The sequence below is a fragment of the Phoxinus phoxinus genome (genome assembly GCF_949152265.1).
Source record: "Phoxinus phoxinus genome assembly, chromosome: 1".
Taxonomy (NCBI): domain Eukaryota; kingdom Metazoa; phylum Chordata; class Actinopteri; order Cypriniformes; family Leuciscidae; genus Phoxinus; species Phoxinus phoxinus.
The window spans coordinates 52,787,639-52,931,817 of record NC_136876.1 but is presented as its reverse complement, the minus strand read 5'-3'; the positions used below and the strand labels follow the sequence as shown (position 1 = coordinate 52,931,817).

The following is a 144,179-nucleotide window of genomic DNA, read 5'->3' as shown; positions in this document are numbered from 1 at the left end:
TCTGCTGTTGCATCGTTTGCTTATACGCTCAAGCGTTGTGCATTGAAGAATAACAATAAAAGTATCATGCACTTTGTTGCCTTTCAATGCATTCAAGAACTAACTCATTCAACAGTGCATTAAAGATATTTGCAATGCAATCTGCTGTTGCATCGTTTGCTTATAAGCTCAAGCGTTGTGCATTAAAGAATAACAAAAAAAGTATCATGCACTTTGTTGCCTATGCATTTTAGAACTAACTCATTCAACAGTGCATTAAAGATATTTGCAATGCAATCTGCTGTTGCATAGTTTGCTTATGAGCTCAAGCGATGTGCATTGAAGAATAACAATAAAAGTAAAAATGCACTTCGTTGCATTCAAGAACTAACTCAGGCCAAAGTGCACTGAAGACATTTGCAGTGCAATCTGCTGTTGCATCGTTTGCTTATAAGCTCAAGCATTGTGCATTGAAGAATAACAATAAAAGTATCATGCACTTTTTTTGCCTTGCAATGCATTCAAGAACTAACTCATTCAACAGTGCATTAAAGATATTTGCAATGCAATCTGCTGTTGCATCATTTGCTTATAAACTCAAGCGTTGTGCATTGAAGAATAACAATAAAAGTATCATGCACTTTGTTGCCTTTCAATGCATTCAAGAACTAACTCATTCAACAGTGCATTAAAGAGATTTGCAATGCAATCTGCTGTTGCATCGTTTGCTTATAAGCTCAAGCGTTGTGCATTGAAGAATAACAAAAAAAGTATCATGCACTTTGTTGCCTATGCATTTTAGAACTAACTCATTCAACAGTGCATTAAAGATATTTACAATGCAATCTGCTGTTGCATCGTTTGCTTATACGCTCAAGCGTTGTGCATTGAAGAATAACAATAAAAGTATCATGCACTTTGTTGCCTTTCAATGCATTCAAGAACTAACACATTCAACAGTGCATTAAAGATATTTGCAATGCAATCTGCTGTTGCATCATTTGCTTATAAGCTCAAGCGTTGTGCATTGAAGAATAAAAATAAAAGTAACATGCACTTGTTTGCCTTTCAATGCATTCAAGAACTAACTCATTCAACAGTGCATTAAAGATATTTGCAATGCAATCTGCTGTTGCATCGTTTGCTTATACGCTCGAGCGTTATGCATTGAAGAATAACAATAAAAGTATCATGCACTTTGTTGCCTTGCAATGCATTCAAAAACTAACTCATTCAACAGTGTATTAAAGATATTTGCAATGCAATCTGCTGTTGCATCGTTTGCTTATACGCTCAAGCGTTGTGCATTGAAGAATAACAATAAAAGTATCATGCACTTTGTTGCCTTTCAATGCATTCAAGAACTAACTCATTCAACAGTGCATTAAAGATATTTGCAATGCAATCTGCTGTTGCATCGTTTGCTTATAAGCTCAAGCGTTGTGCATTGAAGAATAACAAAAAAAGTAGCATGCACTTTGTTGCCTATGCATTTTAGAACTAACTCATTCAACAGTGCATTAAAGATATTTGCAATGCAATCTGCTGTTGCATAGTTTGCTTATGAGCTCAAGCGATGTGCATTAAAGAATAACAATAAAAGTAAAATGCACTTCGTTGCATTCAAGAACTAACTCAGGCCAAAGTGCACTGAAGACATTTGCAGTGCAATCTGCTGTTGCATCGTTTGCTTATAAGCTCAAGCATTGTGCATTGAAGAATAACAATAAAAGTATCATGCACTTTTTTTGCCTTGCAATACATTCAAGAACTAACTCATTCAACAGTGCATTAAAGATATTTGCAATGCAATCTGCTGTTGCATCATTTGCTTATAAGCTCAAGCGTTGTGCATTGAAGAATAAAAATAAAAGTATCATGCACTTGTTTGCCCTTCAATGCATTCAAGAACTAACTCATTCAACAGTGCATTAAAGATATTTGCAATGCAATCTGCTGTTGCACCGTTTGCTTATACGCTCAAGCGTTGTGCATTGAAGAATAACAAAAAAAGTAGCATGCACTTTGTTGCCTATGCATTCAAGAACTAACTCATTCAACAGTGCATTAAAGATATTTGCAATGCAATCTGCTGTTGCATAGTTTGCTTATGAGCTCAAGCGATGTGCATTGAAGAATAACAATAAAAGTAAAATGCACTTCGTTGCATTCAAGAACTAACTCAGGCCAAAGTGCACTGAAGACATTTGCAGTGCAATCTGCTGTTGAATCGTTTGCTTATAAGCTCAAGCATTGTGCATTGTAGAATAACAATAAAAGTATCATGCACTTGTTTGCCTTTCAATGCATTCAAGAACTAACTCATTCAACAGTACATTAAAGATATTTGCAATGCAATCTGCTGTTGCATCGTTTGCTTATAAGCTCAAGCGTTGTGCATTGAAGAATAACAATAAAAGTATCATGCACTTTGTTGCCTTGCAGCATTCAAAAACTAACTCATTCAACAGTGTATAAAAGATATTTGCAATGCAATCTGCTGTTGCATCGTTTGCTTATAAGCTCAAGCGTTGTGCATTGAAGAATAACAATAAAAGTATCATGCACTTTGTTGCCTTTCAATGCATTCAAGAACTAACTCATTCAACAGTGCATTAAAGATATTTGCAATGCAATCTGCTGTTGCATCGTTTGCTTATACGCTCAAGCGTTGTGCATTAAAGAATAACAAAAAAAGTATCATGCACTTTGTTGCCTATGCATTTTAGAACTAACTCATTCAACAGTGCATTAAAGATATTTGCAATGCAATCTGCTGTTGCATAGTTTGCTTATGAGCTCAAGCGATGTGCATTGAAGAATAACAATAAAAGTAAAAATGCACTTCGTTGCATTCAAGAACTAACTCAGGCCAAAGTGCACTGAAGACATTTGCAGTGCAATCTGCTGTTGCATCGTTTGCTTATAAGCTCAAGCATTGTGCATTGAAGAATAACAATAAAAGTATCATGCACTTTTTTTGCCTTGCAATGCATTCAAGAACTAACTCATTCAACAGTGCATTAAAGATATTTGCAATGCAATCTGCGGTTGCATAGTTTGCTTATACGCTCAAGCGTTGTGCATTGAAGAATAACAATAAAAGTATCATTGCCTTTCAATGCATTCAAGAACTAACACATTCAACAGTGCATTAAAGATATTTGCAATGCAATCTGCTGTTGCATCGTTTGCTTATACGCTCAAGCGTTGTGCATTGAAGAATAACAATAAAAGTATCATGCACTTTGTTGCCTTTCAATGCATTCAAGAACTAACTCATTCAACAGTGCATTAAAGATATTTGCAATGCAATCTGCTGTTGCATCGTTTGCTTATAAGCTCAAGCGTTGTGCATTAAAGAATAACAAAAGTAAAAATGCACTTCGTTGCATTCAAGAACTAACTCAGGCCAAAGTGCACTGAAGACATTTGCAGTGCAATCTGCTGTTGCATCGTTTGCTTATAAGCTCAAGCATTGTGCATTGAAGAATAACAATAAAAGTATCATGCACTTTTTTTGCCTTGCAATGCATTCAAGAACTAACTCATTCAACAGTGCATTAAAGATATTTGCAATGCAATCTGCTGTTGCATCGTTTGCTTATACGCTCAAGCGTTGTGCATTGAAGAATAACAATAAAAGTATCATGCACTTGTTGCCTTGCAATGCATTCAAAAACTAACTCATTCAACAGTGCATTAAAGATATTTGCATTGCAATCTGCTGTTGCATCGTTTGCTTATAAGCTCAAGCGTTGTGCATTGAAGAATAACAAAAAAAGTATCATGCACTTTGTTGCCTATGCATTTTAGAACTAACTCATTCAACAGTGCATTAAAGATATTTGCAATGCAATCTGCTGTTGCATAGTTTGCTTATACGCTCAAGCGTTGTGCATTGAAGAATAACAATAAAAGTATCATGCACTCAAAAAGTCCAATAGATATGCATATCAGGCCATTGAACTTATTTCTGGTTAAAGGGTCCTAATTGGTTTTAAACTATATAAACTTAGAGACTCCTGATGTTAAATCAGCCATTCAGAATTCCATATTTGACCTACTGAACATATTTTTGGCCAAAGAGTCCTCATCTTGATTTTTCTATACATTGCCATTGACTCATTCTGATGCTCCATAAGCCATATATGGCCATATCTGACCTATTGAACTTATTTCCGGTTAAAGGGTCCTAAAAAAATAAAAATAAAACTAGCAGCATTTAGCGGTGTTCAAGCTTTTAAGGCAGTCAAGGCAGTCAAGGCAGTTAAGCATCAAAAGACATTAAGTTTTATGTAGCAAGCATTTAACCACTGACATCATAGATGGAATAGACCATGTTTTAGCATGATTTACCATGATATACCACATTTTAGTGTGATTTTTCATGATTTACCATGTTCCAGTATGATTTACCATAGTTTACCATGATTTATCTTAGTTTACCTTGATTTACCATGATATACCACATTCTAGAATGATTTACCAGGATTCTAGCATGATTTACCCTATTTACTATGATTTACCATGTTTCTAGCTTTAATAACTATGATTTACCACGTTGCTAGCAATTATGTGAAGCATCAGAACAAATGAAGTGATCAACTGACAAAATATGATTGTGCTATAATAGTAATTGTTATATAAGGGATCTAATATATAAGGGATATATTAGTGTCTAAATATATGAATGCAAAAGCACATGTGAAAAGACTATTAATAAGTCGAATGTCCAGCAGAGGGCAGTAGAAGACCACTTATTGGCTCACTTTCATGTTTCAAGTCTTGATGTTTACCAGTATTTTGCACTAAAGAAAACCAGTTTTTCCATGTTAACTCCATTATGCATGCTTACACACATTACACGTCCATCAAAATAACAAATATATAGCTTTAAGCATTTGTTTGTTAGCAAATGCTGAAAGCTGATATGAAGATTACAAATATAATCCTGCTGCTCTCTCTAGTGGACAACAGTGGTACAGCCTTAATCTTATAGTTGAAGTGAATGAATGAATGAATGAATGGAAATTTGGTTTTTCACTTATATTTCGGGAACGAGAAGGCGAAAAAATCTGAAACTCGGAGCTTAGATAGTGCTCAAGGTGCCCTGTGTAATGAGACCATCCTGGTGTTGGTGGGCGATTGGGGCCGGGAGTAATTCCCGTTCAAATGCAATCCTTTTTTGGCTTATATCTCGGGAATCCCCAGGCCAAATCGCACCAAAATTGAATCGGATCTAGATGAGGACGAGCCCTTTCCAACAAGCTATTGTACAAGAATCGGGGTGATCTGGTTCGGGAGTTACAGTCGATCAAAGGTCGGAGGTCTCGCGAATTTGACATTCGCGGGGGGGCGTTCCCGAGCTCCGCGAAATAGATTTCGATTAAGAGCCTGAAGAGGACCTTACCATCAAAATTTGAGTGCGCAACGACTTTCCGTTTTCGAGATATGAGTGAATTTGTACTGGGGGGGGGGCGTGGCCACCGTTATAGTTTCGCTTTCAGGCTTCCCATTTCTCAGTGTGACACAATAGTAATACAACAATAGATGAATTTTGATAAAATGTGATTGTAAATGTTAAAATACTGATTTTATAAAGTCTAAATATGAAATATATAACAATATTAGGGAGTAGTATGGCAAGTTAAATAAATGACAGCAGGGGGGCAGTAGAAGACCACTTATTGGTTTAATATGCTGTTGTTCATATCATTTTCATCTTTTTTAACTGTTATAGAGGCAAATTTCGTCCGATCTCCATGAAACTTTGCATGCTTCCTCACCATGTTAGGACACTTATGCTCGGCAATTTTTGTGAAGTTCTGAGTTTTCTTTTAGGATTTATAGGCTTTTGAGTGCTTTCTGACACACCCATTTTCTAAATGACCCACTTATAGCCAACCAAATGCAAAAATTCAACTTTTTTTCGATAATTATTGATCTAGAGAGTCCAGAGAATTGTCCTAGACTGGTTTGGTTCTGATTGGGCGAAAAACCAGGGACTAGTTCGCAAAAGTAGGTTTTTAACATATTCGTGAATATTTAATAAACGGTTTGATTGACAGCAGTGGTTCTTGAGGCAAATATGTTCAGCATGAGGAGATCTATCAAATGATATACATATTGTGACGATATTTGTGACACCACGTGATTACAGAGCCTTAAAACTCGTTAGCGCCAACTAGTGTCCGATTTCTTTCAAAACTCTTACAGACCTCTAGGGCCATGAGTTGAACATGCCCACTGAGTTTCATTCTGATTGGCCTCCGTTAACTTCGTGCTTGAACACCTAAAAATATATAGACTACCTTTGATAAAAAATCTGCCATACAGAGTCTTTGAACTCTGTATACAGAGGTCACTTTTTGACTTAATGGACATATTCCTGGCCAAAGAGTTACCTGAACATTAACTTGCTATTCATAAAGATTGACTTGTTGTGATGTTATATTAGCCATACAGAAGTCCATATTTGACCCAAGGAAAATATTTCTGGCCAAAAAATCCTCAATCTTGAACTTTCCATACATACTCATAGACAACTTCTGATGCTTCATTAGCCATATTTAAGCCCATTTAGAAGTCCACATCTTGACGGATTGAACTTATTTCTGGTCAAAGGGTCCTAATTGGTTTTAAACTGTATAAACTTAGAGACTCCTGATGTTAAATCAGCCATTCAGAATTCCATATTTGACCTACTGAACATATTTTTGGCCAAAGAGTCCTCATCTTGATTTTTCTATACATACTCATTGACTCATTCTGATGCTCCATAAGCCATATATGGCCATATCTGACCTATTGAACTTATTTCCGGTTAAAGGGTCCTAAAAAAAAAAAAAAAAAAAAAAAATAGACTACTTTTGATAAAAAATCTGCAATACCGAGTCTTTGAATTCTGTATACAGAGGTCACTTTTTGACTTAATGGTCATATTCCTGGCCAAAGAGTACCTGAACATTAACTTCCTATTCGTAAAGATTGACTTGTTGTGATGTTATATTAGCCATACAGAAGTCCATATTTGACCCAAGGAAAATATTTCTGGCCAAAAATTCCTCAATCTTGAACTTTCCATACATACTCATTGACAAGTTCTGATGCTTCATTAGCCATATTTAAGTCCATTTAGAATTCCATATCTTGACGGATTAAACTTATTTCTGGTCAAAGGGTCCTAATTGGTTTTAAACTATATAAACTTAGAGACTCCTGATGTTAAATCAGCCATTCAGAATTCCATATTTGACCTACTGAACATATTTTTGGCCAAAGAGTCCTCATCTTGATTTTTCTATACATACTCATTGACTCATTCTGATGCTTCATAAGCCATATATGGCCATATCTGACCTATTGAACTTATTTCCGGTTAAAGGGTCCTAAAAAAAAAAAAAAATAGAGACTACTTTTGATGAAAAATCTGCCATACAGAGTCTTTGAATTCTGTATACAGAGGTCACTTTTTGACTTAATGGTCATATTCCTGGCCAAAGAGTACCTGAACATTAACTTGCTATTCGTAAAGATTGACTTGTTGTGATGTTATATTAGCCATACAGAAGTCCATATTTGACCCAAGGAAAATATTTCTGGCCAAAAAATCCTCAATCTTGAACTTTCCATATATACTCATAAAACAACTTCTGATGCTTCATTAGCCATATTTAAGTCCATTTAGAAGTCCATATCTTGACGGATTGAACTTATTTCTGGTCAAAGGGTCCTAATTGGTTTTAAACTATATAAACTTAGAGACTCCTGATGTTAAATCAGCCATTCAGAATTCCATATTTGACCTACTGAACATATTTTTGGCCAAAGAGTCCTCAATCTTGAAGTTTCTATACATACTCATTGACTCATTCTGATGCTTCATAAACCATATATGGCAATATCTGACCTATTGAACTTATTTCCGGTTAAAGGGTCCTAAAAAAAAATAAAAAATAAAAAATATAGACTACTTTTGATGAAAAATCTGCCATACAGAGTCTTGAGGTCACTTTTTAAACTTTCCATACATACTCATAGACAACTTCTGATGCTTCATTAGCCATATTGAAGTCCATTTAAAAGTCCATATCTTGACGGATTGAACTTATTTCTGGTCAAAGGGTCCTAATTGGTTTTAAACTATATAAACTTAGAGACTCTTGATGTTAAATCAGCCATTCAGAATTCCATATTTGACCTACTGAACATATTTTTGGCCAAAGAGTCCTCATCTTGATTTTTCTATACATACTCATTGACTCATTCTGATGCTTCATAAGCCATATATGGCCATATCTGACCTATTGAACTTATTTCCGGTTAAAGTGTCCTAAAAAAAAAAAAAAAAAAAAAAAAAATAGAGACTACTTTTGATGAAAAATCTGCCATACAGAGTCTTTGAATTCTGTATACAGAGGTCACTTTTTGACTTAATGGTCATATTCCTGGCCAAAGAGTACCTGAACATTAACTTGCTATTCGTAAAGATTGACTTGTTGTTATGTTATATTAGCCATACAGAAGTCCATATTTGACCCAAGGAAAATATTTCTGGCCAAAAAATCCTCAATCTTGAACTTTCCATACATACTCATAGACAACTTCTGATGCTTCATTAGCCATATTGAAGTCCATTTAGAAGTCCATATCTTGACGGATTGAACTTGTTTCTGGTCAAAGGGTCCTTAATTGGTTTTAAACTATATAAACTTAGAGACTCCTTTTGATATTAAATCAGCCATTTAGAATTCCATATTTGACCTACTGAACATATCTCTGGCCAAAGAGTCCTCAATCTTGAAGTTTCTATACATACTGAAAGAATCCTACTGATGCTTCATAAGTCCAATAGATATGCATATCAGGCCATTTAACTTATTTCTGGTTAAAGGGTCCTAATTGGTTTTAAACTATATAAACGTAGAGACTCCTGATGTTAAATCAGCCATTCAGAATTCCATATTTGACCTACTGAACATATTTTTGGCCAAAGAGTCCTCATCTTGATTTTTCTATACATACTCATTGACTCATTCTGATGCTCCATAAGCCATATATGGCCATATCTGACCTATTGAACTTATTTCCGGTTAAAGGGTCCTTAAAAAAAAAATAAAAATAAAAAATAGACTACTTTTGATAAAAAATCTGCAATACCGAGTCTTTGAATTCTGTATACAGAGGTCACTTTTTGACTTAATGGTCATATTCCTGGCCAAAGAGTACCTGAACATTAACTTCCTATTTGTAAAGATTGACTTGTTGTGATGTTATATTAGCCATACAGAAGTCCATATTTGACCCAAGGAAAATATTTCTGGCCAAAAATTCCTCAATCTTGAACTTTCCATACATACTCATAGACAACTTCTGATGCTTCATTAGCCATATTTAAGTCCATTTAGAATTCCATATCTTGACGGATTAAACTTATTTCTGGTCAAAGGGTCCTAATTGGTTTTAAACTATATAAACTTAGAGACTCCTGATGTTAAATCAGCCATTCAGAATTCCATATTTGACCTACTGAACATATTTTTGGCCAAAGAGTCCTCATCTTGATTTTTCTATACATACTCATTGACTCATTCTGATGCTTCATAAGCCATATATGGCCATATCTGACCTATTGAACTTATTTCCGGTTAAAGGGACCTAAAAAAAAAAAAAAAAAAAAAAAATATAGACTACCTTTGATAAAAAATCTGCCATACAGAGTCTTTGAACTCTGTATACAGAGGTCACTTTTTGACTTAATGGACATATTCCTGGCCAAAGAGTTACCTGAACATTAACTTGCTATTCATAAAGATTGACTTGTTGTGATGTTATATTAGCCATACAGAAGTCCATATTTGACCCAAGGAAAATATTTCTGGCCAAAAAATCCTCAATCTTGAACTTTCCATACATACTCATAGACAACTTCTGATGCTTCATTAGCCATATTGAAGTCCATTTAGAAGTCCATATCTTGACGGATTGAACTTATTTCTGGTCAAAGGGTCCTAATTGGTTTTAAACTATATAAACTTAGAGACTCCTGATGTTAAATCAGCCATTCAGAATTCCATATTTGACCTACTGAACATATTTTTGGCCAAAGAGTCCTCATCTTGATTTTTCTATACATACTCATTGACTCATTCTGATGCTTCATAAACCATATATGGCCATATATGACCTATTGAACTTATTTCCGGTTAAAGTGTCCTAAAAAAAAAAAAAATATAGACTACTTTTGATGAAAAATCTGCCATACAGAGTCTTTGAACTCTGTATACAGAGGTCACTTTTTGACTTAATGGTCATATTCCTGGCCAAAGAGTACATGAACATTAACTTGCTATTCGTAAAGATTGACTTGTTGTGATGTTATATTAGCCATACAGAAGTCCATATTTGACCCAAGGAAAATATTTTTGGCCAAAAAATCCTCAATCTTGAACTTTCCATACATACTCATAGACAACTTCTGATGCTTCATTAGCCATATTGAAGTCCATTTAGAAGTCCATATCTTGACGGATTGAACTTGTTTCTGGTCAAAGGGTCCTTAATTGGTTTTAAACTATATAAACTTAGAGACTCCTTTTGATGTTAAATCAGCCATTTAGAATTCCATATTTGACCTACTGAACATATCTCTGGACAAAGAGTCCTCAATCTTGAAGTTTCTATACATACTGAAAGAATCCTACTGATGCTTCATAAGTCCAATAGATATGTCCTAAAAAACCATATTCGTAAAGATATGGCCATATATGGCTTATGGAGCATCAGAATGAGTCAATGAGTATGTATAGAAAAATCAAGATAAAGGGTCCTAAAAAAAAAAAAAAAAAAAAAAATAGACTACTTTTGATAAAAAATCTGCAATACCGAGTCTTTGAATTCTGTATACAGAGGTCACTTTTTGACTTAATGGTCATATTCCTGGCCAAAGAGTACCTGAACATTAACTTCCTATTCGTAAAGATTGACTTGTTGTGATGTTATATTAGCCATACAGAAGTCCATATTTGACCCAAGGAAAATATTTCTGGCCAAAAATTCCTCAATCTTGAACTTTCCATACATACTCATTGACAAGTTCTGATGCTTCATTAGCCATATTTAAGTCCATTTAGAATTCCATATCTTGACGGATTAAACTTATTTCTGGTCAAAGGGTCCTAATTGGTTTTAAACTATATAAACTTAGAGACTCCTGATGTTAAATCAGCCATTCAGAATTCCATATTTGACCTACTGAACATATTTTTGGCCAAAGAGTCCTCATCTTGATTTTTCTATACATACTCATTGACTCATTCTGATGCTTCATAAACCATATATGGCCATATCTGACCTATTGAACTTATTTCCGGTTAAAGGGTCCTAAAAAAAAAAAAAAAAAAAAAATATAGACTACCTTTGATAAAAAATCTGCCATACAGAGTCTATGAACTCTGTATACAGAGGTCACTTTTTGACTTAATGGACATATTCCTGGCCAAAGAGTTACCTGAACATTAACTTGCTATTCGTAAAGATTGACTTGTTGTGATGTTATATTAGCCATACAGAAGTCCATATTTGACCCAAGGAAAATATTTTTGGCCAAAAAATCCTCAATCTTGAACTTTCCATACATACTCATAGACAACTTCTGATGCTTCATTAGCCATATTTAAGTCCATTTAGAAGTCCATATCTTGACGGATTGAACTTATTTATGGTCAAAGGGTCCTAATTGGTTTTAAACTATATAAACTTAGAGACTCCTGATGTTAAATCAGCCATTCAGAATTCCATATTTGACCTACTGAACATATTTTTGGCCAAAGAGTCCTCATCTTGATTTTTCTATACATACTCATTGACTCATTCTGATGCTTCATAAGCCATATATGGCCATATCTGACCTATTGAACTTATTTCCGGTTAAAGGGTCCTAAAAAAAAAAAAAAAAAAAAAAAAAAAAATAGAGACTACTTTTGATGAAAAATCTGCCATACAGAGTCTTTGAATTCTGTATACAGAGGTCACTTTTTGACTTAATGGTCATATTCCTGGCCAAAGAGTACCTGAACATTAACTTGCTATTTGTAAAGATTGACTTGTTGTGATGTTATTTTAGCCATACAGAAGTCCATATTTGACCCAAGGAAAATATTTCTGGCCAAAAATTCCTCAATCTTGAACTTTCCATACATACTCATTGACAAGTTCTGATGCTTCATTAGCCATATTTAAGTCCATTTAGAAGTCCATATCTTGACGGATTAAACTTATTTCTGGTCAAAGGGTCCTAATTGGTTTTAAACTATATAAACTTAGAGACTCCTGATGTTAAATCAGCCATTCAGAATTCCATATTTGACCTACTGAACATATTTTTGGCCAGAGTCCTCATCTTGATTTTTCTATACATACTCATTGACTCATTCTGATGCTCCATAAGCCATATATGGCCATATCTGACCTATTGAACTTATTTCCGGTTAAAGGGTCCTAAAAAAAATAAAAAAAAAATAGACTACTTTTGATAAAAAATCTGCCATACAGAGTCTTTGAATTCTTTATACAGAGGTCACTTTTTGACTTAATGGTCATATTCCTGGCCAAAGAGTACATGAACATTAACTTGCTATTCGTAAAGATTGACTTGTTGTGATGTTATATTAGCCATACAGAAGTCCATATTTGACCCAAGGAAAATATTTTTGGCCAAAAAATCCTCAATCTTGAACTTTCCATACATACTCATAGACAACTTCTGATGCTTCATTAGCCATATTGAAGTCCATTTAGAAGTCCATATCTTGACGGATTGAACTTATTTCTGGTCAAAGGGTCCTAATTGGTTTTAAACTATATAAACTTAGAGACTACTGATGTTAAATCAGCCATTCAGAATTCCATATTTGACCTACTGAACATATTTTTGGCCAAAGAGTCCTCAATCTTGAAGTTTCTATACATACTCATTGACTCATTCTGATGCTTCATAAACCATATATGGCCATATCTGACCTATTGAACTTATTTCCGGTTAAAGGGTCCTAAAAAAAAATAAAAAATAAAAAATATAGACTACTTTTGATGAAAAATCTGCCATACAGAGTCTTTGAATTCTGTATACAGAGGTCACTTTTTGACTTAATGGTCATATTCCTGGCCAAAGAGTACCTGAACATTAACTTGCTATTCGTAAAGATTGACTTGTTGTGATGTCATATTAGCCATACAGAAGTCCATATTTGACCCAAGGAAAATATTTTTGGCAAAGAAATCCTCAATCTTGAACTTTCCATACTCATAGACAACTTCTGATGCTTCATTAGCCATATTTAAGTCCATTTAGAAGTCCATATCTTGACGGATTAAACTTATTTCTGGTCAAAGGGTCCTAATTGGTTTTAAACTATATAAACTTAGAGACTCCTGATGTTAAATCAGCCATTCAGAATTCCATATTTGACCTACTGAACATATTTTTGGCCAGAGTCCTCATCTTGATTTTTCTATACATACTCATTGACTCATTCTGATGCTCCATAAGCCATATATGGCCATATCTGACCTATTGAACTTATTTCCGGTTAAAGGGTCCTAAAAAAAAAAAAAAAAAAAAATATATAGACTACTTTTGATGAAAAATCTGCCATACAGAGTCTTTGAACTCTGTATACAGAGGTCACTTTTTGACTTAATGGTCATATTCCTGGCCAAAGAGTACATGAACATTAACTTGGTATTCGTAAAGATTGACTTGTTGTGATGTTATATTAGCCATACAGAAGTCCATATTTGACCCAAGGAAAATATTTTTGGCCAAAAAATCCTCAATCTTGAACTTTCCATACATACTCATAGACAACTTCTGATGCTTCATTAGCCATATTGAAGTCCATTTAGAAGTCCATATCTTGACGGATTGAACTTATTTCTGGTCAAAGGGTCCTAATTGGTTTTAAACTATATAAACTTAGAGACTACTGATGTTAAATCAGCCATTCAGAATTCCATATTTGACCTACTGAACATATTTTTGGCCAAAGAGTCCTCAATCTTGAAGTTTCTATACATACTCATTGACTCATTCTGATGCTTCATAAACCATATATGGCCATATCTGACCTATTGAACTTATTTCCGGTTAAAGGGTCCTAAAAAAAAATAAAAAATAAAAAATATAGACTACTTTTGATGAAAAATCTGCCATACAGAGTCTTTGAACTCTGTATACAGAGGTCACTTTTTGACTTAATGGTCATATTCCTGGCCAAAGAGTTACCTGAACATTAACTTGCTATTCGTAAAGATTGACTTGTTGTGATGTTATATTAGCCATACAGAAGTCCATATTTGACCCAAGGAAAATATTTTTGGCCAAAAAATCCTCAATCTTGAACTTTCCATACATACTCATAGACAACTTCTGATGCTTCATTAGCCATATTGAAGTCCATTTAGAAGTCCATATCTTGACGGATTGAACTTATTTCTGGTCAAAGGGTCCTAATTGGTTTTAAACTATATAAACTTAGAGACTCCTGATGTTAAATCAGCCATTCAGAATTCCATATTTGACCTACTGAACATATTTTTGGCCAAAGAGTCCTCATCTTGATTTTTCTATACATACTCATTGACTCATTCTGATGCTTCATAAGCCATATATGGCCATATCTGACCTATTGAACTTATTTCCGGTTAAAGGGTCCTAAAAAAAAAAAAAAAAAAAAAAAAAAAAAAAATAGAGACTACTTTTGATGAAAAATCTGCCATACAGAGTCTTTGAATTCTGTATACAGAGGTCACTTTTTGACTTAATGGTCATATTCCTGGCCAAAGAGTACCTGAACATTAACTTGCTATTTGTAAAGATTGACTTGTTGTGATGTTATTTTAGCCATACAGAAGTCCATATTTGACCCAAGGAAAATATTTCTGGCCAAAAATTCCTCAATCTTGAACTTTCCATACATACTCATTGACAAGTTCTGATGCTTCATTAGCCATATTTAAGTCCATTTAGAAGTCCATATCTTGACGGATTAAACTTATTTCTGGTCAAAGGGTCCTAATTGGTTTTAAACTATATAAACTTAGAGACTCCTGATGTTAAATCAGCCATTCAGAATTCCATATTTGACCTACTGAACATATTTTTGGCCAGAGTCCTCATCTTGATTTTTCTATACATACTCATTGACTCATTCTGATGCTCCATAAGCCATATATGGCCATATCTGACCTATTGAACTTATTTCCGGTTAAAGGGTCCTAAAAAAAAAAAAAAAAAAATAGACTACTTTTGATAAAAAATCTGCCATACAGAGTCTTTGAATTCTTTATACAGAGGTCACTTTTTGACTTAATGGTCATATTCCTGGCCAAAGAGTACATGAACATTAACTTGCTATTCGTAAAGATTGACTTGTTGTGATGTTATATTAGCCATACAGAAGTCCATATTTGACCCAAGGAAAATATTTTTGGCCAAAAAATCCTCAATCTTGAACTTTCCATACATACTCATAGACAACTTCTGATGCTTCATTAGCCATATTGAAGTCCATTTAGAAGTCCATATCTTGACGGATTGAACTTATTTCTGGTCAAAGGGTCCTAATTGGTTTTAAACTATATAAACTTAGAGACTACTGATGTTAAATCAGCCATTCAGAATTCCATATTTGACCTACTGAACATATTTTTGGCCAAAGAGTCCTCAATCTTGAAGTTTCTATACATACTCATTGATCATTCTGATGCTTCATAAACCATATATGGCCATATCTGACCTATTGAACTTATTTCCGGTTAAAGGGTCCTAAAAAAAAATAAAAAATACAAAATATAGACTACTTTTGATGAAAAATCTGCCATACAGAGTCTTTGAACTCTGTATACAGAGGTCACTTTTTGACTTAATGGTCATATTCCTGGCCAAAGAGTTACCTGAACATTAACTTGCTATTCATAAAGATTGACTTGTTGTGATGTTATATTAGCCATACAGAAGTCCATATTTGACCCAAGGAAAATATTTTTGGCCAAAAAATCCTCAATCTTGAACTTTCCATACATACTCATAGACAACTTCTGATGCTTCATTAGCCATATTGAAGTCCATTTAGAAGTCCATATCTTGACGGATTGAACTTATTTCTGGTCAAAGGGTCCTAATTGGTTTTAAACTATATAAACTTAGAGACTCCTGATGTTAAATCAGCCATTCAGAACTCCATATTTGACCTACTGAACATATTTTTGGCCAAAGAGTCCTCATCTTGATTTTTCTATACATACTCATTGACTCATTCTGATGCTTCATAAGCCATATATGGCCATATCTGACCTATTGAACTTATTTCCGGTTAAAGGGTCCTAAAAAAATAAAAAAATAAAAAATATAGGCTACCTTTGATAAAAAATCTGCCATACAGAGTCTTTGAACTCTGTATACAGAGGTCACTTTTTGACTTATGGACATATTCCTGGCCAAAGAGTTACCTGAACATTAACTTGCTATTCATAAAGATTGACTTGTTGTGATGTTATATTAGCCATACAGAAGTCCATATTTGACCCAAGGAAAATATTTCTGGCCAAAAAATCCTCAATCTTGAACTTTCCATACATACTCATAAAACAACTTCTGATGCTTCATTAGCCATATTTAAGTGCATTTAGAAGTCCATATCTTGACGGATTGAACTTATTTCTGGTCAAAGGGTCCTTAATTGGTTTTAAACTATATAAACTTAGAGACTCCTTTTGATGTTAAATCAGCCATTTAGAATTCCATATTTGACCTTCTGAACATATTTCTGGCCAAAGAGTCCTCAATCTTGAAGTTTCTATACATACTGAAAGAATCCTACTGATGCTTCATAAGTCCAATAGATATACATATCAGGCCATTGAACTTATTTCTGGTTAAAGGTTCCTAATTGGTTTTAAACTATATAAACGTAGAGACTCCTGATGTTAAATCAGCCATTCAGAATTCCATATTTGACCTACTGAACATATTTTTGGCCAAAGAGTCCTCATCTTGATTTTTCTATACATACTCATTGACTCATTCTGATGCTCCATAAGCCATATATGGCCATATCTGACCTATTGAACTTATTTCCGGTTAAAGGGTCCTAAAAAAAATATATATATATATATATATATAAACTACTTTTGATGAAAAATCTGCCATAGAGAGTCTTTGAATTCTGTATACAGAGGTCACTTTTTGACTTAATGGTCATATTCCTGGCCAAAGAGTACCTGAACATTAACTTGCTATTCGTAAAGATTGACTTGTTGTGATGTCATATTAGCCATACAGAAGTCCATATTTGACCCAAGGAAAATATTTTTGGCCAAGAAATCCTCAATCTTGAACTTTCCATACTCATAGACAACTTCTGATGCTTCATTAGCCATATTTAAGTCCATTTAGAAGTCCATATCTTGACGGATTGAACTTATTTCTGGTCAAAGGGTCCTAATTGGTTTTAAACTATATAAACTTAGAGACTCCTGATGTTAAATCAGCCATTCAGAATTCCATATTTGACCTACTGAACATATTTTTGGCCAAAGAGTCCTCATCTTGATTTTTCTATACATACTCATTGACTCATTCTGATGCTCCATAAGCCATATATGGCCATATCTGACCTATTGAACTTATTTCCGGTTAAAGGGTCCTAAAAAAATAAATAAATAAAAATATAGACTACTTTTGATGAAAAGTCTGCCATACAGAGTCTTTGAACTCTGTATACAGAGGTCACTTTTTGACTTAATGGACATATTCCTGGCCAAAGAGTTACCTGAACATTAACTTGCTATTCATAAAGATTGACTTGTTGTGATGTTATATTAGCCATACAGAAGTCCATATTTGACCCAAGGAAAATATTTCTGTTCCAAAAAATCCTCAATCTTGAACTTTCTATACATACTCATAGACAACTTCTGATGCTTCATTAGCCATATTAAAGTCCATTTAGAAGTCCATATCTTGACGGATTGAACTTATTTCTGGTCAAAGGGTCCTAATTGGTTTTAAACTATATAAACTTAGAGACTCCTTTTGATGTTAAATCAGCCATTTAGAATTCCATATTTGACCTACTGAACATATTTCTGGCCAAAGAGTCCTCAATCTTGAAGTTTCTATACACACTGAAAGACTCCTACTGATGCTTCATAAGTCCAATAGATATACACATCTGACCTATTGAACTTATTTCCGGTTAAAGGGTCCTAAAAAAAAATACAAAATACAAAATATAGACTACTTTTGATGAAAAATCTGCCATACAGAGTCTTTGAACTCTGTATACAGAGGTCACTTTTTGACTTAATGGACATATTCCTGGCCAAAGAGTTACCTGAACATTAACTTGCTATTCATAAAGATTGACTTGTTGTGATGTTATATTAGCCATACAGAAGTCCATATTTGACCCAAGGAAAATATTTCTGGCCAAAAAATCCTCAATCTTGAACTTTCCATACATACTCATAGACAACTTCTGATGCTTCATTGGCCATATTGAAGTCCATTTAGAAGTCCATATCTTGACGGATTGAACTTGTTTCTGGTCAAAGGGTCCTTAATTGGTTTTAAACTATATAAACTTAGAGACTCCTTTTGATGTTAAATCAGCCATTCAGAATTCCATATTTGACCTACTGAACATATTTTTGGCCAAAGAGTCCTCATCTTGATTTTTCTATACATACTCATTGACTCATTCTGATGCTCCATAAGCCATATATGGCCATATCTGACCTATTGAACTTATTTCCGGTTAAAGGGTCCTAAAAAAAAAAAAAAAAAAAAAAATAGACTACCTTTGATAAAAAATCTGCCATACAGAGTCTTTGAACTCTGTATACAGAGGTCACTTTTTGACTTAATGGACATATTCCTGGCCAAAGAGTTACCTGAACATTAACTTGCTATTCATAAAGATTGACTTGTTGTGATGTTATATTAGCCATACAGAAGTCCATATTTGACCCAAGGAAAATATTTCTGGCCAAAAAATCCTCAATCTTGAACTTTCCATACATACTCATAGACAACTTCTGATGCTTCATTAGCCATATTGAAGTCCATTTAGAAGTCCATATCTTGACGGATTGAACTTATTTCTGGTCAAAGGGTCCTAATTGGTTTTAAACTATATAAACTTAGAGACTACTGATGTTAAATCAGCCATTCAGAATTCCATATTTGACCTACTGAACATATTTTTGGCCAAAGAGTCCTCAATCTTGAAGTTTCTATACATACTCATTGACTCATTCTGATGCTTCATAAACCATATATGGCAATATCTGACCTATTGAACTTATTTCCGGTTAAAGGGTCCTAAAAAAAAATAAAAAATAAAAAATATAGACTACTTTTGATGAAAAATCTGCCATACAGAGTCTTGAGGTCACTTTTTAAACTTTCCATACATACTCATAGACAACTTCTGATGCTTCATTAGCCATATTGAAGTCCATTTAAAAGTCCATATCTTGACGGATTGAACTTATTTCTGGTCAAAGGGTCCTAATTGGTTTTAAACTATATAAACTTAGAGACTCCTGATGTTAAATCAGCCATTCAGAATTCCATATTTGACCTACTGAACATATTTTTGGCCAAAGAGTCCTCATCTTGATTTTTCTATACATACTCATTGACTCATTCTGATGCTCCATAAGCCATATATGGCCATATCTGACCTATTGAACTTATTTCCGGTTAAAGTGTCCTAAAAAAAAAAAAAAAAAAAAAAAAAATAGAGACTACTTTTGATGAAAAATCTGCCATACAGAGTCTTTGAATTCTGTATACAGAGGTCACTTTTTGACTTAATGGTCATATTCCTGGCCAAAGAGTACCTGAACATTAACTTGCTATTCGTAAAGATTGACTTGTTGTTATGTTATATTAGCCATACAGAAGTCCATATTTGACCCAAGGAAAATATTTCTGGCCAAAAAATCCTCAATCTTGAACTTTCCATACATACTCATAGACAACTTCTGATGCTTCATTAGCCATATTGAAGTCCATTTAGAAGTCCATATCTTGACGGATTGAACTTGTTTCTGGTCAAAGGGTCCTTAATTGGTTTTAAACTATATAAACTTAGAGACTCCTTTTGATATTAAATCAGCCATTTAGAATTCCATATTTGACCTACTGAACATATCTCTGGCCAAAGAGTCCTCAATCTTGAAGTTTCTATACATACTGAAAGAATCCTACTGATGCTTCATAAGTCCAATAGATATGCATATCAGGCCATTTAACTTATTTCTGGTTAAAGGGTCCTAATTGGTTTTAAACTATATAAACGTAGAGACTCCTGATGTTAAATCAGCCATTCAGAATTCCATATTTGACCTACTGAACATATTTTTGGCCAAAGAGTCCTCATCTTGATTTTTCTATACATACTCATTGACTCATTCTGATGCTCCATAAGCCATATATGGCCATATCTGACCTATTGAACTTATTTCCGGTTAAAGGGTCCTTAAAAAAAAAATAAAAATAAAAAATAGACTACTTTTGATAAAAAATCTGCAATACCGAGTCTTTGAATTCTGTATACAGAGGTCACTTTTTGACTTAATGGTCATATTCCTGGCCAAAGAGTACCTGAACATTAACTTCCTATTCGTAAAGATTGACTTGTTGTGATGTTATATTAGCCATACAGAAGTCCATATTTGACCCAAGGAAAATATTTCTGGCCAAAAATTCCTCAATCTTGAACTTTCCATACATACTCATAGACAACTTCTGATGCTTCATTAGCCATATTTAAGTCCATTTAGAATTCCATATCTTGACGGATTAAACTTATTTCTGGTCAAAGGGTCCTAATTGGTTTTAAACTATATAAACTTAGAGACTCCTGATGTTAAATCAGCCATTCAGAATTCCATATTTGACCTACTGAACATATTTTTGGCCAAAGAGTCCTCATCTTGATTTTTCTATACATACTCATTGACTCATTCTGATGCTTCATAAGCCATATATGGCCATATCTGACCTATTGAACTTATTTCCGGTTAAAGGGACCTAAAAAAAAAAAAAAAAAAAAAAAATATAGACTACCTTTGATAAAAAATCTGCCATACAGAGTCTTTGAACTCTGTATACAGAGGTCACTTTTTGACTTAATGGACATATTCCTGGCCAAAGAGTTACCTGAACATTAACTTGCTATTCATAAAGATTGACTTGTTGTGATGTTATATTAGCCATACAGAAGTCCATATTTGACCCAAGGAAAATATTTCTGGCCAAAAAATCCTCAATCTTGAACTTTCCATACATACTCATAGACAACTTCTGATGCTTCATTAGCCATATTGAAGTCCATTTAGAAGTCCATATCTTGACGGATTGAACTTATTTCTGGTCAAAGGGTCCTAATTGGTTTTAAACTATATAAACTTAGAGACTCCTGATGTTAAATCAGCCATTCAGAATTCCATATTTGACCTACTGAACATATTTTTGGCCAAAGAGTCCTCATCTTGATTTTTCTATACATACTCATTGACTCATTCTGATGCTCCATAAGCCATATATGGCCATATCTGACCTATTGAACTTATTTCCGGTTAAAGTGTCCTAAAAAAAAAAAAAAAAAAAAAAAATATAGACTACTTTTGATGAAAAATCTGCCATACAGAGTCTTTGAACTCTGTATATAGAGGTCACTTTTTGACTTAATGGTCATATTCCTGGCCAAAGAGTACATGAACATTAACTTGCTATTCGTAAAGATTGACTTGTTGTGATGTTATATTAGCCATACAGAAGTCCATATTTGACCCAAGGAAAATATTTTTGGCCAAAAAATCCTCAATCTTGAACTTTCCATACATACTCATAGACAACTTCTGATGCTTCATTAGCCATATTGAAGTCCATTTAGAAGTCCATATCTTGACGGATTGAACTTGTTTCTGGTCAAAGGGTCCTTAATTGGTTTTAAACTATATAAACTTAGAGACTCCTTTTGATGTTAAATCAGCCATTCAGAATTCCATATTTGACCTACTGAACATATCTCTGGCCAAAGAGTCCTCAATCTTGAAGTTTCTATACATACTGAAAGAATCCTACTGATGCTTCATAAGTCCAATAGATATGTCCTAAAAAACCATATTCGTAAAGATATGGCCATATATGGCTTATGGAGCATCAGAATGAGTCAATGAGTATGTATAGAAAAATCAAGATAAAGGGTCCTAAAAAAAAAAAAAAAAAAAAAATAGACTACTTTTGATAAAAAATCTGCAATACCGAGTCTTTGAATTCTGTATACAGAGGTCACTTTTTGACTTAATGGTCATATTCCTGGCCAAAGAGTACCTGAACATTAACTTCCTATTCGTAAAGATTGACTTGTTGTGATGTTATATTAGCCATACAGAAGTCCATATTTGACCCAAGGAAAATATTTCTGGCCAAAAATTCCTCAATCTTGAACTTTCCATACATACTCATTGACAAGTTCTGATGCTTCATTAGCCATATTTAAGTCCATTTAGAATTCCATATCTTGACGGATTAAACTTATTTCTGGTCAAAGGGTCCTAATTGGTTTTAAACTATATAAACTTAGAGACTCCTGATGTTAAATCAGCCATTCAGAATTCCATATTTGACCTACTGAACATATTTTTGGCCAAAGAGTCCTCATCTTGATTTTTCTATACATACTCATTGACTCTTTCTGATGCTTCATAAGCCATATATGGCCATATCTGACCTATTGAACTTATTTCCGGTTAAAGGGTCCTAAAAAAAAATAAAATAAAAATATATAGACTACCTTTGATAAAAAATCTGCCATACAGAGTCTTTGAACTCTGTATACAGAGGTCACTTTTTGACTTAATGGTCATATTCCTGGCCAAAGAGTACCTGAACATTAACTTACTATTCGTAAAGATTGACTTGTTGTGATGTTATATTAGCCATACAGAAGTCCATATTTGACCCAAGGAAAATATTTCTGGCCAAAAAATCCTCAATCTTGACCTTTCCATACATACTCATAGACAACTTCTGATGCTTCATTAGCCATATTTAAGTCCATTTAGAAGTCCATATCTTGACGGACTGAACTTATTTCTGGTCAAAGGGTCCTAATTGGTTTTAAACTATATAAACTTAGAGACTCCCGATGTTAAATCAGCCATTCAGAATTCCATATTTGACCTACTGAACATATTTTTGGCCAAAGAGTCCTCAATCTTGAAGTTTCTATACATACTCATTGACTCATTCTGATGCTTCATAAACCATATATGGCCATATCTGACCTATTGAACTTATTTCCGGTTAAAGGGTCCTAAAAAAAAAAAAAAAAAAAAAATATAGACTACTTTTGATGAAAAATCTGCCATACAGAGTCTTTGAACTCTGTATACAGAGGTCACTTTTTGACTTAATGGACATATTCCTGGCCAAAGAGTTACCTGAACATTAACTTGCTATTCATAAAGATTGACTTGTTGTGATGTTATATTAGCCATACAGAAGTCCATATTTGACCCAAGGAAAATATTTCTGGCCAAAAAATCCTCAATCTTGAACTTTCCATACATACTCATAGACAACTTCTGATGCTTCATTAGCCATATTGAAGTCCATTTAGAAGTCCATATCTTGACGGATTGAACTTATTTCTGGTCAAAGGGTCCTAATTGGTTTTAAACTATATAAACTTAGAGACTACTGATGTTAAATCAGCCATTCAGAATTCCATATTTGACCTACTGAACATATTTTTGGCCAAAGAGTCCTCAATCTTGAAGTTTCTATACATACTCATTGACTCATTCTGATGCTTCATAAACCATATATGGCCATATCTGACCTATTGAACTTATTTCCGGTTAAACGGTCCTAAAAAAAAATATTAAAAAAAAATATAGACTACTTTTGATGAAAAATCTGCCATACAGAGTCTTTGAACTCTGTATACAGAGGTCACTTTTTGACTTAATAGACATATTCCTGGCCAAAGAGTTACCTGAACATTAACTTGCTATTCATAAAGCTTGACTTGTTGTGATGTTATATTAGCCATACAGAAGTCCATATTTGACCCAAGGAAAATATTTCTGGCCAAAAAATCCTCAATCTTGAACTTTCCATACATACTCATAGACAACTTCTGATGCTTCATTAGCCATATTGAAGTCCATTTAGAAGTCCATATCTTGACGGATTGAACTTATTTCTGGTCAAAGGGTCCTAATTGGTTTTAAACTATATAAACTTAGAGACTACTGATGTTAAATCAGCCATTTAGAATTCCATATTTGACCTACTGAACATATTTTTGGCCAAAGAGTCCTCATCTTGATTTTTCTATACATACTCATTGACTCATTCTGATGCTTCATAAACTATATATGGCCATATCTGACCTATTGAACTTATTTCCGGTTAAAGGGACCTAAAAAAAAAAAAAAAAAAAAAAAATATAGACTACCTTTGATAAAAAATCTGCCATACAGAGTCTTTGAACTCTGTATACAGAGGTCACTTTTTGACTTAATGGACATATTCCTGGCCAAAGAGTTACCTGAACATTAACTTGCTATTCATAAAGATTGACTTGTTGTGATGTTATATTAGCCATACAGAAGTCCATATTTGACCCAAGGAAAATATTTCTGGCCAAAAAATCCTCAATCTTGAACTTTCCATACATACTCATAGACAACTTCTGATGCTTCATTAGCCATATTGAAGTCCATTTAGAAGTCCATATCTTGACGGATTGAACTTGTTTCTGGTCAAAGGGTCCTTAATTGGTTTTAAACTATATAAACTTAGAGACTCCTTTTGATGTTAAATCAGCCATTCAGAATTCCATATTTGACCTACTGAACATATCTCTGGCCAAAGAGTCCTCAATCTTGAAGTTTCTATACATACTGAAAGAATCCTACTGATGCTTCATAAGTCCAATAGATATGTCCTAAAAAACCATATTCGTAAAGATATGGCCATATATGGCTTATGGAGCATCAGAATGAGTCAATGAGTATGTATAGAAAAATCAAGATAAAGGGTCCTAAAAAAAAAAAAAAAAAAAAAATAGACTACTTTTGATAAAAAATCTGCAATACCGAGTCTTTGAATTCTGTATACAGAGGTCACTTTTTGACTTAATGGTCATATTCCTGGCCAAAGAGTACCTGAACATTAACTTCCTATTCGTAAAGATTGACTTGTTGTGATGTTATATTAGCCATACAGAAGTCCATATTTGACCCAAGGAAAATATTTCTGGCCAAAAATTCCTCAATCTTGAACTTTCCATACATACTCATTGACAAGTTCTGATGCTTCATTAGCCATATTTAAGTCCATTTAGAATTCCATATCTTGACGGATTAAACTTATTTCTGGTCAAAGGGTCCTAATTGGTTTTAAACTATATAAACTTAGAGACTCCTGATGTTAAATCAGCCATTCAGAATTCCATATTTGACCTACTGAACATATTTTTGGCCAAAGAGTCCTCATCTTGATTTTTCTATACATACTCATTGACTCTTTCTGATGCTTCATAAGCCATATATGGCCATATCTGACCTATTGAACTTATTTCCGGTTAAAGGGTCCTAAAAAAAAATAAAATAAAAATATATAGACTACCTTTGATAAAAAATCTGCCATACAGAGTCTTTGAACTCTGTATACAGAGGTCACTTTTTGACTTAATGGTCATATTCCTGGCCAAAGAGTACCTGAACATTAACTTACTATTCGTAAAGATTGACTTGTTGTGATGTTATATTAGCCATACAGAAGTCCATATTTGACCCAAGGAAAATATTTCTGGCCAAAAAATCCTCAATCTTGACCTTTCCATACATACTCATAGACAACTTCTGATGCTTCATTAGCCATATTTAAGTCCATTTAGAAGTCCATATCTTGACGGACTGAACTTATTTCTGGTCAAAGGGTCCTAATTGGTTTTAAACTATATAAACTTAGAGACTCCCGATGTTAAATCAGCCATTCAGAATTCCATATTTGACCTACTGAACATATTTTTGGCCAAAGAGTCCTCAATCTTGAAGTTTCTATACATACTCATTGACTCATTCTGATGCTTCATAAACCATATATGGCCATATCTGACCTATTGAACTTATTTCCGGTTAAAGGGTCCTAAAAAAAAAAAAAAAAAAAAAATATAGACTACTTTTGATGAAAAATCTGCCATACAGAGTCTTTGAACTCTGTATACAGAGGTCACTTTTTGACTTAATGGACATATTCCTGGCCAAAGAGTTACCTGAACATTAACTTGCTATTCATAAAGATTGACTTGTTGTGATGTTATATTAGCCATACAGAAGTCCATATTTGACCCAAGGAAAATATTTCTGGCCAAAAAATCCTCAATCTTGAACTTTCCATACATACTCATAGACAACTTCTGATGCTTCATTAGCCATATTGAAGTCCATTTAGAAGTCCATATCTTGACGGATTGAACTTATTTCTGGTCAAAGGGTCCTAATTGGTTTTAAACTATATAAACTTAGAGACTACTGATGTTAAATCAGCCATTCAGAATTCCATATTTGACCTACTGAACATATTTTTGGCCAAAGAGTCCTCAATCTTGAAGTTTCTATACATACTCATTGACTCATTCTGATGCTTCATAAACCATATATGGCCATATCTGACCTATTGAACTTATTTCCGGTTAAACGGTCCTAAAAAAAAATATTAAAAAAAAATATAGACTACTTTTGATGAAAAATCTGCCATACAGAGTCTTTGAACTCTGTATACAGAGGTCACTTTTTGACTTAATAGACATATTCCTGGCCAAAGAGTTACCTGAACATTAACTTGCTATTCATAAAGCTTGACTTGTTGTGATGTTATATTAGCCATACAGAAGTGCATATTTGACCCAAGGAAAATATTTCTGGCCAAAAAATCCTCAATCTTGAACTTTCCATACATACTCATAGACAACTTCTGATGCTTCATTAGCCATATTGAAGTCCATTTAGAAGTCCATATCTTGACGGATTGAACTTATTTCTGGTCAAAGGGTCCTAATTGGTTTTAAACTATATAAACTTAGAGACTACTGATGTTAAATCAGCCATTTAGAATTCCATATTTGACCTACTGAACATATTTTTGGCCAAAGAGTCCTCATCTTGATTTTTCTATACATACTCATTGACTCATTCTGATGCTTCATAAACTATATATGGCCATATCTGACCTATTGAACTTATTTCCGGTTAAAGGGACCTAAAAAAAAAAAAAAAAAAAAAAAAATATAGACTACCTTTGATAAAAAATCTGCCATACAGAGTCTTTGAACTCTGTATACAGAGGTCACTTTTTGACTTAATGGACATATTCCTGGCCAAAGAGTTACCTGAACATTAACTTGCTATTCATAAAGATTGACTTGTTGTGATGTTATATTAGCCATACAGAAGTCCATATTTGACCCAAGGAAAATATTTCTGGCCAAAAAATCCTCAATCTTGAACTTTCCATACATACTCATAGACAACTTCTGATGCTTCATTAGCCATATTGAAGTCCATTTAGAAGTCCATATCTTGACGGATTGAACTTATTTCTGGTCAAAGGGTCCTAATTGGTTTTAAACTATATAAACTTAGAGACTCCTGATGTTAAATCAGCCATTCAGAATTCCATATTTGACCTACTGAACATATTTTTGGCCAAAGAGTCCTCATCTTGATTTTTCTATACATACTCATTGACTCATTCTGATGCTCCATAAGCCATATATGGCCATATCTGACCTATTGAACTTATTTCCGGTTAAAGTGTCCTAAAAAAAAAAAAAAAAAAAAAAAAATATAGACTACTTTTGATGAAAAATCTGCCATACAGAGTCTTTGAACTCTGTATATAGAGGTCACTTTTTGACTTAATGGTCATATTCCTGGCCAAAGAGTACATGAACATTAACTTGCTATTCGTAAAGATTGACTTGTTGTGATGTTATATTAGCCATACAGAAGTCCATATTTGACCCAAGGAAAATATTTTTGGCCAAAAAATCCTCAATCTTGAACTTTCCATACATACTCATAGACAACTTCTGGTGCTTCATTAGCCATATTGAAGTCCATTTAGAAGTCCATATCTTGACGGATTGAACTTGTTTCTGGTCAAAGGGTCCTTAATTGGTTTTAAACTATATAAACTTAGAGACTCCTTTTGATGTTAAATCAGCCATTCAGAATTCCATATTTGACCTACTGAACATATCTCTGGCCAAAGAGTCCTCAATCTTGAAGTTTCTATACATACTGAAAGAATCCTACTGATGCTTCATAAGTCCAATAGATATGTCCTAAAAAACCATATTCGTAAAGATATGGCCATATATGGCTTATGGAGCATCAGAATGAGTCAATGAGTATGTATAGAAAAATCAAGATAAAGGGTCCTAAAAAAAAAAAAAAAAAAAAAATAGACTACTTTTGATAAAAAATCTGCAATACCGAGTCTTTGAATTCTGTATACAGAGGTCACTTTTTGACTTAATGGTCATATTCCTGGCCAAAGAGTACCTGAACATTAACTTCCTATTCGTAAAGATTGACTTGTTGTGATGTTATATTAGCCATACAGAAGTCCATATTTGACCCAAGGAAAATATTTCTGGCCAAAAATTCCTCAATCTTGAACTTTCCATACATACTCATTGACAAGTTCTGATGCTTCATTAGCCATATTTAAGTCCATTTAGAATTCCATATCTTGACGGATTAAACTTATTTCTGGTCAAAGGGTCCTAATTGGTTTTAAACTATATAAACTTAGAGACTCCTGATGTTAAATCAGCCATTCAGAATTCCATATTTGACCTACTGAACATATTTTTGGCCAAAGAGTCCTCATCTTGATTTTTCTATACATACTCATTGACTCTTTCTGATGCTTCATAAGCCATATATGGCCATATCTGACCTATTGAACTTATTTCCGGTTAAAGGGTCCTAAAAAAAAATAAAATAAAAATATATAGACTACCTTTGATAAAAAATCTGCCATACAGAGTCTTTGAACTCTGTATACAGAGGTCACTTTTTGACTTAATGGTCATATTCCTGGCCAAAGAGTACCTGAACATTAACTTACTATTCGTAAAGATTGACTTGTTGTGATGTTATATTAGCCATACAGAAGTCCATATTTGACCCAAGGAAAATATTTCTGGCCAAAAAATCCTCAATCTTGACCTTTCCATACATACTCATAGACAACTTCTGATGCTTCATTAGCCATATTTAAGTCCATTTAGAAGTCCATATCTTGACGGACTGAACTTATTTCTGGTCAAAGGGTCCTAATTGGTTTTAAACTATATAAACTTAGAGACTCCCGATGTTAAATCAGCCATTCAGAATTCCATATTTGACCTACTGAACATATTTTTGGCCAAAGAGTCCTCAATCTTGAAGTTTCTATACATACTCATTGACTCATTCTGATGCTTCATAAACCATATATGGCCATATCTGACCTATTGAACTTATTTCCGGTTAAAGGGTCCTAAAAAAAAAAAAAAAAAAAAAATATAGACTACTTTTGATGAAAAATCTGCCATACAGAGTCTTTGAACTCTGTATACAGAGGTCACTTTTTGACTTAATGGACATATTCCTGGCCAAAGAGTTACCTGAACATTAACTTGCTATTCATAAAGATTGACTTGTTGTGATGTTATATTAGCCATACAGAAGTCCATATTTGACCCAAGGAAAATATTTCTGGCCAAAAAATCCTCAATCTTGAACTTTCCATACATACTCATAGACAACTTCTGATGCTTCATTAGCCATATTGAAGTCCATTTAGAAGTCCATATCTTGACGGATTGAACTTATTTCTGGTCAAAGGGTCCTAATTGGTTTTAAACTATATAAACTTAGAGACTACTGATGTTAAATCAGCCATTCAGAATTCCATATTTGACCTACTGAACATATTTTTGGCCAAAGAGTCCTCAATCTTGAAGTTTCTATACATACTCATTGACTCATTCTGATGCTTCATAAACCATATATGGCCATATCTGACCTATTGAACTTATTTCCGGTTAAACGGTCCTAAAAAAAAATATTAAAAAAAAATATAGACTACTTTTGATGAAAAATCTGCCATACAGAGTCTTTGAACTCTGTATACAGAGGTCACTTTTTGACTTAATAGACATATTCCTGGCCAAAGAGTTACCTGAACATTAACTTGCTATTCATAAAGCTTGACTTGTTGTGATGTTATATTAGCCATACAGAAGTGCATATTTGACCCAAGGAAAATATTTCTGGCCAAAAAATCCTCAATCTTGAACTTTCCATACATACTCATAGACAACTTCTGATGCTTCATTAGCCATATTGAAGTCCATTTAGAAGTCCATATCTTGACGGATTGAACTTATTTCTGGTCAAAGGGTCCTAATTGGTTTTAAACTATATAAACTTAGAGACTACTGATGTTAAATCAGCCATTTAGAATTCCATATTTGACCTACTGAACATATTTTTGGCCAAAGAGTCCTCATCTTGATTTTTCTATACATACTCATTGACTCATTCTGATGCTTCATAAACTATATATGGCCATATCTGACCTATTGAACTTATTTCCGGTTAAAGGGTCCTAAAAAAAAAAAAAAAAAAAAAATATAGACTACCTTTGATAAAAAATCTGCCATACAGAGTCTATGAACTCTGTATACAGAGGTCACTTTTTGACTTAATGGACATATTCCTGGCCAAAGAGTTACCTGAACATTAACTTGCTATTCGTAAAGATTGACTTGTTGTGATGTTATATTAGCCATACAGAAGTCCATATTTGACCCAAGGAAAATATTTTTGGCCAAAAAATCCTCAATCTTGAACTTTCCATACATACTCATAGACAACTTCTGATGCTTCATTAGCCATATTGAAGTCCATTTAGAAGTCCATATCTTGACGGATTGAACTTATTTCTGGTCAAAGGGTCCTAATTGGTTTTAAACTATATAAACTTAGAGACTCCTGATGTTAAATCAGCCATTCAGAATTCCATATTTGACCTACTGAACATATTTTTGGCCAAAGAGTCCTCATCTTGATTTTTCTATACATACTCATTGACTCATTCTGATGCTTCATAAGCCATATATGGCCATATCTGACCTATTGAACTTATTTCCGGTTAAAGGGTCCTAAAAAAAAAAAAAAAAAAAAAAAAAAAAAATAGAGACTACTTTTGATGAAAAATCTGCCATACAGAGTCTTTGAATTCTGTATACAGAGGTCACTTTTTGACTTAATGGTCATATTCCTGGCCAAAGAGTACCTGAACATTAACTTGCTATTTGTAAAGATTGACTTGTTGTGATGTTATTTTAGCCATACAGAAGTCCATATTTGACCCAAGGAAAATATTTCTGGCCAAAAATTCCTCAATCTTGAACTTTCCATACATACTCATTGACAAGTTCTGATGCTTCATTAGCCATATTTAAGTCCATTTAGAAGTCCATATCTTGACGGATTAAACTTATTTCTGGTCAAAGGGTCCTAATTGGTTTTAAACTATATAAACTTAGAGACTCCTGATGTTAAATCAGCCATTCAGAATTCCATATTTGACCTACTGAACATATTTTTGGCCAGAGTCCTCATCTTGATTTTTCTATACATACTCATTGACTCATTCTGATGCTCCATAAGCCATATATGGCCATATCTGACCTATTGAACTTATTTCCGGTTAAAGGGTCCTAAAAAAAAAAAAAAAAAAATAGACTACTTTTGATAAAAAATCTGCCATACAGAGTCTTTGAATTCTTTATACAGAGGTCACTTTTTGACTTAATGGTCATATTCCTGGCCAAAGAGTACATGAACATTAACTTGCTATTCTTAAAGATTGACTTGTTGTGATGTTATATTAGCCATACAGAAGTCCATATTTGACCCAAGGAAAATATTTTTGGCCAAAAAATCCTCAATCTTGAACTTTCCATACATACTCATAGACAACTTCTGATGCTTCATTAGCCATATTGAAGTCCATTTAGAAGTCCATATCTTGACGGATTGAACTTATTTCTGGTCAAAGGGTCCTAATTGGTTTTAAACTATATAAACTTAGAGACTACTGATGTTAAATCAGCCATTCAGAATTCCATATTTGACCTACTGAACATATTTTTGGCCAAAGAGTCCTCAATCTTGAAGTTTCTATACATACTCATTGACTCATTCTGATGCTTCATAAACCATATATGGCCATATCTGACCTATTGAACTTATTTCCGGTTAAAGGGTCCTAAAAAAAAATAAAAAATACAAAATATAGACTACTTTTGATGAAAAATCTGCCATACAGAGTCTTTGAATTCTGTATACAGAGGTCACTTTTTGACTTAATGGTCATATTCCTGGCCAAAGACTACCTGAACATTAACTTGCTATTCGTAAAGATTGACTTGTTGTGATGTCATATTAGCCATACAGAAGTCCATATTTGACCCAAGGAAAATATTTTTGGCAAAGAAATCCTCAATCTTGAACTTTCCATACTCATAGACAACTTCTGATGCTTCATTAGCCATATTTAAGTCCATTTAGAAGTCCATATCTTGACGGATTAAACTTATTTCTGGTCAAAGGGTCCTAATTGGTTTTAAACTATATAAACTTAGAGACTCCTGATGTTAAATCAGCCATTCAGAATTCCATATTTGACCTACTGAACATATTTTTGGCCAAAGAGTCCTCATCTTGATTTTTCTATACATACTCATTGACTCATTCTGATGCTTCATAAACCATATATGGCCATATCTGACCTATTGAACTTATTTCCGGTTAAAGGGTCCTAAAAAAAAAAAAAAAAAAAAAAAATATAGACTACCTTTGATAAAAAATCTGCCATACAGAGTCTATGAACTCTGTATACAGAGGTCACTTTTTGACTTAATGGACATATTCCTGGCCAAAGAGTTACCTGAACATTAACTTGCTATTCATAAAGATTGACTTGTTGTGATGTTATATTAGCCATACAGAAGTCCATATTTGACCCAAGGAAAATATTTCTGGCCAAAAAATCCTCAATCTTGAACTTTCCATACATACTCATAGACAACTTCTGATGCTTCATTAGCCATATTGAAGTCCATTTAGAAGTCCATATCTTGACGGATTGAACTTATTTCTGGTCAAAGGGTCCTAATTGGTTTTAAACTATATAAACTTAGAGACTCCTGATGTTAAATCAGCCATTCAGAATTCCATATTTGACCTACTGAACATATTTTTGGCCAGAGTCCTCATCTTGATTTTTCTATACATACTCATTGACTCATTCTGATGCTCCATAAGCCATATATGGCCATATCTGACCTATTGAACTTATTTCCGGTTAAAGGGTCCTAAAAAAAAAAAAAAAAAAAAAATATAAAGACTACTTTTGATGAAAAATCTGCCATACAGAGTCTTTGAACTCTGTATACAGAGGTCACTTTTTGACTTAATGGTCATATTCCTGGCCAAAGAGTACATGAACATTAACTTGGTATTCGTAAAGATTGACTTGTTGTGATGTTATATTAGCCATACAGAAGTCCATATTTGACCCAAGGAAAATATTTTTGGCCAAAAAATCCTCAATCTTGAACTTTCCATACATACTCATTGACTCATTCTGATGCTTCATAAACCATATATGGCCATATCTGACCTATTGAACTTATTTCCGGTTAAAGGGTCCTAAAAAAAAATAAAAAATAAAAAATATAGACTACTTTTGATGAAAAATCTGCCATACAGAGTCTTTGAACTCTGTATACAGAGGTCACTTTTTGACTTAATGGTCATATTCCTGGCCAAAGAGTTACCTGAACATTAACTTGCTATTCGTAAAGATTGACTTGTTGTGATGTTATATTAGCCATACAGAAGTCCATATTTGACCCAAGGAAAATATTTTTGGCCAAAAAATCCTCAATCTTGAACTTTCCATACATACTCATAGACAACTTCTGATGCTTCATTAGCCATATTGAAGTCCATTTAGAAGTCCATATCTTGACGGATTGAACTTATTTCTGGTCAAAGGGTCCTAATTGGTTTTAAACTATATAAACTTAGAGACTCCTGATGTTAAATCAGCCATTCAGAATTCCATATTTGACCTACTGAACATATTTTTGGCCAAAGAGTCCTCATCTTGATTTTTCTATACATACTCATTGACTCATTCTGATGCTTCATAAGCCATATATGGCCATATCTGACCTATTGAACTTATTTCCGGTTAAAGGGTCCTAAAAAAAAAAAAAAAAAAAAAAAAAAAAATAGAGACTACTTTTGATGAAAAATCTGCCATACAGAGTCTTTGAATTCTGTATACAGAGGTCACTTTTTGACTTAATGGTCATATTCCTGGCCAAAGAGTACCTGAACATTAACTTGCTATTTGTAAAGATTGACTTGTTGTGATGTTATTTTAGCCATACAGAAGTCCATATTTGACCCAAGGAAAATATTTCTGGCCAAAAATTCCTCAATCTTGAACTTTCCATACATACTCATTGACAAGTTCTGATGCTTCATTAGCCATATTTAAGTCCATTTAGAAGTCCATATCTTGACGGATTAAACTTATTTCTGGTCAAAGGGTCCTAATTGGTTTTAAACTATATAAACTTAGAGACTCCTGATGTTAAATCAGCCATTCAGAATTCCATATTTGACCTACTGAACATATTTTTGGCCAGAGTCCTCATCTTGATTTTTCTATACATACTCATTGACTCATTCTGATGCTCCATAAGCCATATATGGCCATATCTGACCTATTGAACTTATTTCCGGTTAAAGGGTCCTAAAAAAAAAAAAAAAAAAATAGACTACTTTTGATAAAAAATCTGCCATACAGAGTCTTTGAATTCTGTATACAGAGGTCACTTTTTGACTTAATGGTCATATTCCTGGCCAAAGAGTACATGAACATTAACTTGCTATTCGTAAAGATTGACTTGTTGTGATGTTATATTAGCCATACAGAAGTCCATATTTGACCCAAGGAAAATATTTTTGGCCAAAAAATCCTCAATCTTGAACTTTCCATACATACTCATAGACAACTTCTGATGCTTCATTAGCCATATTGAAGTCCATTTAGAAGTCCATATCTTGACGGATTGAACTTATTTCTGGTCAAAGGGTCCTAATTGGTTTTAAACTATATAAACTTAGAGACTACTGATGTTAAATCAGCCATTCAGAATTCCATATTTGACCTACTGAACATATTTTTGGCCAAAGAGTCCTCAATCTTGAAGTTTCTATACATACTCATTGATCATTCTGATGCTTCATAAACCATATATGGCCATATCTGACCTATTGAACTTATTTCCGGTTAAAGGGTCCTAAAAAAAAATAAAAAATACAAAATATAGACTACTTTTGATGAAAAATCTGCCATACAGAGTCTTTGAACTCTGTATACAGAGGTCACTTTTTGACTTAATGGTCATATTCCTGGCCAAAGAGTTACCTGAACATTAACTTGCTATTCATAAAGATTGACTTGTTGTGATGTTATATTAGCCATACAGAAGTCCATATTTGACCCAAGGAAAATATTTTTGGCCAAAAAATCCTCAATCTTGAACTTTCCATACATACTCATAGACAACTTCTGATGCTTCATTAGCCATATTGAAGTCCATTTAGAAGTCCATATCTTGACGGATTGAACTTATTTCTGGTCAAAGGGTCCTAATTGGTTTTAAACTATATAAACTTAGAGACTACTGATGTTAAATCAGCCATTCAGAATTCCATATTTGACCTACTGAACATATTTTTGGCCAAAGAGTCCTCAATCTTGAAGTTTCTATACATACTCATTGACTCATTCTGATGCTTCATAAACCATATATGGCCATATCTGACCTATTGAACTTATTTCCGGTTAAAGGGTCCTAAAAAAAAATAAAAAATACAAAATATAGACTACTTTTGATGAAAAATCTGCCATACAGAGTCTTTGAATTCTGTATACAGAGGTCACTTTTTGACTTAATGGTCATATTCCTGGCCAAAGACTACCTGAACATTAACTTGCTATTCGTAAAGATTGACTTGTTGTGATGTCATATTAGCCATACAGAAGTCCATATTTGACCCAAGGAAAATATTTTTGGCAAAGAAATCCTCAATCTTGAACTTTCCATACTCATAGACAACTTCTGATGCTTCATTAGCCATATTTAAGTCCATTTAGAAGTCCATATCTTGACGGATTAAACTTATTTCTGGTCAAAGGGTCCTAATTGGTTTTAAACTATATAAACTTAGAGACTCCTGATGTTAAATCAGCCATTCAGAATTCCATATTTGACCTACTGAACATATTTTTGGCCAAAGAGTCCTCATCTTGATTTTTCTATACATACTCATTGACTCATTCTGATGCTTCATAAACCATATATGGCCATATCTGACCTATTGAACTTATTTCCGGTTAAAGGGTCCTAAAAAAAAAAAAAAAAAAAAAAAATATAGACTACCTTTGATAAAAAATCTGCCATACAGAGTCTATGAACTCTGTATACAGAGGTCACTTTTTGACTTAATGGACATATTCCTGGCCAAAGAGTTACCTGAACATTAACTTGCTATTCATAAAGATTGACTTGTTGTGATGTTATATTAGCCATACAGAAGTCCATATTTGACCCAAGGAAAATATTTCTGGCCAAAAAATCCTCAATCTTGAACTTTCCATACATACTCATAGACAACTTCTGATGCTTCATTAGCCATATTGAAGTCCATTTAGAAGTCCATATCTTGACGGATTGAACTTATTTCTGGTCAAAGGGTCCTAATTGGTTTTAAACTATATAAACTTAGAGACTCCTGATGTTAAATCAGCCATTCAGAATTCCATATTTGACCTACTGAACATATTTTTGGCCAGAGTCCTCATCTTGATTTTTCTATACATACTCATTGACTCATTCTGATGCTCCATAAGCCATATATGGCCATATCTGACCTATTGAACTTATTTCCGGTTAAAGGGTCCTAAAAAAAAAAAAAAAAAAAAAATATAAAGACTACTTTTGATGAAAAATCTGCCATACAGAGTCTTTGAACTCTGTATACAGAGGTCACTTTTTGACTTAATGGTCATATTCCTGGCCAAAGAGTACATGAACATTAACTTGGTATTCGTAAAGATTGACTTGTTGTGATGTTATATTAGCCATACAGAAGTCCATATTTGACCCAAGGAAAATATTTTTGGCCAAAAAATCCTCAATCTTGAACTTTCCATACATACTCATTGACTCATTCTGATGCTTCATAAACCATATATGGCCATATCTGACCTATTGAACTTATTTCCGGTTAAAGGGTCCTAAAAAAAAATAAAAAATAAAAAATATAGACTACTTTTGATGAAAAATCTGCCATACAGAGTCTTTGAACTCTGTATACAGAGGTCACTTTTTGACTTAATGGTCATATTCCTGGCCAAAGAGTTACCTGAACATTAACTTGCTATTCGTAAAGATTGACTTGTTGTGATGTTATATTAGCCATACAGAAGTCCATATTTGACCCAAGGAAAATATTTTTGGCCAAAAAATCCTCAATCTTGAACTTTCCATACATACTCATAGACAACTTCTGATGCTTCATTAGCCATATTGAAGTCCATTTAGAAGTCCATATCTTGACGGATTGAACTTATTTCTGGTCAAAGGGTCCTAATTGGTTTTAAACTATATAAACTTAGAGACTCCTGATGTTAAATCAGCCATTCAGAATTCCATATTTGACCTACTGAACATATTTTTGGCCAAAGAGTCCTCATCTTGATTTTTCTATACATACTCATTGACTCATTCTGATGCTTCATAAGCCATATATGGCCATATCTGACCTATTGAACTTATTTCCGGTTAAAGGGTCCTAAAAAAAAAAAAAAAAAAAAAAAAAAAAATAGAGACTACTTTTGATGAAAAATCTGCCATACAGAGTCTTTGAATTCTGTATACAGAGGTCACTTTTTGACTTAATGGTCATATTCCTGGCCAAAGAGTACCTGAACATTAACTTGCTATTTGTAAAGATTGACTTGTTGTGATGTTATTTTAGCCATACAGAAGTCCATATTTGACCCAAGGAAAATATTTCTGGCCAAAAATTCCTCAATCTTGAACTTTCCATACATACTCATTGACAAGTTCTGATGCTTCATTAGCCATATTTAAGTCCATTTAGAAGTCCATATCTTGACGGATTAAACTTATTTCTGGTCAAAGGGTCCTAATTGGTTTTAAACTATATAAACTTAGAGACTCCTGATGTTAAATCAGCCATTCAGAATTCCATATTTGACCTACTGAACATATTTTTGGCCAGAGTCCTCATCTTGATTTTTCTATACATACTCATTGACTCATTCTGATGCTCCATAAGCCATATATGGCCATATCTGACCTATTGAACTTATTTCCGGTTAAAGGGTCCTAAAAAAAAAAAAAAAAAAATAGACTACTTTTGATAAAAAATCTGCCATACAGAGTCTTTGAATTCTGTATACAGAGGTCACTTTTTGACTTAATGGTCATATTCCTGGCCAAAGAGTACATGAACATTAACTTGCTATTCGTAAAGATTGACTTGTTGTGATGTTATATTAGCCATACAGAAGTCCATATTTGACCCAAGGAAAATATTTTTGGCCAAAAAATCCTCAATCTTGAACTTTCCATACATACTCATAGACAACTTCTGATGCTTCATTAGCCATATTGAAGTCCATTTAGAAGTCCATATCTTGACGGATTGAACTTATTTCTGGTCAAAGGGTCCTAATTGGTTTTAAACTATATAAACTTAGAGACTACTGATGTTAAATCAGCCATTCAGAATTCCATATTTGACCTACTGAACATATTTTTGGCCAAAGAGTCCTCAATCTTGAAGTTTCTATACATACTCATTGATCATTCTGATGCTTCATAAACCATATATGGCCATATCTGACCTATTGAACTTATTTCCGGTTAAAGGGTCCTAAAAAAAAATAAAAAATACAAAATATAGACTACTTTTGATGAAAAATCTGCCATACAGAGTCTTTGAACTCTGTATACAGAGGTCACTTTTTGACTTAATGGTCATATTCCTGGCCAAAGAGTTACCTGAACATTAACTTGCTATTCATAAAGATTGACTTGTTGTGATGTTATATTAGCCATACAGAAGTCCATATTTGACCCAAGGAAAATATTTTTGGCCAAAAAATCCTCAATCTTGAACTTTCCATACATACTCATAGACAACTTCTGATGCTTCATTAGCCATATTGAAGTCCATTTAGAAGTCCATATCTTGACGGATTGAACTTATTTCTGGTCAAAGGGTCCTAATTGGTTTTAAACTATATAAACTTAGAGACTCCTGATGTTAAATCAGCCATTCAGAACTCCATATTTGACCTACTGAACATATTTTTGGCCAAAGAGTCCTCATCTTGATTTTTCTATACATACTCATTGACTCATTCTGATGCTTCATAAGCCATATATGGCCATATCTGACCTATTGAACTTATTTCCGGTTAAAGGGTCCTAAAAAAATAAAAAAATAAAAAATATAGGCTACCTTTGATAAAAAATCTGCCATACAGAGTCTTTGAACTCTGTATACAGAGGTCACTTTTTGACTTATGGACATATTCCTGGCCAAAGAGTTACCTGAACATTAACTTGCTATTCATAAAGATTGACTTGTTGTGATGTTATATTAGCCATACAGAAGTCCATATTTGACCCAAGGAAAATATTTCTGGCCAAAAAATCCTCAATCTTGAACTTTCCATACATACTCATAAAACAACTTCTGATGCTTCATTAGCCATATTTAAGTGCATTTAGAAGTCCATATCTTGACGGATTGAACTTATTTCTGGTCAAAGGGTCCTTAATTGGTTTTAAACTATATAAACTTAGAGACTCCTTTTGATGTTAAATCAGCCATTTAGAATTCCATATTTGACCTTCTGAACATATTTCTGGCCAAAGAGTCCTCAATCTTGAAGTTTCTATACATACTGAAAGAATCCTACTGATGCTTCATAAGTCCAATAGATATACATATCAGGCCATTGAACTTATTTCTGGTTAAAGGTTCCTAATTGGTTTTAAACTATATAAACGTAGAGACTCCTGATGTTAAATCAGCCATTCAGAATTCCATATTTGACCTACTGAACATATTTTTGGCCAAAGAGTCCTCATCTTGATTTTTCTATACATACTCATTGACTCATTCTGATGCTCCATAAGCCACACTGTTAGCCCTTACTGTAGAAAAAGCCCAAATTCTTACAATATCATACCATTTTCCATTAAAACAGTAATATACTGGAATATACCTACAGGAATATACTGTGAATTAACAGCACTCAAAGTCGACACTCAGAGGCTGTGTTCCCAATCACACCCTATACCCTCATTCACTATTCCCTACATTAGTTCACTAATATAGTCCACTTGAATGAAAAGAAGTGAGTGAATTGAGACACTGATGAACACCTGATAAGCAGAATCACTGAAGGACAGATAAACAAGAACAGAAAAAAGAGAAACACAAGAACTACAACTGTCTTCCAGCCACACTGAGTGTGAAACCAGTTTACCATTATTTATTTCATACATGTACAAAAGTCATTGTTGAGAATGAACAGGGATTTAGTTAATAATAAAGTTTTTTGTCACCATGATGGAGATCAGTATTTGCATTAGTTGGTCTCTTGTACCTTGACTTAAATAATTCTTCTATTTCTCTCTCTGGCTGTTGTAACAGTGAGTTTATAAAGCACATTTGTTACAGCAAGAAAAAGTCAAGAGGAAGTTGGTCAGGTGTTTTTGGTTTTGTGATGATGTCATAATCATCCATGAGTGAGTTTTTGCTATTTTTTGTATGTGAGATATGAATTTACGTGTTTAATACAATATATTTGAAAATCTATAACATGAAATCAAGCAATCTTTCCGTAATCAGGTCAACTGAAGAATATTGTTATCATATAGTGCATTAAAATTGTATTAACTCCTGCTTGACTCAGGCACAGACAGACATCTAAAATCATCATATGAATCTCAACAATGGTGACGATCAAAAGTTTCATGTTGCAATGCATGCTGGGTACCAGGATAGTATAAAACTCCCAGCATGCTCTGCTGCATGAATAATAATTTAAAAAAAAATATTCCCACCATTGTTGAGATGCATGTTATAATTTGTGATATCTCTGTGTTTCTATATTGCAGTGTAACTCTGTTATTTTTGGTTATGCATGTGTTGGAAATAAATTTGTCGTTGTTGTGGTTTCACATTGGTGGTAACACTTTTGATTGACAATTAAACTCTGAATGAGTGAGAATTAACTTCTTAGTGAATGGAAAGGCTATTCAATGATTTTGCCATGATAGTGAATATAATCGCAGTCATTCACAAACTGTGAACAAGTGTGTGCACAAGTGTGTGCACAAGTGTGACTTGCAAAAACACAGCTCAAGCAGAAAGAGAAAAATTAATGTTTTAGCATCAGCAACCCAACTAAAGTAGACACTGATCTCTATAATGGTAACTTCAAATCAAACATTTTCAATTAAACATCTCAATAACTACTTCTGTAGATGTATGACAGAAATAAAGTCATACTGGTTAATAATATGTGTAATAATGTGATATGGCTGGAAGTCAGTTGTAGTTCTTGTGTTTCTCTATTTTCTGTTCTTGTGTTCCTCTTTCCTTCAGTGATTCTGCTTGTTAACAGCAGGTGTTCATCACGAATGCTCAACAATCACTTACATATTCACTTAATTATCTCACTGCAACTCTTTTTTACTCTTTGTAGTGTGGATTTTCCTGTGGGGTTGAAAGGGTTAACAGTGGAAGATAAAAAGACACACCCACGAAAAGTATTTTAACAGTAATAAACTGTAAGTTATAAAACAGGTTGATACTGGCAACACTGTTGCCAGTAGTTTACTGTAAAATGTAGTTTTTTGGGTCACCGTTGTGCTGAAGAGTAGAGCCTGTGCTTCAGTCCAGCAGAAAATCTACAAACATTGATGATACGCTGCATGTTGCTTTATTTATCAGGTGGTGACTGTGTAGTTGCTGGTCCAGTGGAAATCTTTTTATGTACGTAAGTTTTTTAGTGGTTTCTAAGGAAAGTTCATAATACTCTTTGCTCACATTATTAATGCATTACACATATTAGTTAATACATTTAAATGACAGTTGGTCAATTTAAGGCAGTCGGTTTCTGCAAGTGAAACTAGTTTTAACTCGAGTTTTAATTTAGTGCATTTTACAGTAACAAACTGTTTATTACAGTAAAATACTGTAGATTACAGTAAAGAACTGTACAATTAACAGTAAATTACTGGCAACAGTGTTGCCAGTATTTTACTGTAAAAAAACCCCGGTAAGGTCTAACAGTGCATATATGGCCATATCTGACCTATTGAACTTATTTCCGGTTAAAGGGTCCTAAAAAAAAATATATATATATATATATATAAACTACTTTTGATGAAAAATCTGCCATAGAGAGTCTTTGAATTCTGTATACAGAGGTCACTTTTTGACTTAATGGTCATATTCCTGGCCAAAGAGTACCTGAACATTAACTTGCTATTCGTAAAGATTGACTTGTTGTGATGTCATATTAGCCATACAGAAGTCCATATTTGACCCAAGGAAAATATTTTTGGCCAAGAAATCCTCAATCTTGAACTTTCCATACATACTCATAGACAACTTCTGATGCTTCATTAGCCATATTTAAGTCCATTTAGAAGTCCATATCTTGACGGATTGAACTTATTTCTGGTCAAAGGGTCCTAATTGGTTTTAAACTATATAAACTTAGAGACTCCTGATGTTAAATAAGCCATTCAGAATTCCATATTTGACCTACTGAACATATTTTTGGCCAAAGAGTCCTCATCTTGATTTTTCTATACATACTCATTGACTCATTCTGATGCTCCATAAGCCATATATGGCCATATCTGACCTATTGAACTTATTTCCGGTTAAAGGGTCCTAAAAAAATAAAATAAATAAAAATATAGACTACTTTTGATGAAAAATCTGCCATACAGAGTCTTTGAACTCTGTATACAGAGGTCACTTTTTGACTTAATGGACATATTCCTGGCCAAAGAGTTACCTGAACATTAACTTGCTATTCATAAAGATTGACTTGTTGTGATGTTATATTAGCCATACAGAAGTCCATATTTGACCCAAGGAAAATATTTCTGTTCCAAAAAATCCTCAATCTTGAACTTTCTATACATACTCATAGACAACTTCTGATGCTTCATTAGCCATATTAAAGTCCATTTAGAAGTCCATATCTTGACGGATTGAACTTATTTCTGGTCAAAGGGTCCTAATTGGTTTTAAACTATATAAACTTAGAGACTCCTTTTGATGTTAAATCAGCCATTTAGAATTCCATATTTGACCTACTGAACATATTTCTGGCCAAAGAGTCCTCAATCTTGAAGTTTCTATACACACTGAAAGACTCCTACTGATGCTTCATAAGTCCAATAGATATACATATCAGCCCATTGAACTTATTTCTGGTCAAAGGGTCCTAATTGGTTTTAAACTATATAAACTTAGAGACTCCTGATGTTAAATCAGCCATTCAGAATTCCATATTTGACCTACTGAACATATTTTTGGCCAAAGAGTCCTCATCTTGATTTTTCTATACATACTCATTGACTCATTCTGATGCTCCATAAGCCAGATATGGCCATACCTGACCTATTGAACATATTTCCGGTTAAAGGGTCCTAAAAAAATAAAAAAATAAAAAATATAGACTACCTTTGATAAAAAATCTGCCATACAGAGTCTTTGAACTCTGTATACAGAGGTCACTTTTTGACTTAATGGACATATTCCTGGCCAAAGAGTTACCTGAACATTAACTTGCTATTCATAAAGATTGACTTGTTGTGATGTTATATTAGCCATACAGAAGTCCATATTTGACCCAAGGAAAATATTTCTGGCCAAAAAATCCTCAATCTTGAACTTTCCATACATACTCATAAAACAACTTCTGATGCTTCATTAGCCATATTTAAGTAAATTTAGAAGTCCATATCTTGACGGATTGAACTTATTTCTGGTCAAAGGGTCCTTAATTGGTTTTAAACTGTATAAACTTAGAGACTACTGATGTTAAATCAGCCATTCAGAATTCCATATTTGTCCTACTGAACATATTTTTGGCCAAAGAGTCCTCATCTTGATTTTTCTGTACATACTCATTGACTCATTCTGATGCTCCATAAGCCATATATGGCCATATCTGACCTATTGAACTTATTTCCGGTTAAAGGGTCCTAAAAAATAATAATAAAAAAATAGACTACTTTTGATAAAAAATCTGCCATACAGAGTCTTTAAATTCTTTATACAGAGGTCACTTTTTGACTTAATGGTCATATTCCTGGCCAAAGAGTACATGAACATTAACTTGCTATTCGTAAAGATTGACTTGTTGTGATGTTATATTAGCCATACAGAAGTCCATATTTGACCCAAGGAAATTATTTTTGGCCAAAAAATCCTCAATCTTGAACTTTCCATACATACTCATAGACAACTTCTGATGCTTCATTAGCCATATTGAAGTCCATTTAGAAGTCCATATCTTGACGGATTGAACTTATTTCTGGTCAAAGGGTCCTAATTGGTTTTAAACTATATAAACTTAGAGACTACTGATGTTAAATCAGCCATTCAGAATTCCATATTTGACCTACTGAACATATTTTTGGCCAAAGAGTCCTCAATCTTGAAGTTTCTATACATACTCATTGACTCATTCTGATGCTTCATAAACCATATATGGCCATATCTGACCTATTGAACTTATTTCCGGTTAAAGGGTCCTAAAAAAAAATAAAAAATACAAAATATAGACTACTTTTGATGAAAAATCTGCCATACAGAGTCTTTGAACTCTGTATACAGAGGTCACTTTTTGACTTAATGGACATATTCCTGGCCAAAGAGTTACCTGAACATTAACTTGCTATTCATAAAGATTGACTTGTTGTGATGTTATATTAGCCATACAGAAGTCCATATTTGACCCAAGGAAAATATTTCTGGCCAAAAAATCCTCAATCTTGAACTTTCCATACATACTCATAGACAACTTCTGATGCTTCATTGGCCATATTGAAGTCCATTTAGAAGTCCATATCTTGACGGATTGAACTTGTTTCTGGTCAAAGGGTCCTTAATTGGTTTTAAACTATATAAACTTAGAGACTCCTTTTGATGTTAAATCAGCCATTCAGAATTCCATATTTGACCTACTGAACATATTTTTGGCCAAAGAGTCCTCATCTTGATTTTTCTATACATACTCATTGACTCATTCTGATGCTCCATAAGCCATATATGGCCATATCTGACCTATTGAACCTATTTCCAGTTAAAGGGTCCTAAAAAAAAAATAAAATAAAAAAAATAGACTACTTTTGATAAAAAATCTGCAATACCGAGTCTTTGAATTCTGTATACAGAGGTCACTTTTTGACTTAATGGTCATATTCCTGGCCAAAGAGTACCTGAACATTAACTTCCTATTCGTAAAGATTGACTTGTTGTGATGTTATATTAGCCATACAGAAGTCCATATTTGACCCAAGGAAAATATTTCTGGCCAAAAAATCCTCAATCTTGAACTTTCCATACATACTCATAGACAACTTCTGATGCTTCATTAGCCATATTGAAGTCCATTTAGAAGTCCATATCTTGACGGATTGAACTTATTCCTGGTCAAAGGGTCCTATTTGGTTTTAAACTATATAAACTTAGAGACTACTGATGTTAAATCAGCCATTCAGAATTCCATATTTGACCTACTGAACATATTTTTGGCCAAAGAGTCCTCATCTTGATTTTTCTATACATACTCATTGACTCATTATGATGCTCCATAAGCCATATATGGCCATATCTGACCTATTGAACTTATTTCCGGTTAAAGGGTCCTAAAAAAAAATAAAAATAAAAAATATATAGACTACTTTTGATGAAAAATCTGCCATACAGAGTCTTTGAACTCTGTATACAGAGGTCACTTTTTGACTTAATGGACATATTCCTGGCCAAAGAGTTACCTGATCATTAACTTGCTATTCATAAAGATTGACTTGTTGTGATGTTATATTAGCCACACATAAGTCCATATTTGACCCAAGGAAAATGTTTTTGGCCAAAAAATCCTCAATCTTGAACTTTCCATACATACTCAAAGACAACTTCTGATGCTTCATTAGCCATATTTAAGTCCATTTAGAAGTCCATATCTTGACGGATTGAACTTATTTCTGGTCAAAGGGTCCTAATTGGTTTTAAACTATATAAACGTAGAGACTCCTGATGTTAAATCAGCCATTCAGAATTTCATATTTGACCTACTGAACATATTTTTGGCCAAAGAGTCCTCATCTTGATTTTTCTATACATACTCATTGACTCATTCTGATGCTCCATAAGCCATATATGGCCATATCTGACCTATTGAACTTATTTCCGGTTAAAGGGTCCTAAAAAAAATAAAAAAATAAATAAAAAAAAGTCTACTTTTGATAAAAAATCTGCAATACAGAGTCTTTGAATTCTGTATACAGAGGTCAATTTTTGACTTAATGGTCATATTCCTGGCCAAAGAGTACCTGAACATTAACTTCCTATTCGTAAAGATTGACTTGTTGTGATGTTATATTAGCCATACAGAAGTCCATATTTGACCCAAGGAAAATATTTCTGGCCAAAAAATCCTCAATCTTGAACTTTCCATACATACTCATAGACAACTTCTGATGCTTCATTAGCCATATTTAAGTCCATTTAGAATTCCATATCTTGACGGATTGAACTTATTTCTGGTCAAAGGGTCCTAATTGGTTTTAAACTATATAAACTTAGAGACTCCTGATGTTAAATCAGCCATTCAGAATTCCATATTTGACCTACTGAACATATTTTTGGCCAAAGAGTCCTCATCTTGATTTTTCTGTACATACTCATTGACTCATTCTGATGCTCCATAAGCCATATATGGCCATATCTGACCTATTGAACTTATTTCCGGTTAAAGGGTCCTTAAAAAAAAAAAAAAAAATAGACTACTTTTGATAAAAAATCTGCCATACAGAGTCTATGAATTCTGTATACAGAGGTCACTTTTTGACTTAATGGTCATATTCCTGGCCAAAGAGTTACCTGAACATTAACTTGCTATTCGTAAAGATTGACTTGTTGTGATGTTATATTAGCCATACAGAAGTCCATATTTGACCCAAGGAAAATATTTCTGGCCAAAAAATCCTCAATCTTGAACTTTCCATACATACTCATAGACAACTTCTGATGCTTCATTAGCCATATTGAAGTCCATTTAGAAGTCCATATCTTGACGGATTAAACTTATTTCTGGTCAAAGGGTCCTAATTGTTTTAAACTATATAAACTTAGAGACTCCTGATGTTAAATCAGCCATTCAGAATTCCATATTTGACCTACTGAACATATTTTTGGCCAAAGACTCCTCATCTTGATTTTTCTATACATACTCATTGACTCATTCTGATGCTTCATAAGCCATATATGGCCATATCTGACCTATTGAACTTATTTCCGGTTAAAGGGTCCTAAAAAAAAAAAATATATATATATATATATATAGACTACTTTTGATGAAAAATCTGCCATACAGAGTCTTTGAACTCTGTATACAGAGGTCACTTTTTGACTTAATGGACATATTCCTGGCCAAAGAGTTACCTGAACATTAACTTGCTATTCATAAAGATTGACTTGTTGTGATGTTATATTAGCCATACAGAAGTCCATATTTGACCCAAGGAAAATATTTTTGGCCAAGAAATCCTCAATCTTGAACTTTCCATACTCATAGACAACTTCTGATGCTTCATTAGCCATATTTAAGTCCATTTAGAAGTCCATATCTTGACGGATTGAACTTATTTCTGGTCAAAGGGTCCTAATTGGTTTTAAACTATATAAACTTAGAGACTCCTGATGTTAAATCAGCCATACAGAAGTCCATATTTGACCCAAGGAAAATATTTTTACATGCACTTTTATTGCCTTGCAATGCATTCAAGAACTAACTCATTCAACAGTGCATTAAAGATATTTGCAATGCAATCTGCTGTTGCATCGCTTGCTTTTACGCTCAAGCGTTGTGCATTGAAGAATAACAATAAAAGTATCATGCACTTTGTTGCCTATGCATTCAAGAACTAACTCATTCAACAGTGCATTAAAGATATTTGCAATGCAATCTGCTGTTGCATAGTTTGCTTATGAGCTCAAGCGATGTGCATTGAAGAATAACAATAAAAGTAAAATGCACTTCGTTGCATTCAAGAACTAACCCAGGCCAAAGTGCACTGAAGACATTTGCAGTGCAATCTGCTGTTGCATCGTTTGCTTATAAGCTCAAGCATTGTGCATTGAAGAATAACATTAAAAGTATCATGCACTTTTTTTGCCTTGCAATGCATTCAAGAACTAACTCATACAGTGCATAAAAGATATTTGCAATGCAATCTGCGGTTGTATCGTTTGCTTATACGCTCAAGCGTTGTGCATTGAAGAATAACAAAAAAAGTATCATGCACTTTGTTGCCTATGCGTTCAAGAACTAACTAATTCAACAGTGCATTAAAGATATTTGCAATGCAATCTGCTGTTGCATCATTTGCTTATAGCTCAAGCGTTATGCATTGAAAAATAACAATAAAAGTATCATGCACTTTGTTTCTTTGCAATGCATTCAAGAACTAACTCATTCAACAGTGCATTAAAGATATTTGCAATGCAATCTGCTGTTGCATCGTTTGCTTATACGCTCAAGCGTTGTGCATTGAAGAATAACAATAAAAGTATCATGCACTTTGTTGCCTTGCAATGCATTCAAAAACGAACTCATTCAACAGTGCATTAAAGATATTTGCAATGCAATCTGCTGTTGCATCGTTTGCTTATAAGCTCAAGCGTTGTGCATTGAAGAATAACAAAAAAAGTATCATGCACTTTGTTGCCTATGCATTCAAGAACTAACTCATTCAACAGTGCATTAAAGATATTTGCTATGCATTCAAGAACTAACTCATTCAACAGTGCATTAAAGATATTTGCAATGCAATCTGCTTATAAGCTCAAGCGTTGTGCATTGAAGAATAACAATAAAAGTTTCATGCACTTTTTTTGCCTTGCAATGCATTCAAGAACTAACTCATTCAACAGTGCATTAAAGATATTTGCAATGCAATCTGCGGTTGTATCGTTTGCTTATACGCTCAAGCGTTGTGCATTGAAGAATAACATTAAAAGTATCATGCACTCTGTTGCCTTGAAATGCATTCAAGAACTAACTCATTCAACAGTGCATTAAAGATATTTGCAATGCAATCTGCTGTTGCATCGTTTGCTTATAAGCTCAAGCGTTGTGCATTGAAGAATAACAATAAAAGTATCATGCACTTTGTTGCCTTTCAATGCATTCAAGAACTAACTCATTCAACAGTGCATTAAAGATATTTGCAATGCAATCTGCTGTTGCATCGTTTGCTTATAAGCTCAAGCGTTGTGCATTGAAGAATAACAATAAAAGTATCATGCACTTTGTTGCCTTGCAATGCATTCAAAAACTAACTCATTCAACAGTGCATTAAAGATATTTGCAATGCAATCTGCTGTTGAATCGTTTGCTTATAAGCTCAAGCGTTGTGCATTGAAGAATAACAATAAAAGTATCATGCACTTTGTTGCCTTTCAATGCATTCAAGAACTAACTCATTCAACAGTGCATTAAAGATATTTGCAATGCAATCTGCTGTTGCATCGTTTGCTTATAAGCTCAAGCGTTGTGCATTGAAGAATAACAAAAAAAGTATCATGCACTTTGTTGCCTTTCAATGCATTCAAGAACTAACTCATTCAACAGTGCATTAAAGATATTTGCAATGCAATCTGCTGTTGCATCATTTGCTTATAAGCTCAAGCGTTGTGCATTGAAGAATAACAATAAAAGTATCATGCACTTTGTTTCTTTGCAATGCATTCAAGAACTAACTCATTCAACAGTGCATTAAAGATATTTGCAATGCAATCTGCTGTTGCATCGTTTGCTTATAAGCTCAAGCGTTGTGCATTGAAGAATAACAATAAAAGTATCATGCACTTTGTTGCCTTGCAATGCATTCAAAAACTAACTCATTCAACAGTGCATTAAAGATATTTGCAATGCAATCTGCTGTTGAATCGTTTGCTTATAAGCTCAAGCGTTGTGCATTGAAGAATAACAATAAAAGTATCATGCACTTTGTTGCCTTTCAATGCATTCAAGAACTAACTCATTCAACAGTGCATTAAAGATATTTGCAATGCAATCTGCTGTTGCATCGTTTGCTTATAAGCTCAAGCGTTGTGCATTGAAGAATAACAAAAAAAGTATCATGCACTTTGTTGCCTATGCATTCAAGAACTAACTAATTCAACAGTGCATTAAAGATATTTGCAATGCAATCTGCTGTTGCATCATTTGCTTATAAGCTCAAGCGTTGTGCATTGAAGAATAACAATAAAAGTATCATGCACTTTGTTTCTTTGCAATGCATTCAAGAACTAACTCATTCAACAGTGCATAAAGATATTTGCAATGCAATCTGCTGTTGCATCGTTTGCTTATAAGCTCAAGCGTTGTGCATTGAAGAATAACAATAAAAGTATCATGGACTTTGTTGCCTTTCAATGCATTCAAGAACTAACTCATTCAACAGCGCATTAAAGATATTTGCAATGCAATCTGCTGTTGCATCGTTTGCTTATAAGCTCAAGCGTTGTGCATTGAAGAATAACAATAAAAGTTTCATGCACTTTTTTTGCCTTGCAATGCATTCAAGAACTAACTAATTCAACAGTGCATTAAAGATATTTGCAATGCAATCTGCGGTTGTATCGTTTGCTTATACGCTCAAGCGTTGTGCATTGAAGAATAACATTAAAAGTATCATGCACTCTGTTGCCTTGAAATGCATTCAAGAACTAACTCATTCAACAGTGAAGATATTTGCAATGCAATCTGCTGTTGCATCGCTTTACACATACGATTAAGCGCTGTGCATTGAAGAATAACAATAAAAGTATCATGCACTTTGTTTGCCTTGCAATGCATTCAAGAACTAACTCATTCAACAGTGCATAAAAGATATTTGCTTTGCAATCTGCGGTTGCATCGTTTGCTTATAAACTCAAGCGTTGTGCATTGAAGAATAACAATAAAAGTGTCATGCACTTTGTTGCCTTGCAATGCATTCAAGAACTAACTCATTCAACAGTGCATTAAAGATATTTGCAATGCAATCTGCTGTTGCATCGTTTGCTTATAAGCTCAAGCGTTGTGCATTGAAGAATAACAATAAAAGTTTCATGCACTTTTTTTGCCTTGCAATGCATTCAAGAACTATGTTATTCAACAGTCCATAAAAGATATTTGCAATGCAATCTGCGGTTGTATCGTGTGCTTATACGCTCAAGCGTTGTGCATTGAAGAATAACATTAAAATTATCATGCACTTTGTTGCCTTGCAATGCATTCAAGAACTAACTCATTCAACGGTGCATTAAAGATATTTGCAATGCAATCTGCTGTTGCATAGTTTGCTTATAAGCTCAAGCGATGTGCATTGAAGAATAACAATAAAAGTAACATGCACTTCGTTGCATTCAAGAACTAACTCAGGCCAAAGTGCACTGAAGACATTTGCAATGCAATCTGCTGTTGTATCGTTTGCTTATAAGCTCAAGCATTGTGCATTGAAGAATAACAATAAAAGTATCATGCACTTTTTTTGCCTTGCAATGCATTCAAGAACTAACTCATTCAACAGTGCATAAAAGATATTTGCAATGCAATCTGCTGTTCCATCGTTTGCTTATGTCAAGCGTTGTGCATTGAAGAATAACAATAAAAGTACCATGCACTTTGTTGCCTTGCAATACATTCAAGAACTAACTCATTCAACATTGCATTGAAGATATTTGCAATGCAATCTGCTGTTGCATCTCTTTGCACATACGTTAAAGCGTTGTGCATTGAACAATAACAATTAAAGCAACATTCCCTTTGTTGCATTACCATGCATTCAAGAACTAACTCAGGCCAAAGTGCAATGAAGATATTTGCAATGCAATCTGCTGTTGCATCGTTTGCTTATAAGCTCAAGCGTTGTGCATTGAAGAATATCAATAAAAGTATCATGCACTTTGTTGTTTTGCAATGCATTCAAGAACTAACTCATTCAAAAGTGCATTAAAGATATTTGCAATGCAATCTGCTGTTGCATCGTTTGCTTATAAGCTCAAGCGTTGTGCATTAAAGAATAACAATAAAAGTAACATGCACTTCGTTGCATTCAAGAACTAACTCAGGCCCAAAGTGCACTGAACACATGCAATGCAATCTGCTGTTGCGTCGTTTGCTTATAAGCTCAAGCGTTGTGCATTGAAGAATAACAATAAAAGTATCATGCACTTTTTTTGCCTTGCAATGCATTCAAGAACTAACTCATTCAACAGTGCATTAAAGATATTTGCAATGCAATCTGCTGTTGCATCGTTTGCTTATAAGCTCAAGCGTTGTGCATTGAAGAATAACAATAAAAGTATCATGCACTTTGTTGCCTTGCAATGCATTCAAGAACTAACTCATTCAACACTGCATTGAAGATATTTGCAATGCAATCTGCTGTTGCATCGCTTTGCACATACGATTAAGCGCTGTGCATTGAAGAATAACAATAAAAGTATCATACACTTTGTTGTCTTACAATGCATTCAAGAACTAACTCAGGCCAAAGTGCAATGCAGATATTTGCAATGCAATCTGCTGTTGCATCGTTTGCTTATACGCTCAAGCGTTGTGCATTGAAGAATAACAATAAAAGTATCATGCACTTTGTTGCCTATGCATTCAAGAACTAACTAATTCAACAGTGCATTAAAGATATTTGCAATGCAATCTGCTGTTGCATCGCTTTGCACATACGATTAAGCGCTGTGCATTGAAGAATAACAATAAAAGTATCATGCACTTCGTTGCATTCAAGAACTAACTCAGGCCAAAATGCACTGAAGACATTTACAATGCAATCTGCTGTTGCATCGTCTGCTTATAAGCTCAAGCGTTGTGCATTGAAGAATAACAATAAAAGTATCATGCACTTTGTTGCCTTGCAATGCATTCAAGAACTATGTTATTCAACAGTGCATTAAAGATATTTGCAATGCAATCTGCTGTTGCATCGTTTGCTTATAAGCTCAAGCGTTGTGCATTGAAGAATAACAATAAAAGTATCATGCACTTCGTTGCCTTACAATGCATTTTAGAATTAACTTATGCTGAAGTGTATATAAGTAACCTATTCAGTTGTTTTTTGAAGGGAAATTATTTTATCAGCTGTTGCAAAACCTTATTCCAATATGCAAAGAACCTATCATATGTGCTCATTGTACATGAAGAATAAAAATAGGAGTCAATGAGAATTCATAGAAAGTTCAAAATCGAGGCCAGTTCGAAAGGTCAAATACAGAATAATTTATGGCTGATGAAACATCAGGAGGAGACATTGAGATTTTCTATCAAATATATTTTCACATGGTTAAATATTGTGATTAGAAGATATTTCTGCCCAAAGAACCATCAATGGGTAAACTTATTATTCATTTTCATAAACTTGTTTTGATGAAAGAGTCTTTTTATACACTCTCCTAGACTCCTTCTGATGTTGCATAAGCCATACAGAAGTCCATATTTGACAAAGAGAACATTTTCTGGCCGAAGAGCCATCAATGGGTAACTCACCATTTGTTCTGAGTGACTACACTGTTAACCCTTACTGTAGAAAAAGCCCACATTCTTACAATATTATACCATTTTCCACTAAAACAGTAATATACTGGAATATACCTACAGGAATATACTGTGAATTAACGGCGCTCAAAGTCGACACTCAGAGGCTGTTTTCCCAATCACACCCTATACCCTCATTCACTATTCCCTACACTAGTTCACTAATATAGTCCACTTGACAGAGTGAATGAAAAGAAGTGAGTGAATTGAGACACTGATGAACACCTGATAAGCAGAATCACTGAAGGACAGAGAAACAAGAACAGAAAAAAGAGAAACGCAAGAACTACAACTGACTTCCAGCCACACTGAGTGTGAAGCCAGTTTAACATTATTTCTTCCATACATGTACAAAAGTTATTGTTGACAATGAACAGAGATTTAGTTAATAATACATTTTGTTGTCACCGTGATGGAGATCAGTATTTGCTTTAGTTGGTCTCTTGCACCTTGACTTAAAAACTTCTTCCATTCATCTCTATCTGGCTGTTGTAACATTGAGTTTATAAAGCACATTTGTTATGGCAATAAAAAGTCAAGACGAAGTTGATCAGGAATTTTTGTTTTTTTGACTAAAAAATTACCTTTCATAAGTTTTTGCTCATTTTTGTATGTAAGCCATGAATTTATGGGTTTAATACCATATATCTGATAATCTACAACATGAAATCAAGCAATATTTCTGTAATCAATTCAACTGAAGAATTTTGAAATCATATAGTGCATTACAATTATATTAACTGCTGCTTGACTCAGGCACACACAGACATCAACAATCAGCGTATGAATCTCAACAATGGTGACAATCAAAAGTTTCATGTCGCAATGCATGCTGGGTACCAGGATAGTATAAAAACTCCCAGCATGCTCTGCTGAATGAATAATAATTAAAGATATGTATTCCCACCATTGTTGAGATGCATGTTCTAATTTGTGATATTTCTGTGTTTCTGTATTGCAGTGTAGATCTGTTATTTTCGGTTATGCTTGTGTTAGAAATAAATTAGTCATTGTTGCTGTTGTTTCACAGTGGTGGTAACGTAACACTTTTGATTAACAATTAAACTCTGAATGAGTGAGAAGTAACTTCTTAATGAATGGACAGGCTATATAATGATTTCTTCATGATAGTGAATATAATCACAATCATTCACAAACTGTGTGTGTGCACAAGTGTGAATGCAAAAACACAGCTCAAGAGAAAAACATTATATTTTAGCATCAGCAACCCAACTAAACAAACACTGATCTCTATAATGGTAACTTCAAATCAAACATTTTCAATTAAACATCTCAATAACTACTTCTGTAGATGTATGACAGAAATAAAGTCATACTGGTTAATAATACGTGTAATAATGTGTAATGGCTGGAAGTCAGTTGTAGTTCTTGTGTTTCTCTATTTTCTGTTCTGTGTTTCTCTTTCCTTCAGTGATCCTGCTTGTTAACAGCAGGTGTTCATCACTAATGCTCAACAATCACTTACATATTCACTTAATTATCTTATCAATGTTACTTTTTACTCTTTGTAGTGTGGATTTTCCTGTGGGGTTGAAAGGGTTAACAGTGTAAGATAAAAAGACACACCCACGAAAAGTATTTAAACAGTAATAAACTGTAAGTTATAAAACAGGTTTATACTGGCAACACTGTTGCCAATAGTTTACTGTAAAATGTAGTTTTTTGGGTCACCATTGTGCTGAAGAGTAGAGCCTGTGCTTCAGTCCAGCAGAAGATCTAGAAACATCTGTGATGTGCTGCATTTTGCTATATTTAACAGGCCACACAACTACTGTGTAGTTGCTGGTACAGTGGAAATCTTTTTATGTACTTAAGTTTTTTTTTGTGGTTTCTAATGAAAGTTCTCAACTCTTTTCTCACATTATTAATGCATTACACATTTTAGTTAATACATTTAAATGACAGTTGGTCAATTTAAGGCAGTCGGTTTCTGCAAGTGAAATTAGTTTTAACTCGAGTTTTAATTTAGTAAATTTTACAGTAACAAACTGTATACTACAGTAAAATACTGTAGATTACAGTAAAGAACTGTACAATTAACAGTAAATTACTGGCAACAGTGTTGCCAGTATTTTACTGTAAAAAAACCCGGTAAGGTCTAACAGTGTACTTTTGATGTTTCATCAACCATATTATTATTCCTAATTTAGTCCATATTTGGCCAATTGAACATATTTCTGGCCAAAGAGTCCTGGGTAACTCATAGTCTCAATTCTGACTTTACATCAAGACATTTTTTGAGTCCTTCAGACATAACAATAGCCATACAATTGCACATATTTAAATACTGAACATATTTCTGGCTGCAGAGTATATGAGCTTGAACGTTCTATACATATTCATAATACTATATGGCTATTTCATCAAATAGAAAGTTCAAGATCGAGGAGTCTTTGGCCAGAAGTATGTTCAAAAGGTCAAAAATGGAATTCTGAATGGCATTGATTCATTTAATCATCAGAAGAGTCAATGAGAATGAACACCAAGATCGAGAACACTTCGGCCAGAAATATGTCAAATTAATAAGGACTACTACATGACATGATAAAACAGCAGGAGGAGACAATGAGAATGAACAGAAAAGTAATATATAACTAACTCATTCTTTGTGCAACAAGGACAGTTGTGCTGCATCGCATTTCATTGCATCCAACAACTAACTTGTGCAACAAAGAGATAACATGTGATGCATTGCGTTGTGCAATAAAGAATAATATATAGCCTAAGCTATGCACTTGTGCAATGCATACAAGAACTAACTAATTCCGTTGTGCAACGAAAAGATAACATTTGTGCATTACATAACGAATGAGTTAGTTATTGTATGCATTGCAATGCATCAAGTGCATTGCTTATATATTATTCTTTATTGCAGAACGGATTGCAATTCAATGCAACAGCATCATTGCACAAGATCGTGTGTGCAATGATGATAACATATAATAAGCTTGCATTGCATAAGCTTGAACTTGTTGCACTGCATTTAAGAACTAACTCATTCTTTGTGCAACGAGGAGATAATATTTGTTCTCTGGCATTGCATTGCACACATGATAACGTGCAATGAATAATAACATAAGCATTGCATTTGTTGCATTGCAGTGTATACAAGAACTCACTCATTCTGTTGTGCAATAAGAGAAACCTTTTCTGCTGTATTGCATTGTTATAAAATGTAAGTTTGTGCATTGAGAAGACACACATAACATCCGCTAACTTAAGAGCTGAAATGTAAAGCAACTGCACACGTTATATCTTATTCCGTTTGTGCGAGATAATGACACGTGTAATGATTGCAATACATACGTTTAAACTTAATCCGATGTGCATTGAAGAGGTAACATAACATTTACTGTTTCATAGTCGATCTAACTAAGCATAAATGACTTCTGTCACAGCAATAATTCGTTTGTTTTCCTGCACGCACGCAATATAAGGTCGCACTTATTAAGTGTTTTTTTTTTTAATTAAAAAGATATCAAATCAAAAAGCATTTTCGCAGCTGTCAGAGAAATTCTTTGCACAGCAGGAACGAAACAATGAAACGGTGTATCACAGGGAGAATTACTATAGTTTATTCAATGAAATTAGTGCTTATTTCAATGCATTTTATTGCATTCCTGCTGTGCATTTCAGAGATGAAAGCAATGATAACACGAAAAATATGCCATGATTTATGGACGATTGCTGCCATCTATTGGAAACCAACCAGAAATAAAATAATATGACATTTCAGCTGAAGCCGCTAGATGGCTGCAGAGATCCGGGAATAAATCCACTGGCTCATTGGCCATTTCCACACAGGTAAAGCTACATCTTTTCACGGGTTTCCTTTAGAAATTAGAATATGAGGGAAATCAATTAAATCCCATAAAAAATATGCAGATATGCAAATAAAATACATTTGAAAACTTTTAATAAGAACATGTGTCTAAGATTAAAAAAGCACGTGTTATGGGTAGGCTATGCAATGAGTGGATATTATTGAGATCGCTTGTGTATGAGCTAAAGTACTTATAATCTGTAATGCAAACACACATTTCTCATATGGTTGTTATGAGCTTCTAATCACAGCAATAATTCGTCTTTGCTTGTTAGTTCTTGAAATAAATCTTAACACAACAACAATCTTTCATAATAGAAATCCATGAAACTAGTATATCTTGTGTTTTCGCTTCTATAACAGTTATAATTCGTGAAAATGATAATGTGTTGATATGCAATGATTGCTGTCATCGAAACAAAAGCTTACAAATGAAATAATATGCAACTTCAACTAAAGCCACTAGATGGCATCGATGGCATTTGCCATTTCCATACAAGTATAAATCTTTACACAAGTTTCTCATTTACATTTTTACTTAGACATTAGAAAAATGTCACAACTAAATATCCTAATTTAAGGATTAATCCTAATTTCTCCTTTGCAAGAAATGTTAATTCTTCTAAAATGTTAATTTATACATCGTTCATTTCAAAAGCTCAACGTTGTGTAATAGCAGTAATATGCGGTTGATCACGCAAAAGACCCATTATTGTGTATTATTGTGTGTTATTTATTAGAGTACAGTACATATGCAAAAGTGTATTATTGTGTGTTATTTATTAGAGTTTACAGTACATATGCAAAAGTGTATTATTGTGTGTTATTTATTAGAGTTTACAGTACATATGCAAAAGTGTATTATTGTGTGTTATTTATTAGTTTACAGTACATATGCAAAAGTGTATTATTGTGTGTTATTTATTAGAGTTTACAGTACATATGCAAAAGTGTATTCTTGTGTGTTGTTTATTAGAGTAAAGTACATATGCAAAAGTGTATTATTGTGTGTTATTTATTAGAGTACAGTACATATGCAAAAGTGTGTTATTGTGTGTTGTTTATTAGAGTTTACAGTACATATGCAAAAGTGTATTATTGTGTGTTGTTTATTAAAGTACATATGCAAAAGTGTATTATTGTGTGTTGTTTATTAGAGTAAAGTACATATGCAAAAGTGTATTATTGTGTGTTGTTTATTAGAGTTTACAGTACATATGCAAAAGTGTATTATTGTGTGTTGTTTATTAGAGTACAGTACATATGCAAAAGTGTATTATTGTGTGTTATTTATTAGAGTACAGTACATATGCAAAAGTGTATTATTGTGTGTTGTTTATTAAAGTACATATGCAAAAGTGTATTATTGTGTGTTGTTTATTAGAGTAAAGTACATATGCAAAAGTGTATTATTGTGTGTTATTTATTAGAGTACAGTACATATGCAAAAGTGTATTATTGTGTGTTATTTATTAGAGTTTACAGTACATATGCAAAAGTGTATTATTGTGTGTTATTTATTAGAGTTTACAGTACATATGCAAAAGTGTATTATTGTGTGTTATTTATTAGAGTTTACAGTATATATGCAAAAGTGTATTATTGTGTGTTATTTATTAGAGTTTACAGTACATATGCAAAAGTGTATTTTTGTGTGTTATTTATTAGAGTTTACAGTACATATGCAAAAGTGTATTATTGTGTGTTATTTATTAGAGTACAGTACATATGCAAAAGTGTATTATTGTGTGTTATTTATTAGAGTACAGTACATATGCAAAATTGTATTATTGTGTGTTATTTATTAGAGTTTACAGTACATATGCAAAAGCAAGTAATCACATTCTGGCTGATCCAAATCATTCCAAATGATTGTAAACCGCCAAACATATCAAACATATCTATGTGTAGAGTTACATTGTAAAAAAGGGAAATAAATGTAAACATATTAGAATTAATATTCTGAAGTTGCTCTGCGATACACTGACAAAAACGTTTAGTCAGTTCAACTTAGCAAATGTATTGATGTGGTTACATCTACAATAACTGGTGTGGTCGAAATGAAATTAATGATGTAAGATTACTGATCATAACTGAATTCAACCTGAAAAACAAGGTTTTACTGAAGCAGAACTCTCATATATTTCTCCAGCTACATAACATTAAGGTTGATATCATTTTTTTTCTTATATGATGAGAATTTTCTTATATTCCCCATTGCTGTAAATAATGAATTACTCTTAATTAATGTAATTGAAGATATATGGACACAAATGAATTGAGTTTATTCAATAATAATTCAGTTCAGCTGGGATATCAGTGTTGTTCTTCAGCACAATGATAATAACCACAACATTCAATAACAGAAACAACTCTAAATATACAACTAAACATTAAACATTAAAAATGAAATGAGTGCTTTTTATTGCATTCGTGCTGTGCTGAGAACTTCTAACTCGAGAAGAAGTTTCATTCATGATGATAACATGAAAACTGTGCCATGATTTAGTGGAAGGTTGCTGCCATCTATTGGAAACCAAACTAAATTAAAGTAATATGAAATTTCAATAAAGCCATTAGTTGTCTGCATTAATGTGAGTTTGTGGTGTTTGAAACAGTTATGAATGGTTATGTTCACCAACAATACTTTCTTGCCACAGATCAGACATTCTGCATATGAATATCAACAATTGTGACAAGCTTTGTGGCGAAATGCATGCGGGAGTCACCATAGTATAAAAATCATGGCTCCCAGCATGCATTGCGGCACGAAGCATGTCACCATGGTTGAGATTCATGTGATTAATCTTGATGTCTGTGTGTGTCTAAACTTATTTATTTTATTACCCACAATGAATATAAAAAAGTCTGATCTGTAGCAAGAAAGCTTTGTTGATGAACATTATCTAATCATAACAAATAAGCACTATTGGTCAATGATGAGATTAGTGAATTATTATTCTACTTTATGATGCTGAAAACTAGATTAGCTGGTCATCTTTGTTTCTGGTTCCTGTTGCAACATATTATGTGTTTCTGTTACAAAGACCATAACTCAAATAAAAAGGACATGGTGTGTCCAATCATCTTCATAGATTTAAGTCTTCTTTTGATTCGTTGATTTCAGGCTGTGTCAGTTAAAGTTGTGTTTCATTTCCTGAGAGTGTATATGATGTTAAACCAACACACATTAACATTTTACATTTAAATTTAACAGCATTGTTTTGATGGTTGTCGGCAGTAAAACACACATTCGCACCTATAGAAAACAGTGTCATCTTTAGTGTAAGGAAACCAGAGATGAGGGTCAAGACGTTCTCGCTCAGCTGGGACTCGATTCATATCAGACATAAGAGACAGAGACTGTTCACAGCAAAACTCTCAGTGTTAAATTACTGCTAGAAGTGTTTATTAAACACACTTGTTATAACAAAAAACAAAACGAGACAAAATATAAGGTGTTGCCGATTATGCTTTATAATGACATCACTAATCTCTGATTATATTAAGTGTGTGTTATTGACAACATAATTCAACAGATCCAGATGTGTTATGATTAATCACAGGTCTACTGATTTTAACGTAATTCTGCACTTAAATATATCAGAAACTACATTTTCATTCAGACACACAGACATCAATAATCAGTGTATGAATCTTAACAACGCTAACTAACAACTGAACAACTGCAAACATAACAAAACAAGCTAATACAAGGTCACAACAAAACAGTATTTTCTTTTATTTGCTTTTATTTTGCTAAGAGAATTCAGCTGCATCATTTATTAATGCCGCATTGCAACATGAAGCCTTATGTTGATTGTCACCATTGTTGAGATTCATACGCTGATTCTTGATGTTTTTTTGGGCATAATAACATTTTGAAATCCATATGATGAATCGCATTACTGCTGGATCCCAAGAATCCCAGGGTTGCTGTAACCAATGACATAAAATGTATTATTTATATAATTAAAGATTAGTTAAACCTCTGACTTTTGCATATTAGAGTCTAAAGCAAACTCTGATAATGGGGACTTCAAACTGAACATTTTCAATAAAAAAAACGATCTAAATCTGTTGATTTTCGAATGAAGTTCTGTAGACGTGACAGACTTGTGTTTCTGATGATAGTTATTCTCTTCTTGTTCCTCTTTCCTTCAGTGCTTGTTAACAGCAGGTGTTCATCACTAATTCTCAATCATATACTAACTCTGTTATTTCTCATCAACTTTAACACTGCTTCAGCGTTACTTTTTAACACTCTGAGTGTGGATTATATAAACAGAAATATAACACTGGGGGTTTTGCCTTCGAACAAGTGTCAGTCTCTTATGTCTGATATTAAGCGAGAAGGTTCTGGTTCGAGTCCCAGCTGAGCCAGAACGTCTTCACCATCATATCTGGTTTCCCTCGCCCCTTATATGGACAATTTAATGCAATTCACACATCTATGTAAAAGTGTGCCTGTTGATGGATCCACGGCTGAGTTTCTTGGTATCACTGGCCTAAAATATCTAAATTATGAAAAAACAGTAACAGAAAACATAAAAAAATATGAAATTCATGACCTCTTGAAATATAGAGAGGCTCAAATGAACAGCCAATGTGTTTCTACACCTATTTCCCCCACAAGCCCACACATGACAAGGTTTGGAGAATAGATGAGATTATGATTAAACAATAAATGAGGAGAAGAAGGTAAAACAATGGTAGGAGGAGAAAGCAGAAATGGGTTTGAGGACAGAAATAGGGTTAGGTTAGCTAGAAACAGAAGAGAAGAAGCCATAATCTTCAGACATGCAGCTTTTAACATTAAACTGTCAGGACGAGACAGCAGAACATGTGATGATGATCTCACCGAAATATTATAATAACTACTTTATTCAAAGCCATGTTTATCATAGAAAAAGACAAACAAACAGTTGTGCACACAGCATTGTTCCAGCATATGTGTGTTATCACACAGAAACATTGTCTTTAGCAGAGAACAAGATAAAGTGCAAAACAACATGAGGTTGGTGAGGACATGAGCGCGTCCGGTTCTGGGCTCAGTTTATATTTCACAAGAGTTCACGTCCTTAAATCAGTCTGTACATATTCTTAAGTAAACAAATACAGAAGGAATGGTAATACAATTGTTAGCAACTTCCCAAAACTGGAAAAAAAAAAAAAAGTTACAGCACAAGTTTAGCAATGGGTTCATGATTGTTTTGAACTTTGAAAAGATTTTAAGCAAGTACATCACAACTTATTACAATCAAAATCAAAAGATCAAAGATTACTTGTACTGTCAGATTATGGTTCATTGACAGACCAAACCATAATCTGACAGTACACAGCTGTATATGAACCATAATCTGACAATACACAGCTGTATATGAACGAGGAATACACAGCAGAACACTGAACCTCATACACTGTAAAAGGCACAGTTTTGGAAAGTATGGCATGTGTAAATGAACACGAATGTCTCCCTGATACGAGTGACTGTTCAGACGACAGAAGCTCTTCATCTTTGGTTTCGCTCTTGTCTGACATGGACCGAGAGCTTCCAGGTTTCGGTGTATTGCGAGAGCAGGATCTCCTCAGGGAAGAACTCGTCCACCTCAGGAGGAACGTCCAGGTCTTTACGCTCCATGTAGGACACAACCGTGTCTTTCAGACTGTACACACACACACACACACACACACACACACACACACATCACAGAGTTATTACAGATTTACATCAGCACAATCTTAACCAGGCTCAATCTGCTCTGAAGTTTTCTGGAGAATATGAATATTTCCCCATATTCCTCACCAACTGTATGTTCATTTACTAAATATTTTGGTTAAATTGATTTGAGTAATTTAAGTAAATAATAGGTTACTTCATGATTACCACAGGTTTATGGAATTGTCCTTTTTTTTGTCAACTACATAAAAATTGTGCAGCAAAATGAGTCAACGAAAAAAAGCTACATTTATAATCACATATTCTTAAAAACTGTAGTCATTTTCACACTGCCAAGACGACCAAGACATGAATACACTGCATTTAAATGAGGTTGTCTCTCATGAAACTGCAGAGTGAATCCTCTAAAATATCCCCAATATTATATGACAGTGAAGGCTCATATTCGGCTATATGTTCTTTTAATTTATGGAAACATCTAAGCATTTGTATAGTGATTTAATGCACTACATTATGTATGGAAATAGCCTACATCATGTGAACAGGCTTAGAGAAGCACACACAGGCTTAGATTTGGTCTTGTTTACACAACGGATACACATTCTCATTTGTTCTGTTAATTATTACCATGTTGGGTTTCTATTTTTCATAAATGCATCAACTCAGAATTCATAATGTTGGTTTGATTGCTTGTGTTACACGAGAAAATAAATCATTTGAGTCTCCCTGATGTAGTAGATTTAATGCGGTCGCTGTCTTTATGTTAAACGGGTTGGGAATGAAATGATTAATAACGGGTCGGTGTTCTGGTAAGTAGAACGGGTGTGGGTTTACCAAACAGGACCCATGCAGGACTCAGTATTTTGGATTTATGAAGCTGTTTCATGTCAGTTTATCAGAACACTTGACATATTTGGTCAGATCTCTCAAATAGGAATGAAAAGTTTTGACATTTATATGCATCTATACACCTGTAATTCAGGAATTAAAGTCAAATATGAACTGAGGCAACACTGAACCCCTTCTAAAAAACTCATTAGTCCTGCACATCAGAAGAAAAGCGAGATTAGTATTAAAGTTTCAGAGAGCTATTGTCCCATCCTCAGCTCTCACCCCCAGTCAGGCTTGAAGGTGTCCGTGGCTTTCGGGCTCTTCAGGACCAGAAGCAGGAACTCGTGCATCTCCAGCAGGAAGCCGTCAGCGCTGGACTTGGTGAAGAAGCTCGTGAGCAGTGTCTTGTGTTCCTCCAGCAGAGGATCCTTGTACTCTTTGCTGATTCCCACAAACGGGTCCTGAAGTGCAGATGAAGAAAGTCATTACACACACACACTGGAAGCAGAATACGGTTGAGTGTGTCGAGAGTCTCACCCTCTTCAGACGAAGCATGGTCTCAGATTTCAGAGAGCTGAGCAACTGCCACAGCGCCACACAGTGTTTCAGACTGCACCTGCTCAATGCCTGCACACACGCACGCACACACGCACACACACACACACGCACACACACGCACGCACACACACACACACACACACACACACACACACACACACACACACACACACACACACACACACACACACACACACACACACACACACACACACACACACACACACACACACACACACACACACACACACACACACACACACACACACACACACACACACACACACACACACACACACAGTAGATTGGGTCAGAGTCATCAATTAGTTGAATTACATAAAACCAAGTAAACACTGCTGTGAGGATGTTTCGGTAACACTTAAAATAAGGTTCATTAGTTAACTACATTGACTACATGAACTAATAATGAAGTTATTCATTTATTCACTTCTACATCACTTCTACATCATTTATTAATCTTTGTTCATGTTACTTTTACTATTTAAAATCTTGTTAACATTAGTTTATGCACTGTGAACTAACATGAACACACAATGAACAGTTATATATATTTTTACTAACGTTAACAAAGATTAATAAATACAGTAACAAATGTATTCCTCATTGTTAGTTGATGCCAGTTAATACATTACAATAAGTTTCATTAGTCCACATTGTTAAAGTGTTACCGATGTTTCAACACAAGGGCGGAGGGAGTGACAATAAATTTTTCTCTCTTCTGACTTTCAAAAAAATAAAATCAAGGAAAGAAACCATATGGTTACCGATTAAAATCGAGATATTAATATCGTCAATCAATTCAGAGCCAGTGTCCACACAGCTGACATGTTTAACTGTTGTAGCTTATTGACAACATGTGCACAAAATAGCACTTCTCTGATGAATTTTGACTATAGCCGTCAGGATCTTTCCCCAGGATCTAGACTTTGGGCTGGGACTCGGTGTTTACACCACAGGATCCCCAGGATCTAGACTTTGGGCTGGGCCTCGGTGTGTTTACATCACAGGATCCCCACGATCTAGACTTTGGGCTGGGACTCGGTGTGTTTCCACCACAGGATCCCCGGGAACTATACTTTGGGCTGGGACTCGGTGTTTACACCACAGGATCCCCAGGATCTAGACTTTGGGCTGGGACTCTGTGTGTTTACACCACAGGATCCCCAGGAACTAGACTTTGGGCTGGGACTTGGTATTTCCACCACAGGATCCCCGGGAACTAGACTTTGGGCTGGGACTCGGTGTTTCCACCACAGGATCCCCAGGAACTAGACTTTGGGCTGGGACTCGGTGTTTCCACCACAGGATCCCCAGGATCTAGACTTTGGGCTGGGACTCGGTGTGTTTCCACCACAGGATCCCCGGGAACTAGACTTTGGGCTGGGACTTGGTGTGTTTCCACCACAGGATCCCCAGGATCTAGACTTTGGGCTGGGACTCGGTGTGTTTACACCACAGGATCCCCAGGAACTAGACTTTGGGCTGGGACTCGGTGTGTTTACACCACAGGATCTAGACTTTGGCTGGGACTCGGTGTGTTTCCACCACAGGATCCCCAGGAACTAGACTTTGGGCTGGGACTTGGTGTGTTTACACCACAGGATCCCCAGGATCTAGACTTTGGCTGGGAATCGGTGTGTTTCCACCACAGGATCCCCGGGAACTAAACTTTGGGCTGGGACTCGGTGTGTTTCCACCACAGGATACCCAGGATCTAGACTTTGGGCTGGGACTCGGTGTGTTTACACCACAGGATCCCCTGGATCTAGACTTTTGGCTGGGACTCGGTGTGTTTACACCACAGGATCTAGACTTTGGCTGGGACTCGGTGTTTACACCACAGGATCCCCAGGATCTAGACTTTGGGCTGGGACTCGGTGTTTCCACCACAGGATCCCCAGGAACTAGACTTTGGGCTGGGACTCGGTGTGTTTCCACCACAGGATCCCCGGGAACTAGACTTTGGGCTGGGACTCGGTGTGTTTACACCACAGGATCCCCAGGAACTAGACTTTGGGCTGGGACTCGGTGTGTTTACACCACAGGATCTAGACTTTGGCTGGGACTCGGTGTTTACACCACAGGATCCCCAGGATCTAGACTTTGGGCTGGGACTCGGTGTTTCCACCACAGGATCCCCAGGAACTAGACTTTGGGCTGGGACTCGGTGTGTTTACACCACAGGATCCCCGGGAACTAGACTTTGGGCTGGGACTCGGTGCGTTTCCACCACAGGATCCCCAGGAACTAGACTTTGGGCTGGGACTCGGTGTTTCCACCACAGGATCCCCAGGAACTAGACTTTGGGCTGGGACTCGGTGTGTTTCCACCACAGGATCTCCAGGATCTAGACTTTGGGCTGGGACTCGGTGTGTTTACACCACAGGATCTAGACTTTGGCTGGGACTCGGTGTGTTTCCACCACAGGATCCCCAGGAACTAGACTTTGGGCTGGGACTCGGTGTTTCCACCACAGGATCCCCAGGAACTAGACTTTGGGCTGGGACTCGGTGTGTTTCCACCACAGGATCTAGACTTTGGCTGGGACTCAGTGTGTTTCCACCACAGGATCCCCAGGAACTAGACTTTGGGCTGGGACTCGGTGTGTTTACACCACAGGATCTAGACTTTGGCTGGGACTCGGTGTGTTTCCACCACAGGATCTCCAGGATCTAGACTTTGGGCTAGGACTCGGTGTGTTTCCACCACAGGATCCCCAGGAAGTAGACTTTGGGCTGGGACTCGGTGTGTTTCCACCACAGGATCCCCGGGAACTAGACTTTGGGCTGGGACTCGGTGTGTTTACACCACAGGATACCCAGGATCTAGACTTTGGGCTGGGACTCGGTGTGTTTACACCACAGGATCCCCGGGAACTAGACTTTGGGCTGGGACTCGGTGTGTTTACACCACAGGATCTAGACTTTGGCTGGGACTCGGTGTGTTTCCACCACAGGATCCCCAGGAACTAGACTTTGGGGTGGGACTTGGTGTGTTTACACCACAGGATCCCCAGGATCTAGACTTTGGGCTAGGAATCGGTGTGTTTCCACCACAGGATCCCCGGGAACTAAACTTTGGGCTGGGACTCGGTGTGTTTCCACCACAGGATACCCAGGATCTAGACTTTGGGCTGGGACTCGGTGTGTTTACACCACAGGATCCCCGGGAACTAGACTTTGGGCTGGGACTCGGTGTGTTTACACCACAGGATCCCCAGGATCTAGACTTTGGGCTGGGACTCGGTGTGTTTACACCACAGGATCTAGACTTTGGCTGGGACTCGGTGTTTACACCACAGGATCCCCAGGATCTAGACTTTGGGCTGGGACTCGGTGTTTCCACCACAGGATCCCCAGGAACTAGACTTTGGGCTGGGACTCGGTGTGTTTCCACCACAGGATCCCCGGGAACTAGACTTTGGGCTGGGACTCGGTGTGTTTCCACCACAGGATCCCCAGGAACTAGACTTTGGGCTGGGACTCGGTGTGTTTACACCACAGGATCTAGACTTTGGCTGGGACTCGGTGTTTACACCACAGGATCCCCAGGATCTAGACTTTGGGCTGGGACTCGGTGTTTCCACCACAGGATCCCCAGGAACTAGACTTTGGGCTGGGACTCGGTGTGTTTACACCACAGGATCCCCGGGAACTAGACTTTGGGCTGGGACTCGGTGTGTTTCCACCACAGGATCCCCAGGAACTAGACTTTGGGCTGGGACTCGGTGTTTCCACCACAGGATCCCCAGGAACTAGACTTTGGGCTGGGACTCGGTGTGTTTCCACCACAGGATCTCCAGGATCTAGACTTTGGGCTGGGACTCGGTGTGTTTACACCACAGGATCTAGACTTTGGCTGGGACTCGGTGTGTTTCCACCACAGGATCCCCAGGAACTAGACTTTGGGCTGGGACTTGGTGTGTTTACACCACAGGATCCCCAGGATCTAGACTTTGGGCTGGGAATCGGTGTGTTTCCACCACAGGATCCCCGGGAACTAAACTTTGGGCTGGGACTCGGTGTGTTTCCACCACAGGATACCCAGGATCTAGACTTTGGGCTGGGACTCGGTGTGTTTACACCACAGGATCCCCGGGAACTAGACTTTGGGCTGGGACTCGGTGCGTTTACACCACAGGATCCCCAGGATCTAGACTTTGGGCTGGGACTCGGTGTGTTTACACCACAGGATCTAGACTTTGGCTGGGACTCGGTGTTTACACCACAGGATCCCCAGGATCTAGACTTTGGGCTGGGACTCGGTGTTTCCACCACAGGATCCCCAGGAACTAGACTTTGGGCTGGGACTCGGTGTGTTTCCACCACAGGATCCCCGGGAACTAGATTTTGGGCTGGGACTCGGTGTGTTTACACCACAGGATCCCCGGGAACTAGACTTTGGGCTGGGACTCGGTGTGTTTCCACCACAGGATCCCCAGGAACTAGACTTTGGGCTGGGACTCGGTGTGTTTCCACCACAGGATCTCCAGGATCTAGACTTTGGACTGGGACTCTGTGTGTTTCCACCGCAGGATCCCCGGGATCTAGACTTTGGGCTGGGACTCGGTGTGTTTACACCACAGGATCCCCGGGAACTAGACTTTGGGCTGGGACTCGGTGTGTTTACACCCCAGGAACTAGACTTTGGGCTGGGACTTGGTGTGTTTACACCACAGGATCCCCAGGATCTAGACTTTGGGCTGGGAATCGGTGTGTTTCCACCACAGGATCCCCGGGAACTAAACTTTGGGCTGGGACTCGGTGTGTTTCCACCACAGGATACCCAGGATCTAGACTTTGGGCTGGGACTCGGTGTGTTTACACCACAGGATCCCCAGGAACTAGACTTTGGGCTGGGACTCGGTGTGTTTACACCACAGGATCCCCAGGATCTAGACTTTGGGCTGGGACTCGGTGTGTTTACACCACAGGATCTAGACTTTGGCTGGGACTCGGTGTTTACACCACAGGATCCCCAGGATCTAGACTTTGGGCTGGGACTCGGTGTTTCCACCACAGGATCCCCAGGAACTAGACTTTGGGCTGGGACTCGGTGTGTTTACACCACAGGATCCCCGGGAACTAGACTTTGGGCTGGGACTCGGTGTGTTTCCACCACAGGATCCCCAGGAACTAGACTTTGGGCTGGGACTCGGTGTTTCCACCACAGGATCCCCAGGAACTAGACTTTGGGCTGGGACTCGGTGTGTTTCCACCACAGGATCTCCAGGATCTAGACTTTGGGCTGGGACTCGGTGTGTTTACACCACAGGATCTAGACTTTGGCTGGGACTCGGTGTGTTTCCACCACAGGATCCCCAGGAACTAGACTTTGGGCTGGGACTTGGTGTGTTTACACCACAGGATCCCCAGGATCTAGACTTTGGGCTGGGAATCGGTGTGTTTCCACCACAGGATCCCCGGGAACTAAACTTTGGGCTGGGACTCGGTGTGTTTCCACCACAGGATACCCAGGATCTAGACTTTGGGCTGGGACTCGGTGTGTTTACACCACAGGATCCCCGGGAACTAGACTTTGGGCTGGGACTCGGTGTGTTTACACCACAGGATCCCCAGGATCTAGACTTTGGGCTGGGACTCGGTGTGTTTACACCACAGGATCTAGACTTTGGCTGGGACTCGGTGTTTACACCACAGGATCCCCAGGATCTAGACTTTGGGCTGGGACTCGGTGTTTCCACCACAGGATCCCCAGGAAGTAGACTTTGGGCTGGGACTCGGTGTGTTTCCACCACAGGATCCCCGGGAACTAGACTTTGGGCTGGGACTCGGTGTGTTTACACCACAGGATCCCCGGGAACTAGACTTTGGGCTGGGACTCGGTGTGTTTCCACCACAGGATCCCCAGGAACTAGACTTTGGGCTGGGACTCGGTGTGTTTCCACCACAGGATCTCCAGGATCTAGACTTTGGACTGGGACTCTGTGTGTTTCCACCGCAGGATCCCCGGGAACTAGACTTTGGGCTGGGACTCGGTGTGTTTACACCACAGGATCCCCAGGATCTAGACTTTGGGCTGGGACTCTGTGTTTCCACCACAGGATCTCCAGGATCTAGACTTTGGGCTGGGACTCGGTGTGTTTCCACCACAGGATCCCCGGGAACTAGACTTTGGGCTAGGACTCGGTGTGTTTCCACCACAGGATCTCCAGGATCTAGACTTTGGGCTGGGACTCTGTGTGTTTCCACCACAGGATCCCCAGGATCTAGACTTTGGGCTGGGACTCGGTGTGTTTCCACCACAGGATCCCCGGGAACTAAACTTTGGGCTGGGACTCGGTGTTTCCACCACAGGATCCCCAGGAACTAGACTTTGGGCTGGGACTCGTGTGTTTCGACCGCAGGAATCAGGGTCTAAATGAAGTTACGGGTAAATATTTTCCCCACAGAAAGACCCTGCTCGCGAGGTAGTACTTTCTCAAAGTTCGGGATCTTTCGGCGGTGGGACTGAATATGCTGATTGGTCGAGTTCATGCCGCATTTTGATTAGTTGACTCCACGCAGCATTTTATTTCAACCAACATCTGTTGCGATATGTGCAGTACGATCAACAATGGAATTTAACAAATACAACCGATGGACCAGTGACGAGGTTCAGGCTTTATTAAGCTTAAATTCAGAGGATGAAATCCGGAGGGAACTGTAAAGTAGATGTAGAAACGTCACCGGATCTACCTAATCTTCACGGTACTTCAGACCGCGGTGGAAACGCAGACAGCAACATATCTGGGGGGAAAAAGTACCTGGGACTAATTCTAAGATGCATCCCACATCCTAGAAACAGCACTGCTCTGGGCTGCGCTTCCCAACAGCATCGCAAGCCTAAGTGGATCTAGAGAGCATTGGTGGCAGTTGTTCTACGATCAACTCAGGCTTACGATGCTTTTGGGAAACGCAGTCCAATAATAAAGTGTGTGTTCATGACCCACCTTGTAGATGTGTGAGCCCATGTGGTCCGTCATCTGCAGCACGTCTTTGAGATAGGAGCTCAGCTGCATGTGTGGCTCGGCCCCGGTCATGGCGAGGAACCCCAGGGCCAGCTGGACGGTGGACAACGCCTCACACACGTCACTGTAGGACTGCAGGTCCTTCACCAGGTCGTGCTGCGTCAGTGGCTGCAACGGCTCCTACACACACACACACACACAACACAGCACAGCTTGAGGAACGCTTTCAAATATCTTGGTAAACATTGATTTCATTAAATATACAGTTTAAAAGGCACATTTAAACAACAGAAATGTTCATTAAGAGCATTACGCGCTATACCCTTGCTAGGAACGGGTGGAAGTTTTGCATTTGGTGAGCTAGTAAAATATTAAAACTCAGTCAAATCAATATTATGTGTACAGTTATTTAATTATGCCATCCAGAATAAGGGACTCACTCTCTCATTTCATACAAACGCAGCGGCTGCCATTTTGCGACTAGTGTTTTTTACACTGTTGGATTATAAGATACAAACAAGTACTTTTTTAAACAGTTTCACCAGAAATCAATATTTCTTATCTCCATAATTATTTGTGTTGAAATACTGTGTAATAAGTGTTATGACTATCTCGTAAAGGGGTCATGACATGTTTTTTTAAATTTTATTATTATGTTCCCTTAGGTGCAATTATAGTATTACTATAGTTTTTTTTTACAAAAAACTTTAAAAATGTAGTGATTTATGACCTTTTCCCACCCTGTTTCTCATCCTCTGATTCAAACAGTCTGTTTTGGGGGTATTTCCCCTTTAAGAGTTCAGTGTTAACGCTCACTGTTATGATTGGCTAACGCCTATAATGCCTATGCATCAATTATTAACGCCCCCAGCCAGAACATTTGCGGATTCGGCGCAACTGTTTAATAGCGGGTGATGCATGCGAAGCAATGGCTCTTGCAATGATAAAACCTTATATGTTTGAGCCGGAATCAGAGGAAAATGAACCATCACCACAACAACGAAGACTGGATCAGCCCGTGTCCACATGGAAAGTGAAACAATTTTGAATTAATAAAAAAATTGTATCCCGAGACACTTGAAAACGGATTATTGTTGCATAATTATGCTAACAGTTTAACATTATTTAACTAATTCCAATGGAATGATAGGGTGTAAGTTACCACGGTCAAAAATGCATGCACAGGCCATGTTTGAAGATGCAGCATTGATAAAGGCAACATTTTTAATTTTCTATCACATGTAGACATCCTACTAGAAAGGCGACATATTTTCAAGATTCTCTTATACAAATGTGTTTATATTAGCCATGATAAAAAGTAAGTTTGCGTCGTCGTTATCTTATCTTTGAGCAACAGTTTTTTGGCAAAGCCAGCATCATAATGGGATTTTTCCTCAAAACAGTCATCCTTAAAATGTATAGAACAAACGCTTAAATTAACACTGCCGTGACTGGGACGTCCGCGAAAAAAAAAAGTGCATCCATTTTCCCCTGATGACTGGATCTTTCGGCAGCGTATTCAAAGATGTTGTTTGTCCACAGCACATCTGCGTGGCATCGTCATTTTACTGTACACAGACCCACTCGGCTCGCTGTCCGTCGACTGAACACTTGTGAGGCGCGCGGCAGTGCGACAACGATACGAAGTGAGCGTAGTTGTCTTACGCTTAAAGCATAGTTGTCTTGTGCTGGAGGCGGTCATATGCAAACGCTGGTACGTCACTTCGTACCGTGACGTCACTTCTTACCATGGATCCAGAACGAGCTGTATTTAGAGCTTGATTAAATAAATGATTCGTTTATAATGGGGAGGACGTCTTAAGCTATGAAACTTGCAGGACGTTTTAATGGTACAAAGACTTCTTATATACCAAAAGATCAAGGCAAATTTGGTTTCTCATGTCATGACCCCTTTAAATGTCCGTCTAGTTTGATCTTGCTGCTGAAACGGCTCTCACTGCGGAAACTATGCGTTTAAAGAGCTAATAAAATATTTCAACACAGATAAATATCTAATTATTATGTGGCAAGTAGCCGTGTAATAAGCGGGATAATGTACATCCAGCCGGTTGTTATCTCAGAATATACCTCTTCAGGGTGATGAAGACCTGATCCTGATCACTCTGTCAGGGTTTATTCTGAGATAACAACCGGCTGGATACATAACCAACACAAAATATAAGCAAGGAATGATTGGAGTAAGGAATAAGTCAATTATTCCACTTATACTACGGTTACTACAACCCAAAAACATTGTTCAGATGTTTTATTTCAAGAAATCTGTCAAATTTTTTTGATGTAGACACAGTAGGACTACTTTCTAACGCATCTCATCCCAAGCCTCTGTTACTAATTCTAAAACATACTTTTAGAGCTAGAGCCACTGATATACAGACTAATGCTGTTATTGGAGAGAGATTGATTCCTGTGATTCAGATATTTCACACACGCTTAAGCAATGTGTTTCTTAAGTGTTTGGCAGCAGTTTCTCTACTAAATATGAAGCTTTAAGTTTAACTGCTTCAAACAGGGACTACTATACTGAGAAATAAACTATTTATTTGAAGTCACATGGCAGCTCTTCCCATGAATCACTGTGAATGACAGTCTTTGAGAGACATGCTCTCAAAATAGGCTTGTCTTGGTTCATGGCTGATTATGCTTCAACGAAGCCTTCTTAAAAATCCCTATAGGAGAAATTAATGGAAAAATACTTCTGGGAGCAAACCCAGCACTGCTGAAAACGTGGACGGGTGATATTGCTTTAAGATACACACTATCGCAAACGTTAGAACATCCTACAACCAATCAGAATCCAGCATTCACTAAGATACAGAATACACATGTATAATGTGACTTACTTGTTGAACTTTGCCCTTCACATCTTTTAATATGATCTCGTAATTTCTGTCCTGTCTGTTCACCAATGTCGGAATCCCCTGAAAAACAAAACGAGAATAAATAAATCAGTAAATACAACTTATCTAATACATCTACTCTGCAGAAGCCTGAAGAACTCCTATAAATCGCTCTGAGCAGATATTAGTCACAAGATATGAGTGTCAGTGGTGCAGTGACGTACAGTAATGGTGATGTGTGTCAGTGTTGCAGTGATGTACAGTAATGGTGATGTGTGTCAGTGTTGCAGTGTTGCAGTGATGTACAGTAATGGTGATGTGTGTCAGTGGTGCAGTGATGTACAGTAATGGTGATGTGTGTCAGTGGTGCAGTGATGTACAGTAATGATGATGTGTGTCAGTGGTGCAGTGATGTACAGTAATGGTGATGAGTGTCAGTGGTGCAGTGACGTACAGTAATGGTGATGAGTGTCAGTGGTGCAGTGATGTACAGTAATGGTGATGTGTGTCAGTGGTGCAGTGATGTACAGTAATGGTGAAGAGTGGCAGTGGTGCAGTGACGTACAGTAATGGTGATGAGTGTCAGTGGTGCAGTGATGTACAGTAATGGTGATGAGTGTCAGTGGTGCAGTGATGTACAGTAATGGTGATGTGAGTCAGTGGTGCAGTGACGTACAGTAATGGTGATGAGTGTCAGTGGTGCAGTGATGTACAGTAATGGTGATGAGTGTCAGTGGTGCAGTGATGTACAGTAATGGTGATGTGAGTCAGTGGTGCAGTGACGTACAGTAATGGTGATGTGTGTCAGTGGTGCAGTAATGTACAGTAATGGTGATGAGTGTCAGTGGTGCAGTGACGTACAGTAATGGTGATGTGAGTCAGTGGTGCAGTGATGTACAGTAATGGTGATGTGTCAGTGGTGCAGTGATGTACAGTAAAGATGATGTGTGTCAGTGGTGCAGTGATGTACAGTAATGGTGATGTGTGTCAGTGGTGCAGTGATGTACAGTAATGATGATGTGTGTCAGTGGTGCAGTGATGTACAGTAATGGTGATGTGTGTCAGTGGTGCAGTGATGTACAGTAATGGTGATGAGTGTCAGTGGTGCAGTGATGTACAGTAATGGTGATGAGTGTCAGAGGTGCAGTGATGTACAGTAATGGTGATGTGTGTCAGTGGTGCAGTGATGTACAGTAATGGTGATGTGGGTCAGTGGTGCAGTGATGTACAGTAATGGTGATGTGTGTCAGTGGTGCAGTGATGTACAGTAATGGTGATGTGTGTCAGTGGTGCAGTGATGTACAGTAATGGTGATGTGAGTCAGTGGTGCAGTGATGTACAGTAATGGTGATGAGTGTCAGTGGTGCAGTGACGTACAGTAATGGTGATGAGTGTCAGTGGTGCAGTGATGTACAGTAATGGTGATGTGTGTCAGTGGTGCAGTGACGTACAGTAATGGTGATGTGTGTCAGTGGTGCAGTGATGTACAGTAATGGTGAAGAGTGGCAGAGGTGCAGTGACGTACAGTAATGGTGATGAGTGTCAGTGGTGCAGTGATGTACAGTAATGGTGATGAGTGTCAGTGGTGCAGTGACGTACAGTAATGGTGATGAGTGTCAGTGGTGCAGTGATGTAAAGTAATGGTGATGAGTGTCAGTGGTGCAGTGATGTATAGTAATGGTGATGTGAGTCAGTGGTGCAGTGACGTACAGTAATGGTGATGTGTGTCAGTGGTGCAGTGACGTACAGTAATGGTGATGTGAGTCAGTGGTGCAGTGATGTACAGTAATGGTGATGTGTCAGTGGTGCAGTGATGTACAGTAATGGTGATGTGTGTCAGTGGTGCTGTGATGTACAGTAATGGTGATGAGTGTCAGTGGTGCAGTGATGTACAGTAATGGTGATGTGTGTCAGTGGTGCAGTGATGTACAGTAATGATGATGTGTGTCAGTGGTGCAGTGATGTACAGTAATGGTGATGTGTGTCAGTGGTGCAGTGATGTACAGTAATGATGATGTGTGTCAGTGGTGCAGTGATGTACAGTAATGGTGATGTGTGTCAGTGGTGCAGTGATGTACAGTAATGGTGATGAGTGTCAGTGGTGCAGTGATGTACAGTAATGGTGATGAGTGTCAGTGGTGCAGTGATGTACAGTAATGGTGATGTGTGTCAGTGGTGCAGTGATGTACAGTAATGGTGATGAGTGTCAGTGGTGCAGTGATGTACAGTAATGGTGATGTGTGTCAGTGGTGCAGTGATGTACAGTAATGGAGATGTGTGTCAGTGGTGCAGTGATGTACAGTAATGGTGATGAGTGTCAGTGGTGCAGTGATGTACAGTAATGGTGATGAGTGTCAGTGGTGCAGTGATGTAAAGTAATGGTGATGAGTGTCAGTGGTGCAGTGATGTACAGTAATGGTGATGTGTGTCAGTGGTGCAGTGACGTACAGTAATGGTGATGTGAGTCAGTGGTGCAGTAATGTACAGTAATGGTGATGAGTGTCAGTGGTGCAGTGATGTACAGTAATGGTGATGTGTGTCAGTGGTGCAGTGATGTACAGTAATGGTGATGAGTGTCAGTGGTGCAGTAATGGTGATGAGTGTCAGTGGTGCAGTGATGTACAGTAATGATGATGTGTGTCAGTGGTGCAGTGATGTACAGTAATGGTGATGTGTGTCAGTGGTGCAGTGACGTACAGTAATGGTGATGTGTGTCAGTGGTGCAGTGATGTACAGTAATGGTGATGTGTGTCAGTGGTGCAGTGACGTACAGTAATGGTGATGTGGGTCAGTGGTGCAGTGATGTACAGTAATGGTGATGTGTGTCAGTGGTGCAGTGATGTACAGTAATGGTGATGTGTGTCAGTGGTGCAGTGATGTACAGTAATGGTGATGTGTGTCAGTGGTGCAGTGACGTACAGTAATGGTGATGAGTGTCAGTGGTGCAGTGACGTACAGTAATGGTGATGTGTGTCAGTGGTGCAGTGACGTACAGTAATGGTGATGTGTGTCAGTGGTGCAGTGATGTACAGTAATGGTGATGTGTGTCAGTGGTGCAGTGATGTACAGTAATGATGATGTGTGTCAGTGGTGCAGTGATGTACAGTAATGATGATGTGTGTCAGTGGTGCAGTGATGTACAGTAATGGTGATGTGTGTCAGTGGTACAGTGACGTACAGTAATGGTGATGTGTGGTTTGCCCTGCAGGAAGCGGGTCAGGATCTGCTGCTGGATCTGGGGCAGGTCGTACTCCAGCAGGGTCTCCTGCCCGCGCTCCATGCTGTACTGGCAGTGGGACAGCACCAGCGGCAGCAGGTCCCGCTCGTACTCGTAGCGGATCACGTGCAGATCCGTCAGGTCCGCTGGGCTCACCGTGTAACTGGAGGAAACAGGGCAGAGGATGAGCTGGAGAAACTGGGAAACTTTAACTGCTAGCTCTGACAGGGCAAAGATCCAGCTTTTATGTGGGTGTCCCGTTGGGTGGTCGCTAGGATGTTCTGGGTGATTGCTATGTGGTTGCTATGATGTTCTGGGTGGTTGCTATGATGTTTTGGGTGGTTGTTAATGTCAAAAGTGCCCACCACTAATATTGTCTAGAACAGGGGTATTCAATTTAAGTTCCAAGAGCTCCGGTCTTTATATCTCCTACTTTCCTATTTTTTTTATGCATGTATTTTACATTTAGACACCTTTATGGCACACACAAGGCCATGGGACTGAGAAACATACTGGGGTGCAGGTTTACCTCTTCAGTTGGACATGCCCATTGACTCCAATGTTAAATGGGTCCATGGCCAATTCTATTATAGTCAAAAACTCGAGAGAGGAACCATTGTCAAAAAAATGTTGTCCACCACTCTTGTTCATCCAAAACAAACTACAATATAGACTCAAGGTGTTAAATACCGGAATTATCCTTTAATGTAGCGCTTTAATGTCTTTATCGGGAGAAAGCAACGTATAGAGCGGAAAGGGCTTGAATGAAGCACTTTTGGCTCTAGACAAAAACATTATAGATATAGCTTCGAAAGATCATTACCATAAACAACCCTGAGTGCTTGTGGTGAACCGCTTAGTTCTGCTCACTTTAATCCGTAGAAATGGTAAAATGGCGCAATTATGTCCCGGACCGCGGCTCGCCGTTTGAATAACACTGGCCTAGACTCTAGATATGGCTCAGAACCCTCCTTTAAAGCAAGTCTGAGGGTGTTTTTCCCTCATCCTGCATCATTGATCTGCCAGGTGGAAATCGTAAGTGTGATCGTTCAGAAAAGTAATAGTTATTATTCCACGATTTTAAATATCTCCCATATCCACTAACGTTTTAGGAAGAGTTGCGCCATGAAGATTAACACTTAGGTTATTTCAGTAACCCCACATGAGCAGTGACTACTTTAGCAAATCCCAGAATGCTCTTACCCAGACTCCTCTCCGGTGTGTTTCTCCACAGCGTACACCAGGTCATTGTGAAGCGTGATGAGGTAGCTGATGAGCGCAGTGGAGCACAGGCCCAGACCGTGTCTCTGAGGCAGCAAAACCTGCAGGTCAGCGTCCAGACCCAGATCCTCCTGAGTGTAGTCAGCCGGCAGCTTCAGCTCTCCTGACACACACAATCAAACACATCTGTGTCCATGACATGACGTACAGAGGTCTAAAACGGGCAATCTGAAGATAAATTCAGATCAGACTTCATTCAGAAATCACAATTATAGACAAATACAATCTGACTAATGGCGCTTTTCCACTGCATGGTACGGCTCGGTGCGGAACGGTTCGGCTCGCTTCGCTTTTCCACTGCGTGGTACGACTCGATACGGCACGGTTCGGTTCGCTTTAGCTCGGTTGCTTTTCCACTGCAGTTAGTACCGCTTCAAAGTGGGTGGGACTGATCGTTAATAGTTGCCGCCTCTACTGGATCGGTAGTCACTTTTTAGTTTTTTTAATTTGTCCCTACACTGTTTGTAGGTCCGGTGGTATATTGATGATATATTGTCAGAAATGATACAACACCTGGGACCCAAAGCAAAGATCTGGCTCCTAGAAATGCTGAATTCTTGCATGGCACAGAAAACCATCCCGTCAGTATGGAGAAAGGTCAAGATTGTTGCAATTCCAAAACCTGGAAAGGACCCATCATCCCCAAAGAGCTACAGACCAATCTCCCTCCTCTGCACCACCTACAAGCTTTATGAGAGGCTATTACTCCAACGCCTTATACCACTTATAGATCCCAAGCTTACGAAAGATCAAGCTGGTTTCCGCCCTGGTCGCTCCTGTACTGGACAGCTATTAAACCTCACTCAACACATTGAGGATGGTTTTGAGTGCAAACTCATCACTGGAGCAGCTTTTATAGACCTCACGGCGGCCTACGATACTGTCCAACACCGCATCATGATTAAGAAACTGTTTGACATGACCGGTGACCTCGACCTGTGCCAAACCATCAAAAGCCTCCTCAACAATAGGCGCTTCTTTGTCCAACTAAATGACAAGAAGAGCAAATGGAAAGCCCAAAAGAATGGTCTACCACAAGGCAGCGTATTGGCCCCCCTCCTCTTCAATATCTACACTAATGATCAACCACTCCACCCAAAATGTCGCCGCTTTATCTATGCTGACGATCTCTGCATTACCACCCAACAAGAGAACTTCCAGAAGATTGAACCTGTCCTGGAAAGTGCCCTCCAAGAACTGACAACCTACTACAATAACAACTATCTGAAACCCAACCCACTAAAAACCCAACTCTGCAGTTTCCATCTTAAAAATCGAGATGCGAAAAAAGAACTAAACGTCTCATGGGATGGCTACAAACTCTCCAACCACTCCCACCCAATGTACCTGGGAGTCACACTTGACAGGACACTTTCTTTCAAAACTCACCTTCAGAACACCAAAGCCAAGATCAACACTCGCAATAACATCCTGCGCAAACTGGTCAACTCAAAATGGGGCGCCAAACCACCAACTGTCCGCGCAACTGCCCTAGCCTTGTGCTTCTCCACAGCCGAATATGCGTGCTCAAGCTGGAGCCGCTCCCACCACACTAAACTGATTGACACTGCACTAAACGACACCAGCCGCATTATCACGGGATGTATAAAGTCAACGCCAGTCCCGTGCCTCTATGCTCTAGCAGGCATTGCTCCCCCCTACATCAGACGAATCGTTGCCGCCCAAGACGAGCGGAGAGCACAGGAGCTTGACACAAGACACCCCCTACACGGACACACAGCACCCCCACCTCGTCTGAAATCAAGAGTCAGTTTTTTGCTAACAGTTCCAGCACTTCTGACAACAAAAGAAATGGCAAGGTCGAACATTTGGAAAGATGAATGGAACCAGCTAAACACACAAGCACAGGACTGGATGGAGAGAGGAATCACCCCAACTGAATGTCCTGCCAGCGGGGACAACCTCCCATGGCTAACTTGGAAGACGCTCAACAGACTACGAGTGGAACAAGGGAGGTGCAAAGCACTTATGAAAGCATGGAACTATCAGACAGACGACACATGCAGCTGTGGAGCAATACAGACAATGTCCCACCTACTGGAGTGTAAAAATGCTCCTCAGTGCAGCCCCCAGGACTTGGCTGAACCGACCCCATCAGCTGTGGCATGCGCCAGATACTGGCAGAACGACATCTGAAGTTGCAAAGGACTCGAAGAAGGTCCGGTGGTAGCCGTGTTATTGGAGAAGTCATAACTCATAACTCAGAGGTTCACTTACTTAATCCACGATCTCTCAGGGTCTTCAATTCAATTTAGAAAAAGTACAACTTTTTGGGTCAGATTGTGTTTGTCTACACTTGTGACTTGGATGAAGATCAGAACACATTTTATGAGTTGTCAATGCAGAAATCCAGTTCTTTTCGAAGGTTTCAGTTTTATTCTTGCCAGTGTAAGTAGTAGTCGGCTTACCTGTGGTAGCCAGAGACACCCTGATTTGGTTCCATGTTGACAAAAATATTTTTATGCGCTTTTCATACCAGGCAGAGAGGGAAGCTGTCGAATGAAAACATGGCACTATCACTGTGTTTGCAATGAACGTAATCTTCATTTACAGAGAAATAGCATATTCTTGCATGATTACTCGGCACATTTGTGCTGAAATGGGTAAATCAACCATCAGCAAGCTTCCTGAAATAATTAACAATTAATTGATCATAACTCATGAATGACCCGATGGCAAATGCTCTCTTAAATGCATGATGTGCAGTACCTGCTCTCTGGCTGTGCAGGAACTCTCCTATGGTGCTGTAGGTCAGGTCTGTCACGTTCTGGAACTTCTTCACCAAATCCCTCTGGAGAGCCAAGATGTCAGGCAGGAACCTCACCAGACGAAGCTCTGCTTCCTAAGATAAGCAGTTGGTTAACATACAATACAATTTTTATTTCTATAGCACATTTAAAGCTGAGGTTGACCAAAGTGCTTACCAGCATAGACAATACAACAAAGCCATTTACATACAGTCAATCTGCTCTAAAAGCCGTACTAAAAAGATGCGACTTTAAACTAGACTTAAAAGCATCCACAGATGGGTAAGATTTAATGTGCATTGGAAGAGGGTTCATAAGCTTTGGACTTTAATCTAGTTTTAGGAACAAAGAATCATCTGACTAGATAGATGTCATATTTCTTGTGTTTTGATAAGGTATCAAAAGGTCAACAATATATTTTGGGGCAATACCATGCAACGCTTTAAAAACCATAAAACTCAATTCTGAATTGTAAAAAAGTCTGGCATTTTGCACTAATTGTAGACGAGAAAATTGACCCTGTGAGATACCTAATTAGTAATCAATGCGGGATGATGATACGAATGCATCAATAACGGTCTCCAGGTCCTTAATTCTTCTCCAGGAGAGAATTGGTTTCAGCTTAGAAATAGTTTTGAGTTGATAAAACCAGCCTTAACAACACTAGTGACCTGTTTATCTAAAACCAAAGCCGAATCCATGATAACGCCCAAATTCTTGAGATGATCTGAAAAACATATCGACATAGAGTCCAACCTACTTATCATTTCCTTAGAGGCAGAAGAGGGTCCAAAGACAACACACTCACACACATACTCTAATTGGTATTAAGATATTGCTTGCCAACCATGCTTTAATCTCACCTAAACACTGTCCAAGTGCATAAAAAGATTGAGCGCCTTTCAGATCTATCGGATTATATAGAGTGTCGTCTGCATATAAATGATACATGATGTTACGATTGCTCAAAGTAACAAAGGGCACATGCTCAAAGGGCACATGTACAAATAAAATAAAATAGGTCCAAGTATGGACCCCTGTGGCACACTACTATGTAAATTAGCTGATGTAGAATGAACATTTCCAATGCAAACCAAAAATTATCTATCCTACAAAGTATGATTTAAACCAGACTAAGGCCGGTACCCATAATGCCAACATCTTCCAAACGGCGCAATAAAATACCATAATAAAATAGCAGACTCAAAGGCCGCCGTGAGAGAGTAAAATAAGGATAACTACCTTTCCAGAATCAACTGATAATAAAATATCATTAAAAACCTTACGGAGGGCAGATTCTGTGAACAGTCAGTAATAACATAAGAACAAAACATAAGATCCAAATATAATGATACACAACCGATTTCTTTCTCAACTGTTTACATTCACTTAAGACATAACCGACTGTTTTTATGAGAATACTTGCCGAGACGGGCATTTTAACATTTCAAGCACAAGGAGACGTGTAAGAGGAATTTTTGCGTGTGTGTGTGTGCGCTTCGGGTGTGTACTGTACGACTGTACACTCAGATAACAGTGCTAATTGAGTTCTCTTTCGCCTCTTCTTGTGCTTGAATGTTTAAAATCGCTTCAATGGCTTCAAAAAACACGTGCAAATGATAAACTTTTCACTCTTTCACATGCACGCCGAACCGTCTAGGAAGTAGCTGTGGTCTCTGGCTGTTCAACAGAGAGAGAAACACTCTGCTTGATGATATCTCACCCGTTGAAGGAACCTCCAGAACACAGGCAAAGTGTCCCGGCCATTGTTCTGCTCCACAATGTGTGTCAGACTCAACATCGAGACCTTCCTCCGGCAGCTCCAGATGGATGAATTATGGATGAGGGATTTCTTTGGCAGAGAGCGCAGGAAAAGCCCAGGTTCCCCAAATGTCAACTTCATCACCGGATTGGAAGACACTCGCTCATCTTCCCTGACGAATGCGTTCACTTCCTTTAGCTGATGCTCCAAAACCTGAGAGGAAAATCAAACAATGGAGAGCAGAGCTTCAACTAATAATCAGCTAATCTAGCGGTTATTAGAAGTACTCGACTAATGAGGTCATTAATGAAACAACTAATCAACGGCTCTGAATCGCCCACACATCAAACTACTCAACAAAGAAAAAAGCTTAAAAATCTCTATACATTTGTCAATTAGCTGTAGACAAAAGACAAAAATGACGGAAATAAAATGAAAAATCAAGCATGATAAACACAACTAAATGAACCAAGAAATTAAGAACTGTGAGCTGCATGATTCATGGGTGCGGTGACTAGTAAAAGACGGCATGTTGTTCACCTTCAGCTGATGTGTGAGGACGTCAGTATTCATGGCAGTTTCCCATGCATTTCTTGCATCTTTAGTGGCAAGGTTTTGATCATAAAGAACAGGCCCTGTTTAGAACAACAAAATGTAACATTTCTTGACTTTCTGAAGGAAGAGCTCAGCATGGCGAGGACGTAAGGAGAGCAGTGTGGACTCTTACACTGGCTGGTCTGATGCGGCTCCAGTAGACTGTGGATGGCCAAGTGGACGGTACTGACCGTGTCATCCACTCCTTTACCCAGAGCTCTGCTCAGCTGCTCCATGTCCTTCAGAAGATGGGCCCTCAGGAACGGACCAGGATCCAGCACTGCAGGCTTGATGATCTGCACGACACACTACACACAAACATGCAGAAATGTGGGATGAGCAACTCCTCAGTTCTTCAAACGCATGTGTGTATCTGATCTGGATTGATAACTCAACGTCTGCATGCTTCACATGTACAGCGATGCCAACTTTTGTAAAAAAAACTTGCTTGCATTGTTAAACTTCTCATTAAGAAACAATTTCATTAAGTTTAGAGACAACATGTTACAATGTTAACTGGTACAATAACTGGTAGCTACTGTTTTTATTAGTGCTTGACACAAATTTCACGGTTTCAATTCATAAGCTTGCGGTCTTTATTCAATATTGATTAATTTGGATAAATATCAGGTACAAATTAATTTTTCTCAAGGAGAAAATCTCTCAACTAATGCTGTAAACAAATGGGAGCCACGTCAGCTGGTATTATTATTATAGGTTTAAATGAACAACTCAAATTAATAAAATGCGTTTTTTATAATAATAACGTTATATTATTTTAATGATATGAGTAAAAATATAGTAAACATGTAATATAGTGCAAATATTTATCAAAACACTCTCTCTATAGTAAATGTGTCTAGCTAAGTAATATGCTATAGTTATTAAATGGCTTTCCTGAGGTAAAGGTAACTGTACGTGTTATAGACTGATTGTTCTCCAGCTTTCCACGTTTGAAACACTGACTGATCAATTACATGTCACATTTCGGTAAGTTGTACTGTATCTTTCAACATTCACTGTATCTTTCACCTTCTAATGTTCATTCGTGTTTATTTTCTATTAACTAGTAGTAAAGAGGGAGAGATGTTCAGTTCAACTGAGGCGCTACAACGATGTGTCATGTTTAAGAGCGCCAAAACACTATTTATTGCTTGAATTTCATAATAACTGAGATGTCGTTTCATATCATAGTAACCCTTCTTTTCTGTCGGTGTCAGTGTCCTCTTTGCGTGAGAAAATGGATGTGGGGTGAGTGCATGAGAAAAGAGTCTCATGTGAGAGTTAGCAGCCCTGCATGTATCAATACTCAAAACCAAAATAAGCATACTTCCATAAATATGTAAAAATACAATGAAAACCATGGCAGGCAGAAGGAGTGTAACACCTGAGGGTTGTTTTGAGCTCCCAGCAGCAGGGACATGTGTGTGAGCAGTCTGAGAAGAGCGAAGGGGGCCGGAGACATGTTCTTAGTGTCCTGCATGTCAGGGTGATCACGGCGGTGTGCGTCGCCCAGAATGTGTCCCGACTTAGTGCGGTCCCCTCTGCAAAGAGGAACAAGAGCCTCACATTTAATGAAAAACGGCTTAAACAATCACCTAACACCCGCTAGTCCCGGACTAAAATGCTTGTTTGAGCTGTTTTAACTGAAAGCAACTCGCATTGATACATCTTAAAATATGTCAGTGCCATTGTTTTGTCTCAAGATTCACATGTTTTTTTTAAAAAGCAAGCTTATTAAAGCTACTTAAATGTCCTAATTGAACTAAGGCCTAATCCTGGCTTAATCTAAACCCTGTCTGTGAAACCAAGCCTAAAACTTTCAAGTTATATACATTTGCATTAGTAAATGTATTATGAACAGACAAGAATAACAAAGAACAACAGTATATTAATAAATTAATAATGACCTATATTAAGAAATGATAGAAAAAAGTTGTAGTCCATTGTTAGTTCATGATGCATGTTAACAAACTGAACTTTATTGTATAGTGTTACCAGAAATTCATACTAGGGCACAATTATATTTGTCTACACAACTATTTATAAGCACTTAAGTATAAACCTTTGGATGAAAGGTTTTTAAGATCATGAGAAACACATTTAGTTAAAACTTGGTAGAACATTGGCTGTCTGTGAATTATACAGGTAATAAATTATATTTAGCAAAACTAGCCAGAATAAAAGAGGAACAACAAGCATTCGCTGCAAGGAAAAAACAAAAACGTACTGTATCAGCATGGTATGGAAGCCCTGAACAGGGATGTGGTTGTTGCCACCTATCTCTGCATTACAGTCTGGACAGCGACCAACCTCCATGGGTTGACCACACTGGACAGATGCAGGAGGAAAATACATATATTTTTAATTTTAGGATAAATAAATAAATAAATGATTTGATGACTAAATGTAATTCTGTGTTCTTTAACTTAATATATAGTTAATGCCAAATCATAGGAATTAAGACATGACCCTACCTCACCAACAGTGCAAGGATGACCATTAGGACAGACTGTCAAGATAAAAAGAAAAACAGAGATTAGGATCAAAATCAAATCAGAATGCCTTGTCAATGTCAAAACCTGTCAAAATTTCCCAACCTTTAGAGCTTAAATCAATTCTATTGGCTCAAAGACATTTTTGGAGATTTAATTTGCCACCTGATTAGAAATCCTGCAATAAATCACATGTTTGTCTATGCACTCTTAACAGTTAAAATGTGCAAATCAACAAGGTTTTCCCTTTTACTTTATAAATACATGTTTCTAGTCTTGTAAATGATTCTTCAGTAAAAATGTTTGATAAAATCCTGCCATATATTTCCCCCTCTTTTTTGAATATCCAATTTCACTCCAAACAATGTCACATTACAGCAGTGGTATGGCTTGGAAAAACAGTTTTATGTTCTGCCTCAAGTAATTATACATAGTGTGGGAGGCAGTGGTGTAAAGTGTGGGGTGCAGTGGTGTAAAGCGTGGGATGCAGTGGTGTAAAGTGTGGGATGCAGTGGTGTAAAGCGTGGGATGCAGTGGTGTAAAGCGTGGGATGCAGTGGTGTAAAGTGTGGGATGCAGTGGTGTAAAGTGTGGGATGCAGTGGTGTAAAGCGTGGGATGCAGTGGTGTAAAGCGTGGGATGCAGTGGTGTAAAGCGTGAGATGCAGTGGTGTAAAGCGTGGGATGCAGTGGTGTAAAGTGTGGGATGCAGTGGTGTAAAGCGTGGGATGCAGTGGTGTAAAGCGTGGGATGCAGTGGTGTAAAGCGTGGGGTGCAGTGGTGTAAAGCGTGGGATGCAGTGGTGTAAAGCGTGGGATGCAGTGGTGTAAAGCGTGAGATGCAGTGGTGTAAAGCGTGGGATGCAGTGGTGTAAAGTGTGGGGTGCAGTGGTGTAAAGCGTGGGATGCAGTGGTGTAAAGTGTGGGATGCAGTGGTGTAAAGCGTGGGGTGCAGTGGTGTAAAGCGTGGAGTGCAGTGGTGTAAAGTGTGGGGTGCAGTGGTGTTAAGCGTGGGATGCAGTGGTGTAAAGCGTGGGATGCAGTGGTGTAAAGCGTGGGGTGCAGTGGTGTAAAGCGTGGGATGCAGTGTTGTAAAGCGTGGGATGCAGTGGTGTAAAGAGTGGGATGCAGTGGTGTAAAGAGTGGGATGCAGTGGTGTAAAGCGTGGGGTGCAGTGGTGTAAAGCGTGGGATGCAGTGGTGTAAAGCGTGGGGTGCAGTGGTGTAAAGCGTGGGATGCAGTGGTGTAAAGCGTGGGGAGCAGTGGTGTAAAGTGTGCGATGCAGTGGTGTAAAGCGTGGGGTGCAGTGGTGTAAAGTGTAGGGTGCAGTGGTGTAAAGCGTGGGATGCAGTGGTGTAAAGCGTGAGATGCAGTGGTGTAAAGCGTGGGATGCAGTGGTGTAAAGTGTGCGATGCAGTGGTGTAAAGCGTGGGGTGCAGTGGTGTAAAGCGTGGGATGCAGTGGTGTAAAGCGTGGGATGCAGTGGTGTAAAGCGTGGGGTGCAGTGGTGTAAAGCGTGAGATGCAGTGGTGTAAAGTGTGGGATGCAGTGGTGTAAAGCGTGGGGTGCAGTGGTGTAAAGCGTGGGATGCAGTGGTGTAAAGCGTGGGATGCAGTGGTGTAAAGCGTGGGGTGCAGTGGTGTAAAGCGTGGGGTGCAGTGGTGTAAAGCGTGGGGTGCAGTGGTGTAAAGCGTGGGATGCAGTGGTGTAAAGCGTGGGATGCAGTGGTGTAAAGCGTGGGGTGCAGTGGTGTAAAGCGTGGGGTGCAGTGGTGTAAAGCGTGGGATGCAGTGGTGTAAAGCGTGGGGTGCAGTGGTGTAAAGCGTGGGATTAAAGCGTGTAAAGCGTGGGATGCAGTGGTGTAAAGCTGGACTCAAGTTTCTCTGTCTGGCATTCCGATGGACGAGTCTGGGTTTGGCAGTTGCCAGAAGAACGGTACTTGCTTGACTGCATTGTGCCAAGTGTAAAGTTTGGTGGAAGGGGGATTATGGTGTGGGGGTGTTTTTCCAGTGAAAGTGGACAAACATTTACTATTCTTATTCTTATTGTGTTATTTTAGGCAACACAAAAGAAAAATAAATCGATATATCAAACAATTACATTTGTCTGATATCCAGGCAAACAATGTCAAATACATTCTCCTCTATTATGAAAGTTCTGATAATGAAGTTCTGTTTAATTATGATTACATTAACATGAGGTACAACAGGCTAACTTCTCATCAGGCATTAACATTAATTTTGACAGGTCTTGAGTTTAGCATGTCACTGGAATCTGTGAATATGTGTGTTCTGTGCTGGTGCTATAGAATCTGCCACTTACAATACCAATGAAGCTGTCCCATGGCCTGCTGGGCAACGACCAACATGTCATCAGGCATAGTTGGGATGAATGAAGCCTGTGAGGAGAACATGACAGAAATATCACAACTCGTTCACATTCCTGTCACCATGTGACTCCATGATGTCATGGCGTGAAGGGTTCGTACCGTCATGTTGTTTGGGGACAGTGCCAGTCTCTGCAGTGGCTGCAGTAAAGGCAGATTTCCACACAGCAGGACTGCAGCCATATGAACTGTGACCTCCACCAGCACAAACTCTCTGCCTGACGTCTGCGCTTGAACACGCAGAGCATGCAGTCGATTATTCACCAGCGCTTCAGCAAACGCTCGCATTTCATCATTGACGAAGACGTCTGAGCCCCTGATGAAACCTCCAAGGGCAGCACATTGCTACAGAACACAAACGCAACATGAATATCAGATATACATGCGTCAAAACGTGACTCAAGTTTCTGATCATGCCTAACCACAGAGAGTGGTCATGTGTCGAAGTATTCATGTGTAGCAAATGCTTTTTGAACTGGGGTCCAAATTGGGACTAGAGTTTTGAATTCTGGAAATAAAGTAAGTAATTCCCCATATGACATTATGATAATTCCCCATATGACTTTTAATCATGGCTTTTTATTATTAATTATTATTCTCTTGTACTTTTGAAACATCTATAAACTGTTTTTCCAAGATGTAGAAGCAGAACTGGTACAGACTGTTGGTGTTTTTACCTCAGGTTTAGGGTGAATGTTTATGTTTGCACTTCTGTACAGCGAGGTGACTTCTCTGAACAAAGCCATTAGCAGATAAACAGCTTTCTTCATGGGTGTGCACTTGCAATCCTTCAAACAAAGACATGTCAACGGATCAGCACTGGCAGAGCAGTTTAACAAAGTCAGATGCCAAGAATTTGACTGCATAATAAGCATTTAATTAAAGTGTTCATGTAGTGGACATAATTACTCCGTTCCAATCCCCAGTGAACCGCCCCACTACTGTCTCCTAACCCAACTGGGACTTCACATGTTACTGAACTGAAACTCTAATGCTCACTGCCAGGGTCAGAAATACACTTTTCTATTACGGGCCAATCTGATATCCAGGGGCAATTTTTATAATTCGTACTTTAAATGTATCTGTGCTCTCTTTTACTTGAATTTAACCAATTACTTTAATCAATCAGAGAACTATATGCTACCAATGCAATTTTACCAACATCGACAAAGCCATCATTACACTGCAAAGGAAGAACAGAAACTGCAACTTACAGTACCTGTCAAAAGTTTGGAAACAATACAAATGTTTAATTTTGTTGAGAGAAGTCTCTTATACTCACCAAGGCTGCATTTATTTGGTCACGAATGCAGTAAAAACAGTAATATTGCAAATTATAATTACAAATTAAAAGAACTGTTTTCTATTTAAATATACTGTATGTTAAAGTGTAATTTACTCCTGTGATCAAAGCTGAATTTTCAGTCTTCAGTGTCACATGATCCTTCAGAAATCATTCTGATACGATGATTAATAATAATAAATGTTTCTTGAGCAGCGAATCATCATATTATACTGATTTCTGAAGGATCATGTGACACTGGAGTAATGATGCTGAAAATTCACCACAGGAATAAATTACAGTTTTAAATTGATTAAAAATCTTTTAAATTGTAATAATATATCACAATATTACCATTTTACTGTATTTTTGATTAAATAAATGCATCCTTTTGGAGTTCTTTCAAAACCATTACAAAACTAACATTTCCAAACTTTCGACAGTATGTTTGACTGTATGATTGTTTAAAAGATTGTAAAAGGTGGTATAAATGTGTTAACTGCATGATGTAAATAGCCCACATAAAGTATATAAATGATCAAATTAAAAAACAGAAACTAATTACTGGGTAGGGCTGCAATAATATGATCATGATAGTCGATTATTGCTCTTGATATTGATGGTGTTTTCAGCTGTGACTTATATGAACACCTCCGATTGGCCATCGCATTCATAAGCTCAACAGAAACGTGTGATTAGTTATAATATTTACATTGCAGGATTCAGCAAGTGAGCACGAGTACTGAACAACGTTTCATTCATATCAAAAACATCAACAGATTGGTTATAATGCTTAGGGCTGTAGCGATACACTAATCTCACGATACGATACGATACACGATATTCAGCTCACGATACGATATATATCACGATATTCAGCTCACGATACGATAAATATCACGATATTCAGCCAACGATACGATTCGATATAATTCGATTCGATTCTATATAATTCGGTACGCTTACATCATTTTCTGATAGATTTAAAGGGGACATAGTGATTTTGGTGACATCTTGTGTTGTGAGTGTTTCATTTACTTGGATTAATTGAAATGAAAACTCAAAAAACATCCGACAGCTTGCAAAATAAATGCTGGACAAAATTAATCAAAGATGTGTTGAGAAAAGTTGTAGGGGGGTGGGGGGGGGGGGGGGGGGGGTATGTGGAGAAAAAAAAACTTGCATCACAATAAGTTGTGATTGTCAAAACATTTGGTAACTTATTTTTATTAAGTTTACTGACAACATGTTACAGTGTTTAGCTGCATGGTTACAATTACGATTTATTTTGATAATTATTAGTTAGATACATGTTAAAAAATAAATCACTAATGCTGTAAACATAGAGAGCCCTAGGCTATTTATATTAAAGGTTAAAAATAACAACTTAAATAAAATATAATGCGTTCTTTATTATAATAACAACTTTATAATAAATGTAGCCTAATATAGTGGACATATTTAACAAAACTCTATAGCTAATTTTTCCAGCCTATAAATGGTCATTAAATTGCTTTCCTGATGTAAATGTAACTTATGTGACATTGTTCTAGCCGACCTGTTTTGCAGTCCATTTACATTTACCATTTACCAGTTTTATTGACTTCTTACCGCTTACTGATTGATCCGAGGGATACATTTCAGTAAGTTCGGGTTTATAATAGTGAAGAAGAGTTAGAGTTGATCGGGTCACGTGCCGCTTGAACTGAGGCGCTACAGAGATCTGTCACGTCGCATTTACAAGCGCCAAAATGGTATTATTGTTTGAATTGCGTTATAAAATTGACAGAATCTGAGAGCTGATAATTAATTTTATATCAAAGTAACCTGCTCTGTCTTGTCTGTCATTGTCAGTGTCCTCTTTGCTCCGCGATTTGTTTCTGCGTGAGAAAATGGATGTGTGGCGTGAAGCCTTGTTTATACTCGACGCGTCCGCACGAGCGAGAAGGTGCGCGCGGCAAAAATGACGTCATTGCGGTGTGGGCGGTCGCGCGCGTTGGGTGCGCAACGGCCCATTTAGCCTGGCGGTGTGCACGGCAGATTTTGTAACAGCGCGCGCGGCTCCGCATCCGAAGATGAACGACTTTGAGCCGAATCTGGCCGAGCACGAACTTCTCATCACACCAGCACCCAGTTTGCGCGTCTAAATTAGTTGCTTACATTTAAAAAATGAGCATACAATAGCATAAAAAAGCCTTTTTAATGAACATAAAGGTCCATGGTTAATACAAATGTACACGAAAGGTAATGAAATGTTTAGTGAAATTAGAAAATATTTAAGAGATTGTTAATTTATTTGTATACGTACATGTATTCCCATATAGGCTAGCCTGCATATTTTGTTCTAATGTCACAAGTAATAATCTCAGGGTTTACTGGGTTTTACACGATTATTTTTGTATTGGTGGTGGTAACTAAAATAAACATTATTGTCACGTGTTTAAATTTCTTCTTCTCACCGATTCCTGATGGTTTAGAGAGGACAATTACTCGAGTCGCCCCCTGTAGTTTCAAAGAATAGTACAACGGCGAGCGCGTCAAGTATAAACGCCTCGACCGTTTGGAGAGGTGCGCGCGCAGTCAGTGGAGACTCGCGCTCGTGCGGACGCGTCGAGTATAAACAAGGCTTGAGAGCGTGTGATGCGTGAGTTGGCAGCCCTGCGTTAGTGCCACATAGCTTACAAACCGCAACGCTCTTATCCAAGTCGTTGCTTTCCTTCTTTCTTTTTTTTAAACCAAAGTGCTCCCACACATCTGCTTTTAAGCAGGCGGGTGCCGGATTTATATTCGCCGCCATTCTCCGAATATCCGCGCTCTGACTTGGTAAACAGGAAGAGGTAGACGTCTGCGTCTGTGTAAAGTTAGTACGGGTAACTTGGTCTACAGCAACACTAGCGGCTGGCTGACCGAATCGCTCTTCCTGCAACGCGAACGGGGGTAAACACGGGGGATTTGAATGTGTATCGTATGAGTATGTATCGATACTCGCGGCTAAAAAAACGATACTTTTTTGGGAAAAAAAAATATCGATTTATATCGCAGAATCGATAAAATCGCCCAGCCCTAATAATGCTCAACACGTTGTGTCTCACTGTGTGAGAGTGTGTGTGTGTGTAAAGGAGTAAATAAATACCTCTATGGCTTTCTGTATTCCCTTCATGTTGCAGTCTAGCATGGCTTTGGCTACGGCATCTCTAATAGTTTTGTAGCCCATTCCACATGCTAGATACTGGTCAATCTGGCTGCCATCTTGATCCTGAGAGAAATACATGTATTGGTCAAAGCACAAATACTCATATCAGCATTATGAAATGAATCGACTAAAACCCACCGACTGGAGGATCTCCTGAGGAAACAGCCACCTGAAGCTCTCCTGTGGCAGCAGTTTCTGGACATACTCCACCCCATGAAGACTGCAGATCTTTCTGATGAGGTAAACCCTGTACCAGTCGTTCCTGCTCCGGCAGCACAGCTCCACCACACTCTTCAGAAACTCCGAAGGATCGTCGTGCACACCTAAAAAGAGAAATCATCGGATTAAAAAAGATTTCTCAAGGTCGTAACAGAAGGCTCATTTTCTTTATGCACAATATAACCTAATGAATTAATATAATTTAATGAATTAAAGGTGCAGTGTGTAATGTTCAGCGGCATCTAGTGGTGAGGTTGTGAAGTGCACCCAACAGAAGTTACGGTGGCCGACAGGAAGTGATGTCGTCGTCTGAGACAGCAGAGAGTAGCCAGTTAAGCAATGAGGTTTCTTTACAAAGATAAATTAAGAAATTAGGTTTACTTATTGTTTTACTGAATAATTATATTATTGAGATTATTATTACCTGTTCATCATTGTGTCAGTGTTTTATTCGCTTGACTTTAGCTTTAGCTTCTTTGCATGAAGAACAACATCGTGACGAAACGCGTTTGTTCATTCAGGGCCACTGTAGAAACATGTCGATGTAAGGGGACCAGCGGTGTGTGTAGAGAGAAATGCCTCATAATAAGGTTATAAAAACATAACGGCTCATTAAATAAGGTCTTTATACACCACTGAAAACTTAGTTATGTATATGATATTGGATTTCTGTCAACAGATCCTCCTAAATATTACACAGTGCACCTTTAATAGAAAGTTTAAAGGGGTCATGACATGAGAAACCAAATTTGCCTTGATCTTTTGGTATATAAGAGGTCTTTGTACTATTAAAATGTCCTGCAAGTTTCATAGCTTAAGACGTCCTCCCCATTATAAACAAATCATTTATTTAATCAAGCTCTAAATACAGCTCGTTCTGGATTCATGGTAAGAAGTGACGTCACGGTACGAAGTGACGTACCAGCGTTTGCATATTACCGCCTCCGTCACAAGACAACTACGCTTTAAGTGCAAGACAACTACGCTCATTTCGTATCATTGTCGCGCCCGCGCGCCTCACAAGTGTTCAGTCGACGGACAGCGAGTGGGTCTGTGTACAGGGAAATTACGATGCCGCAGATGTGCTGTTCCTGGCTGTGGACAAACAACATCTTTGAATACGCTGCAGAAAGATCCAGTCGTCAGGGAAAAATGGATGCACTTTATTTTTTGCGGACGTCTCAGTCACGGCAGTGTTAGTTTAAGCGTTTGTTCTATACATTTTAAGGATGACTGTTTTGAGCTTTGCCAGAAAACTGTTGCTCAAAGATAAGTCCGTGCCGACTATTCTGGGCTCAACATCGACGACGCAAACTGTAAGTAATGTATTTAAAACTTTAAACTACTTTTTAAATACGCTGAAAGATCCAGTCGTCAGGGAAAAATGGATGCACTTTATTTTTTGCGGACGTCCCAGTCACGGCAGTGTTCTATACATTTGAAGGATGACTGTTTTGAGGAAAAAATCCCAATATGATGCTTGGCTTTGCCAGAAAACTGTTGCTCAAAGATAAGTCCGTGCCGACTCTTCTGGGCTCAATAACGACGACGCAAACGTACTTTTTACCATGGCTAATATAAACACATGTGTATAAGAGAATCTTGAAAATATTTCGCCTTTCTAGTAGGCCTACATGTGATAGAAAATCAAAAATGTTGCCTTTATCAATGCTGCATCTTCAAAGATGGCCTGTCTGTGCATGCATTTTTGTCCGTGGTACACCCTATCATTTCATTGGAATTAGTTAAATAATGTTAAACTGTTAGCAAATTAAGCTATAGGATAATTATGCAACAATAATCTGTTTTCAAGTGTCTCGGGTTAATTTTTTTTTATTAATTCAAAATAGTTTCACTTTCCATGTGGACACGGGCTGATCCAGTCTTCGTTGTTGTGGTGATGGTTCATTTTCCTCTGATTCCGGCTCAAACATATAAGGTTTTATCATTGCAAGAGCCATCGCTTCGCATGCATCACCCGCTATTAAACAGTTGCGCCGAATCCGCAAACCTTCTGGCTGGGGGCGTTAATAATTGATGCATAGGCACTGACGTTAGCCAATCATAACAGTGGGCGTTAACACTGAACTCTTAAAGGGGAAACACCCCCAAAACAGACTGTTTGAATCAGATGATGAGAAACAGGGTGGGAAAAGGTCATAAATCACTACATTTTAAAAGTTTTTTGTAAAAAAAACTATAGTAATACTATAATTGCACCTAAGGGAACATAATAATAAAATAAAAAAAAACATGTCATGACCCCTTTAATGAACAGCATTTATTAAAATGATTATAAAGCACAAGCACTAAAGACTGGCCTTCAGCAGCAGCGGTCGCTCGGTTGACCAGCAGGTCAGCGGCCACATCCAGGCCCAGTCGAACCCTGGCCACGCGCTGCAGGTGCTCGATAGACACGGTGTGTGAAGACACCGAGTCAGAGCCAGCGAACTCCCGCAGGAAGTGTGTCTCCTCCTGCAAACAGGCCTGCTGCTCCGCCACGGAGTGCCACTGTGTGCGGTCGTACATCGAGTCCTGCACACACAGAACTGGAACTTAACGGACTCACAACCACACTTATGCCACATATCAGTGTTTCAATGCAGACTATTAAGAAAGAAGCCAAAATGCTTTGTAAGTTAATTGGTAACACTTTACAATAAGGTTCATTAGTTAACATTAGTTATATTAACTGACATTCACTAACAATGAGCAATACATTTGTTACTGTATTTATTCAACTTTGTTAATGCAAGTTAATACAAATATAAATGTTCATTGTTTGTTCATGTTAGTTCACAGTGCATTAACTAATGTTATACAAACTTTGATTTGAATAATGCATTAGTAAATGTTGAAATTAATATTAACTAAGATTAATAAATGCTGTAGAAGTAGTGTTCATTCTTAGTATATGTTAACTAATGAACCTTATTGTAAAGTAAAGTGTTACCAGTTCATGTTAATTGCACACACTACCAAAAAAAAGAAAAGTATTTATCAATAAAAATCAACCTTAAAAACATAAATTTTCTTTAGAATTCTCTTTACATTTTTACATCTTAATGACTTAAAACAAAATGTGGTTAGGGTTACGCTTAAATTACAAAATACACTTACACTAACAGTCACACTAGACTGAATTTATTGTTTACATTGACTAAAAACATTTTGATCTAAATGTTGGCTTGAATTTGAAATTAAATGAGTGAGTTTGAGTGGATTGTGAAGGAAAAGCATTAAAGTTTTCAGCAAACATGTAAAGTCTTCCAATACCTCTCCTAAGAGAAAGCCTAGAATATGCAGAGAGAGAATCTAGAAAATGGTAAATGGACTGCATTTATATAGCGCTTTCACAGACCCAATGGCCACCAAAGCGCTTTACATTTTGCATCACATTCACCCATACACCGACGGCGGTCTACTCCAGAAAACTACAACTAAGCTGTAAAATATGGCAAGCGAACTGAGCTGGTGAGGGGAGTGATATACACACCTCCAAACAGTGATATACACACCTCCAAACAGTGATATACACACCTCCAAACAGTGATATACACACCTCCAAACAGTGATATACACACCTCCAAACAGTGATATACACACCTCCAAACAGTGATATACACACCTCCAAACAGTTTATGTACAAGGAGTAAAGCTCAGTTTTATCCGTCTCCTCCATGATGTTGCTTTGCTCAACCTCGGTCAGATGCCGCTGAAGATAGTGCTTCACATCATCGAAGCTGAAACAGGAAAAGGCAATGATTAGTATATACATATACACATGTGTAAGAAGGGTAGAACATATATCTAGTGATGACTTGATCAGAACTGTGAAAAGACCCGAATTACAAATCAACACTAATGACCATTAAATCATGTGACAGCAGCCAGTCAAGGAAAATAACAAACTCTTAAAAAAAAAACGATTAAAAATGCCAACTGTTAGGCAGTTTAACAAAGACAAAGGGGTTCGGAGATTGCACATCCTCAGTCTCACAAGGAAGATAGACCTAAAACAGACCTTCGTATTGGAGTCGTGGACTGAAATCCTCTATAAAACCCACAAAAACTGCCTTTAAATATCAAAATGCATCAGATCATTCCAATACTGGAACTTATAATCAAATATCATTTCATTGCATAAATCTAAATCATGTCCACAACCCCCAATATCATGTTGTAATCACTCATTGTTTATGTCCTTTTTAGTAGTTAATAGGAAGTATGGTTGGTATTGATGTGAATGGTTTTCCATTTCTCAAATTATGTTATGAGTCAAATCTGTGTAAAATGTATCATATTGTCAAAATCATGTCGAAATTAAACCCTATTAGAGTGGGAAAGTTAGAGATCTTTTTAGAGAGATTTATGTATGGGAGGAGAAATAGTTGCGCCTGAACCGAAGGCAATGTCTAATTGGGCAGCACTCCTCCAGGGTTTGGACAAACATCTGAGTTTAAGAACTCAGGACACGAACACAGCATTAGTTTAGACTGAGACTAAGACTAAGGTTAAGCTGAAGTGCATCATGTTGAAATAACTCATCTAGCCTCATTTCACTTCTTATCTTCCTTTATATATTTTGCCCCAAAGCTTCAGTCCATGACTCAGTATTTCCTCACCTTAAACTACAACTTCATTCATCAGCCAACACAACAACCGATCGGCTTCCTAAGACGTCACTCCAGATGCGAATCAACAAACGACAAAGAAGGTAATCCACAATCTAGGAAACGCAAGAAAGACCTCCAGATTCTCACTGAACTGGTGCATTAAGAGAGTTATAGCCTCATTGAATACTCAATGCAGGGGCTGAATTAAAGACTGACTAATTCACTGAATTAAAGCCACGCGCTGCAGGTGCTCGATAGACACGGTGTGTGAAGACACCGAGTCAGAGCCAGCGAACTCCCGCAGGAAGTGTGTCTCCTCCTGCAAACAGGCCTGCTGCTCCGCCACGGAGTGCCACTGTGTGCGGTCGTACATCGAGTCCTGCACACACAGAACTGGAACTTAACGGACTCACAACCACACTTATGCCACATATCAGTGTTTCAATGCAGACTATTAAGAAAGAAGCCAAAATGCAGAACTGTGAAAAGACCCGAATTACAAATCAACACTAATGACCATTAAATCATGTGACAGCAGCCAGTCAAGGAAAATAACAAACTCTTAAAAAAAAAACGATTAAAAATGCCAACTGTTAGGCAGTTTAACAAAGACAAAGGGGTTCGGAGATTGCACATCCTCAGTCTCACAAGGAAGATAGACCTAAAACAGACCTTCGTATTGGAGTCGTGGACTGAAATCCTCTATAAAACCCACAAAAACTGCCTTTAAATATCAAAATGCATCAGATCATTCCAATACTGGAACTTATAATCAAATATCATTTCATTGCATAAATCTAAATCATGTCCACAACCCCCAATATCATGTTGTAATCACTCATTGTTTATGTCCTTTTTAGTAGTTAATAGGAAGTATGGTTGGTATTGATGTGAATGGTTTTCCATTTCTCAAATTATGTTATGAGTCAAATCTGTGTAAAATGTATCATATTGTCAAAATCATGTCGAAATTAAACCCTATTAGAGTGGGAAAGTTAGAGATCTTTTTAGAGAGATTTATGTATGGGAGGAGAAATAGTTGCGCCTGAACCGAAGGCAATGTCTAATTGGGCAGCACTCCTCCAGGGTTTGGACAAACATCTGAGTTTAAGAACTCAGGACACGAACACAGCATTAGTTTAGACTGAGACTAAGACTAAGGTTAAGCTGAAGTGCATCATGTTGAAATAACTCATCTAGCCTCATTTCACTTCTTATCTTCCTTTATATATTTTGCCCCAAAGCTTCAGTCCATGACTCCTTAAACTACAACTTCATTCATCAGCCAACACAACAACCGATCGGCTTCCTAAGACGTCACTCCAGATGCGAATCAACAAACGACAAAGAAGGTAATCCACAATCTAGGAAACGCAAGAAAGACCTCCAGATTCTCACTGAACTGGTGCATTAAGAGAGTTATAGCCTCATTGAATACTCAATGCAGGGGCTGAATTAAAGACTGACTAATTCACTGAATTAAAGTTCAGGTCAAGTCCTAGGAAATGCACACTTTACTAGAAACATGGGATTTCATTATTTCACTCTCTAAAACTTTCCTCACTCACTTTCTTTTTGCAACTGTTTGAATGCGTGAGTTAATGTGATATTAGTTTCTGTGTATTAGAATAGTTCAATAACTATATTTAAAACGAAGTGTCTTGTGTGCTTATGAATTTAATGTCTTTAAACGGCTACCTAATAATAGTATTAATAATTATAATAACAATTGCGAAATTAAGGCAGTATTTTTTACACTGAAAAGTGAAACTCAAAAAACATTGAGGCAACTTACAGCATCAGAATTGAGTACTTTGAACTCAACTAATTTGTGTTTTACCAAAAAGACTTTACATGTTTTCAACATGCACCTTAAAGGGGACCTATTATGCCCCTTTTCACAAGATGTAATATATGTCTCTGAGTGTGTATGTGAAGTTTTAGCTCAAAATACCCCACAGATAATTGTTTACAGCATGTTTAAATCGTCACTTTTTGGGGCTCAGAAAAACGCACCGTTTTAGTGTGTCTCCTTTAAATGCTAATGAGCTGCTGGTTCACGGCACAGGGGGCGGAGCCTAACCAGCTCGCGCTCGGTGAACAATCTCAACTCACCGGAAGATGATAATATCAAAACAGAAACTCACAGTAACGGTGTTCATTTCGACTCGGACAATAATGCCTAGAGTCAGAGAATATCTGCTGTATGGAGTTGGAACAGGTATAGTTTAGTTTAATTACGGTTATAACCTATGTGTCATTGATTAATAAATAATGAATAAAAATGGCGGATTGCTCGAAGTGTTGCGCCGGGAGTCGATGTCCTTATTTGGCAGTTCCGCTGCAAATACTGTGACGTTATTGTTCAAAAAACATAATAGAGAATAGAAAAATTGGAACAGGTTGAAAAATATGACCAAAACAGAATATAAAGATATCAATGAAGCACCTGAAGAGACTAGTTTAAACTTTTCTGTACTTCTGAACACTCCAAATATACAACAAAAGGCATTTAAGGGCTAAAAAAGTGGATTTAGCATGATATGTCCCCTTTAAGTAATAGCAACAAAACTTTCCTTGTAAATTCAACTCAAATACTTTGTGTAGCAGTACCATAACTCAATTGAGTTAAAGTAACTCATGTGAATGCACATTAGTGGCAATTCCTTATGTATTATTCAATATATTAACGAAATGTGACCCTGGACCACAAAACCAGTCACAAGGGTCAATTATTTGAAATTGAGATTTACTCATCATCTGAAAGCTGAATAAATAATCTCTCCATTGATGTGTGGTTTGTTAGGATAGGACAATATTTGGTCGAGACACAACTATTGTAAATCTGGAATCTGATGAGCAAAAAAATTTAAACATTGAGAAAATCTCCTTTAAAGTTGTGCATTTATGTTCACGATTGTGCTGCATTCACTCACAAAAATACATGTTTTATATATTTACGGTAGGACATTTACTAAATATCTTCATGGAACATAATCTTAATATCCTAATGATTTTTGGCATAAAAGAAAAATCGCCTTACAATGTATTATTGGCTATTACCACGAACATACTCATGCGACTGGCTTTGTGGTCCAGGGTCACAAATATATTACTCTGTATATTTTTCAATATATATACCACTTTAAAATATTGACCATAACTATATGGAAATATATTTTCATGTCCTGCACTCACCTGTATTTGAGCAGGAGTTTGAGCACCACTGAACGCACCACTGGGTTTTTATCCACAGAGTCATCGAAGGGAGAAAGAGCTTTAGTCAAGAACCTGCGGTCTTGCCCTGCGAGCACGAGGAACAAACAGCGTTCTGGTCATTAACTCATTCATTCCTGCACACACACACACACACACACACACAGCAGCAGACGCACCTCTGATCTGAGGGAGCGAGCAGGCCTCCACCATCAGCAGAGACAGCAGGTGCAGGATGATGTCTGTGCTGGGAGGAGTGTTGTCCTTGAAGCACACGCTGGACACCACATCAATGAAGAAAGCATTGCAGCGCATTCTGAACAACGCGTTTTGATTGATGAGACCCCTAATGAGCAAAACAAGCACACAATCTTTTAGACTGACAGAGATACAGGCAAACAGAAAGATAAAGCGCAACTATTCAGCACAAGTCAAGTCACCTTTATTTATACAGCGCTTTGTACAGTAGAGTGTTTCAAAGCAGCTTTACAGAGATAACAGGAGAATAATGCAACAAAGTTTGTTTCCAGAAGAAAATAGCGTCACAGTCCAGCTTTAGTAAGTTCAGTGAGGTTTCATTTTTGTTGTAAAAAGTTATTAATTTAGTTCATTTTATATATACACTGAACAAAATTATAAACGCAACACATTTGTTTTTGCCCCTCTAAGACTTTTTCTATGTACACAAAAGGCCTATTTCTCTCAAATATTGTTCACAAATCTGTGTTAGTGAGCACTTCTCCTTTGCCGAGATAATCATCCACCTCACAGGTGTGCATATCGAGATGCTGATTACACAGCAGGATTATTGCACAGGTGTGCCTTAGGCTGTCCACAATAAAAAGCCACTCTAAAATGTGCAGTTTTACTGTATTGGGGGGGACCACCATTTTCCTCACTTTTCCTTCGCATAGAGTTAGGTCTTGGGCGATATGGCCAAAAAAAATTATCACGATAATTTTTTTGTATCAGTCAATATCGATAATTATCACGATAAATGTCAAATCTTTATTTCTTTCAAGTTTAAAGGCAGATTTTTGCTCCTAAGAAACCAGAGCGTTAATTGTGGTTTTAAACTACTCTTTATTGTCAGAACATATCATGACAAACACTTGCCAAACAGGGGAACATTCACAAATCTGAGTGAACATTCAAACATTTGTCATTTTTCCTTAACAAAATAAATATCTTAATAGAAAAAATTATTTCTTAGTTTCTGCATGTGCTCATTTTATTTGGTAAAATGTAATATTCTGACTGTTAAAATTAACCATTGGTCATCCAGCATCATGCCTTTAGATCTGTAGACTTTAATACATTGTCTATATTAATAATATAATACAATTCAATATGTATATCCCACATTTCATGGTGCAGTTAATATTAGTAGGCTAACGTTATAGTAAATCCGTGGTAAATGATGGGAATGTGTAGACGGAAAAGCTTCTGACTGTATCGCCGCGCTCAGTGTTTCTCCTGTTCGTCAGCGCGGCTTCATCTGCCTTTACACTGGTGTAAATCACTGAGGCGTGTGTTCTTCGCTGAATTCAAGCGCTTCTCACTGGATCTCGTGACCGAGACCGATCAGAGTAAACACATCCGCTAGTGAGCTCGCGCTGCGCTGCCGTTCGGACTTTGAGCCGAGCGGATAAACAGTCCGTGTGGCGCGCGGTTCAAATGAGTTTCGTTCCGCTTTTGGCACATAAACATTATCGAACATTTATCGAACTCTTGATATCGTTTTATCGAGAAAAATGATATTGCGATAACTATCATTATCGTTTTATCGCCCAGCCCTACATAGAGTTGATCAGGTGGCTAATTGTGGCCGGTGTATACAGCCGCTCTGGAGATATCCGTGATGTCATCATCCAGCTCAGTTCAGTTCTCATATAATGGTGTCAGTGCAGATCAATAATATTGTTGAATATTAAGCACATTACCGTATTGTCTCAGAGGCCTTGAGCTCAAAGTCTTCCGGCACTTCCTGCACACACAGAGGGCAGTGCATCTGACCGGGCACCAGCCACTGCTTGATGCAGCCCAGGCAGTAGATGTGGTCACACGGCAGACTCAAGGGGTCCCGAGGGTCTCCCATACACACCGGACAAAGCTGAACGCCAAACCTGCGTACAGAAACAGAAGCTGTGTTTACATGGACCCTAATAATCTGTATGCAAGCACAGATCGAACAATAGTTGCATCGAATCACGTCAATCAGAATGAATCGGCCAAATCTGACTGAAATTTCATCCGGATTGGTGGTTTAAACATTTGGTAACACTTTATTTTAAGGTTTCATTGTTACAGTGCAATTATATATTTAAGTACTGAGTAATATTAAGCAACTACATGTACTTACTATAGGGTTAGGGTTTGGTTGAGGGTTAGTTGCATGTAATTATGCATAATTTACTGTTATTACTACAGTAAGTACATGCAACAATAGCTGCGTTTACATGGCTCAATCCGAATGAAATCAATCCGATTAAAGAATCCGAACAAGGTGTTTACATGGACGACAAATAAAGTAATCAGGTTGATGTGCGCGTTTACATGTCACAAGCTTTACATCTGATTTGATCGTTTTAGACATGCGCAGTTACGCACAATCAGTCCACTAGACGATTCCCGCCGCCCGTTCCACGATGCGCATAACAGCCACCCTCTTACCATTGCTTTTTTTATTTTTATTTTTTTATCAGATTTAACATTTACGTACTCCAGCTGCTAATTAGGAGACGACGAGCGCGATATAGATATATTTGCTTTACTTATTATTTATTAAATCCAGGCAATTGGTTGATGAAACATTGATTAAAATTAAGATACAATTAATACAAAACGAAATTAACTTTAAAGAAAGGCTTTGTGCTTTCTGATTGAGGTCTGTGAATGTTTTAAAGCATATTTTAGTGCCGATTTCAGAGCGGTCTCGTCCGTAACCGAGAACTGTCACGTCCGTAACATTGTTTTTTCCTCATAAATGCGAACACGAAAAATAAAATAAAATGAATATTTTATGTTCTGTGGAGCTCGTTTTATTTTTTCTCACGTTTATATTAATTTCTGCTTAAATACTGAGTGCATGGAGGAATGTAGCCTATTCCGCGCTCAAGCACAAATCTTGCCGCAAAGTACCGGCAAAAGCAGACTAATGATAATATGTCTGAAAAAATAATGAGGCATTTTTATTGTTTATTAATAAAATATATATTTCTAAATCAGTGTCGGCTCCAAACATATCTATATACATCTCCGCTGTAAAGTGGATGCGCCTTCAGAGAGAAATGCACCTTTCATTTGGATTACAGCCTAATTAGCCGGTATTTGCTTTCGATTCAAATTTTTTAGTTTAAAAGTGGACATTTCGAGCTTTATATAGAAATATTCATCATATTTTTGAGGCTATACACTGTATTTCAGTTCATTATTGAGACGCGCTCCAGTTCACGCATGGAGATAATTATAGCGCGCCCTGTTTGTTTTATTTTATTTTACAAAAGCACAACGTTTTCTTGTTATTGTGAGTTTACCCAAATAAAAGTACTTGCGACTGATGCATTATTCCTTTCTGTATGACCAGAAAAGATTGAGTATTTAAAGTTGTTTCCACTGTTGATAGGAAAATGCAAGTGTTTAAAGAAAAAAATTAATGCGTCTCTGTCCCCAGCACATTTCAAACCAAACTGACGCCCATGGGTGAGAGCACCAATACCATTGACAATGCGAGTCGCAATCGTAGGCTACTGTATAAACTCGGTAGCTGTCATTGCACATGCGCATTCCTTTCAGATTTGGTTTTCAGTCCAATTAAGTGTTTACATGTTCTCTTGATCGGATTACAAAAGGAATAAACCACCCCTTTCAATCCGATCGAAATTTCAATCGGATCGAGCTCAATCGGATCGATTAAGGTGTTTACATGAAGGTTTTTCAATCCGATTGAGCCTTCAATCCGATTATAAGGGTCCATGTAAACGCAGCTACTGTAAAATAAAGTGTTACCAAACATTTCTCCAAATGTCTTCAGTGTGCACATGTCAAAAGATCAAATCCCATTTGAAGCTTGTGACACATAAACACTCACATCAACCAAATCACTTTACTTAGCGTTGATGTAAACACTACGCTTGGATTCATTAACGGGAATGATTTCATTCTGCTTGAAACAAAGGGTGTCTATGTAAACGTAGCTAGAGACAAATCACCAAAATCCTGTTAGATCAAATCAAACCTAAAAATGCTCTGAGACGCTTCATCTTTGCAGGCTTTGAGTACTGTGATCACTGCCTCAAACGGCTGCTTCTTCTTCAGGTCCGAGTTCTTCTCCAGGACCTTTAGCAAACAGAGGAGTGTTGGTCAACAGTTCCCTCAGGAGTTTGAGGAAGGAGGATACAGAACAGGACTCACTTGTGCTAGGCGTCGAGTGTGTTCCAGGACCAGCGGCCTGAGTTTCATCTGCAGCTCTCCAACACCCAGAAGCATGTGCTCCACAAACAAGGCCAGAGAGTAAATGCGCTGCCAGCCTTGTCTGAAAATTAATACAATGATGCAAATGACCATACATGATGATATTGATAATTACAACGTACAGTAAATAATCTGAACTGAGAACGCCTTGAAAATTCCAATTCAATTCCCAAATGAGACCGCAAACAGGAATTACATAATTGTAATTAAACTTTTAATCTATGGAAGAATTTAAATATAAGTGAAAATCGGAATAGAATAGAAGAAAATGCATTATCATACACACACTCACACAGAAAAGCATGGGTACATTTTCTGAAATTGAGATGTATACATCACATGAAAGCTGAATAAATAAGCTTCTCATTGATGTGTGGTTTGTTAGGATAGGACAATATTTGGCCGAGACACAACTATTGTAAATCTGGAATCTAAGGGAGCAAAAAAATTGAAACATTGAGAAAATCTCCTTTAAAGTTGTGCATTTATGTTCACGATTGTGCTGCATTCACTCACAAAAATACATGTTTTATATATTTACGGTAGGAAATTTACTAAATATCTTCATGGAACATGATCTTAATATCCTAATGATTTTTGGCATAAAAGAAAAATGGATAATTTTGACCCATATAATGTATAGTTGGCTATTGCCACAGATATACTCGTGCGGCTCCAGACTGGGTTTGTGATCCAGGGTCACGTATAAATATTTAGTAGGCATGGGCCTTATCAAACGGCCAAGGGGGCCTTGAGATGACTTAATACAATAAAACAAGTATTACAATAAGCTAAAACAACAACACAAACATCAAGATATTTCTTATTTTATTTCACCCCCTTAACAACAGTGTTTTTTGTCCTTTGAAAAAACAGAAAACCGGGATATTAAAAGTGTGATTTCTAGACCTGGAGAAGTCATGTAAATTAATAAAATCATAAACAGAGAAAAAAAATATTTAATGTATCGATAAATACATTTTTAGATTAAAGTTTTCATTAAAGGACAGCTCATAATAACTCACTGGATGAGGGTGACCATCTGTGTGCTTTTCTCCCCGTAGTGGCGCACGCTCTCCTCACAGCAGACCAGCTCAATCGGCACCTGCAGCTTCTTCACACGCCTGAGCCACGCCAGACATCCAGCATCTCCATCCAGAGTCTGCGGCTCCAGGTACTCGATGCAGGCCATCGCAGCGTACGCATCTAATGCCTGGGAAGCAGAGACGGTCAGAGCGACGTGACCACAGAAGAACACACACACCCAATCCCTGTAATACGTGTGTTCGTGTAAACCTACAAGTTCTCTGCCCTCTCTCGCAGGCTTGTTGTCTCGGAGCATCTGAGCTATCTGAGGCTGGATACTGATCATCCGGTAGAGGTTCTGTATTCGGTTCTTGAAGTGATGGTAGGCCGCATGAACCCACGGCAGAGAAATGACTTCCCCCTCGTGTGCTTCCTCACCATCTCGAAGCTCATGCACACTGCAAGTCAGGGCTCCACACAAGAGCTAAAGTGTAAAAACAGACACACACATGAACATGAGCTTGGACGTGCAGATGATGGGTAACAAAAGCATCTTTGAAAGGGTCTGACTCTCACCTCGAGGTCCACCTTCGATATTACATTCATGGTCATGGAGACGAAATCCTGGAGATACCTGTGGAAAAACTCCATCTGCATCTCCAGGGACGCTTCAGAGATGTACCTGCCTAACGGGGTCTTCCAGAAAAACTCTTCAAACTGCTTTAGAGAGTGTCCTGGTGACCGAAACGCAAAGAAAGCATTTATTGTTTACTTTTTGATGTGAACTGGAGGAATGTGAAAACTGTGAAAACTAACCACACTGATTTAAGCTTGATTGCTCTGGGGGAGGGGGGGGGGGGGGGCAGGGGGACAGCATAACAAGCAAAGCAATTAAGCAAAAATACCTTCCCGCTGTAAAGCATGTACCCAGAGGTCCTCTAGGCAATCTTTAATTCTCCAGCTGAAAGGCATGGTGCAACCCATGTTCCTGTCGACCGCAATGTAGTTCTGAACCAAGATCGTCGAGCTGTTAAGATGGAGTGTTTTCAGTTATAATAATGACATTGCTTTAAAGACAGAAATATACTGTACCATACACGTGTGCTAATGTAGACACCAAGGCTTAAAGGGTTAGTTCACCAAAAAATGAAAATAATGTCATTAATGACTCACCCTCATGTCGTTCTAAGCCCGTAAGACCTCCGTTCATCTTCGGAACACAGTTTAAGATATTTTAGATTTAGTCCGAGAGATTTCTGTCCCTCCATTAAAGCTGTATATACAGTATACTGTCGATGTCCATAAAGGTAATATAAACATCATCAAAGTAGTCCATGTGACATCAGTGGGTTAGTTAGAAGTTTTTGAAGCATCGAAAATACTTTTTGGTCCAAAAATAACACAAAATACGACTTTATTACGCATTGTATTCTCTCCCGGGTCTGTTGTCAATCTGCGTTCAGGACTCTGCAGTGACGCTGCTGACGTAAGACGCTGATGACGTCTTATCTGGTGCGCCCGAGCTTCGTTTACAGTCTGAGGGAGACGCACGCTATATTCAAGCTATTCTACATTGTTTGCGTGGATATCATTTTTTTAATGGTGCGTAAATGTGCATGTCGCGGATGAGACACTTTTACAGCGTGCGTTTCCCTAAGTCTATAAACGAAGCTTGGGCGCACCAGATAACACGTCATCAGCGTCTTACGCCATCAGCGTAACTGTGAAGGATTGACAACAGACCCGGGAGAGAATACAATGCGTAATAAAGTCTTATTTTGTGTTATTTTTGGACCAAAAAGTATTTTCGATGCTTCAAAAACTTCTAACTAACCCACTGATGTCACATGGACTACTTTGATGATGTTTATATAACCTTTATGGACACGGACAGTATACTGTATATATACAGCTTCAATGGAGGGACAGAAATCTCTCGGACTAAATCTAAAATATCTTAAACTGTGTTCCGAAGATGAACGGAGGTCTTACGGGCTTAGAACGACATGAGGGTGAGTCATTAATGACATTATTTTCATTTTTGGGTGAACTAACCCTTTAAGCAATGCATTGTCAGTATGTGATCCTGTTTTACATTACATATTTAAAGGGGTCCTATTATGCGTGGATAATATGTAGTATGTCCTATTAAAAGTAGATTCTGTTCAATAAAATATCTACCTTTGGTATGGACTTTGAGCTTTGTAACCTTGAATATCTTTTTTATGCTCAAACAGCAACATTACACACTAACTAACTAAAGTTGAAAAAGTAAAAAAGCATAATAGGACCCCTTTAAGGTGTTCTTGCTTTCCATTTGAGACAGCGATTTACATTGCATTGTGTTACCAAAAGGTACAGGTTAATGAAAGGTTAATGTTAACGATCAGGTAGCTAGTTAAAAAACATATCAACTTGAACTTTCTGAAATGCCAATAATGATGAAAATGCAACGCATATTTGCCTTGCATAATGAATTGCTGTTGAAAATAAAACATAATAAAGCTTGTGTAGCTAAGAGCATTAGTGTACTGGCATTTAGTTGTTATTTTTTTAGGCACAAAGGCCAATCACATACTTGTTTTTCACATTTGTGTGAGGAACATTCAGTAACACGACATCTCCAAAAATATTCAACCACAGTTGCTTCAAGGATTCTTCAGAGTTTGTATCCAGCAAGAGGTCTAGATTGCAGTCACGGTCAATAACTGAAACAAGCTGAGCCAAGAAGGGAGTTACAACTGCTTGAACTCGCCTCCACAGGGCGTGCCTAAAACACAAAAATGAACAAATATTGAAAGTAAAATGGTTTTAGGTATAGAGATTCACAAATAGCTAATAAGGCCTAGTCAAACCACTGAGGTTCCATGTCAACATCTGAAATTCAATCCAAAATACGGTGTAACTTACCTAAAAGTTCCTCCCTCCTGCAAGGCATCGATATTCAGTGCTTCCCTGGAGACCCAGGTCTTGGCAGAGATTGTGTTGTCATCGTGGACCATCAACAGAGAATGAATTCGCTTCTTTAACGTTTTCAGAAATTCAGCTGGTAACATAAATATCTAAATATGAGTAACCCCTTACAGGACAATTAATGAACGCTTTGAATAATAACAGACACAGCAAAAAATCTCACCTTGTAGAGTCTCATTGTCAGCCAGGAGCATGAGCAGGATCTGTACTCTCTTGGTGCTGCGGGTGCCCACCTCGGTCTGATCTCTTAGCATGCCGACTGCACTCTGAACACAGCTACGCACCAGCGCTGTGGTGTCCACAACATTCTCCAAGCCCTAAAGAGCACAAGACAATTACCTACCGAGTCAACCTAGAAGCCAACTGAACTCAACAGGGTGACAATAGTCTCCAGTACTGAAAATACATTGCTGTTGTTGAGGTTGTGACTCGCAGTATTGTCTTCTACCTCCATCTTCTCTCCTTCTCCTTCTCCTGCGTACATTTCCTCAACCTCCATTGCTGCAAGCAGTAAAAAAATATTTGGATTGTTTGAGAAAGTTGATAATCCTTTAAAGAGAACTTTTGAAAATAAACCGATTTCACCTTCAGACTCAGGCACTTTCTCAGCTTTCTCTTCAAACAACTGACTGATGGTCAGACCCTGCAAGGCTTTTATATCAGAGCCGATATCTTTCGATTTTCTGAGGTCATCGATATGGACTGACTTCCACGGGCCTTAATAAAAGAATTTCAAATTAGATTTTCTATAAAACAAACACTTTTGGTCAGTGATGAAATCAAACTCGTCTTACCGCCATGAAATCCAATGTAAGAAGTTCCACCATCCATTCTTGGCAGTTTAGTGACGAAGTACATAAAAGTCTTCACATATTCCTCTTTCCTGAATTTGTTGATCTCATTGATAGATGAATACCTGGAAATATATTTCAGGTTCAAATCAATACATGCTTTCATAGCATTTACTGAACAAACAAATGAGCCACCAGCCACATTCAACTCACTTCGCAGATGCAATGACATTTAAACTTGGGGAGCCTTCATCAAAATCGGTTTGGATGATAAGTATCTTGTCCCCGGTGGTGTTTTCCAAATAATTTCTGAATACAGAAAAAGGGTTTTAATTAATTTCTTCTTTGAGAATAAGTGTGCTTTTTGTGGAGATGTGATATAATGTAGTGATGTTGTGAACACAATACTTGATTTTCTTGAGGAATGAGTGTTCTGTGTCGAATTGCTGTAGAGAGAGGAGCTCTACGTTTTGGACCACGTTCTGTAGCGGTTCAATTTCAGCTGCGGTCAGAAGCCTCGAGAAGGTGGTCACCTAAAGGATCAGGACAAAGATTGCAAGTTTAGTGTACAATATTTGTTCTCACAAAGACTGAAATGTAATGGATTTTTCTAGAGCAGTGATTCTCAACCTTATTGTCTCCAAAGCCCAATCTATCCCCCATGTAGACTAAGACATTTCGGGTACTTCTGCTATAGTAACAAAGCTAGCTTATTTATTTTTACTCACAAATAGCAATTTATCAGTGGTTTCTACCCAACAAAATATTTTACATCTTGACATAGCTAAAATAAATTTTATAATCATTATAGAAATCTTCATGACCTTTTAAAATTCTAGACCTAAAGAATTTTCCCAAGAACTAAAAAATGACCGTTGTTGAGGGATTTAATTACAATAAGAAATATCGTTTTGATTTTTAGCTGGTTTGGCTTATTTTAAAGCTTGTTTAAAACCATCTTGTCGCCCCTGATTTAGAACCACTATTCAAGAGTAATAGTCAAAGTATTGCTTTACCTCTGTGAAAAAGGCATGGCTAGGCCCTGCTTGCTGTATGTGGGAAAGGATGAAGTCAGCAAGGGAGCTATGCTTCTGCTCTTCAAAGTACATCCTTGACAAGTGATCAGTTTCTACACTGGGGAGGGAAGTGCAGTCTAGCCGAACCACGGCATCTGGTGTTGCACAGTTCAAAAGGATCATTTTGGCCTCATCTAAGATTCTAGGATCGGAGAGCTCCATTTTCCCTTTGAGCTGCTCTGTGACTTGCAGTACAACAGACGCACATGTGTCCGAGTGGTAGCCAATGAAAGCATCAGCTGGACGATAATGACGTGCTTGGGGAGCAATTGGCAGCTTGCTTCTAGCAGAAATGAACCATTCAACCCACTGTTTAAGCTTCTCAACATGGTCCTTTTGCTCACTCTTTAGGACAGTATTGATGTCAAGATAATGTTTCTCCAATCTGTTGATCAGTGGAATGGGAAACTGCTTGTACACGACGTCCTTCTCCTCAATGACGATGAGCCTGAAGTCCTTGTGCACTCTGCATTTGACTCTGTGGGTTCCAAGTCCCAGATCCACATATTTCTGACCTCCAAGGGTAACGTAATATTGGTTAAGGGCATCATACAAGCTTTCGTACAAGTTCTGCAAGTTCAGAAGCACGATGGTTTGACCAGTTTCCATACAAATCTTAACACGGTTAATGTTGCGGCATATCTGAGTATACTCCTGGTCTTTTGGAAAGCTTGAACCAAAGATAATCTCTGGTTGGCATTGGTCTGCAAAAAACGTCTGCTGTAGAATTCGAAGGGCTGCATAGTTTTTGGTCAGAACAAGCAGGTATCTGCATTCCTCATCTTGGCCAATGGATGTGATGTTCTCTCTTACAAGCTCAATGGCACTGATATTCTCAAGGTTAGTTGGGATACTTAGTTTGCTGGTGAAAACTGAGACAGCATCCACATTATCCTTCCCACTGAAGTTCCTTAGCACAGCCTTCACAATCTGGTCTGCACTAGGCTTCTGATTAGAAGCTTTGACAACAGCAAACATCATCTTTATCAAGCTGTAATAGTCTCGCAGACCAAAGAAACCTCTTCCCTGTTTCTTACAGATGTTTAGGTAAGCACGGGCAAATGGCTGAAAGAAATCTCTCACCCTTTCAAGGATCATGGGATCCGAGGAACATATTCCTTTTGCACTCTCAATCAATTCCTTTTGATCGGGATCGCCACGTGAAACAAATATCCCTCTGTTCATCTTGGCTGGGTCCAAAGCCCAGTTCGAGATGCCGATGAATCCCACCTTCTTGTGGGGTACTGGCTGATCATCTATGCATCCCTCTTCCAGCAAAGGATGTAAAGTTTTCAGAGGCATTTTCTGGGAATCTTCAGCCAAGCCTATCTCATCTAGCACTACGACTGAGACATACTCTGTTAGATTCTTGCCTTCCTGAAAACGAGCACATTGCTTGAATGTATTGATGATCCCCTCTGGTGTAGAATGAGGACTGCACTGAAAGGAAACAAGATGGATCTGCTTCAGTTTTCTAAACAAATCCGAGTGGGCTGCTTGGCCTTGCATGGCATCTGCAACCAGAGTTTTAGACAAGGACTTGGAGCTCCCAGGTTTTCCAACCAAAAAGAGAGGTATTCGTAGCTCAATGCAAATCACCATCATGAAGACATTTTCCTTCAAGGCATTGTTTCGAGCAATGGTTTCACCCAAAGGAACTCCACTCAGAAAAAGATCCTGAATAACTGAAATCTCCTGCATCACTTTCACTGGGTTGTAGGTCTCTGGAAGGTACCTGCAAATTTTTCTTCTGTATTTCTCTTTATCCTCCAAGCAGGCATGGTAACACACACCAACAGCCATCAGTAATGACCAAAGAATAGGATTTTTTTTATCAGTATTCCTCTGATTTTCATTTCTCTCGGCCCGCTGAATTCTCTCAAACTGGTCAAGCTCTGAGAGTATCATCGGGTAGTTTTTGTAGAACCAGCCAAAGACTTGCATGCAGCGCTCTACATCCCTCAGACTCACAAAACTACATTCATCCTCTCTTGTTCGCATATACATCTGTGAGGCCGAAAGAACATCAGTGATGGTTGTGGTGTAGTCTGATTTAATGGAATTGGTTTCAACTACCCTTTCGACTATTTGCTTGATGTACATTTTCTCAGTATTGTCATTGAGCTGTCCAAAGTCCCAAACTAGTGGAATCATGCTAGGTGGTAAAGCCTGCACTCTGTACACTAGCTGGCGAAGTGGAATGGATCCAAGTTTTTCATCCGTTTCCTCAGCACGAACTCTGTATCCCAAACCAGCGGACTCCAATCTCTTGATCATCACGTCTGTGTGTTTTCTGTATGGGTTGCAAGCAGCAATGATTTGCAAGCCAGTGTCACCTGTCAAATGCTGTCCATCAGCTGTGTTGTCGCAGAGAATTTCCTTAATGCTGCTAATGGCCTCTGTGGTGTTTGCTTCATCAAAAAACAACACAGACTCAAACCCATAATTCCCCTTGTTTCTTAACGCCATGGCCTCTGCTTCTCTTACTTTGGTGTAAATCATGTCTGAACTTGTCCCTCCATGAACCTTGACTAGTTTCATGTTGTCAGTGGCAACTCCACCTCTGTGCATCTCACAAAGGAATTTGATTAGCCTGGTCTTCCCACATCCCGTCTCACCCATGATTATAACAGGAATCCCACAGCGGAAGCGCATGTGAATTGCCAACATTTTCAAAATGTTGTCTGTGGTGAGCTCGTAGGTTTCATCTGGATCAAGAGGCCACTGTATTCCCAACACCCTGGAAAGCCTCTCAATTTTCTCCCATCTTGGGAGCTGGTCAAAATCGATGTTGAAAGGGACCCTCTGAAGTTTAAGGCCCTCATAGAGCTCTTTGGTCATGATGTTCTGCTTGATCACTCTTTTTGTTGACGGATCAATAGCATCAATCCCATTCTGTGCATTTGGCTGAAGATGAAAGCCAATGAATGTCATGGACTCATGGTCATCATTGAAGAAAATGTACGGATGTGGTTCTGACTCCCATCGTTTTCTTATCCTAAAGGGAGCTAGATCCTCCTCATTGGCAGAAGCAAAAAGGTCATTGTGCAGTCTTCCTGGACTCTGGTCAGAGATGCTAAGTGAAGGAGTGGCAAAATCCTTTGCCATGAGAATCATGAAATCAACAACAAAGTTTTTGAATCCCATCAAAGTATCCCCAATGAAAGACACATCACAGAAAACCGTTCTCTCACAATCCCGAAGTTGTAAGTTCAGGAACCAGGCAAAATTACGCAACTCTGCCCAAGAGGGGTCTATGATGCCGCAGTACATAAACAACAACTGCAGGCATTCAACATGAGTGCCCTCCACTCCTTGGTACATGAAGGCATCTAAATTGTCACGATTGTTGAAACGTTGCAGGTACTGATAAGGCCGCTGGTAGGCCTCACTTCGGAACTCTTGGTCATCCATAAGGGGATCTTCATCCTCCATTATTGATGGATCTTCCCGGATTTCCATTTCCAACTCAAGTACCTTTTTGGGAGGACGGCAATAGACACTTGGAAACACATCCAAGTAAGCAGATGGAACATTTGCACCCTACCAAGATAAAAAGGCACATTAATACATGAGGCATTTGTCTGATTAATGACAAAAATTCCTACGTGATTTAATGAAATAATTTATATCCATTTACTTACAGCTCTTTGGTCATTTCGGGATGTGCTGGCATCAGGTCTCAGGATCTCGATGACATACAAGTGCTTATTACTGGTTTTCCACATGTTTCCTTCGGAGTCTGTGAGGTATCCAAGGATCAACAGCCTGAACAGAAATTCATGAAGTCCTTTTTTTACCTGTAAGTATATAAAATATATTGAAAAACAGCAGCAACATATATTTCTATTTGTTCATTGAATTAACTGAATAAATAAAGTAACTACCATGGTGGTGACATCAAAATGATAGACTGAAAGCTCCTTTTTCTTGGGGCTGTTGAGCAAGGACTGAAGGATGACATTTTCATCAATTCTTGGGTCAATTAACCTGATGCACTTCAGCTGCGAAGGCTTCTTGGTGTTCTTCTTCAAGTTCTCATACATTCTTTTAATGTAAAGTGATTTTCCTAAAATGAACCACATAGATTATACTTCTGCATCTTACACGTTTTGCAAAATATATTTATATTCATACAGACACAGAAAACAAAGTCTCTTTTTTCCTGTAAGAGTCAGAAAATCTGAAGCTATACAGCCAACTGACATGAATTCTGAAAACTAACTAATTTAAATCCATTACTTGAATGTATACTCACCAACTCCTGATCTTTCTGAGGATACAATTCCCACACATTGTCTGTTTTTGAACACATCGGCAGCACTGGATATGTCAGCTGGGACTGTAAAATGCCTAGCAAGGTATCGTTGAATACTGATAATTGGTTCTTGGGGAATCAAGTGCAATCTAAATTGACTAAAAGCTGAAGGAAGGTATGCATGTTCTCTATTAGAGCTGCAGACCAACACCAGCCTGTAATCATTTCTGCTCAGTGCATTTTGACGCTGAAAGAATTGCTCCACTTTGTAGCTCACTTCATAGGTGAGTTGGTCCACATAGAGCATTGTGTATATCTTCTTTCCACTGTAGCCAGCAGAAAGACAGCGCCTGAGGAAAAGTTCCACTTCTTCACAAGGAGTGGAAGAACTACAGAGGAGTACTTCATCATAGGTTGGTAGAGGCTCATTCGTGCTGCTCATGTAAATTGAAATGCATGAAATCAGAATTTCTTCAGAAGGACAGATGATTAGATTTGGTCTTCCAGTAGCCATTCCATTTGGAAGTTGCCTATGGATGTTCCTTGTTCTCTCATCCTGTAAAAACCCATCACCCTCCATTTCAGTGGGGCGGTTGGCCAAAATTTCAAGAAGAGATCCAAGACTACTGACATCAAGGGAGTCTGGCAGAAAATTCTTCATGTCTCGCATGTAAGCATTCCAAATCACATCGAGCTTTTCCGACCCATTAACATTCCCCAAGAGATTTTCCAAGTCGTCAAACGTTGGGCATTGCTCCTCCGTACTGTCATTTTCAATCACACTGGGGACTTCAACAAAAGTTTGGAAGTCCAAGTCCTCATTTTGCTCAGGACCCTTCTTAATTGCTTCATACTGAAGCCTGTGCCTAGCCCGTCTTAAATCTGAAGTGGAGCAATCAGGTTTGATAAAGGAGAGCATCATAAGAACTTGATCTTCCATTTCGGTCACATTGTTTTCGCTGAGCTGACGGCACATGTAGACTACTTGTTCTGCAGTGTAATAGTTCAAGTAGTAATGCTGAGATCTCTGCTTGTCCATAAAAATCTTCCAGAAGTGTAGGCACCTCTCGATTTTCTTACAGACTTTAGGCAACTGTTCTGTGACATCACCTTCCACCACGATGGCACTGACAACACTCCCTAAGTTGAAGTCCATTATGATGCATGCATCTTCACTATTAGAGTTGATATTTGCCTCCCAATGTCTGAACAATGGATTTCCAGCAACAAACAAATCAATAAAAGCAGAGGCCAACCTCTGTACGTTGGCAAAGACCTGGAAACAAGGAAGAAGTTAATTCAGGGATAATTACAATAGCATGGAGAAATATAACAGAATAAAACAGCTAAAAGCTGAAAGGTCACCTCTGCAAACTGATCGACTTCACACTGGCCTTGATCTCCTTTGCCAGACATCAGCATCAATTTATTCTGAAGATCCCTGAGGTCTTCAAGAGAATAAGTGCGTGTCTCACAGCCCTCATCGTGCTCTTCCAAAATTTGAAGCTTCAGAATATTTTCCAAGCATAACTGCAAAAAAAAAAAAACAATATTCATGGGTTGATATTTCTGAAACATTATCTGCATCAATTAGGCTATCCAATGATGATAAAGACAGCTAAGAATAAGCATTGGGCTAATTTGGCATGTCATTGCTCTCGGAGGAAACTTAGGCAGTGTTTTGGAACCTAATAACTGGTTTTGTAGCTGGTCCAAGCTAGTTAGTTAGTAAGTTGCTGGATTATCAGCCTGGGGAGCGTTTCCCAAAGCCAAATATGGTCGTAAGTTCCGTCGTTACCAATAGAGTTCAATGGAAATTGCAAGCATAGTTGGCAAACAATGCTTTTTGGGAAACGCACCCCTGGATGGGGACCGGGATGAGCTGGTAACCCATCTCGGTCCGCCATTTTTGTCAAAAATCAGCTTGACCACTTTTCATCCCACCTGATTTATTCGCGCAAGGACCTTGATCATGATGACCTGGGGCCTCATTTATAAAACTGTGCGTAGTATCCTTACTAAAAGTGTACGTGCCAGTGATGCGCAGGTTGATCCAAAATGAGCGGGTGCCTGCGGTCATCCGCGGTTCCCCGCGGTTACGAGTCATCCAAAAATATTTTTAATGATATTCGGGTCGCGGTCGGTCGGGTCGTTTGAAATAAAGATGCCAATTAACCCTTTGTAATTTATATAGTACTAGACACAATTATCTATGAAATACATAGGTCTACACTTTATTGTCAGAATAACTGGTGCGAGGATAACGCACGAGCTCAGTCAGAGATGACAGTGGGAAATCCTTATTTACCTTTTGAATGTTGAGCGCGTTATTAACTTTTGAATAAAAGCTGACGCGGGACAAAATGCCTGATTTCCCAACACGTTGAACTGAGCAATGCCATTGTGCCATTTTAATAGGCTACTTTTAAACGCATATAGCTCAGTAATGTCAGTTTTATGTATTTGCTGAGAGGGGGCGGGGTTTTTGTTGGGAAAGTCGGGGGAGAGACGCACACTTCGATTAGACTGGATAAACACATGCAGGCATCATCTTAATTGTTAAGATAATGAAACAAAATAAATGAATAAATCAAGCCTTTATTACAAAACACTAGGCTATATCATACAGCATTCAGAAAAATGCACACCCCTAGTTCCTCCATCTATGGCCCATGACGCTACGATGAGCATTTACTAGCTACTTTTAAAAAACACGGGCCAGGAAGCGGGTCGGGTACAATATTTTCTTTCTTTTTTTGCGGTCCGAGTTGCGGGCGGGTTAGTTGAAAACGTTGGTCGGGTGCGGGTTGTTTATACATTGACCCGAGCATCACTGGTACGTGCGGCCGAAAGCCAAAAATGGCGTGCGCAAAAAAATATTCAGATTTATAAAACTGTGCGTACGCCAGACACGTCAGCGGAAGATTGTGCGCACATGCGTCTCCATAAATAACCATATATGGAGCTTACAACGCCTAGTTTTACTATGCAAATCGTCATCTGCATATAATTTGCATATGATTATTCATCCACGTGATAACACGGAAGTCGGAAGTGCCGTACGCCTCTTTCAGGGCCTGTTTTGTGTGTACGAAATGGTTATAAATGAGGCCCTAGGTCTCTATTAGCTGATAGTCCAGCTCGTCAATTGCCTAAACCTGCTTGGACTAACTAGAAATCTGATTTTCCCAGCAATGCCCCTGACAAAGATTGGTCAACTAGCTTGGACCAACTAGAAACCAGTTAGCATGTTCCAAAACACACAACTGTGTGCTGGATTTTTTTACTAAAATCAATTTATATTCATGAGTATTTCAAACTGCCTGTGTGCATAATCTGTGCAACATCTATAAATAAATGTAATGACAAACCTTCTTTTGGTTTTGTGCTCTGATAATGTAGATGCCCTTTGTGTTGATAGCTGACGCCAGAGATAGAGAGGACAGTTCCACTGACCCATGGCTATCCTTGACTGTCTTCAACCATTCAATGTGTCTTGCAGAGTCACACTGAAACAAAGAAAATGTTGGTGAACAAAAATATAAACAATCTTGTTTTCTTCCTTATCAAACCTGGCAGATACTCTTACCAATTTTTTGGGGAGGTTGGGGTCATTGTCAAGTGCCTTCCATAGTTTTTTCAGCATATCTTTAAAAAGCCTGAAGTCAGTTTCTGGCTTTAAATCATAGAGCATCGAGGAGTAGCCAAGAACTGCATCATGAAAACAGGCCACGCGATCCACATCCAAATCATTCTCTCCAGCAGAGATGGAAGCCAAATCCACAAAGACTTTCAACTCATTGATGTCTGAAGTGATAAAGAGGAATAACACTTACAAAAGAGCATTCAAATAATAAAATCACATTCAATTACCAGTACAAACACCTATTTACTTACCTTCAAGAGCCTCTTTAACCCACATAACAAAATTCTTCCTGAGGCCAAGTTCCTGAAGGCACAGTCTACGGGAATCTGTGATGTCCACAAGCACAGTTTTTGCCTGCATCAACTCATTGTCAATGCTGTCAAGACGCTCTTGTTTAAAATCCACCTGTGTCTAAAGGGAAGAAAGCCTCATTGGTTTAACATATCCCTTACTTATTTGAATCAAAATGAATTTATTTAACAACAGGAAGCATATTGGCAAAAATGAGATGACTTACAGTAATAAGCAACTTCTCCAAGACTTGAAAGTTTCCTTGTAGGCTGAGCGTCTGTTTGACCATCATGACCACCTGAGCCGACTCTACTGCCAGATAAAGCTCATGGTACTGCTCGATCTGCTGGATTCTAGTCTGGACCCAACGCTGGTCATCACGGAGATCCAGTTTGCAAATGTTTGCAACTTCCGCTGCAAGTTCTTCATATTTTCCTTTGTAGGCCTTGAATGTTACATCAACCTCTTCAAACGTTATGCTACCATCTTTAAGGCTTGTGTATATGTTTCTGTAGGAACTATAACATGATTCGAATATTTCTCTGTTAAGATCGTCAAGAGTGATATCCGTGTCCTCCTCACTGGCACTCTCTGCAAACTCTTTTGCCTCATTCACCCAACAGGATTTGAAAATGTAGCTGTCTTTGTAGGCATTTAGGACCTCCGCCATGGAGCGAACATCATCATCAAGCTCAAAGTAGGTGACTACTTGTGACACTGGAGAGGGAATTTGATTTAATGATTGAACGTCCATGAACTCATCCAGGTCCATCTCATCTATGTCAATATGGTGTTTTTCTTCCAACCCTTCAAAATCAACTGTAAATCACAACAAATATTATAGTAACATGTCTCTATAAAAACAATGTTATTCTTAGGTGTTCAATAGACAGCTTTTACCCGTCACATGCTCCTGTAGACTGCGGCACATCGTAATGAGAGCATCCACCAATGCACTCTCATGACTGATAGCCTTCACCTCCTCTTGTCTACACTGAAGAAGCCTCTTCATGGCGTTGGTGTCCGTGTATTGTTCATTTTCACAAAAACACTCTGGAAAAACAGTAGGGTCATGACTCTTCACATTATAGTATGTTAAACGGGTAAAATCTCATGTGTAAGCTATTTTACCTAAATTGAGCAGCTCAAAGAACGCACTCTTCTTCTGCAGGATGATATTGAGTAGCTTTATCTTTATTTTCCCTGTTACAAGTTGATGTAACATGCATGTGAATAATGATGTTGCCATGGCTAGTCTCTCTTTAGCTTCTTCAGAAAGCTTATCGATCAGTTTTTCATCAGCACCTGCACCCAAAACATAAATAATATCTCCGTCATCATACTGTTTCTGGCTTTAAACATAGAATGACATGTGGAGGGGAACCATATAATTACCGTGAAGCTGAAAGATATTTTTGGCTGCTGTCCAGTCCAGAAGATGTTTGAGAACAGCTTCTTCTTCCTCCAGATATTTTCCTTTGTCATCTCTTGGCCAGGACTTCAGGATGATGGTGGACACAAGCTTTCCAAATTTCCAGTTTATCCGGTATTTATTTAATATATCAAAAAGTTTTCCCTCAGATTTATTCTGTAAAAAAAAATCTGAACAGTTACTGAAGTGTACATTTGTCTTAATAAAATCCATAAAACAATTTGAAAGTGTACTTTAAACAGATTTGCTCAAACGGACACTGCAATTCCCAAAGAACAGGAAAGTCTACACCAAATTTACCTCTCTACCTTTACTACCTCTACCTCTCTATGTCCTAATGACTTTTGAAAGTAATAGTTCACCCAAATAAACACTAGCTATGTTTTCATCCAAAGTTGCGAATATAACTTATGCTCATAATTGGAATATATCGCATTAAACATTGCAAATTGTAATTTTTTGCACCGTTTCCATCCACTGAGCCGAAGCAAACAAAATCATCACTTCCTGATAAACTGGTGATAAATATCTCTAGAAAAATGGAAGTTGCTGCAGTAGGAGAAGCCACTGTATATAATAATTTTCGTATAAAATATATTACTCAGATCGCGCAGACAAACGGAATAAACACGGTTATCTTGCTTCCGGAGGCAGATGCTGCTGTTTGGGATTGCAGTTTTGGGAGGTAAATATACTGAACAACTTTGTTAACAGATGTTGCTCAGGCATTTCAGAACAACCAAGACAGTATTTCAGATTCTGTGCCACGAGATCGGTCCGCTGGTTGGTCCGGTTATGCCGTCCAAACGCACATTTTGCAAAAGTCACGTCTTTTTTGATGCGCAGAGGAATTTATTCAGTAGTAGTTTATTCCTTGTAGTTTATGCACGCTTCCTTATTGGATAGATTTAGAATACACTCAGTTGAGTGCATAATGCATTTTATTTGAAAGCACATTTTTAGAATTTATGCGCATCTTGCTGTTTCAATCCAGAAAGTTTTTTAATGCAATATACCAAAATGCACATAAAAATTGGTGGATGGAAACATAGCTATTATCACCATTTACTTCACTTCATGTAGTGTCCGTGTCGCATCAAGTGGCATCCATGTTGTGAATTCAAATAGTTCTCTCTAGATTACATGATTCTGTCAATTGCAGCATTCAGAGGTCAGATATTTCTGAATATTGACCACTTTCCAAGGCAACACTGCATATCAGACCTGCTCATGCTCTGCAATGAGAGAGATAATGACCGACCGACTTTACATTATTCCTAACATTATGACTTAAATTTCGGTCTGTTCATCTCACAAGGTTGCCTTATGAAATTCATAATATATTGAGCAACCAATATGGACTACTTTAATAATACTTCTATGGTGCTTTAAAAAGAAGAAGCACCATGGAAGCCATTTTTGAAGCTTGAAAGAACCTTTCTAACTGCATGCAAAAGAGCGACTAGTACACTATTAAAAATAAAAATGTCTACCTTTGTCTTCCACAAAGAAAGAAAAGTGTTTGAAATGATACGAGGGTAAGTGAATTTTTTGGTGAACTATTCCTTTCCATGAACACATACAATTGTAATCAAAATTATTCAACCCCCATTGAAAATCAGGTATATTGGCAAAAATTTACAGACTATCAGCTGTTTGCAATCAACAAATCAAACAAAAGTATTTGAAATAGCTCAAAACAACAAATGTTTCAAGTGGTTTCCCCAAATTCAACTGAAAATGCAACTTTTAATGACTTCTGGAGGAATTGTTTCATTAATCAAGGGCTTCATTAGTTGCAGCAGGTGTGCTTGAGCTAGAACACATGAAATACAGGTTAGGTCCCAAAAAGTTATGAGAAGATATCGTCACCTTTCACAAACAAGGAACAGGATACAAAAAGATAGTGAAGGCACTAAATGTTCCTAAAGACACCGTTGGAAGCATAGTTCGCAAGTTCAAAGTTAAAGGAACAGTGGTTACACCATCTGGACAGGGCAGAGAAAGGAAGCTATCAACGGCTGCAACTGAGAAGGCAGGTTCAGAAAATCCCTCGAGCGACTGCTAAAGACCTGCAGTAACACCTGGTGGCCACAGGCACTGAGGTTAGCTGCACAGGAAGGCTCGTACCAAACACATGCCAGAACTCCAAGACTACACCACTACTGATTCTGCCCGGTTCTGTCAACACTGCATTGGCTCCCTATTAAATATCATATACGTTTTATAATGCTGAATACTTACAAAGCACTAAATGGTTTAGCTCCGCAGTACTTGAGCGAGCTCTTAACACATTATAGTCCTTCACGTCTACTGCGATCTCAAAACTCCGGCCAGTTAATAATACCTAGAATATCAAAATCGACTGCTGGCGGTAGATCCTTTTCCTCTCTAGCACCAAAACTTTGGAACAGTCTTCCTACCATTGTCCGGGAAACAGACACATTCTGTCAGTTTAAAGCTAGACTAAAAACACATCTCTTCGGCCTAGCATACACATAACACATTATAGACTTCTATAATTCAATGTTAGGCTGCATAGATTAGGTCAGCCGGAATTGGGAACACTTCCCATAAATCCTGATGTACTCGTTACATCATAAGAAGAATGGCATCTACGCTAATATTAGTCTCTCCGTTTATCCCAAGGTTTACAGGTTGGTCCGTCGGATCCAGGCCGTATCCAGATCAGAGGAAGGACCAGCAGCAGGACACGACGACAAAGCAGTCCTGAAGTGTCAACTAGTCTCTCCCCTGTGGTGGACCCGTGCCTGGACCCATCCCAACGTATCCTGAAGTGCCAGCCTCATCAGCCCTGTGAATGTCTCATCGACACGACAGCCATCGGCACTGATCCTAGAGCGTTGGCGCTTGCAACGCCAAGGTCATGGGTTCGATTCCCAGGGAAAGCAAGAACTGATAAGAATGTAAATGTGAAGCCTACCTTGAAATACAATGTAAGTCGCTTTGGATAAAATCGTCTGCCAAATGCATAAATGTAAATGTTGAATAATTTTGAGTCATTAAAAGTTGCATTTTCAGTTGCATTTGGGGAAACCACTTGAAACATTTGTTGTGTTGAGCTATTTCAATTACTGTTGTTTGATTTGTTCATTGCAAACAGCTGAAAGTCTGTACATGTTGCCAATAAACCTGATTTGCAATGGGGGTCATAATTTGGGGTTTTAAAATAGATTACACAGCTACGTTACATGATTCTGATTCGTCAATTGCAGCATTCAGGGGTCAGACTAGGTTTTGGTCCTAATCTCATTTAGTTAAGTGTTCTAATCTATGCGTGTATGATGTTGTATGACTCATAATGTCAGTGAGAATGAAGTGCAAGACCTTTACCTGGCATATTGTGGTAACAGCCTGGAGAGCACACTTCTCTACACTATCCACCAAAAAAGGCTGGGAGCTGTTAAGTTCCTCAATCTTTGAGCAATAAACCTGGATTTGTTCCAGCTTATCTTCCTAATAAGGGGGAAAACAAATAGCTTATTAACAAATACAGAAGATGTGTCAACAATAACACTGATTTACATCTGATGAGCCTTAAGTTCATATAAATCGATAATACATTAAAAGGATCAATTCATACTGCAAGTTCAGAACTCAGGCATAATTTCTTTTGCCATATTACTGTAGATTCAGCAGTGTGCAGGAAACACTGTCAGGAGTATTTTAGTACAGTATTCCCTGCACAGTGGAATTATGCAGAATGTTAACAAAACTGAAAGTCAAGCATTTTTGATTATTAGTATTTGTTTGAATGTTTTTCTTGACTCCCAACCCAACTAGATGTGTATACTGGAACAGTGTTGTATTACCTGTTGATATTTCCCCTCAAAGTCCATTGTAAATGTCTCTCTCCATTCTTTAGTGAAGTCCTTACTCGTGAAATCTACGGCAATAATGTTATTCCAAATCTGTAAAACAGACAAAACATTTCATAATAAATTATAAAGATTTAAAAATGTGGACTAAACTGGTTAGTTTGGATGAACATACTTGTTCTGCTTACCTCAACATCTTTAGTGAAGCTGCTACCCGCATATAAACTGCTGTTTAAAAGCCTGCCGTTGAAAGTTTTTCTGATCCACGCTCTCACAGTCCGCTTTGCATCATTGAGTAACGCAAGAGTCTTCTCAGAAAAAGTGTCTGCTTCTTGCGTTCTCTTAGGGTTAAATTTAAAATTGACATTGAATCAATTGGATGTCTTCTAAATGTTTATTGGCTTTAATCAGTCATTTTAAACCAAGATAATATGATCTTAGGATGGATTACCTGGGCAAATCCTGATACAGAGGCCACAAGGTTCATGCAAGCAACAGGAATATCAGTTAAATTCTGTGTATAGTAATGAACTAGATTGCAGATCTTCTCTAGAAGTTTGCAAGTTGCTTGTATGCACTGAATGCCATACTCCTCATTCAGACAGCTGCAACAGTAATGAAAGCAAGTTAACCAATACAACTTGATAGGGCTATTGGATTTGTTTGGATCAAAATTTATCTAATGTAATTTTTTTTACATTTTAGCTACAAGCCCCTTTTTTTATTTCTTCTTTTTCAAATTCGGCAATTATCTTCACTTCTCCAATCAACTTGGGCTGTGACTAACTGCCACTTCAACACCAACTTATTACAAATATATATTTACATAAAAAGCAATAAAACCAGAACTTATTGAAATATAACAAATAAATTCAGATGGAAATTAATTGAATTGTTCCTTAAATTTAAGTTGAAGAACTTTACCTGTATCTTTGTTCGAGCAAGTGACTTTGAATGAGTGCCAGAGTGTCCGGTACACTCTAAGGGAAAATAATAATAATTAAATATGGACAGTCTAAACGGCAGCATTTTTCTTGGTTACAGTTCCTTTTATTTGCCAAAGGTACATTACATGCTAATTTAAGCTGTTCTGGATTGTACATATATGGTTATTTCTGGTGATGGCTTGATACTCACTGTGGAAGTGGTGTAGTTTATATCATCGGGGCATTTCATGGAGAAAAGCTGCAGGATGTCCAGGAGCTCTACATGTATAGTGGTGCTGCACTCGGGCAAGTCTTCTATAGTCATCAGATACATCCAAGACCGGGCCAGCAGTCTGTCTACCTCAACCAAATGTCCATTTGCCTTCATGAGATTGAACAGTGCCCTAAAGTAGAGGGATCCGACAATGACGTAAAACAAATAAAAAAGTTTTACCCAAAAGTTTTATACCTGGAAATTAAAAATTAAAACCACAGAAAAAACATTTGGAAACATGCAGACAAATGTAATACCTTCTATCTTGGGATCTGTAGGAAGGTACAGCAGATAATCTGAGTCCCTGTAGTCCTGCCCAGCTCGGCCCAAATTGTGGGTTGACCTTGTTAAACACTGGCTCAAATGGTTTTGAAGTGCCTTTGAGAAGGTGCAGAAGTGGAATTACGATGATCCATCTGGGCATGTCCTCGGCTCTCACTTTGTTGATCAGCGTCTCCACCATGTTAGGCAAGCTGAAGAATGTAACCAATGTTATCAAGACCTTTTAGATACTGATACTTTACTCAAAACAAGCTGGACGCAGGTCTGATCTTGGCATATTAAACTGTATAAGCTTCCCTGACAGCATCTGTGGCATTCTGTCGGAAAACTACTTAGGCAATTTATAAAACACAAATAAAAATAGCATATTGTACTGGATGGTTTAAAGCTGGTGGAAGGCATAACTTTCAGTAAACAATGACTTGAATTTCAGTTTGATCAGTTGGTTGGGGGGCGCTATTCCTTGTTCTCTTGAGATCTCTATAATTTAAATGTAACCAAAATAACGGTACTCACTTTTTTATTTCTGAGAATGATTCTGTTAGGTCAGTCCAGAAGGACAGGAATTCATCCTTAGGTAATTTGGGCAGGCAGAGGGCAGTGCAGAGACGAGACAGAGCTCCTTTGTCTAATTCCAGACCGTAACAGCTCCACACATACAGCATGATGAGGGCAGCCTTCAGTGGCTCCTTGATGAAGCCACTCTTTCCCCCGCTGTCCTGTAGCTCTGGGGTCACCCGCTCCAGCATGAACTGCTTCAGAAGCTTGCTCACCTGACAGGATGAAATTTACATTTTAACACTAGATTACGTCTTCTGGTCTGTGCTCTTAGAGGCATAGCTCACCAAAAAGTCCTTATAAACTTATATTCTTTAGCCATTTACATTATTGTCTCAAACTTTAAACATGCATGAACTTCTTTTTTCATGTGTATATTGGATCAAATAATATTGCAAAGTGCTTTTGTCAACTGGGGCTGTTAAGTTTAAAAAAGACATCGTAGATATCAAACTTGAATGACATGTCCTGATGGGCCATATTTTAATTGAATGTGACCAGACCACATATGATATTTAGAACAAAATTATATACATCAACAATCAAAAGTATTCAACCCCATTGCAAATCAGGTTTATTGGCAAAATGTACAGACTTTCAGTTGTTTGCAATAAACAAATCAAACAAAAGTAACTGAAATAGCTCAACACAACAAATGTTTCAAGTGGTTTCCCCAAATTCAACTGAAAATGCAAATTTTTATGACTCAAAACTGTTCAACCCCTTCATGTCAAGCATCTTTAGTACACTTCTCTTAACTTTTTGGACCATTCTTTTGACTTCGCCATATTTCTAACATGTAGTCAAACGTGTCACTCAACAAACCTAGTCAGTTTCATGTGTTCTAGCTCAAGCACACCTGCTGCAGCTAATGAAGCCCTTGATTAATGAAACAACACCTGTTTAGCAGATGTGTGCTGTTGTGAGGGATCCTAATCAGGGGGTTGAATCATTTTGAGACTGCAGAAGTCATCAAAAGCTGCATTTTCAGTAAAATTTGGGGAAACCACTTGAAACATTTGTTGTGTTGAGCTATTTCAATTACCTTTGTTTGATTTGTTAATTGCAAACAGCCAAAAGTCTGTACATTTTGCCAATAAACCTGATTTGCAATGTGGATTGAATCATTTTGATAACAACTATCTGAGGTATCAGGTAGCAGAGAATTATTCATATGAAGAACCAATCATATTAGAGAAAAATTATGTCACCTCAGTCATGCACTTATTCTATATAAACTGTTGTACTCCTTTAGTCGGGGAGATTCTCTGTGATTGATGTGAGATCCTTCTGGCCGTAATTAGAGCATTTTCAAAGGCATTGTCTGAAGTCTGTCTGTTACTGCTGCGCAGCAGGTTAGGGGAACACCAGAGGTGTAAAGTCCAGGGGTCAGAAAGTAAAAGTCCTGCCATATTTCACCCATGAACTCAGCCAGCTGATTACACTCATTAGTTAATCCAGGTGATTGGAACAAAATACTGAGGACTTTTACTTTCTGAACCTGGACTTTACACTTCTGCTAGGGACCTTATTCCAGAGTGATAGGGCTCATAAGGGGCGAGACGTCACCCGACTCAAAGCAGGTGTCAATGTGGAGACGCCCCGTTTAGCTGAAGTCAGGTGCGTAGGGTAATGTCTACCACACGCCATTACACCACCGTCCCCAGTCTGGACTGTTGACACAAGGCAGGTTGGGTCCATGATTCATGCTGTTGGCATCAAAAACTTTGACCCTACGGTCTGTGTGCCTCATCAATATTCTTCAGATCAGGCTGTGCAGTTGCCGAAGCCTTTTCTGTCAGCTCAAACCAGTCTGGCCATTCTCCTTTGACCGCTCTCATCAACAAGACATTTTGGTCTGCAAAACTGTCCCTCACTGGATGTTGCACCATTCTGAGAAAACTCTAGAGCAGGGGTCACCAAACTCGGTCCTGGAGGGCCGCTAAATTCTCTGCAAGACAGCGGCCCTCCAGGACCGAGTTTGGAGTTAGACCCTGCTCTAGAGACTGTTGTGCATGAAAATTCCAGGCAGATCCCAGCAGAAACACTCAAGCCAGCCTGTCTGGCACCAACAATCAGTCAAAATCACCATTCTGATGTAAACATTTACTGAAGCTCCTGACCCATATATGTTTTATAGACTGCTGCTACCCGACTGGCTGATTAGATAACTGCAAGAATACGTTGTTCTCAGTGCTCAAGTGAGTGTATGTAATAAACACTACTCTGAATATTCTGTAGTATTTTTTTGCATGTGTGAGAGCGAAGCAGTGATGACAGAATTTTCTTGCTTGATGGAACTAATCTTATGAATGTGTTCAGTATATGTCAAGGTACTAATGGTTTACTTACATCTTTTTTACTGTAATCGAGTTGGTACCATTGCGTCTGTTTCCTTTCATATACATAAGGGTTTCCATAGATCTCATAAAACTGTCGGAGTTGACTAAAGAAGTTGTTGAGGTTCACTTTGCTCCAGCTTGTCAGGAGGTCAAAGATATTTTCCAGCATGATTATACCAGCGATTTTCCTTCCCTGGAGAACACTTTTCTTCTGATCAGGCCAAACAGCCTTTTTAAACCATTCAAACATATTATTAGATGGTTCTGTGCAGATGATATCATCATACTGATGCCATTCCCCTGCAATACACCAAAATAACAAATTAAGTCTCTTATAAAAAATAAAGTCTGAAAAAAAGGACTTCTGGTGAGCTTCACCTACCTTCATCATTTAGGAGATGTGGTTTGACAAACAGACATCTGTTGGTGGTTTCATTTGAATCCAGTTTGTAGATGTATTCATAGTTTAATTCATACTTCTGTTTCTTTTTTGCTTTATACACTACATACTTGTAGGGGATGGACACAGTTTCAGCGTCAACTTTTTTGCAAACAAATTTCCCTCCGACAAGAAATCCATGCTCTCCAAGATCCCTGAAATCAAATTATTCTTAAATAAACTGGTTATAGTAATGAATAATCAAAAACTGGTCCTGAAAATCTTTACTAACCGTGACACAGACAGTTCGACAAGATTTTGATCCCAGTTACCAATGTGACTACCGGCCCTTACAAAAATATAATCCTCATCTGGGTTAAACTTGAAGTCTTTTGACAGGACTGCATGAAAGTAAATGGTGAGTCGGTCACTGGAACTTATATGTTGAGTTGATGCTGGATTCCTGCAATTTCAAAAATATGAATGAGATAATACAGGGGGAGAAAAATGATACCTTTAGTGCTATGAAAACCTACCTTTTTGGGAGCTCCACACACTGACTCTCTGTATCACCACTTTCTTTGCCTTTCTGGTCTGCAGCAGAGTCTTTCTTTCCCTGAGCAGACTTCTGCTTCTCCGGCTCACCCTTCACTGCCGGATCTCCACTGGAACCGGGATTCTTCTACACGCAAAAACACAAAACGTCATAATTTCACTCCATGTTTGTAATTTCTAGTAACAGACCAAATATATCAGTCTGGCCAATGAATCAACTAACATTTGTGCTCTTTGAGGTTGACACATTCTCTATTTGCAAATATATATATTTATATACAGTGTATACATTTAAGGTTACACTTTATTTTACAGTGTCCTTGTTACATATGTTACATGTACTTACCATAGTAATAACAGTAAATTATGCATAATTACATGCAACCAAACCCTAACCCTATAGTAAGTACATGTAGTTGCTTAATACTGTATTACTCACTTAAATATATGATTACATCGTAACAATGACACCTTAAAATAAAGTGTAACCAAATATACAGCCTTATTACACGGCTCTGTGGTATACTTGTTTCTTATTGGTCAATTGCACCATCCAGTGTTATGTTATGTAAGCACATAATTGTCTATATATAATATTTCATGTCTAACTATTTACTTTTGTGGCAAGTAGCCGTGTAATAAGCGGGATAATGTACATCCAGCCGGTTGTTATCTCAGAATAAACCCCGACAGGGTGATCAGGACGTGAAGCCCATCACACTGAAGAGGTTTATTCTGTGATAACAACCGGCTGGATGTACAATATCCCGCTTAATACACGGCTACTTGCCACATAAGTAAATAATTAGACATGAAATATTGATCCGAGTTGAAATATTTTACTGATAAACTATTTTACTGATAAAATCGTCAGATTAGCGCTGACAACACGTTTCTGTGTGAGTGTGTGTGTGTTTGAGTGGGAGCAGGAGAAAGAGAGTATGTGCTTTTCCATATTAAAAAACAAATACATAATAAAACATATTTTTGTGTTTTTATCCTACTGTTTATTATATTTATTTGCTTGTTCGGTTTTGGTTCTTTTGCTGTTGGCGGCTGTAAGGACCTGTGAAATAACTGAAATCATATATACACTTTTTGCTTACCTTGGATTTAGTCTGTGGTCCAGATGCCACTTCCTGTGATGATTTCTGTGGTTCATTCTTCTGATTTCTGTCATTTTTAAAGTGGTAAGTACAGATTATTATTTGACATTTTAATAATAATAATAAAAAAGACATTAAAAACCTATTTTAAAAAGGAGACAAAGAAGCATTTCTCAAAATACATCAAAGGCTTTGACCTACTTTTTGGCTTTCGCTGAAACCTGCTGAACTCCTTTATTGGTTTCTGTTCCCCCAGTTTCACTGTGTTTGTCAGATTCAGTTTTCTGGTCAGAACGAGCCGACTTCTGCTTCTCACTCTGCTCAACCTTCACTGCCGGATCTCCACTGGAAGCAGCATTCTTATACACGCAAAATAACACAGTCATCATTTGTAGTTTCCAGAGAATCAACTAACATTTGGGCTCTTAGATGTGGACAATGTAAGCTGATAACCATGTCTGATTGGCTAAAGCTCTTCTTTCTTATATATATATAAATATTTAATTTTTGTTTACCTTGGCTTTACTCTGTGGGCCAAATACCATTTCCTGTTTCTGTGGTTCATTCTTCTGATTTCTGTAATTTTTAAAGTCAAAGTATACAGTATTATTTGACATTTCAATAATAAAAAAAACAGAATTTTTTTAAAAAACGAAGCAGCATTTATCAAAATATAAAGGCGTTTGCATACTTTTTTGTTTTAACAGGCTGAACTTCTTTGTTGGTTTCTGCTTCCCCAGTTTCAGTGTGTTTGTCAGATCCTGTATTCTTCTGTTGGCGGTTGGTCTCCGTTTCCTCATCCGGACGGTCCGTCTCCATTTGACTGCTCTTTATGTTTGCATTCTGGTCCACATTAGCATTCTGATCGAGAGCGGTTTGAGCTCCCGTGGATTTACTCTTCTGTCCTTTCTTCTTATGTCCAGCTTTCTCTTTCTCAGTTTGCTGATCTGCTTCTTCTGACACTGGTGGAGAAGTGCTGGTGTTGATCCGCTCTTCCGTCGCTCCAGGCGTTACACAACTCCTATCAGACTGAGCTTTCCCAGCGTCTAAAGCAGAGGTTTCGGCCTCAGGCGGGCTCAGGCGAGAGGTTTCGGCCTCAGGCGGGCTCAGGCGAGAGGTTTCGGCCTCAGGCGGGCTCAGGCGAGAGGTTTCGGCCTCAGGCGGGCTCAGGCGAGAGGTTTCGGCTGCTTTAGGCATGTCCTCCACAGTGCAGTGAGAGCCCTCACTGTCAGAAGATTGGTCTTCCTCCATCTTCTTCTCTTTATCAGTCAGAGATATATCAGAGAGTTCAGAGGTCAGAGACGAAGGCTCCTCTGCAACACCAGCTTTTTTCTTCTTTTTCTTTCTTTTCTGTAGGAGCATTTAACATTTAAAGCAAGAAACATTACAAAACACTCAGAATAAAAGGTCCTTGCACACTGAGTTTTTTCGTATTCGTGATTCTGTGGCCCTGAATTGTCAAAACACCTCTCAAAATGCTTGCTACGGATGCGGAAAACACAGAAAATTGAACCAGATCCGAATTTTTTTATGACGGACGAACTTTTCTAAACAGTGTGCAAAAGTGATTGATGTGTTTATTTTTTTAACGTGCGAGAATTTCGGACTCAGTGTGCAAGGATCTTAAGAAGAAGAAGAGAAAAAACTGAATCCAGGACTATGTAAATGTTAAACTGATTGTCATATCCAGCACCTTCTTCTTTGGGCTCGGTAAGGCATCTTCATTGGGACGCTTCGGGGAAACATTGGCATTCTGGAGATCCAGCGCTTCAGACTCAGGTCTGAGATCAGTTGCTGCATCTGTGTCAATGTTTGAGGATGATTGAGACTCGTCTTGTGCCTTGGCTGATAAACACAAAAACAAAGGTCACACGCACATACACACTCAGACTAAAACTACTGATAACCTCTTACGAAGGCATTGTTCACGCTGCATCTAATTCTAGTTTCCAATCCTATCTTTAGGACTGACTGTCACATTCCTTGAATGATGAAATCAGATCTGTTAAAATGGTGTAGTAAATAACTTATCAACATCGGTTACCGCTTAGGCTTGCTTAGTTGGGGACATTTCATTTAATATTCAACATTATTATTGATCTCCTGCATTGACACCATTATATGAGAACTGAACTGAGCTGGATGATGACATCACGCTTTTCTCCATAGTGGCTATATATATAAATGAACTAAAATTAACCATCGCTGAGCTTACTTAAGCTGGACTGTGACGCTATTTTCTTCTAGAAACAAACTTTGTTGCATTATTTTCCTGTTATCTCTGTAAATCTGCTTTGAAACACTCTATATTGTAAAAGCGCTGTATAAATAAGTGTGACTTGAATTAAACAGCGCCAGTATCTGTCAGAGGCGAGAGACAAGCCGCTTTAAACTATATGCGTTTTATCTTACCAGTTATTTTAAAAGTGTTGCGATATCTCTTGATTCACTCAAAGATTATATGTTTCATAGGCCATTTATGTACACAGTAAAATCCCCAGAGTTAAATGAATCTTTACCGAGAGTTCAGATAACTCTGAGTCAGAGTTAAAGTTAATGAGATGCTTAAGTGATGATTGGGCGTTAGTGATGAACACCTGCTGTCAACAAGCAGACTCACTGACGGAAAGAGAACAGAACTTGACTTGACCACAGTAATGACTTACAGTCAACATGAAACATCGTTCTCAACCCATTTCGCTTCTGTAATGTGAAGTATTTCTGAGTGGAACTGGATGTTCAACAAGAAAACAAAAGTAGGGCAAGACTTGATTTCATTCCTCTGGAATTCACTGAATGATGAAAAGTGTCTTGTTGGGTTTCAATCCAAATGCTTTGTATGTTTTAAAGCACATTTCTTAAAATCTCACTATATATAATGCTAAATATTTTGCGTTACCAGTCAAGCACCAAAAAGAACGTACCATATTTTCCACATAACCTGAAACGTGCGGCCGGCAACTTATATTACAAAGCAACTTAACCATTAATGCTATTGATGTAAAGCATGCAAAAGAGAGAGTACACACACACACACACACACACTCCGGCAGAGGTGTGTCCGCTGTACAGTACTTTGTTTAGGAAATTAGTTTAGGCTTGGCATTTAGAATAAATATTGTTTAAATGAACACCACTGTGTTATGCACTGGTATTTTACACACTTTCTGAATGTAATAATACAATGTGACCTTAGTGCAATTAAATGGTTATTCATTCTCAAATTAAATGTAAACATTGTTCATCTCATGTACACAGAGACCAAATGAAAAACAGTGTCACATCAATAACATCAAATGTTTTTTTCATTTATGTGACACAAAGAACCAATGAGGTTTGATGTTATTAGTTGTATGAATTAATTTCATGAAACCTGTATATCCTTTTTGGAGCTTGAACACTTTCATTGTACAGACAAAAACTATTTCTGTGGTGCGCAGAAGAAAGAAAATCAAGTTTGGAACAAAATTTTTTTGTGTGTGAATGTTCATGTGAACTTTTACAGACTGTGCACATCCATTCAAATGATACATTTGCACAAAATTAGTTAACCCTTAACAAACTAGTCAAGTCAAGTCAGCCTTATTTATACCGCACTTTTTACACTACAGAGTGTTTCTAAGCAGCTTTACAGAGATAACAGGACAATAATAATGCAACAGATAGTTTCTGCTGTACAACGGCTCTAGAATAAAGTTATTGTCCAGCTAAAGTTAGCTTCATTGATTCATTTCCGTTGAATAAATCACTGGTTATTATTTAGGGGCCGCTTACACGACACCGTTTTAACTGAAAACAGAAAACTTAAATGCGCTCTGGCCGCTCATTTGCGTGACATAAGGTGTTTTGGTGGCCTGAGAAGTTGAGAACGCAGGAAAAAAATATATATTTTGAAGGAGATTACAAAGAAAAACGTTCCCCCTTTGGGAAAAACCTGAATCGTGCCGAGAAGAGCAGAAACATGTATTGATTTCATGTTGACTCTAAGCATCAGCACAATGACAAGAGACTTTCTTCAACAACAACTGATAAGAGCTGTGTGGAAAGAGAAGACGGGAAACTCTCATCACGAGGGGCATCACACACACATGCACACCTTCACACATATGATGCCGTGTCCGAAACAGTGCATTTATTCACTATACAGAGCAGGACTCGCATGATACGATTAATCGCATCCAAAATAAACTATACAGAGCAGGATTCGTCATGATAATGTGATATAGGGCTGTAAACGATTAATCGAATCCAAAATAAAAGTTTGTGTTTACATAATATAGCCTACATGTATTGTGTATAATTATTTTGTATATATAGATACACACACATGCATGTATATATATATTTGAGAAATATTTGCATTTATATACTGCATATATATCTGCATATAATTTATATTATTTATAAATTAGGGCTGTCAAACGATTAAAATATTTAATCGTGATTAATCGCATTAATGTCATAGTTAACTCGCGATTAATCGCACATTTGTATCTATTCTAAATGTCTCTTGATTTCTTTTTGTCCCATTATTTTTTCTCATTTTAAGGCTCTTATCAACATGGAAAAGTGGATCGGCTTGCTTTGTGCAAACGTTTTTCATTGAAAACAACATTGGCATATACTGTGTTCAATTTCACACTAACATTCTCACTTGGAGCAAATAATCTCTCACACAATGTAACACTGTCCATCAATAAAAGGGTGACAGAAATACTGACGAGGTGACGTTACTGATATTGACGAGTGGGTGTAGAAACGCATCAGCGGTGTGTGTGCTTGACCATCGAGTGGTATTTCAGACTGAAAGTGCTGAGATGACAGCTCAGTTCACAACGACACAACACACAGATCACATTGGTCTTGTCAATTGAACCATTTGGCAACTTTTTAAAAGTAAACTTTCCATTCAGAATCTTATTGGCTCCATTATGGCGTCTCGCGCTCATCATTCATCCACTAAAACTGTAACGTTAAAGCGAACGCACATCGGACGAGAAGTGCAGCGGTTCGTATTTAAAATTCGAACACATTATTCTCTATGAGTGTACACACACCGGCGGCGCCATTCTGCGTATCTATTTTATATATAAACAACAAAATTTTTCTTAAATATATACATGCATGTGTGTGTATTTATATATACAAAATAATTATACACAATACACACACATATATTATGTAAACACAAACTTTTATTTTGGATGCGATTAATCGCGATTAATCGTTTATAGCCCTAATGTGACACGACATGAGTACCTCGCCCTGATACATTGAGGTCATCATTCCTCATCAAATAAGCAAGTTTGTGATTGATCAAGTAATGTTTGTGTTTAAAATGTGTTAATCTTTCAATTGAGACGTTACTCTGAGGTGGGGCACTTCATGATAACAGGGTTGCGGAGCTAATTCAGACACTTCTGTACACCATACTGTGAGTGTGCTATACGTTACATGTCCCGTCTAAATGTCAGTCTGCATTTAATTAAACTTGAACAGAAATAAAATGAAAGTTCATAAAAATAAGGAAAAAAACAATTGTAAGTTTACAATAAGGTTCATTAGTTAACATTAGTTAATGAACATGAACTAACAATGAGCATTTGTTACATTATTTATTAATCTTTGTTAATGTTAGTTAATAAAAATCCTGTTCATTGTGTGTTCATGTTAGTTCACAGCGCACTAATGTTGACAAATACAGCTTTTGATTTTAATAACGTATTAGTAAATGTTGAAATTAATATTAACTATGATTAATAAATTGCTGAAGTAGTATTGTTCATTCTTAGTTCATGTTAACTAATAAACCTCATTGTAAAGTGTTACCTTCATTAACCAGAGTTTATTGTACCGTAAGTTAATAGTAGTAACTAGAATGTTAAATATTGCGGTGGTATACGTGTAGTTATTCATTAATGACGGTAATGTAAAGTGTGACCCACACAGGGTAATAGACTAAGGTATTAGTGTGAGTATGTGGCACTGATTTATGTGTGTGGGGTGGTTAGTTGAGGACACTGCCACGACTTATAAAACGGTTAGTTCCAATCCTTGATTCTGATTGGTCAATAGCTGTGTTTTATTCACGATAAAACACGGCTATGACCGCTTCACCCAACGGTTCTATGTATCACTACTACTATTAACGAATGCTAATTGAACCTTATTGTAAAGCGTTCCAGAACAAACAACAGAACGTAAAATCGTAGTGAGAGAAATGTGATGTGTAACTCACCCGGCGCCGTGTCACATGACTCTGACATCATCAGCTCACAGCCGCACGCACTGCAGAATCTGGGTGCCTCGTCCCGAGACTCGTGACTGCATTTAGGACACTTCATCCTGAGGGGACGTCTGCAGAGAGCACAAGCAGGAGCTTTACGGGGATGTGCCCACTTTTAAATAACACTATAATCACACACACACACACGAGGTCACATGATTTCTAAGAACTCCGTATTGCTTTCAATTTCCATTTACTTATAAATCAAAGTTCATCATCTAGAAACTCAGTGAGCACATGTCCCACTCCCTCCAGACGTGTCCGGGAGGAGAAGTGGAGAACACCTCACAGCGAGAACGCATGAGAACCACTGCAGACACAGACCGACTGTTATTCAGTCAATCATGACCACATCGAGTTCTTGATATCAACAGTTGCATTTCAACTAGTAAACACTATACATTCTTGTTATGTTGTATTTTCACTAGTTAAATATCACCCTAAACTGCCAATCAAATTCCATTGTTGATATCAGGATATGATTTCTGTAAATGTAAAAATAATCAATATAAAATGTCATTGTTGATATCAAGAATTCATTTCTTGGGAATGAATAAAAGTAAAAACGGTTTGCCATATACAGTCTGCTACTTTTGATTTGACCCAATGTGTATTTATATATATAGAGTTTGCTTCATTTTTCCTACATTACATAATCATTATTCAATATATTTTGCACTGCTATTGTTAACTGGAAAGCATTTTGTAAACACGTATTTCCGGGTCTATGTTCTGTTTGGATGAGTCGGCTCGTGACACACACACACACACACACACACACACACACACACACACACACACACACACACACACACACACACACACACACACACACACACACACACACACACCTCTTTGGGAATTGTGGGAAAAGCCCGCCTTTCCTGACTTCCGTGGACATTTTCACAACAGAAACATAATCAAAAGAACCGATTAAAACAAATAAATTAACACATAAATAAAATAAAAACAGATAACACATAAATTGATCTAAAATGAATATAGAAATGAGTAAATAAAAACTTGTTGACTTCTACATGTTGGCAACACAAGTGCCCAATAGAGGCCGCTGTCGCTCAATCCACTGTGCATTAAAAGTATTACGAGCAAGAAGAAACCGACCATAAAAATGAAACTATAATAATATAGACATAACTAATTTAATCATCAAGCGTACATGGATATGTAACATTTATACATACAGTTGTTATATTATTTGACGTCAGACTACAGTTACATGACGTGTCTGAATGGCGAAGCTGTATTTCACAACCATCTTCTAATCTAACATATTATTAAACAACACAAAATTTACACGTCTCACATCTATAGACAGATTAATATCACGGTCTGTGCACAATAAACTAGTATTATATCAGTAAAACTGCACTACACACAGCCCGAAATACACAAACACGACAACGCTAGTTCACAGGCAAGCTAACCAGAAACCAGCAAGTTCACTTCAAACCATGAAGAGCCCGTGTTAACGTTACTTCAGCTGAAGACACGATATGATCTATGATTTATTATTAATGTCCGACCCAGACGAACTCGCAGTGTGAGCTCTTCCTCGTGTGTCAGTGTGTGTGTGTGACATGCTAAAGCTAAACACACACACAGATTATTATAAAGGCAAGTGGACCCTCAGGTTTGTGTCTTACCTGTAGTGCAGGTGTGCTCAGTTGTCACAGGTCAACACACACACATGTCATCGTGTGTTTGACACATTAATAACACAGATCTGATCACGTCCACACACACACTCCACTGTCACGCAAAGAAGACACTGAGGAAGTTCAACATCTCTGAACTTTCGTTTCGTGAAAAATGGGCGTGAGTTTCATGTTTATCCAAACCTACAAGCCAATAACACCATCTTCTTCAGAAATCGTGAGATGAAACTGATATTTCAATAAACTGGCTGCTAAAACGGTCAAAATCGTGATCATAATTATGTTATATTATAATATTGCTTATGCTAGAAGGATCAAGTTAGTTATTTTAGAAAATACCCCCTCAGGTATTATTTTTCATTCAGGTCAAAGTATATTAAATAAATTATCTCCCCCCAATTATAAAATTGAAATTTGCTAAAAAAAACTTTTAGGCAGGTAGAAGTGAAACCCTTTGACTAAAAATATACAATATTTCTTAATTTTTTTGCCCTTATTTAAAGACACTTATTTATACTAAACATGTTCCGCTTACTGTGGTTGGAGGACGTCAGCTTCTGAACAAAACATAAACTAAAACATAATGCAATGTAAATAATAAAATAAAAAATAAAAGAATAAACGTGACTAATAAATTCACCATGAAATAAAATGGGCATTTCTTTTTTTTAATGGAATATTGCATTATTATAAATGATTTATCCGTGCTCATCATTATTTATTTATTTTAATTCATGTGTAAAATTAAATTCATAGTAATCTTTATAAAAATATAAATAAATGCAGCGATGATGTGTTCACTGGGATGAGGGCGGGGCAACCTGTCACTCACATGACATCACAGCAATCGCAAACCACACCCTTCCAACCATCCAATCGTTTCATATGCAATATTTTTTTTAAACAAATGTATATCACTCACTTTAGTAATATTTTTACTGTGCAGATTTTCAGTTTTTATGGATTTTTTTTTATGTATTTGCCTCAATTTGTAATACTTTAAACCGCCACTAGATGTCTACAGAGCATCACTCACTGGCTCATTCGCCATTTTTATTCAGATTTATGTTTTGACATTATAACATTCTTATTTCACAATATTAATCACTCCTAAACATGGTGTTATGTGTGTTAGTCAGTGTGTGTGTGTGTGTGTTATGTATGTGTGCATTCATTCAGTTTTGTGTTTTGCATTGTAGCTGATTTTTGTTTGTTTTGACAAATAAAAAAAGCATTTTTATTCACTTAACATCCTGAGGCGTTGTGTGATGTCCCATGACACCAGCTGGTGTGCGCAGGATGACCACCAGAGGGCTCTCCTTCTCTGACCTTTGACACTCAGCCACGAACTTCAGTCCCCATAATCCTTTGCGCGGACTCGTCATGAATTATTGCATTCACCTGTGTGTCATCACATTGCTGGTCTCACACTTCTTATCCCATGTTCTCTCTGTCGTTTCTCATCAAGGTTTTGTAATTGTTACACTGCATGTCTGTTGGTGTTTAAGTGGTTTTTTTTTGTTTTTTTTCCAGCTTGAATCGTCTAAAATGTAAATGAGCTCTTTGCTGTAATACACTGAATTATGAAAATAATTTATTTCTGTATTTTTCTTCATTATATGGACTCCTTATACAGTATCATTTGGTGTCCTTTTAGAGTCTCCAAGTGTCCTATTTTTAAAAAGACACCTAAATTTACTTGGAAAAAATGTCAAGTCAAGTCAAGTCATCTTTATTTATATAGCGCTTTTTACAATACAGATTGTATCAAAGCAGCTTCACAGTGATAACATGAAAATACAAAAAAAATTATTTCATCATCGTCCACCTTTAAGGCAGATCTATAATATTGTTGAATATTAAATGTCCCCAACTAAGCAAGCCAGAAGGTAAGGCAACAGCGGCAAGGAACCAAAACTCCATCAGGTGACAGAAGGGAGAAAAAAACCTTGGGAGAACCCAGGCTCAGTCGGGGGCCAGTTCTCCTCTGGCCAATGAGTGAACAGTGTATGAAGTTCAGAATAAATCAGAGTATTTGTCCAGTTGGTTGAAGTCGGAGTGGAGAGGAGGAGAGACTGGTTGACACTTCAGGTCAGCGGCGTCGTCGTGTCCTGGCGCTGGTCCTTCATCAGATCTGGATACGGCCTGGTTCCGGTGGTCTTCATCCTTGGTACATCCTTCATCTTGGTACATCATCCTTCTTATGATGTACCAAGTACATCAGGATTACGGGAAGTGTTCCCGGTCCCGGCTGTTCTAAACTATGCAGCCTAATTATAAGTCTATAATGTGTTATGTAAATGCTAGGCCGAAGAGATGTGTTTTTAGTCTAGATTTGAACTGACAGAGTGTGTCTGCTTCCCGGACAATGGTAGGAAGACTGTTCCAAAGTTTTGGTGCTAAGTAGGAAAAGGATCTACCGCCAGCAGTCGATTTTGATATTCTAGGTATTATTAACTGGCCGGAATTTTGAGATCGCAGTAGACGTGAAGGACTATAATGCGTTAAGAGCTCGCTCAAGTACTGCGGAGCTAAACCATTTAGTGCTTTGTAAGTGATCAGCAATATTTAAAAATGTATACGATGTTTAATAGGCAGCTAATGCAGTGTTGACAGAACAGGGCTAATATGGTCATACTTCCTGGTTCTAGTAAGAACTCGAGCTGCTGCGTTTTGGACTAGCTGTAGTTTGTTTATTAAGCGTGCAGGGCAACCACCCAGTAGAGCATTACAATAATCTAGCCTTGAGGTCATGAACGCATGAACTAATTGTTCTGCATTATTCATTGAGAGCATATGACGTAATTTAGATATATTTTTAAGATGGAAGAAAGCGGTTTTACAGATACTAGACACATGACTTTCAAATGAAAGATTGGTATCAAAGAGCACACCCAGGTTCCTAACCGACGACGAAGACTTAACAGAGCAGCCATCAAGTGTTAGACAGTACTCTAGGTTATTACGTGTGGAAATTTTTTGTCCAATAATTAGAATCTCTGTTTTTTCTGAATTTAGTAGTAGGAAATTACTAGTCATCCAATTTTTTATATCAGCTATGCATTCCGTTAATTTTGTGAATTGGTAGGTTTCGTTAGGTTTTGAAGAAATATACAGCTGAGTATCGTCGGCATAACAGTGAAAGCTAATGCCATGTTTCCTAATGATATCTCCTAATGGTAGCATATACAGAGTGAACAGCAGTGGTCCTAGTACTGAGCCTTGTGGTACGCCATACTGAACTTGTGATTGATAAGACATCTCTTCATTTACTGCTACAAACTGATAACGGTCAGATAAGTATGATTTAAACCATGCTAGTGCAATTCCACTAATGCCAACATAATGTTCGAGTCTATTTAAAAGGATGTTGTGGTCAATGGTGTCAAATGCAGCACTAAGATCAAGTAATACTAATAGAGAGATACAACCACGATCGGATGATGAGAGCAAATCATTTGTGACTCTAACGAGAGCTGTCTCGGTACTATGGTACGGTCTAAATCCAGACTGAAAATCCTCGCAGATATCATTTCTTTCAAGAAAGGAACACAGTTGTGAGGATACTGCTTTTTCTAATATCTTTGACAGAAATGGCAGATTAGAGATCGGCCTGTAATTGACTAGTTTTGTAGGATCGAGTTGCTGTTTTTTAACAAGCGGTTTAATCATAGCTAGCTTAAAGGTTTTTGGTACGTATCCTAGAGACAAAGATGAATTAATGATATTAAGAAGAGGATCTATGACATCTGGAAGCATCTCTTTCAGCAGCTTAGTCGGTATAGGGTCTAACATACACATTGTCGATTTAGATGATTTGACGAGTTTGCAAAATTCTTCCTCTCCTATAGCAATGAATGAATCAAATTTTCCCTCAGGGAGACTACAATGCACTTCCTGATGCAATACTGTATTAGACGGTTGCATAGTTATAATTTTGTCCCTGATATTATCGATCTTATAAGTGAAGAAGTTCATAAAGTCATTACTGCTGTGTTTCTTGGAAACTTCTGGG

The 144,179-nt window shown here is 37.8% G+C and overlaps 1 protein-coding gene across 1 annotated transcript; it reads right to left on the bottom strand.

The window, feature by feature from the left end:
- Positions 1–62,897: 62,897 nt before the first annotated feature.
- Positions 62,898–140,373, bottom strand: LOC307003967 (E3 ubiquitin-protein ligase rnf213-alpha-like). The gene is made up of 70 exons (XM_079622892.1): positions 140,153–140,373; positions 138,441–138,559; positions 133,896–134,047; positions 132,894–133,552; positions 132,718–132,778; positions 132,404–132,561; positions 132,203–132,269; positions 131,078–131,223; positions 130,834–131,004; positions 130,545–130,756; positions 130,173–130,462; positions 127,779–128,035; positions 127,238–127,453; positions 126,918–127,110; positions 126,705–126,760; positions 126,232–126,385; positions 125,969–126,121; positions 125,775–125,873; positions 125,296–125,418; positions 121,905–122,097; positions 121,641–121,814; positions 121,410–121,562; positions 120,736–121,328; positions 120,470–120,629; positions 120,162–120,379; positions 119,944–120,081; positions 117,938–118,102; positions 116,573–117,848; positions 116,202–116,383; positions 115,959–116,114; positions 112,255–115,857; positions 111,647–111,771; positions 111,452–111,547; positions 111,242–111,363; positions 111,033–111,164; positions 110,896–110,948; positions 110,611–110,764; positions 110,385–110,520; positions 110,053–110,244; positions 108,380–108,501; positions 108,051–108,208; positions 107,749–107,958; positions 107,474–107,661; positions 106,389–106,509; positions 106,213–106,313; positions 103,919–104,101; positions 102,155–102,321; positions 101,958–102,063; positions 97,772–97,886; positions 96,465–96,678; positions 94,063–94,247; positions 93,865–93,987; positions 90,127–90,237; positions 89,552–89,794; positions 89,386–89,461; positions 87,049–87,083; positions 86,802–86,902; positions 85,959–86,115; positions 84,705–84,879; positions 84,518–84,612; positions 83,939–84,190; positions 82,178–82,310; positions 81,877–81,960; positions 79,370–79,550; positions 78,128–78,329; positions 74,953–75,030; positions 72,074–72,271; positions 65,080–65,169; positions 64,825–65,003; positions 62,898–63,697 (listed from the first exon to the last, which is right to left on the bottom strand). Exons 2-70 carry the CDS (start codon positions 138,544–138,546, stop codon positions 63,544–63,546), a joined length of 15,831 nt encoding a protein of 5,276 aa, XP_079479018.1. The 5' UTR covers positions 138,547–138,559; positions 140,153–140,373; the 3' UTR covers positions 62,898–63,543.
- Between the last annotated feature and the right edge of the window lie 3,806 nt (positions 140,374–144,179).

Bases quoted from the DNA above. Each gene is read 5' to 3' on its own strand.
- LOC307003967 (XM_079622892.1), bottom strand. From the start codon at position 138,546: ATGAAGTGTCCTAAATGCAGTCACGAGTCTCGGGACGAGGCACCCAGA. The intron at 132,562-132,717 runs GTAAACAAAAAT...TGCGTGTATAAG, and splicing joins GCCCACAGAGTAAAGCCAAG to AATGCTGCTTCCAGTGGAGA. The intron at 96,679-97,771 runs GTGTGTATATCA...CTGTGTGTGCAG, and splicing joins TGTACATAAACTGTTTGGAG to GACTCGATGTACGACCGCAC.